Source organism: Camelina sativa, chromosome 9 (assembly GCF_030686135.1).
Source record: "Camelina sativa cultivar CO46 ecotype springtype chromosome 9, ASM3068613v1".
Classification (NCBI taxonomy): Eukaryota; Viridiplantae; Streptophyta; class Magnoliopsida; order Brassicales; family Brassicaceae; genus Camelina; species Camelina sativa.
The window spans coordinates 20,331,072-20,468,527 of record NC_141888.1 but is presented as its reverse complement, the minus strand read 5'-3'; the positions used below and the strand labels follow the sequence as shown (position 1 = coordinate 20,468,527).

At 39.0% G+C, this 137,456-nt stretch overlaps 7 protein-coding genes, 2 long non-coding RNA genes, 3 other non-coding genes and 4 pseudogenes across 20 annotated transcripts; 7 read left to right on the top strand and 9 right to left on the bottom strand.

Moving 5' to 3' along the window:
• Window positions 1–24,195: 24,195 nt before the first annotated feature.
• LOC147938394 (small nucleolar RNA R71) lies at window positions 24,196–24,302 on the top strand. The gene has a single exon (XR_015567533.1). It is a non-coding gene; the product is annotated as a small nucleolar RNA R71 (small nucleolar RNA).
• A 2,716-nt stretch (window positions 24,303–27,018) lies between these two features.
• On the top strand, window positions 27,019–31,649 carry LOC147938393 (uncharacterized; annotated as a pseudogene).
• A 9,830-nt stretch (window positions 31,650–41,479) lies between these two features.
• LOC104711077 (nudix hydrolase 9-like) lies at window positions 41,480–43,735 on the bottom strand. 7 transcript variants are annotated; one of them, XR_015565272.1, is made up of 10 exons: window positions 43,459–43,698; window positions 43,252–43,375; window positions 43,096–43,170; window positions 42,901–42,957; window positions 42,733–42,824; window positions 42,553–42,600; window positions 42,315–42,463; window positions 42,084–42,227; window positions 41,842–42,000; window positions 41,480–41,745 (listed from the first exon to the last, which is right to left on the bottom strand). XR_015565272.1 is itself a non-coding variant. In XM_087463998.1 (10 exons), the coding sequence occupies exons 2-10, from the start codon at window positions 43,336–43,338 to the stop codon at window positions 41,614–41,616; spliced, it is 948 nt and encodes a 315-aa protein (XP_087320124.1). In that variant the 5' UTR covers window positions 43,339–43,375; window positions 43,459–43,735; the 3' UTR covers window positions 41,480–41,613. The 7 variants fall into 7 exon arrangements, 3 of the variants coding, with proteins under 3 accessions (XP_087320124.1, XP_010426053.2, XP_087320123.1); XR_015565274.1 differs by having other exon boundaries at window positions 42,733–42,818; XM_087463998.1 differs by having other exon boundaries at window positions 42,553–42,611; window positions 42,733–42,818; window positions 43,459–43,735.
• Window positions 43,736–55,939: 12,204 nt separating this feature from the next.
• On the bottom strand, window positions 55,940–56,434 carry LOC104715318 (uncharacterized). Its single transcript, XM_010432734.2, has one exon. It carries the CDS (start codon window positions 56,432–56,434, stop codon window positions 55,940–55,942), a length of 495 nt encoding a protein of 164 aa, XP_010431036.2.
• Window positions 56,435–62,344: 5,910 nt separating this feature from the next.
• Window positions 62,345–77,874, top strand: LOC147938392 (uncharacterized; annotated as a pseudogene).
• A 626-nt stretch (window positions 77,875–78,500) lies between these two features.
• On the bottom strand, window positions 78,501–80,826 carry LOC147938391 (exocyst complex component EXO70H1 pseudogene; annotated as a pseudogene). The gene has a single exon (XR_015565773.1). The product of XR_015565773.1 is annotated as an exocyst complex component EXO70H1 pseudogene (transcript).
• Window positions 80,827–81,311: 485 nt separating this feature from the next.
• Window positions 81,312–82,891, bottom strand: LOC147938390 (uncharacterized). Its single transcript, XR_015564960.1, has 2 exons — window positions 82,604–82,891; window positions 81,312–81,604 (listed from the first exon to the last, which is right to left on the bottom strand). It is a non-coding gene; the product is annotated as an uncharacterized LOC147938390 (long non-coding RNA).
• A 2,423-nt stretch (window positions 82,892–85,314) lies between these two features.
• On the top strand, window positions 85,315–86,787 carry LOC147938389 (zinc finger BED domain-containing protein RICESLEEPER 2-like; annotated as a pseudogene).
• Window positions 86,788–87,356: 569 nt separating this feature from the next.
• Window positions 87,357–90,782, bottom strand: LOC147938388 (uncharacterized). Its single transcript, XM_087467733.1, has 8 exons — window positions 90,635–90,782; window positions 90,023–90,050; window positions 89,649–89,811; window positions 89,367–89,539; window positions 88,838–89,117; window positions 88,596–88,744; window positions 87,754–87,919; window positions 87,357–87,673 (listed from the first exon to the last, which is right to left on the bottom strand). The coding sequence occupies exons 1-7, from the start codon at window positions 90,680–90,682 to the stop codon at window positions 87,762–87,764; spliced, it is 999 nt and encodes a 332-aa protein (XP_087323859.1). The 5' UTR covers window positions 90,683–90,782; the 3' UTR covers window positions 87,357–87,673; window positions 87,754–87,761.
• A 5,029-nt stretch (window positions 90,783–95,811) lies between these two features.
• LOC147938387 (small nucleolar RNA R71) lies at window positions 95,812–95,918 on the top strand. Its single transcript, XR_015567636.1, has one exon. It is a non-coding gene; the product is annotated as a small nucleolar RNA R71 (small nucleolar RNA).
• A 4,268-nt stretch (window positions 95,919–100,186) lies between these two features.
• Window positions 100,187–102,025, top strand: LOC147938386 (uncharacterized). The gene has a single exon (XM_087465616.1). The coding sequence runs from the start codon at window positions 100,187–100,189 to the stop codon at window positions 102,023–102,025; it is 1,839 nt and encodes a 612-aa protein (XP_087321742.1).
• Window positions 102,026–109,776: 7,751 nt separating this feature from the next.
• Window positions 109,777–114,217, bottom strand: LOC147938385 (uncharacterized). The gene is made up of 8 exons (XM_087465615.1): window positions 114,163–114,217; window positions 113,901–114,043; window positions 112,053–112,080; window positions 111,383–111,545; window positions 111,094–111,266; window positions 110,602–110,881; window positions 110,367–110,515; window positions 109,777–110,187 (listed from the first exon to the last, which is right to left on the bottom strand). The coding sequence occupies exons 1-8, from the start codon at window positions 114,215–114,217 to the stop codon at window positions 110,030–110,032; spliced, it is 1,149 nt and encodes a 382-aa protein (XP_087321741.1). The 3' UTR covers window positions 109,777–110,029.
• A 1,566-nt stretch (window positions 114,218–115,783) lies between these two features.
• On the bottom strand, window positions 115,784–116,806 carry LOC147938384 (uncharacterized). Of its 2 annotated transcripts, XR_015567089.1 has the most exons (3): window positions 116,666–116,806; window positions 116,521–116,589; window positions 115,784–116,147 (listed from the first exon to the last, which is right to left on the bottom strand). It is a non-coding gene; the product is annotated as an uncharacterized LOC147938384 (long non-coding RNA). The 2 variants fall into 2 exon arrangements; XR_015567088.1 differs by lacking the exon at window positions 116,521–116,589 and having other exon boundaries at window positions 116,043–116,147.
• A 5,305-nt stretch (window positions 116,807–122,111) lies between these two features.
• LOC147938383 (small nucleolar RNA R71) lies at window positions 122,112–122,218 on the top strand. The gene has a single exon (XR_015567673.1). It is a non-coding gene; the product is annotated as a small nucleolar RNA R71 (small nucleolar RNA).
• Window positions 122,219–126,945: 4,727 nt separating this feature from the next.
• LOC104711072 (uncharacterized) lies at window positions 126,946–128,702 on the bottom strand. Its single transcript, XM_019229960.2, has 5 exons — window positions 128,525–128,702; window positions 128,229–128,404; window positions 127,697–127,976; window positions 127,346–127,594; window positions 126,946–127,262 (listed from the first exon to the last, which is right to left on the bottom strand). Exons 1-4 carry the CDS (start codon window positions 128,587–128,589, stop codon window positions 127,354–127,356), a joined length of 762 nt encoding a protein of 253 aa, XP_019085505.2. The 5' UTR covers window positions 128,590–128,702; the 3' UTR covers window positions 126,946–127,262; window positions 127,346–127,353.
• A 1,285-nt stretch (window positions 128,703–129,987) lies between these two features.
• LOC147938382 (uncharacterized) lies at window positions 129,988–132,198 on the bottom strand. The gene is made up of 3 exons (XM_087464208.1): window positions 131,740–132,198; window positions 130,399–131,665; window positions 129,988–130,313 (listed from the first exon to the last, which is right to left on the bottom strand). The coding sequence occupies exons 1-3, from the start codon at window positions 132,012–132,014 to the stop codon at window positions 130,149–130,151; spliced, it is 1,707 nt and encodes a 568-aa protein (XP_087320334.1). The 5' UTR covers window positions 132,015–132,198; the 3' UTR covers window positions 129,988–130,148.
• Between the last annotated feature and the right edge of the window lie 5,258 nt (window positions 132,199–137,456).

The following is a 137,456-nucleotide window of genomic DNA, read 5'->3' as shown; positions in this document are numbered from 1 at the left end:
AATTTTTTGAATATTATTTTTATATGTTATATTTTAAATCATGCTTTATTTTTAAATATTAGATTAAAAAAAGAAACATCATATTTTTTAATCATTTTATATTTTTCATTAATCATATTTTTAAATAAAAATATTAAATGCTATATTGTATTTTCGTTTTCAAAAGAAAAAAAAAAAGCAAATTTTCTGGATTTTTAGTCGATTTTTAATCATTTTATATTTTTCACTAATCATATTTTTAAATCAAAATATTAAATGATATATTGTATTTTCGTTTTTTTTTTAAAAAAAAAAAAAAAAAACAATTCTTGGTTTTTAGTCTTTTTATCTAAAATTTTTGTCATACTAATTATTGGATAAGATTGAGTGTTAATCTAACAATTAATTGATAAATTTGTGTCAAACTAGTATATTTTCACTAGATTATATACCGTAGTAAGATGGGTTTGCACTGTTATATTAGTCTTTGACCAGAAAAATAAAAAAGAAAAGATAAATGCTAATCTTAGTGAAGTGGCCTTAGTGCAGTGGCAGGAGGTAAGTCTATTTATAGAAGGTACCATCACATCAGGAATCGAGTCCTGGTTCTTTCGAATGTAAGAATTTGTATAATGGGCCGGCCAGTTGTGACCCAATGGATGACAAAAATAAAATGCTAATCTTATTATATAATACTTAGTTTTCACAGTTGGTAACTCATATAATTGTGACATATGTCTAAGTGTCAAGTATATCGATATTATTTTGACACGTGTAAAAAAAATTAAAATAAAAAATTATATAAAAAGTTAAAAAATCTTTAAAATAAAAAAGAAATAAAATGAAAAGTAATCTATTAAATTACTATTTTAATAGGAAAGTAATTTATTATGTTACTAATTTTAATAGGAATATATATGCAACTAATAAAGAAATATAAGCAATTTAATTGCAATTGTTAATTATTGTAAACATGAAGTAAAAATAAATTTTTACAGAAAAGTAATTAAAGCATACAAAGTTTGAAATGATTTTATGACACCCTGGTTTCAGGGAGATGCGGAGAAATTTAAAAGAATTGATTTGACCGCCTATATTACCAAAATGCACTTATCTTTTCGGTGAAGAGTTCTAAGAGAACTCTAGAGTTCTAGAGTTAAGCGTGTTTGAGCTGGAGTAGTCTCAGGATGAGACCTTCTGGGAAGTGATTGTCAGAACTGTTTGAGTGAGGACAAAACACAACAAAAGATCATGTGGTGATTTTCAGGGACAGTAACAAGTCTTTAAAATCTTTCGGACATAGCAAACCAACCGCTGGATAGAGATGGGCTCACGGACCTAGTGAGAGGACGTGAGGCCCATTAAAGAACGTGGGCTCATGGACTGGAATTGGACATGGGATCCACTAAGAGGTGTCGGTCACTAGCGTATTAACATGGGGCCTCTGTCCGTTCATTAGCTTTCGCGCCACAATCTCACAGTTTTGAATCTACAGTGTCATGAATAAGCAAATATTAAAGCCAAAGTTACTCCTTCAACAAACTGAGTAGTTGTTCTAGAATTACCTTCATAGTAACCCAAACCCCACCTGATATTACATGTTTTCCAAGTTGCCAGAATCTTGTCAAGATCCTTTGTTCCTATACTTAGCTCAAGTTTACCTTGAACAACATCTTGAAGTATCAACCATCATCACAAGACTTCAATTAGTCGTCAAACAGACAATCATCTTTCTTCTTAGTATTTGGTTTCTGAGACGACATCCTTTGGCTCAACATCTGGTTCTCCAACATTTGACCTGAATCTTGGAATTTTACACACCCATGTCTTAGATGTTTTTTTCTCTATTAAACTCCTCTCTAATGCCTTGAGTAGCCACTGCCAGACTATGTCCCTTGATGCATGCGTTGTGTAGTCATGAGGACAATATAAATCCTGCTTCTTGATCCAAACTTGATTGGATCTTTGAGCATCTTTGTAATACTTCTTCCGTCTCATGACTTGTGTTACCCTATTCAATAACCTGTAGCATTGAGCTTTGATATGACCAAATTTCCTACAGTACCAACAGTCAATAACTCTTCTCTTTAGGCGGTTGTGTACAGACGCCTGCCAAGATTTCTACCCATTATCACATGTCACCTTGCTGACAAAATGTTTCGGATGTTTGAAGGAGATATACAAGATCATGAATCTGCACATTTTAAAGTCAAAGTTTCTCCTTTAACAAAATGAGTACTTGTACAAGAATTACCTCCATGGTAACCCAAATCCCATATGACATTACATGGTTTACCAGTTGCCAGAATCTTGTCAAGATCCTTTGTTCTTATGCTTAGCATCTTGATGTTTCTTAACTGATCTCCTAAACAATTTTTTAAATCAGAATACTATACTTTTCTAGAGTAAATCTTCTTTCAGATTTGAAATTCTGCTTAACAAGTCATTCTTCTCTATGACAAGCCTCTGGTTTCCCTTTTTCTTTTGTATCAGATCTTTCCTCAGACTGTTGGTCTGATCATTCAGCAATAAATTAAGTGCTTCTTATACTGGTTCAGAGTCCTAATCCACACTACAAGTTGTTCTAGAATCTGTCTTAGTGCACGCAACAGTCTGAGAATCTCTCCGGTCATGGTCTAAGCTAGTAGTTGTTCCATCATCAAACTTCAACTCTAACTTGTCATCAACATGTTTGATTAAACCACAAAGAGCAACAAACTTTGACTTGTTTGTTCGGGGCTTTTGTGCTTTTTTCTTCCTTTTGGGTGAATGCACACTCTTGATCCCTTTCTTCCTCACTCAAGGACAATCTGGTTTAAAATGACCAAAGCCCTGACTACCATAACGTTGAACCTTATTCTTTTTCTGTTCGTCTGGAATCTTCAACCCTTTGCATGCTTTATTCACCACAAGACTAACAAGTTCTTCCGTTGTAAGAACCTTTGTGTTCTCTTCACTATCACAGACTGAGGAAACATCAATCTCATAGCCTAGCAATTTATTAGCTACCTCATCAAAAGACATATTGTCTATGTCAAGAGCAACGTCCATCGAAATTTTGTAATTCTTCCCAAGAGCAAGAGCTTCATTTGCACTAGCATCTCTACCACTAAAATCAGAAATCTTCTCAAACTCATGCATCCTAAGATTCTCAAAATCAAAAGCAAGAACATCTAACCTTGTGCTTTTCACACTTGTTGCACCTCTAAAATATTTTGCATAATCTCTCAAGACTCTTTAAAAGATGTATAACCTTGAATCAATGAGAGCTGAACCCGGCAAACACCACCAAATATTGTTGAAACTTCCAGAGAATTGAATATGAACAATAATTTGTCAGATTTTGACCATTTTGTTTGGGTTTCAACAGCCACACGATTACTGTCATAATCTACACCAGCAGCCTGTTTTGGCCACTCCCATCCAAGTTCAATTGTTGTCCATGCATCTTCATGAATTCCTTTAATTCAATGCATTATCAACACCTTCCACGGCCTATAATGATTTGGATCTAACATCAAAAAGTATTTTGCCATGAATAACATCGATTGTGCCTCCATGTTCTTCTTCCCAAGATCTTCACCCGTTTTTTGAGTCAGAAATCAGTATAGATGTCCGCTATGATACCACTTGTAAGTGTAGAAGAGACAAGAGACACATAATTTCTAGAGGTTCAGCAAATTCCTACGTCCTCGAACTTTGTTGAATATACTTTTTGAACACAATTACCATTAATGTTCAATTTTTTACTTACACAACCTTAAGATATTCTCTAAGTTTGTTTTCGATCTATTTCCAACCCACTTTGAGATCACTAAGATCAACAACAATGATCTACACTCAGAGTTTTCACTTAGAGATAAAACTCTCACCCTTTTATCCCTAAAGGTGCCAAAAGGCTTATACGGTTTTTCTCTCTTTTACACATTCTAGAGGGCTAACTAATTAAGATCTAGACCCTTAATTATTATAGGAATGTGTGCCTCAGACTCTCATTTGCAAAGCTAACAACTTTTCTAAACTCAAAAGGAAATATTCCATTTAACTATGCAATATTTCCATTCCTATTGAAAATTTCAAGCTTTATTTTTCTTTATGTTTTGCCTCAAAGTGATGTTCTAAAACGTGCCTCAAATATATTTTCATAAATCTTCAAAACCAAAACACATGTGATGTCTTTTTTGTTGGATAGAATCTTATGCAGACATCATATGTCTGTGCTAAGACAAAAGTTTGTGCATACATATTTTGTTTATTGAACTTCATATTCGACTTGAATTCGCTTAAATATACTTACACATTGACCTTTCCAAGTATGAAGACATGGAAGTTTAATTGTTTGTTGCATTAAGCATGCAACAAGTCTCCCACAATTTAGATGATCTATGTTTCTTTATTTTTCAGACTTGATAACATATATTTTAAGTGTAAATATAATCTAACAGAACAACTTTATTTTTCTATTTTTTTGTGCGTGTATTTTTTACTACCCAGATTCATAAAGTAACATCATGTACCACACATCGCACCTTTTTTTGTTTTTATTTATTTTCTAATAATATGATCATATAATACACAGTCACGTAGTAAGGAAGAAATGGCTGTGACGATAATGATAGGCATAGACAAAAAAAAAAAGTTATTGCTATAGCCGCTGGGGTGATTTTAGCGTTGGTTGGTCTTGGCCTACGCTTTCTCCTTAAAACCTTCGTGTTAATTAAGTTAGATGCTTTTGAACTTGCCGGAAGATTTGTAGTAAGCAGAAAAAGAGTCATGATTGCTTTGTTAAAGGTTTCACTTTGGTGTTTCCACTGCAATGCCGCCGGTTTTACAGCCACTGGCTTTAATGTTTGAGCCTCTGTCCTAGGTATTCAGCAGAATCCGTTCTCTTTTTTCGACGACAGCAATAGCAAAAACCATTGTGTTTTCTTCTTTTTGTAATTGTGTGGACTTATGTTTGTATTCAAAACCCAGCCCATATTTTGTGAAAGCCCGTTTATAATTATAAATATATAAAATTTTTATATATAAAAATGGAATCCATAAAGAGTTAAAGATGATCAGATTATCTTCTTCTTTAATATTTTAGTTTAAAACAAAAAAATAGTTATCATGAGAATAAAGTACATTTAGTTTAAATATATATAGATATATAAATATTTTTAAATTAGTAGTTTGTATAAGATGATAAAAATATGTATAGAAAAAAAGAAAGAAAGATATATATGTATAAATTAAATCTAAAATGATTTGAATATCATTATACAATGCATTACATATATTTCATCATTAAATAACTGATTTTGTTATTTACTTCAATTAGATATATATATATATATATATATATATATATATATATATATATATAATTAAAAAAAAAAACTTCACTCAGATGCACATATATTATTTTTTATAAGTTTTACTGAAATTCTTTTGACAAATGTTACAATCTATATAATACTGTCACAAACTCTTTACTATTAGATACACTTAAAATATATGTTGTCACTAAATTAGATATGACATATATTTTAATATTAGATATATTAGACACCTGTCATGAACTGCAAAATTGGATATGTGAACGCAATGTTAAGATCTCTTTGATTATAAAATACCATTTTTGTATTGCTAATGCTATGAGCATTTCCTACTTTTAGATATATAAATAATAAGATTCATAACACACACAAAACTACATAAGAAACACATAAAGAATTGTTAGTGAGAAGACAAGTAAGGGAAAATGGATTTGGGACTGTTGATTGGGATATGCTTCTTTGCCGTGGCTTTTATAATAGGCATGTCGATTCTTGTGGTATGGTTCCTCTTCCCCAAAAAGCGTAATCATGAATAAACAACTGACGAAAAAATGTATTTCTTGAACAAGACATTTTAGAAAGCTTCTGTATGATTATTTCTTGCTACAATGGTTTGAAATGTGTTTGGACTTTGGAGCATGCGTATAGTCTTCCTTTTTTTGGTGTGCGTGAATTTTTTACTAACATGAGATGAGACAGTTTTGAAATAATTTTGTCATATTTTGAAATATATACATGCACATTTCAAATCAGATTTTCTATTTTTTTAATCGTTTTTTTTTATAACACAGTGGTCGCAGGTTCGGAGACACTAATTCTGGATCCGGAGAAACTATGTTAAATTGCTAGAACTTTGGTGGTCACATTTACTCTGTTTTATTTAATAAGCAATATATATATATATTGATAATTATTACATCACTCAAGCGTGGTTATTACGATTTTCACAATGGATAATGATAAGTTTGTGTTGTTTTAAAGAAACTAGATATTCACCAGCGGTACACCGCGAGACTATTTTTTTTATAAAAGAAAAATGTAATTTGTTTTATATATATAACTAATAGATAATTTGTATTTTTAAAAAATGTACAACTTTACAAATATACAAATATTAGTTAGTATAGAAATTAGAAAGTATTTTGTTAGTTGGTAAGAATTCCTACGTGTACAAAAAGTAGAAATGTTATATCGACTGCTAATACTTAACTATATATGTTTTATTCATATATTTATAGAAAATAGATGTTATATTTATAAAATATAAATAAACCAATAAACTAATTGACCTGTGGTTCAACCGGTCTGACTAATTGACCCAGCAATCCGAAAGACTTCCGGTTCATCTTCCCGGTTCACCTTCACCTTCCTGTATGGAGAAAATATTGTTTTGTAAAATTGAAAACTTAATATTAATTAAATTAATTATAAACTTAATACTTAATGTTAAAGGGAGTGGTCCCGATTGTTTTGGAAATTTTATTAGTACAGAAAATCTTGTTTCCAAATATCAAAATTTAATTTTAATTAATTAAGTAAAAATTAATTAATAATTAATGATAATGATATGGTTGTAAATAAGTTGCAATTCCAAGATTTATTTGCTAAATGTCTCCAAAAATGTATATAGAAGATTACAAATGTTCTTTCTAGAACTCTAACTTATCATACAAAGAGAACATATCATGTCATGATGTGATAACATATCTATTATATATATTAGGATATATCCCGTGCTTAAAGCATGGGTCAACATTTTTTAAAAAATTTATAATATAATAATAATAAATTATTTTTATTTTTTAAATTATTTTGTTTGAGATAATATTTATTTTTAATTATTATGTAAATTTATTAGTCTATTTGAATACTAATTATTTTAGAATATTATAGTTTTTTATTTTTGACGTAGTATTACAGTTTTATATTGTTTATTTGTTGTGTTTGCATCATATTTTGTGAAATATAAAATAGTAATTTTAATATTATAATTATGAGTAAATAAAAATTATTAATTTATCATCTATATAAATTTAGTTTTACCAACCACCAGTGTGGAAAGTAAAACACAAATTTTCATACATTGAATAATATATCTTTGTTTTAAAACATTCAAATCACAACATATGCAGAAAAAAATAGAGAATTTGTTAAAAATACCTTTTTGATGTACATTTTTTAAAAATACTCCCTTTTTTGGCTATTTTTATTTTTGCCTTCATTTAATTTGTAATTATTATTTTATCCGTAGATGAAAAATATTTTATTCAACAAAAAGAAAAACAAAATTTTCTGCCAAAAAATTTCCGACATATTTTCCGCCAAAAAAATTTCGAAAAAGAATTTCCCGCCAAATTTTCAAAAAATTTTGATAAAAACATTCGACAAAACAAAATTTTGGCGGGAAAAAAATTTACAAGGTTTTTAAAAGGTTTTTATAAGGTTTCTACCTTATAAACATCTTGTAAACGCTTTTACAAGATTTTTAAAAGAGTTTTAAAAGGTTTTAAAAGGTTTTTTAAAAAACATTTACAAGGTTTTTATAAGGTTTTTAAAAGGTTTTCAAAATGTTATTTAAAAAGTTTTTAAACACCTTGTATGTTTTTTTAAAAGCGTTTACAAGGTTTTTAAAAGGTTTTTAAACACCTTGTAAACGTTTTTACAAGGTTTTTATAACTTGTAAACGCTTTTACAAGGTTTTTATATGGTTTTAAAAAGGTTTTCAAAAGATTTAAAAAGGTTTTTGATTTTAAAAGCGTTTACAAAATTTGACGGGAAATTGTTTCGATTTTGGCGGATTTTTTTTTTACGGAAATTTTTTTTGATTTTGGTGGAAATTTTTTCATTTTTTGGCGGGACATGTTTTTCGATTTTGCTGACTGTACATTTTTGTCATCACTCAAAGAAACGGTAATTTGGTTATTTTGTACATAAAAATGGATAGTTTTAAAAAATGTCATCATGGAAGGGTATTTTTAAAAAGAGATATGAAAAAGGGGCATAATGCCCCAAAAAAATATGCATTTTATTAATTATAAGGGTTATATGAAAGTTCTAAATAATTTGTAAATAAAATAAAATAAAGATGATAGGAGAATCATAAATTGAAATCTTAACAAAATCTTCGTATATAGTTATTAAAAATAATTGTATTGTATACTTAGATATAAAATCTTAGTTTTTAAAATTCTGATTGGTTTATATATTCTAAAAAAATAATTAGTAATTTCGTCCATAATTTATTAGGAAGAGAAAATATTTTTTAGATTATTTAATATTTGATATGTGACTGTTTTTTATTTTTAATTTAATTATATTTATTTAAATTAGTTAATTAAGCTTAATTATTTTTTTCTAATGGCAATTGAATGTAAATTTTTTACACATTGTAAAGTTAGTTTTATATTTTTACTTCTCAATTCAAATAGTAGGATATATATCTTTTTGAATTTAGAGAACAACATATATTTCGTATTTCAAAATTTTAATTTTTAAATAATAGAATCAATTGATACATCTTAATTATTGTGAAAAGGTATTTCCAGCTGTGGACAAAATAGCTAGCAATTATTAAAACAATATAAACACAATTGTTTTCACACTCGAAGTCGAAACCGATTGAAAATTATAAAAGGGATAAAAACCTTATGGTTTTTCTTATAAATTTTTTTTTTTGATAAGTTAACTGAGAGTCTGAGACCCTCTCTAACAAAGAGTGAATCTTCTTCAATAATAATCATGAGTCAACTGGAAAAAAAAATATATATATATATCATGAGTCATTCAATATGACCAAGTTATCTTAATTTATCTTATCTTTTCTTCTCTTCTTCTTCTTCTGTCAGAGGTTAAAGTTACATCTTTTATCTGTCAGATAAGTCCAATTTATGAACTTTGTCATGTTTATTAGAGATTGTGAACATGCTTGGCTTGATGGGTTTTTTGTTCACATGTTTTTGTTCTAGGTTATACTTATACATAAAGCTAATATACCGAATTGAAGCTTCGTTTGGAGAAAATAAGGGTATGGGCTGCTTATGATGATGATGGAATGCCACGGTTTTATGCACTGGTGCATAGTATTGTCTTTCAAGAACTGTTCACGCTGTGTATTTCTTGGCTGGATATGACGAACTATAAAGAACCAGATACAATGAAGTGGACTGATTCTGGGTTTTATAAGACAAGCGGACGCTTCTCTATTTTAACACTGAGTCTCTCAACGCATTCTCACATAGAGTCAAGCGGACAAAAAGATGCGGAAGGATTTGTTCACATCTATCCACGGAAAGGTGGTGTTTTGAGCTCTATCACAGATTCACAGGTCAAGAAGGTGAAAATCTTCCTAAAGATTTCTTGGAGCTCGATCTAGCAGCTTTGTCACCGCCATAGAACATGAGCTTGTTATCATCAACAGGTGGATGGGTTGGTTACTTTTCTTATGACACTGTCTGTTATGCCGAAAAAAGAAAGCTACCATTCTTCACGGCTCCGGTTGATGACCGGAATTTACCAGACATTCATCTTGGTCTTTATGATGATGTCATTGTCTTCGACTTCGATCACAGTTAAAAAAGAATATATTGTTTGTATGGAGGAGTAATCATAGGACCTGATTTGATTACGATCTTTATATATGTTAACTGTATATATTATCGTTTAGAAAGAATTACTCAAATATTATTCAAAAGTTGGTTTATTCCTCATATCTAACAATCTAATGAAAATTACTCAAATGTTTAGTGCCTGGGTGTAATTACAATTTATCTCTTGGATTTAGTTTTTCGATTTTGAGTAAAAAAAAATACACATCAGCAAATTAAAATACACATCATTTTCGATTTTTCACGTCACAACCCGAAAAAAAAAAAAAAACCTTAATGGCTGAGTTATAGTATTTACGGGAAGGGAAAGGTCTCGTCGATTCATATGACAGCTGAGTTACAATGTTTTGTGGCTGAGTTATCACAAGAAATAATCTGAAAGCAAACAGTTTATTTATATTACTTAACGGCTGAGTTATTGTATTTATGGGAAAATGAAAGGTCTCGTCGATTCATATGACGGTTGAGTAATAATGTTTTGTGGCTGAGTTATCACAAGGAATAATCTGAAAGCGGAAAACGAAAGGTCTCGTCGATTAATATGACGGCTGAGTTATAATGCTTGACGTTTGAGTTATTGCACAAAATAAAACAAATGTATTATAATAATACTGCATCGGACAAGTTTTTGCATTGTGCCCAACTTGTTTACATCGAGAGCATGCATTTAGCTCATGGCTAAACACATCCAATCCGTAGTCTTCAAGAACAAGCTCCACAAGCTTGTCGTGTGTTGTGCCTCCATCTATCTGCACAACTATACATCCTCTTTCGTCGGTTTTAAATACATATCTCTGTGTCTTTACCCAATTACCGGAAACAACTAGTACCGGAACTGGGTCCATGAAAGATAATGAAGAACAAGGTGAAGAAGAAGTATAAGAACAAGGTGAAGAAGAAAGTGAAGAAGAAGTAGAATAAGAACGTAAATAGTTCACTTAATAACTAGTTGAAGAACAAGAGTCGAACGACGTTTCGCATTTCCAGAGAAAAAAATGATGACATGGAATGCTGACATGGATATTGCGTCCGACGTGGCAAGTCAGCCATCAAACAAATAATAACTTAGCCTAAATAAAACTCAGCCATCAAACAAATTATAACTCAGTCACAACATGAATAACATTACAGTAATTAAAAAGGAAAAAAATTGCTGTCAAATTCAGCCGCTTCATCAACTGAAAATATGTAATTCAGCAGTATCGTTTAATAAGTCAGCCATAACTGAATAACATTCTAGTAACTAATCTTGTGCTACTAAGTCAGCCGTGAAATGGCTGAGTTGTACGATAAGTAAGCATATCACGGCTGAGTTATAGTTTTTAACCATAACTCAGCCGTAACAACATCTCATAAGTCAGCCAGTCGGAAAATGGTAATTCAGCCGTGTCATAGTGATAACTCTTGGCTTAGTTATGCTCTAAGTCAGCCTTCCGCTCTTACTCAAATGTTTTTTCCATAACTTAGCCGCAACATACCTATAACTCAGCCGCAACATACTTCTGTAACGGCGTTACGGCTGAGTTATGGTTACACGTCAGCGATTTCTGACATGGCGTCTAACGCGGCAATGGCATTTTTGTAATTACAATTTTTCCAATAACATAAAACAAGGGCACGCTGGATATTTTAAAAATACCCGAAATATTCTAGTAATAAAATCTTTTTCTGTAGATTCTGGTAATATTACATAAAATGTATAACATTTGAGTAAATCTCCCTATCATTTATTCTCAATAACTCTTGTACAATAATACCCTAGCTTAGTCCTGTGTCTATATATATATCAGTTGTAATACATCAATAAGAATTATCCTTCGATATACAAATCCTATATGGTATTAGAGCAGGTTTATAAAACAAATTTCTTTTCTCTTCTCCATGTCGGATTCCTCCTCTCCTATGATGTCTGATACCATCATCACAAACACTAATCACACTCTTCTTCATATCAATATGACAAATGTCACTAAACTTACTCCCACAAATTATCTCATGTGGAAGCTTCGAGTTCATGCCCTTGTTGCTGGTTATGGCCTTGTTGGTCATCTTGATGGTTCAACGCCGGCTCCATCTCCCACTCTCACCTCCGAGACTGTCGTCTCTGACAATCCAGCCTTCGTCAATTGGCAACGTCAAGAAAAATTGATTTATAGTGCTCTTCTGGGTGCTATCTTGCTTAATCTTCAGCCAATCCTCTCTCGTACAACAACTTCCTCTGAGATCTGGAGTACTCTTGCGGAGATATATACTAAGGCGAGTAGAGGACACATTCAACAGCTGAAAGATCAGCTACAGACATGGACTAAGGGATCTCATACTATCGAAGAGTATCTCCAAGGTCTTACCACCAGGTTTGACACTCTCGCTAATATGGGTAAACCAATGGATTATGATGATCAAATCGACTTAATTCCTGCAGGTTTACCAGAGGACTACCGTCCTATTATCGACCAAATTGAGGCTCGTGATGTCTCTCCTACAATTCCATATGTTCACGAGAGGTAGCGCACTCGAGAAGCCAAGCTCATGTCCAAAGCAACGCATTTTACGCTACCTATGACGGCCAATGTAGCGACTCATCGTTCTGCCAACAACAACAACAACAACTATCGCAACAATACTCAACACAGGAAGCGTTCTAACAATCACTGGCATTCCTCTTCACGATCTGATCATCGTCAGCCTCGTCCATACTTGGGAAAATGTCAGTTCTGCAACGTTCAAGGTCACTCTGCTCGGAGGTGTCCTCAGATTCAGAATCATGCGTCTCTTTCTCGCCCACCAAACAAGAATCATTTCACGCCTTGGCAGCCGCGTGCGAACCTTGCTTTAGGTTCGCCCAATAACTCTGATCTGTGGATGCTGGATTGTGGTGCTACACACCATATCACATCGGATCTCCAAAATCTTTCTATGCATCAACCATACTCGGGCAATGATGAGGTCTTCATCAGTGATGGTTCTAGTTTGAAAATAACTCATCAGGGTTTGACGACTTTGCCTTCGCTTACTCGATCTCTTGCTTTAGATAATGTCTTATGTGTACCCAACATACACAAAAATCTTATTTCGGTCTATCGTTTATGCAATTCTAATCAAATTACTGTTGAATTTGCTCCTGCTTCCTTTCAGGTGAAGGATCTTCACACGGGGGCCCCTTACTCCAAGGCAAGACTAAAGGAGAACTGTATGAGTGGCCGATGACAGCTTCTCACATTCATACTCTGTATACATCCCCCAGTTCGAAAACCACTATATCCTCCTGGCATTCCCGACCTGGCCACCCCTCATCTTCTATTTTAAAAACGATTGTCTCAAAGTTTTCTTTACCACTTTCCTGCTCTTCTTCTTAAACTTTTTCTTGTTCTGATTGCTTATTCAATAAAAAACACAAATTGCCATTTGCTGTTTCCTCTATTAAATCCACCAGACCTTTACAATATCTCTTTATTGATGTTTGGACATCTCCTATCATTTCTCTTGATAACTATAAGTATTATCTCATTTTTGTGGATCATTACACCCGTTACACATGGTTTTATCCTCTCAAAAACATGTCGGATGTGAAACATACCTTCCTCGCCTTCAAAGCCCTTGTTGAAAATCAATTTCGTGAAAGGATTCAAACTTTGTACTCTGACAATGGTGGTGAGTACGTTTCTCTTCGTACCTACTTATCTACACACAGGATCTCTCACTTCACCTCTCCTCCGCACACGCCTGAACACAATGGGATGTCTGAACGCAAACATAGGCACATCGTGGAAACTGGTCTCGCTTTGCTTTCACATGCTTTGATGCCCAAAACGTATTGGCCGTTTGCTCTATCTATGGCGGTCTACCTCATCAACAGATTACCAACACCAGTGTTGTCTAACCAATCTCCATATCAGTAACTCTTTATGACCACTCCCAACTACACGAAGCTAAGAGTTTTTGGGTGTACCTGTTTTCCATGGCTTTGACCTTATACGCCTCATAAGCTAGCGGAGCAATCCAAGGGGTGTGTCTTTCTTGGTTTTTCTCCATCGCAAAGTGCATATTTCTGTCTCGATAAAGCTACTGGTCGTTTATGTATCCCGACATGTCCAGTATGTTGAGACTGAGTTTCCGTTTGCTAAGTCCTCGCCGTCTGTTGCCTCATCATCCTCACCGTCGTCTCCTAGGATCTCCTTATAAATCTATAAATACTGCTCATTCACCACAACTCATAACACCAAAAAAACGAAACATACAAGCAGAAAATTTTAATTATAATCATTGTTGTTTTTTCTTTTTACCTTTCTAATACGTTCGCTCAAACTATGTTTTGATTGTAAGGATTATTTATTTTCATTAATTAAGTTATTGATTTACGCTATACTCTCCAATATCCAAACTACATTCTTATATACTATGAGTTATTTTATTCAGCAGCAATCAATTTTTTTGTTTTTTTTCCAGCAACAAATCAGTTTACATTTCTGAAATTTAGAGTTTTTATACAACTTATGCAATGAAAATTTGGATAATGCGGAGTGTCTATTCTTTTACGATATTGCGGAGTGTCTATTCTCATACAAACCTACTATCCAATATTGTGGTGTGTCTGTTTCTGTGAAAAGCTATATTCTACAAACTATTTATTCTATTAAGATTTCCAATTTACTGTATAACCCCAAATATACAAATAAACACTATATAAACAAAGAAAATATAATTTAGTGCTGTAGCACGGGGTATCACCTAGTAGTCATATAAAAGAATTGAACGTTCAGTTAAAACCCAAAAATTATCTACAACATATTAGATGAAACAATTTGTAAATGAAATCAAAGATAGATAATAATAAAATCTTAATTTAAATTCTTAACAAATGCTTCTAAATATAAAAATTGAAAACAAAATCATATGGTTTAATATCGAATCTTATTTTTTTTTTTAAAGTTTGATTATTTAACAATTTTTAAAAGAAACAATATTAATCAATAACTTAAGTCCATAATTAATTAGAGGGAGAAAGTGAATTAATAAATTTGTTGTCTAATTTTTAAAGTGAAAGTGAATTAATATTTTTTTGTAAGCTAATAATTATTAAATATTTTATAAGTTAAAACTTAATTTACATTTTTTACCCGTAATGAAAAATTAGAGATTTGTCTTGAAACCCTTTAGGGTTGTTCTGTTGTTGATAGGGCTCCCTCCGGTTGATAGGCTAGTCCAAAGCCAAACTAAACTAGCAGTCTGGAGTAGCGTTCCTGATGCGTTTCGAGGTTGCGCTAAGAGAATATTGTTGTCTGTCTTGCTTAAATAGACAAGAGTCCCTATAAAGCTGCCTTGTGATAAGTCTCTTGATATTACCCATCAAATTTGTTGGTTTATCTGCATGGTATACTCCCCAATAATAAATGTCCACGGTAAACGGAATGTAATTAAATCCTGAAATAGAAAGCACGTGCTATACAAAGCTAGAACAATATAACAATAAGTAATAGAGAACGAGTGGTAGCTAGGGTTTTAAGTGAATGAATTTGTTAACCGTGGGCTGCAAGCTTGATGTTGGCAGATTCAAACTTTTCTTATCATTAGAATAAGCAAAGACCTTACCAGTGTAACCCATATTCTTGAGAGCTAATTTAATATTAGCTGAGATGGAAGCAGGACTGAAATCATTATGCATGTCTCAGCCTCAGCGAGGTTTTACGTGTAAGAAAGAAAGTACAGTTTACTTAAAAAGAAGACAACTTAAAAACAAATTAACTTAAAAAAAAAAATAAACAAAAAAAAATAAATAAAAAATAAAAAAACTTAAAAAGAAGACAGCCACTTAATTAAAACAACCAACATTAAGGAAGAGATAGAGACGCAAGCAACTTACGGGAAAATTTGCTGGTGATCAAGGATGACAAATTTTCTGGTGATCAAGGATGACAAATTTTCTGGTGATCAAGGATGACAAATTTTCTTGAAAAAGGCTGCGTTTTACTCTCGGAGGGATCACAAAGGCGATTTAGATTTTTTGCTTCTTGCACAAGGTTTGATGCCGCCGGTGGCTCTTCCGCCGGGGGACGGGGATACACTGAGTGATATTGGATCTACATTGTTAAAGGGTCTTGAGGATGGTGAAGTTTCGCCGGTTGTCGGGATTGATAAGGGTGCTCTCCCGATGGTGTTAAAGGAAAAGGATTCTGAGGGGAATTCCCTGCAGAGTCATCGGAGCTGCAGTTGGAATCTTCTCCCGCTGTTCCGGTTGTTTCCCTGAACCGATCATGGGTCTCTATGGTTAAAACTCCAGGGGACATGTCTAAGGTTCATCTGGCTATTGAGGAGATCGATGGTATGCCTACGGTCCAGCTACAAAATAAGGTTTTTGAGGAGGCTCATCCTCTTTTGGGAGGACTTCCTTGTGGGGAGATTTCTTGCCAAAGCAACTTTTGTGGGAGGGATCCATGCTTTAGTGAAAAAGATCTGGACTCTTGGGGATAAAACAATAAAGATTGATGTTTTTGCAGTGGATAACGCCATGGTGAGATTTCAAATCCGGGATGAACGTACGCGATCTCGGGTGTTGAGGAGAGGCATGTGGAATTTGTGTGGTGTCCCGGTTGTTTTATCCAAATGGAGTCCCATTGCAGATATGGAGTCGGAGGAGATTAAGACTATCCCTATATGGGTTATTGTGAAGAATGTTCCTCCAAAATATTTCTCGTGGGAGGTCCTAAGTCAAGCCAAGCAATTAAAGTGTTGGTTCTAACAGTCCTAATATAAACAAAGTAAAATAATATAGACAAGTAAACCACACGACCTAAGCACTCGATGCAAGCAATCGAATACAGGATCGAGTGGGGTGATCGAGTATGCAAGTAAAGTATGAAAAGCTCGAGGTATTACTCGATGCAAGTTATCGTATACCTGATCGGGTAAGTGGTCGACTAAGTAAAGAAAATGCAAGAAATGAAATACGAAAGTTCCTAAGGATGGGGGTAATCGAATCCTAAGTGTTCTAAACCAGTACGGATGCCTTACATGCCTCAAGAAATTATTTCCTAGACAATGAACCTCTAAAACCTTGTCACCACACTGTCGCACTAGCAACAATCAACCTTGAACATACTACCACACTGTCGCACTAGCAATATGAACAAGCATGCATTAAGAACAATTCATTTTTGTCAGTAGACTTAGACTCATCTGATTTTGTCACTCAGAGTTAAGTAAACCTCTAGCATTGACCTAATCAAGCATTTTATCTACTCCTTTCGGTCTGTAGCATTGTAAACGCCCTAGATCTAATCTCAACTCGGTCTGTTGACCGCATTAAGAACCTAGAAAGAAATCTATCAATCATCTCAATCAACTAAAGCATCCTAACCGATCAAGAACACCTAATCATCTATCCCATCCCTAAAAACTTTGCTACACTACTCGGACATGGAAACGAATAACAAAGCAATCAAAATAAACGAAAAAAGACAGTGTATTAAAAATAGAGTAGAGTAGAAAGAGTATATGATAAAGATCTAAGAAAACTACGAAATAAAAATGCAAAAACAAGAAAAAAAATGTTGAGTCGCTCAGTTCTCTCACAGAAGCTCTCGCTCTCTGGTTTGAGGGTCTGCGGCGTGCTCGTTTGCGAGCTAGAGAAAGAGGGGGTTTATATATGGAAACCCATTTGACCTAGCTTCCCAGACCTGCCCGATGGTCTACTCGATGGTGTACACGAGGGTGAAGTCGGGTAACTCCTCGGGTGGATCTTCGGGTTGCTCTTCGCGCTCTTGGATCCTCTTCGATCGTGTTGGGGTTCGGACTTGTTCTTGTAGCTCGATGGCTCCTTCGGGTACGTGCTCGAGTTGTCCTTGTTTTTCCCCATTTTTGGCTCTTTAGCACCTGTTTTCATCAAAAATATGCAAATGCAGAAATGCAACACCCTAAATGCTCTAAAAGTTGATTCTTACAGTAAATGACCTAAAAATGCTATGTTAGAGGTATGAACAATGCAAAATATGGACAAAAAGGGATGCTAAAAACATGTAAATTAGAGTGTTATCAGACCCCCAAACTAAAATCTTGCTAGTCCTCTAGTAAGGAAGTAAGAGGGTACGGTTTGAAAGTGGGGACTCATAATCTTAAGATGCTAATCGAAGGATTCAAGTTATAGTCCTTAAAGATAGTTTAATGGTGCTAAGATCAATCAACATACTTACAAATATTTTTCTATGCCTATTACCATGCATCGATCTAGCTCAACCTCCAACTAAAGATAAGGAACATCTCTTTCACATTCAATTAAGTGTTTGGCGAATTCTTGCAAATAGAAGATGAATCAAGCTCAATCGGTTTCAAGGGTAAGGCTTTTTGGTAAGGTGGTTTCAAACAAATTCTTTAGGTGGTTTTCTCTCAAAAAGTAGAATGCTAGACAGTTGTGAAAACTATCTAAGACTGAGAACAATTTGGGCATACAAAGCTTAACTTTTGATGATCTACCCTTTTCTCATACATTCATTATTTTTTTTCCATTTAAACCCCATAGAATTAAACTACCTACATCCTTGATTTTAACTCTTTTTTTTACTCCCTAAGGTTTAGACTTTTAGACTTTAAACTTCTAGCTCTTTCTCTTCTTTTTTTTTTGTTTTTTTTTTTTTTTCTTTCTTTGCTAAACTCCTAATGTAAATATATTATTTTCTTTCTTTCTAGCAGACTATAGCAAGATTTTTTTTTTTTTTTTTTTTTTTTCTTACTTAGAGACTTAGAGGTAATTTATTCTAACTTTAGGGACTTTCTTCTCTTTTTTTTTTTTTTTTTATATCCCACAACCCAACCCCAAATAAACATTCTAACCACCTATCTTTCAAAACCGAATCTAATAGCTAGTTCAAATCTAACTTAGCTAAATCAAGAGGCAGTTCTTTGTCGTTCTCAATACTCTCAAAGTTTCACAACCTATAGCACAATGAAAAAGGCCTCACTCAACAATTCGCAACAAGGTTTGAAAGAAAGGTTTGGGTTCATGAGTAGGACAAATGAATCGGGTTAAACGAAAAGATTGGTAAAAAGTGGAGAGCTAACCCGAGTTTTAGAGTTATCATGAGCAAGTATTCAAGTTCCATAATCAAGACAATTAAAGTTCAAATTAAATCCAATAATATAGAGATGTTCTAATGTTCAAGCAAGTGAAGGAAGCATTCAATCGACACAAAGGGTCTAAGCAAAGATTTTTCATTTTTTTCCAAAGACTGATCTAGCAATAATGAACTATGACTAAGGGCTATAGCTTCAATCCTAAGATTTTGATTTTAAACAAGGTAGTTTTAATCATTGTCCCCTGAGATGCATATGCAACAATCCTATATGAAACAAACTAGACTCAATGCAACTACATAAACACTCTTTTTTTTTTTTTCAAAATTTTTCAAATTTTTTGGGTTTTTAAATGCACATAAATGCAGACTCAAATGAATAAAACTAGCATGCAAAAATTTGAAATAATAAAAATAAGAAAATAAAACACAATGTTAAATACATTCTAGGACCCTCCCCCAAAATTAAATTACACAGTCCCTGTGTAAATAAAAGTTGGAAAAGAATCCAAGAATCACACAAAATGAATTAAACTAAATGCAATAGTATATACAAGTGTTGGATGAAGGTGGTACCTCATGGGTTGGTGAAGAAGGAGGTTGCAGCAGCCTCCATACTTGCCAACGTGTAGCCAGGGTCGTTGCCGGCTTCAGCAGGTGCCGGTGTGTGCTCGTCAGAGAGCTCACATATGCGTACAGACGACTTACTCGGACCAGCGTCCGAGGTGTTGATCGAGGGTGGGATCGCGTAGCTCATCGGGTAGTAGGATGGAAATGGCGGAAGAGGTCCAGAATGATCACCAGTGTATCCACTCGCAGGGTGCATCGTGTACGACATCGTGAATGGCATCTGGTATGGTGGAGGGAAAAGTCCAGCATAATCACCCGATTGGGTGCTCGATGGGTGCATCGGATAGTGCATCGTGTACCCCATCGGGTTGGGCGTCGGGTAAGCGTCAGAGTGGCTTTTCCTCGATGCCTCCGGTCGGGTGATGTCTTCCTCAGCTCGGGGCTCGTATGATGATGCTCTTTGATGTTCCAGAGGTGGCAGTCCTCGAGTTCCTCCTAGCGGTCCGCTTCTCCCCATCCAAGTAGGTGCTTGTGCCGAGGTAGAAGCTGAGGCACAGCTTGCCTTGTCTTGCAAATCCTTGATTTGACCTCCCATTATCTTCACCGAACCGGCAAGATCTTTCACCTTCTTCACCAGGAACTTGTTCATCCTCTTCAGCCAACCGATCCTCTTGTGAGCTTCCCTGACTCCAACCGGTTGCTTTTGAGAGCATATATACACCTCAAAATCAAACTCCTCCGAGCTATCTCCTTGTCTCTGCCCGGTCTCCTCTCTCTTCTCAGCTTCGGACTCCTCCTCCGGGTTGTACAGCTCTTCCAATGGTGGTGCAAAGTCGATGTTGTTTCCTAGCCAAACCTTGGTGCATATGACATTGGGTAAAACCATTTGAGCAGCACCGGCGGTTGGGTGAACAAACTTGAACAGTGTCATGTCATTAGGCCTCTCATAGGCCAAAAATCTCACCAGCACGAGGTAGTCCGCATCCAGCCACCTTGGTTCGTGAACAATTCCCTTCAAGGGCACATCGCATGCCACTAAGATTGGTGTGACTAGTCCCCCAATAGAGATCTCTCCGCCTCCTTCTCTCCTTTTCACGGCCCATGATTTCAAGTACAGGAATTGATCGAGTACCACGAACAACATACTAGTATCAGCAATATCTCCTACTAGCGGTGTTCCATCCCTAGCACTATCCAAAACTCGACACAGTGCAACATCTAACAACTGAAGCTCATGGTCGTTCACATTCCCAGTCTCCTTTCTAGCAAAAAGAGCGCATGCGAGGGACTTGTGAAAATACCTCAAAACAGGGCTCCTTATCTGAGCAGATTTGGAGTTTGTGGACTTGTAGGGGTGCTTGTCTCCTATTGTCCGCCATAGGGACCTCATCTCCTCCTTGCTGACCTCCATACCTTCTCCACTACTAGCTTTGAAGCCATACAGCCTCTCCATCTCCTTGAAAGTCAGCCGGTATTCCTTGTTCCTTATGGAGAAGGTGATGAACCTGATCCCCCCATCGGGTAGTAGGGTCGGGTAGTCCTCAAAATAGTGCAGCTTCAAGGTTGAAAGGAAGTGGACCGCCTCCTCCTCATACGCTTCTAGGTGGGTTCGCATCATACTGCCCAGGTGGCACATATCGAACAAAAATTCTACATCTCTAGCGATTCCCAATTGTTTCATGGTCTCACGGTGAGGGTATCGGGTACCAACAAAGCTCATCTTCCGGAAGACCTTGAATAGTCTCGCCGGAGTGTCTACTTCATTTTGCTTCAGCCTCCGCGAGGCTTGGCGGGTTCTCTCTCTCTGCTCCTCTTCTCTTTCTCTTTCCTCCTCCTCGGCGTGTTGATCTTTTTCCTCAACCGCTCTCTGAACTATCTTCTCGGCTTTCTCCGAAGCTGGTCTCTTCCCCTTTCCAATTGCGGCTCTGCTCCTTGATCGAGGGGCTTGGATCTCCCCTTGTTCTTCTCCTCCAGCATCAGAATCGACCTCCATAGGGTCGGTAATGGTCTTTTCGGACGTAGACAGGTCCCTACGTCGAGGAGAACGACGGACAGCACTCGCCATTGGACTCAGTGAGCGAACTCGGGGGCCTACTCGATCGGTTACACGAGCTTCAGGTCGGGTGGTGGATCGAGTTGTGCATCGGGTTGGGGAGGCTAAACGTCCACCCAACGGTTGGGAATGTGGAACGTTTCCTCTTCCTTGAGACTCTCGAACTTTGGCGGGATCTCCTCTGGTTTTAGCAGCGGCGGAGGTGGATCTTCTTCCCTTCCTTTGGTAAGTTCTAGCGGTTGGCTCCATGTCGATTCCTTGAGAAGAAAAAGAAAGGCTTGTACTTGAGGTTAATAGGGTTAGTCTTCCAAAGAAAATCGAATAAGCTTGGAATCGAGAGAGAAGAATAGAAACTAATGAAAACGAAAAGCTTAAGAGTTTAAGAGAATCTTATCGGTGATGGAGAGGGAGAAGGGTTCGACTCCCTTAAATAGGCTAGGGTTTTGGTTGGTGGGCTTCACCGAGAGTGGGCTTCCTTGCTGTATTCAGGCGCGTCGAGTACGGTGTGGGGTTGACCCTCGGGTTTACCAATTTTCCTCTTTCCAATTTTCCATTATTTTTTTTTTATGAAATTGCAAAAAGAGAAAAATTAAATAAAAGTAAATGAAGCAAATAAACTAAAACTAAAGGATACCTTTGGGACTTCCTCCCAAGTGAGCATGTTTAAAGTCACTAAGCTTGACTCTTCATGCTCCCTAAGCATGGGGTTCATGTGGAAGAGGTTTTGGAATACTCTCCACTACAATAGGCTGGTGCAAAAGATTTTCCAGGTTTTGTCCAGGCTCCAAGGCAAATGTGGTTTTGACCTCTTCAAGATGTTGTACTTTCCTTTGTTTGGTCTTGGTGGAAAAAGCTTGACCATCAATGGTTGGTCTCTTAACCCCTTTCTTCACATCAAACTCCATCTTGAAATGCTCACCATGCTCTATCTTGATCTTGCCTTGTTTCACTTCGATCACAGCACCATCTGTTGCCAAGAATGGTCTTCCTAGAATCAGTGGATCATCTGGTTCCTTATCCATATCGAGGATCATGAAGTCGGTAGGCACTTTCAGTCTTCCAATCCTTAGAGACAGATTCTCCAGGATACCGATCGGATGCCTCACTGTTCTATCGGCCATAACCAAATACAATTTACTCGGTTTGAAATCAGTGAATCACAGCTTGTTAGCAACCGAAAGCGGCATAATGCTAACCGAAGCTCCAAGATCACATAAACAGCTCTTGAAGATCTGAAGTCCTATCGAACACGACAATGTGAAAGAGCCAGGATCTTCAAGCTTTTCCTCAATTCTCACCTCTCGATCCAAGCAAACTCCACTTCTCAGGATTTCAAAACCGATCTCCTTGACAGCTTCCGTAACCTCATCCTCCAATTGAGCTGCTTCCTTTGCAGCTTCCTTCTGAAGCTCATGTGGGGGCAAAAGCTTAGGTGGTGGAGCTTTGCGCTTAGCCATTCCTCTAACTCCCCTCCTACCAGTGCAGGTGGTTGAGGCGGATCTCCCTTCTCAACATCTACTCGATGCATCACCCGATCAACACCTTCGTGTAGGTTATCGGGTTCTACTTCGGGTTGTTCTTCAGTTTGTGATTCTCAAACCAGTGCTCGATCATCAACTCGATCAGTCTCTCTGGGTGAAGGCTCGGGTTCATACTCGGATATATAGTATCTAGCCTCATTTTTCAATGGGTGCTCCACATCCTCCCCATCTTGATCATCATTGTCCCTAGTGAGGTAATCCTCATAGTCATCATCTAGGAAAATGGCCTGAGCATGCGCATAATCCTTGGGGTTTTGAACAGCTTTACCTGGGAGTTGATTGATCTTTGGTGCGGGTTGGTTGTTGTGGTGGCCTTCCATGTATCGAACCTTTGTGTTGAGTGATTCGTACTTGGCATTGAGATCATTGTATCCTGAGTCGATCTTATTGCTCATCTCTGCGAACCGTTTCGCGATGTCCATAGAAGCTGTAGCTTGATTCTGAATCAACTGCTGAATAAGACCGCGTAACTCAGCTTCTTGTGTTTGGTTTGGTGGACCTTGTTGTTGTTGGAATCCAGGTGGTTGATTGTATGTCCCTGAGTATTGCTGCTTAGGTGCATAGCCTTGGCTGTATTGGACAAAAGTCTTATGTTGAATCGGGTTCCCTTAAACCGCAGATGGGTAGGTTTGGTCCCGAGGATTCGCAACGTTCGGGTTCCGATAAGATAGATTCAGATTTGGCTTGAAGTTGTTGTACCCTCTGTTGTAACCTCCTTGGTTGTTGATGTAGTGAACATCCTCTAGCTGCATTATCTCCCCATCTTGTTGTAGAAACTGCTCTTCCTCAGATAGAACATGCTTCTGCTGGTTGAGGAGCTGATCGAGTTTGTCATTGAGGGCTTTCATGTCCCTCTTATACTTGGCATCTTCCTCTCATGTAGATCACACAGAGCGATCATATTCCTCATTGTAGTTGCCGTCATATTGAGCCAAATTCTCAACTAGGTCCCAACCTTCATCAACATCCTTGTTGAGGAAGTTACCATGACTTGCGGTGTCCAGCAACATCGGTATCTTGGGGACCACTCCTCTGTATAGTGTGCTCAGCAATGAAGCATTACTGAAGCCGTGTTGTGGACATCGAGTAGTGTACCCCTTGAAACGTTCCCAAGCTTCATTGAACGTTTCATTGTTTTTCTGTACAAAGCCGGAAATTTTATTTCGCAGCCTTGCGGTTCTAGAGTTGGAGAATAATTTGGCTAGGAACACCTTCTTGCACGCTTCACAAGTGGTGATGGACTCCTTAGGGAGCGATTTCTCCCAGATGTGTGCTTTATCTCCCAAAGAGATTGGGAAAAGCCTGAGCTTGAATCCATCTTCACTCACTCCATTTATCTTAGTGAGGCTACAGAGCCAATCAAATTCATCCAGATGATCCAATGGGTCCTCCATTGGCAGTCCATGAAACTTATTGCTCTGTATCATCTGGATGAGACTACTCTTTATCTCAAAATTGTTGTTTGCCACAGCTGGTGGCACAATGCCATTCCTCTGAGTGTGAGTAGTCGGAGCATCTCCTGCTCCTATGTTGGTCCTTGCTTGAGGAGCTGGTGGACCGTTCTGATTATTCATCGTCTCCTCAATGATCACTGGTTCCGGTTGAACTTGTTGTTGTCTGAGTAGCCGAGGTCTGTCGATGTTGTCGATGAAAGGACTCAGGTTCTGACTACCTCTGGATCGTGTTTGCATTCACAGGTGGGTATCCGAGGTTGTACACGAGGATCAACTCGATCCAGTTGATCGAGTGACGGGTCGGGTGGGTGCTCGGGTTGTACCTGAGATTCAAAACAAACAAAAGCGAAAGCAAACAAGTTAGTATCCGAAACAATTATAAACAAAAGAACTTGATCTAGCAAGTCCTGAAATCCTAAACGTAGCAAAATTAAAACAACCAAATGGCAACGGCGCCAAATTGATAGACAGGTTTTCACCCAGGGTATCAATCCCCTATGCAGTTGTAGTACAAAGGGTTATCAATCCAAATGGTTGTGTATTGCTAGCAGGAAGGATATGATCAGTACATTACAAGTCAAGCCAAGCAATTAAGGTTTTGGTTCTAACAGTCCTAATATAAACAAAGAAAAATAATATAGACAAGTAAACCACACGACCTAAGCCCTCGATGCAAGCAATCGAGTACAGGATCGAGTGGGGTGATCGAGTATGCAAGTAAAGTATGAACAGCTCGAGGTATTACTCGAGGCAGGTTATCATGTACCTGATCGGGTAAGTGGTCGACTAAGTAAAGAAAATGCAAGAAATGAAATACGAAAGTTCCTAAGGATGGGGGTAATCGAATCCTAAGTGTTCTAGACCAGTACGGATGCCTTACATGCCTCAAGCAATTGTTTCCTAGACAATGAACCTCTAAAACCTTGTCACCACACTGTCGCACTAGCAACAATCAACCTTGAACATACTACCACACTTTCGCACTAGCAATATGAACAAGCAGGCATTAAGAACAGTTCATTTTTGTCAGTAGACTTAGACTCATCTGATTTTGTCACTCAGAGTTAAGTAAACCTCTAGCATTGACCTAATCAAGCATTTTATCTACTTTTTTCGGCCTGTAGCATTGTAAACGCCCTAGATCTAATCTCAACCTTTCGGTCTCTTGGCCGCATTAAGAACATCAAACTAGAAGGAAATCTATCAATCATCTCAATCAACTAAAGCATCCTAACCGATCAAGAAGACCTAATCATCTATCCCATCCCTAGAAACTTTGCTACACTACTCGGACATAGAGACGAATGACAAAGCAATCAAAATAAACGAAAAAGACATTGTATTAAAAATAGAGTAGAGTAGAAATAGTATATGATAAAGATCTAAGAAAACTACAAAATAAAATTGCAAAAACAAGAAGAAAAATGTTGAGTCACCCAGTTCTCTCACAGAAGCTCTCGCTCTCTGGTTTGAAGGTCTGCGGCGTGCTCGTTTGAGAGCTAGGGAAAGAGGGGGTTTATATATGGAAACCCATTTGACCTAGCTTCCCAGACCTGCCCGATGGTCTACTCGATGGGGTACACGAGGGTGAAGTCGGGTAACTCCTCGGGTGGATCTTCGGGTTGCTCTTCGTGCTCTTGGATCCTCTTCGATCGTGTTGGGGTTTGAACTTGTTCTTGTAGCTCGATGGCTCCTTCGGGTACGTGCTCGAGTTGTCCTTGTTTTTCCCCATTTTTGGCTCTAGCACCTGTTTTCATCCAAAATATGCAAATGCAGAAATGCAACACCCTAAATGCTCAAAAAGTTGATTCTTACAATAAATAACCTAAAATGCTAAGTTAGAGGTATGAACAATGCAAAATAAGGACAAAAAAGGATGCTAAAAACATGTAAATTACAGTGTTATCAATGTTGTTAATGGTGGCGTCTCTGGTGTAGCGAGGGAAGAAACAGTGACACACATGCATGCTTCACAGCAGGGGAACAAGCGGATACCTCTGCTCAAGTCGTTGAGGATGTCAGGGATACGGGGGGTGGCACAGAGCTTGGTTGGACAACACCCACTAAGGGTATCCGTAGCCCTTTGAAGCAAGATTCTAACAAGGAGGAGTTTTCGATTATGTCGAATTCTTAGTGATTAAGGGGAGTAGGGTGAGGATTTGGATACCTTGGTGGATGACTCTACCAATCCTAGTTCTGTAGTTGAGAATGGTACTCTAGATGTCATGACTCATGCAGATATAAAGTTGCAGGAGAAGCCGAATCGTGTGGGAGGAACTGATCCTGAACGTCTGGAGGCTGCTCTATCCATTTGACCTTCTCTGCCTCGAGCCTCAAAGGAGGTACATAAATTTTTATCTAACAAAGGTTCCCAGAGTAGTAGGATTCAGGCTCCTATCTCTCTCGCAACACGTCTTCCCCCCAAACAACTCTGATGTCGGGTTTCTTTTGGAATATCCAGGGTTTTAACAAGAATGAAAAACAAAGGGCAGTAAAAGAGTGGTTAAGACAGGGAAATTTCGATTTTGGTTGTCTGATAGAAACAAAGGTGAAGGAAAGACTGGCTGATAGAGTGGTGAGGTCAGTGTTTCCAGGCTGGTCTTTCCTCTCAAACTATGATGAACATCGTTTGGGGCAACTATGGGTGGTTTGGAGAAATAATGTTCGAGTTACTCCGGTTTATAGAACCTCTCAGTTGATCACATGCTCTATCTACATTGAAGGGTTGGAGGAGTTTTTTGTCTCTTTTATGTATGCTGCAAATCTCTCTGCTGAACGTCAGGCACTTTGGAGTGATTTAAGACACCATCAGGATTCTCCTTTATTTCGAGATAAAGCTTGGTTCCTCTGTGGTGATTTTAATGAAATACTGGATGGTGATGATCACTCTCTTAACACTTCTACCCTTTTCTGTATGACAGGAATGAGGGATTTCCAAGATTTGGCTGCCTACTGTGAACTTTCTGATATGCATTATCATGGACACCATTTTACATGGTGTAATAACCGACAGGATGGGGTTATTTGAAAAAAACTGGACAGAGTACTTATTAATAAGCATTGGCTTCAAGGCATAATATTCGCAATCCACAAATGCGTGTCGACTGGTATAAAGGGGTCTGGTACACCTATTCAACCCCCAAATACTCATTTCTACTCTGGCATGCGGTCCATAATCGGTTAGACACTGGTGATCACAAGTTAACTGTGTCCTCTGTTCTGGCACGGAAGAGACAAGGGATCACTTATTCTTCTCCTGCTCTTACGCTGCTGCCATTTGGAAATATCTCACGCAGTCACTGCTTTTGGTTCAATACTCAACAGACTGGAGCAGTCTGCTCCCACTGCTAACCTCTCACACTCTTCCATTCCTCCCACGGTTCGTACTAAACTGTATGTCTTCCAGGCAACTATATATCATTTGTGGCGCGAGAGGAATGCTCAGCGACATGGCGAGACCCCTTCTCTGCAAGCTCGACTCATCAAATACATTGACAAGAATGTACGCAACCATCTCAACTTAATCCCCGACCACCGTTATGACGAAGGATTACAGTTCTGGTTCTCTACACGAGCATATGCTCGATCCTCCATTTCCACTTAAGTCATTAAGTTTTTTCTCAGCTTTGTTTGGCAATTATTTAAAAACTGAAGCCTTCATTGTACAAACGTTTTGTGGTTGAATACAATTTTACATTCATTCAAAAAATAATAATAATAAGCATTGGCTTCAGCATTTTGTGCAATCCTACTATGTCTTTGAGCCGGGTGGGTGCTCGGACCATCTTCGGTGTCGGTTCTACCTCTTAGCGGTGGCGCCTAAGATTAAGAAACCTTTTAAGTTCATCAATGTCACCACTTCTCATCCGGATTTCCCCAAGGCTATGGAGGAGAAATGGAGAAACTATCCGTCTATATTTCACTCTACTTCCGCAATGCATAGATTTTCAAAGCAATTGAAAGGTCTCAAGCCTTGCTTGCGATCGTTAGGGAAACACATGGTAGGAGCCATCTCAGTCTGCACAAAGGAAGCATATAAGACGTTATGTGCTATGCAGGCTAAAACAATGGCAAACCCCACATTACAAACTGTTGTTGATGAGGTGACTGCGTATGAAAAATGGAGAAAGCTTTCAGATATCGAAGAGAATTATTTGAAGCAGAAAGCAAAGCTTCATTAGTTGAAGGTTGGTGACCAAAATAATAAACCATTTCATACGGCTGCTACTCTCCGAGAGTCTAGTAATAGTATCAAAGAGATTCAGTGTGATGATGGCTAGGTTGTAGACACTCAAGATCAAATCAAAACGGAAGCTGCAAGATTTTTTCAGGAGTTCCTCAATCTGCAACCCGCGGATTACACACCCTGGTACCAAGAGGAGCTGGAGTCTGTTATGGACTTTAAATGTGATGAGAGCGATCAGCAATTGCTCACACATGAGGTTTCAAAGGAGGAGGTCCGAAGGGTGTTGTTTGCAATGCCTGGTTCAAAATCTCCTGGGCCGATGGTTTCACTGTTGAGTTTTTTAAGGCTTCCTGGGAGACTTTAGGTAATGATTTTGTGGTGGCTATATAATCATTTTTCAGTACTGGTTTTCTACCTTAAGGGGTTAACTCTACTATACTGGCTATCATCCCAAAGAAGAAAAAAGCAAGAATCATGAAAGACTACATAACTTTTCCTGTTGCAACGTTCTTTATAAAGTTATTTTGAATATACAGGCAAATCGACTCAAGATCATTCTACCGAAGTTCATTGCCCCTAATCAATCAGTGTTGAACCCACGATTCGTCATCTCGGGAAACAAGTAAAGGGCCTGGGCCGGACACGACAAATGGGCCTAGGGCGTAGCACTAGTCAGCCCATCAGGCCCGGAGAAAGGAAGAGAGCGCGGAGAGGCGTCGTGTAAGTCAGCTCGCAGCTCGAGCTCGGTCAAAGATTCATGCATTCAAGAGGATTAATTAGGACGCGAAAATCGTGTCCTATTAATTACGCATTAATTGGGTAATAAATTGGTCTGTATAAATATGTAAGGGGGAAATTCTTTGTAGGGGATCGAACAATTTTTCTCTCAAGCAATACAATACAGTTCTAGCATTCAAACACTCTCAATTCAGTTCGGAACTTTTAACGGTAATAAGCTCCTCCACACCCAAATCACTTCGGAAGGAGAGAACTGATCTCAGTTCTCACAATCAGGTTTTGTCAAAGATAGATTGCTTATGGAAAATGTGCTTCTTGCAACGGAAATCATCAAGGACTATCATAAGGATTCAGTTTCTCCTTGCTGCGCTTTAAAGATAGACATCTCAAAAGCTTTTGACTCTATGAAATGGAGTTTCTTACTTACTACCTTGAGAGCAATGGCTTTCCCTGAGCAATATGTCCATTGGATACGAACCTGCATCACAACCGCTTCCTTTTCAGTCCAAGTTAATGGAGAACTAGCTGGTTAATTTGGAAGTATGAGAGGATTACGACAAGGCTGCTCATTGAGTCCATATTTATTTGTCATCTGCATGAATGTACTATCCCGCAAACTCGATGTGGCTGCTGCGAATAGAAAATTTGGATACCACCCCATGTGTAAACAGTTGAAACTCACCCACCTTTGCTTTGCTGACGACCTGATGGTGTTTGTGGATGGCTCCTAACAGTCTGTCTTTGGTGTTCTGGGGGTGTTTGATGACTTTGCAATACATTCTGGTCTGCATATTAGTATTGAGAAATCCACTATATACATTGTTGGCATCTCCGCGACCCACAGAGAAGAGATTCTCCATGAGTTCCCGTTTGCGTATGGATCTTTGCCAGTACGGTATTTGGGATTGCCTCTTTTGCCAAGAAGGATGACCTCAGGGGACTACCTCCCTCTAATAAAAAAAAATACGCATGCGAATAACTCCCTGGACAGCTAGAATGCTATCTTTTGTAGGACGATTATAGCTAATTAGTTCGGTGCTCTTTAGTCTGACAAATTTCTGGATATCAGCTTTTAGACTTCCTAAATCCTGCATCCAAGAGATTGATCGGTTATGCTCAGCTTTCTTGTGGTCTGGTCCTTCCTTGAACGCAAAGAAAACTAAAGTCGCTTGGTCAGACGTTTGTTTACCAAAAGAGTGAGGGAGGTTTGGGGCTACAATCACTCGAGGAAGCAAACAAGGTTAGTATACTCAAAACTGATTTGGCGAATTTGTTCAGCTAGAAGCTCTCTCTGGGTTGATTGGGTGAAACGGTCTCTCATTCAAACTGGTTCTTTCTGGGCTGAAAAAGATAACACAACCTCTGGCTCTTGGATTTGGAGAAAATTACTGAAATATAGGGACCTCGAAAAGCAGTTCTTTAAGATGGAAGTGCACAATGGTGCATCAACATCTTTCTGGTACGACAACTGGAGTCTGCTAGGCTATTTACATGATACACTTGGTGATAGGGGCTTTATAGACCTTAGTATCTCAAAACCAAGCACTATGGCAGATGTAATGAATATGCAGAGGAGACGGAGACATCGGTTCCCTTTGTTTATTGCTATAGAGGAGGAAATAAAGAAGCAGCAATCAAGTTGTTCTAATGAAGTTCACGACATACCTTTATGGAAGGGGAAAAATGACTGCTACCGAAGTAGCTTCTCAACCAAAGATACATGGAACCATATTCCTGCAGCTCACCCACAACTGACCGACTACAAAGCAATCTGGTTCACACATGCCACTCTAAAGTACGCCTTCCTCACATGGTTGGTAGTAAAAAACAGAGTCGCAACAGGTGACAAACTGCAGCAATGGAATCCTCAGGCAAACGCAAGTTTTATCCTCTGCAATCATCCGCAAGAAACAACAGAGCATCTCTTTTTCCAATGTCCATATTCAAAGCTGGTGTGGGAAGGGTTAGTACAAAGCTACTTGCAGACAAATACACAAGCCACTGGAGAGAAGTCATCACTCTTCTTACCGGTAATGCTCTCGATAAAACACAAAAGTTCATCCTGGGTTATGCTTTCCAAACTACCATCTACTTGCATTGGAGAGAAAGAAACGGACGACGGCATGGAGAACGTCCTTTAACGACAGAGCACTTGATCAAATAGACAAGAATGTTCGAAACCGACTAAGCACACTACCAGGTGGCCAAGACAAATCCATCCAAGTTTGGTTTGCAGCTAGATTCTAGTGAATGATTTTATATCAAACTGTTTAAAAAATTTTCTCACATAAACTTTGTAAAACGTTTATTTTTCTTTTGAATATAATTTAACATTAAATTCAAAAAAAAAGGATGACAAATTTTTCTGGTCCCCAAATGGCACCGTGATCATCAGCAGCAGTGACTGGCAACGCATTTCTCCTTGAAAAATGATTTGAATTGCAGTTGGTCGATTCTTTGGTCGATCATTGAAGTCTAGGAGTCTGGTCAAGTCCAGTGCCCACTGATCGACCATATGATCGACCAAGTGGTCGGTCATTTTGTCTTGTAGCCGGTTGATCAGTCTAATCACGCCTTGACCGACCAGGAGATCAACCAATGGTTGATCAGTCTAATCACGCCTTGACCGACCACACGATCGACCGTTTGCTCTTCTTCCCTTCTCTTGTTTTTTCTTGCCAATTCTTGATCCACAACAGCTCCAAATCACTCTTCCTTGCACATCTCCACTCTAGTACCTAAGGATAGCAAACTAGATGCAAATGCTCCTAAAACAACTTAAATGACAAGATTATACAACAAAACTGCAAAAACAAGTTTTAAAATCTAACAAAAACACAACACATCAGTAAATAACATGCCTTCCAATTGGTTGGTTTGAACTAATCTTGTAGTAGTATTAATTAAGATTGTTGGTTACGCTGGCCATCACTGTCTTGATATTATCGGTTTCAATTTTAATCAAATTCTTATACTTTTTGATTATTATATATTTTAATTTTGTATAATTACACAAAGTCCATTAACTATATATTGAACGCCTGAACAGCAATTAGAAGAAAAATTAATTCAAGCTCTCCTTCCAGGCGTTCAGAATGGTTAGTAGTTAGTTCTTTGCATTCAGATTTTAATGCGGATGTGAAGCAATGATTCTTGCAAAATTAAATTGTGTTAGTTTTCATTATCTACTAAAAAAAAATATCCTTTCATAAGGTGTCTTATGGTTTTAATTTTTCAATGTAGAAAATAACAAAATTTATTTAAACTTCAAGATAATAGTTATACATGCATGTGCATATGAAAGTAAATCTGCATTTGTTTACCTATCTAACGATAGCACACTAGGAGTCTAGCTAGTTGCTAGGACTAATTTTATGACTATTAATTTTAACGACTAAGGATTTACGACTACATGTTGTAGTCTTTATTTGGTCGTAAAACATCATTTAGCAACTAAATAGAAACTAATAATGCACTCGTTATTTTCATATTTTCTTGTAGTGTTAGTGTTGTATGAGTGAAATTTATATTCTTTTCCTCTATTATTTTCAGTTCATTCTTTCAACTGACACTAATGGGAACATAAAGGCGTTGTTTTATGATAAATAGAGTTCAGTGGCAAACTATAACGCTCAAGGTGGCTGGTGTAAAACATTGAATTATAGTGCTATGGGAACATGTAAAATCTGTGATTTATAATATTTCTCTCACTTTAAACTCTTAGAACGCACCTATCAGATTCTAGTTTCATTAACTTTAGCTATTATTCAGTTTTTTTTGGCTGGATATTTTGCTTTGGAACCAGCAAATTTTGAAATTGCTGACAGGTGCGTTGAAAGAGTTTAAAGTGATAAAAATATATGCTCAAAGAATTTGCTGATGGTGATGAACATGATAGTGATAAGCAAGTACGTGGACATCTTAATCTCCTAAATGAAGAATTGAAATTAGAATATGAATAATGACTAATTTCCCCCAAAAAAGAAATCATTACATAGTTTCAGAAGTAGATATTACAGTATATGGCTTTGAATTAAGTGTTTAAAAATTCATGAGATTATTCTATTTATTAATTTCACATTTTGGATTCATATTTTTAGTACTCCCTCCGTTTCAAAATATAGGATGTTTTAAGCAAAGCATGCAGATTAAGAAGTCTTTACTTTTAACAAGTTCAACCAATTAGAAACAATACTGTACAATATAAAATACTAAACTAATCTAAAAATTGCATTGAAATTTGAAAACATCTTATATTATGAAACTTCTCCAAAACATCTTATATTTTGAAACGGATGGGGTATTAGATTAGGTTTTGAGTTATGATAGTTTAAGGATATTGTACAAAAGCTGAACTTCACAACAATTTGTGCAATCAAAACATACATACGGTAGTCCATGTAGGGATTATATGGATTTTGCCACTTTCCACTCCAACTATTTTGAATCTGCCATTTTCTTCACATATTTTAAATTTTTGCCACTTTAATTTGGTCACTTTAAAAGCTATATACATTTGTGAACTTTTTTCTTGCTAAAATACATACTTCATAACAAATACTAAACCTTACAAAAAAGAAATTAAAAAATACCCAAATACAATGTGTAAAATTGTGTTTTAAAATCTTTAAAATGGCAAAATCCACCAAAAAATAGATTCTTTCACAATTAACTCGTCAATATAATGAGACAATCAAGGTTCTTCACTTTATGTTTTTTTTTTTTTTTTTTGTAAAAAAAAATTCTCATTTAATATTTTTGTGTAGAGGTAATGGTTATCGGACCATTATATCCATTTGCCTCAAATAACCGCTCAATGGATATCAGAATCCGCAGTGGGTCAACCCCCAAGGTATGGACAGCGAATCCAGATCCAAATAGAAGAAGATCTCTTGAATTTGTAAGGGATATGGAAGTGGGGGTAAAGTTGGAGGGAAAATGAGGGGTGCAATATAATTTCAAATTTTTTTTTCTTTTTTTTTTTTGTTAAACATTTCCTAGCTACTGTGAAAACGGATTTGAGAAAGTTTTGGCATATCGACATCATCTATGTTCTAACTACCATTTATGTCAAGTAAGTTTTTTAAACTGAGAAACAAAATATTAAAGCCTTTGAGTATTATGAGCTTATTTTTGTAGGAAAACTTTCGGTGATTATATATATTAGGTATGATTGAATTAAAAAAAATGGAGGATCTTTCCTTTTGCAGTTTTGCTCGACGCAAGAGTTCCGACTCTAGTCCTACCACACCTGATGGTTTGCATGATTAAACAAACTAAATGCATTTACAAGTTTTTTTAAATTTTAAATTACTCCATAGGTAACTGATGTAAATATATAGTGATCTGATCTCATGCTCTACGGGCTCGCCTTTTACTACTGATGATCTATTTGGATAAACAAAGAGGATCGTTTGAAAGACTAAGAAAAACAATGCATAAAAAAATTACAATAGCAATGCACAACTAGGTTAATTAACTTCTCTTCAAGTGCATCTGCAGGAGTTCATAATCATGATGGTTTGCATGAGAATTTGTATGCTTTCATATCTCCCATGTAGTAAATTCTATAGGACCTTTACCATTTATGTTTGTAATAAAAGTTAAATGCTATAATCTATTGTGGTTACACATGTGAACAAATGAACCTTTTTAACTTTAGAGATTTCGATGTCAGAATTACATGATATACATATACTCAGCGCCATGGATTTCAAAAGAAATTTATTGTGCTAATCATAAAATTTACTTGAAAGTGTGCAGAGAAGAATGGCGATTGTGAATGCGATTATCTCGATTTCGATCTGAGATGGATAATCCCGGTGATGAAGGGAGAAGATTGAGGGAAGGTCTCTCGATCTCTTTCACTGGGCGTAGATTTTGACAGCGGATGGCTGTTCGTTTTCGAAATCTTGAGAGATATGGTCAATTAATTTCAGATCCGGCTCCAAGTGGGGGATCTGCGGTTTTTCGGGTTGGGAGATTAAGGGCTGAGAGAGCTTCTCGACGATTCTCATGGTCCTGTGGTTGGATTCGCGACCAAGGTAGGTTGGTCTTGGATTTTCCTTTTCTGGCTGATTGGAATGATACGAATCCTGATTTACTCCTGGGTGTTTATGCCTTCAATTGGATCGATACGAATCTTGAACTAATCCTGGGTGTTTATGTCTTCAATTGGATTGAGGATAGGATTTCGGGTTTTGAGGATTCGACCTTTAAGCCAGCGGGTAATGGGATTTTTTCTCTCTGTTTGTGGTCGGTGATGGAAATGAGAATATTTGCTTATTTACAGTCACGGATTCGTTTGGTAATTAAGAGGATATGGCATTTGATCTTGCAACGATTGGTGATTTTCTTTGATAGTCTTATATCTAGCTGGGAACGAGGAAGTTTGGTTTACAGCACTATCCCACTCCTTCTTATTTGCTACTGGGTTTGTTGGTTCACCATTGTCGGAGCTGTCCTCTTTGAGTTGCAGTTGTCCCTTCTGTCAACGGATTTGCGCAAACTCATGGCTCAATTGGCTCTAAACAAAGGCAAGGCGGCTTTGGTGCGAACTGAGGTTGTCAAGATTTCTAGTACAGTTTTGGCTCAGCGAATTCAACAATTCTCTCTTACTCTGATAGGGAGGTTAATGAATCCAGCAATTCAGAGGATGGAGTCCTTGATTGCTAACTTGCCTAAGATTTGGAAGCTGGAAGATAAAGTCTTAGGATCAGATTTGGGGCAGAACACATTTCAGTTCAATTTTGAGGAAGAAACGGATCTTCAGGAGGTCTTGCTCAATGGTCCTTATCACTTTGATGGCTGGATGATCTCATTGGTAAGATGGGAACCTATAGTTTCTGATTCTTATCCCTCGGCAATCAGCTTCTGGGTGAAGGTGGGTGGTATCCCTATGCATTTGTGGGAGCTAGCGACTTTAGAAGCTATTGGGAAGAAGGTTGGAAGGATCAAGGAGTTGGATGAGGATACGGGTAGCATTTGTGTCACAGTGAACGGCTTCAACCCATTGCTCTTTCACATGGTGGTCCCGTTTGATACAGGTGATGAAGTGGTGGTCTCTATTGACTATGAGAAGCTCTCTGGGTATTGTAAACACTGCTTCCGCCTCACACATGATGTGTTGGTCTGTCCGGTGCTGAAAAAGGCTCAAGCTGATCTTGTGGATAACAGGGGTGGTCAGCGACAGCAGGGTATGAGCAAACAAGGCTCTGTACACAATGATGGTGGATGGGAGAAGCCACAGAAGCATGTGAAACGGGCTTTGGATTTCCAACCAGAGCAATCTAATGAAAGGAGACAACAACAGTTTCGGGGTGGTGCCTCGAGTTCTTCTGGTTTTCCTCTCCATGTGCGTAATCAGGGTCATGTTTGGGGACAAAAGGCGAGATTTCATAGTGGTAGTCCAGGATCTAGCCTGGGGGCGACCATAAAGGTTCTCAGGGGTTTAGAGGTGAGGGGGTGGATCATTCTGCTGGTGCTTCCCATCAGAGGAAGGGCATACGGCCAGTGTGGCCCAAGCCATTGTATAAACCCAAACAGGTTTCTGGTGCGAAAGAGCTCCAACGACCTGTTCATGTTGGTGATTCTTCTGATATGGTCGAAGATACCTTCGTAGAGGATTCAGCAGAGAATGATACAGATGAGGGGGAGGAGGATCTTCAGGATCAGGGTTTTAATGAGAGCACAAATGATTTGCTTGAGGATGGGGAGTGTGATAACGATACTAATCCTGAGGTTCCAAGGAGAGAGTCGGATCTCTTGCTTGCGGCTGGTACTGAATCGGGTCTTGAGGTGGAGGACATTTCTATCCAAGGTAAGGGCACAAAACAGGCGGGTGTGGGAAAGCAAGTTCACAAAACAAAAGAAGGCAACTATGTGGGTGGCGGAGGTCGGCCGGTTAAGAAAGGGACGGTGGCTCTCCCGAAACCACCGGCTCAAACGTGAAGGTTTTAAGCTGGAACTGTCAGGGCATTGGGGCTGATCTGACATAGAATTACTTGGGTGATTTATGGAGAAAGCATAGGCCAGATATTTTATTTTTATCAGAGACAAAGAAATGTTTTTCTTATTTACAGAAATTTCAAAATAAATTTGGCTATAATAAATTGTTTACTGTTGAACCCCGCGGGGCTAGTGGTGGTTTAGCATTATTTTATAAGAATGAATTAAATCTTTCGGTTCTGTTTGAGAATGATCATATTATTGATACACAAATTTCAATTGGGCAACAAACTGTATTTATGTCTTTTGTTTATGGGGATCCGGTTCCCCAGCACCGTCAAAAAGTTTGGGATAAATTAACGGATATTGGTTCATTTCGCATTGATCCTTGGTTCATAATTGGAGATTTTAATGAATTAGTTGGGAATCATGAAAAGCAAGGGGGTGCCTTGCGCCCTGCTTCTTCTTCTTTTAAGCCATTTATTTCCATGCTTAGAATTTCCTTGTTATGGGGAACAATTATCTTGGCGAGGGAATCGTTGTAATAACCAGGTGGTCCGGTGCCGCTTAGATCGGGCTGTGGGTAACGAAGATTGGCATGGACTCTTCCCAAATTCAAAAGTTGATTATTTGGAGATGATAGGGTCGGATCATAGTCCAATTTTAGCCACCTGCTTGACAGCGGTCCGGCGACGGCAGAGGCAGTTCAGATTTGATAAGCGTTGGTTGGGGAAGGAGGGATTAGTTGGAGCGGTTGAGTCAGGGTGGAATCGGACAAGAAATTTTCGGATTCCGGGTTTTGTTGACAAAATAAGGAATTGTAGGAATTCGATTTCGTGGTGGCGGAAAAATAATGTCAGTACTGGTCCATCGATCATTTCGTCTTTGAAGACGGCCCTACAAGATGCAAAGATGGATGACTTGATTTCGCAGGAGGAAATTCGGGGAATTGAGAGGAAATTGAAGGAGGCTTATCGTGATGAGGAGATTTATTGGCAACAGAAGAGTAGGAAATTTTGGTTGCGGGTTGGAGATAAAAACACTACCTATTTTCATGCATCTACCAAGCAACGTCGGGTGCGTAATCGGATTGTTGGTTTATTTGATGCTAATAATGTTTGGGATGAAACATCTACGGGTATGGAGCATATTGCTACAACTTATTTTGGGGATTTATTGAAGAAATCTGACGTTGGGGGTATTTCAGAAATGTTGCAAGCTATTAACCCAATTATTACGGATAGCATGAATAGAGCTTTAATTCGGGATATCTCGGAAGGAGAAATCCGAAAGGCTTTGTTTGCTATGCATCCAGAGAAAACTCCAAGACCTGACGGGATGACGGCTTTGTTTTTTCAGAGGTTCTGGCCCTCTCTTAAAGGGGATTTAGTGGCTTTGGTTAAGGACTTTTTTCAAACTGGCAGTTTTGATCCGCTTTTAAATGAGACTAATATTTGCCTTATTCCTAAAGTTGACCGGCCGCAGCGGATGACAGAGTTTAGGCCGATTAGCCTATGTAATGTGAGTTACAAAATTATTTCTAAAGTATTGTGTTTTCGTCTGAAGCGCATATTGCCTCAGTTGGTTTCAGAAACACAATCAGCCTTTGTTTCCGGTCGATTAATTACGGATAATATCCTGGTGGCTCAGGAAATGTTTCATGGGCTAAATACTAACCGTCGGTGTAATTCGGAGTTTCTGGCATTTAAAACGGATATGATTAAGGCTTATGACCGGGTTGAATGGGATTTTTTGGAGGCGGTGTTGGTTCAACTAGGATTTGATAGGCAATGGATCTCGTGGTTAATGTGGTGTGTTTCGTCAGTGTCGTATCAAGTTCTTCTGAATGGCCAGCCTCGTGGCTTCATTAGACCACAGCGGGGATTACGTCAGGGGGATCCCCTTTCGCCATATTTATTTATACTTTGCACAGAGGTTTTGATTGCTAATATTAAAAAGGCTGAACGGGAGAAGAAACTAACGGGTATCACCATTGCCCGTGATAGCCCCACGGTTTCTCATTTATTGTTTGCGGATGATAGTCTGTTTTTTTGTAAGGCAACGGCTAATGAATGTAGGACGGTGATGGACATAATTGTTAGATATGGTAGAGCTTCAGGACAAGAGGTTAATCTGGATAAATCCTCTATCATGTTTGGCAAGAAGGTTCCGGCTGATGTACGCTCCCAGTTGAAATCCATCATTGGTATTTCTAAGGAAGGCGGCATGGGCTCCTATCTGGGTATTCCTGAAAATCTGCAAGGTTCAAAAGCAGAGGTTTTTAGTTATGTTAAGGATCGGTTAGATGATCGGGTAAACGGTTGGTCGGCCAAGTGTTTATCAAAGGGTGGTAAGGAAATTATGATTAAATTGGTGGCTTTAGCTCTTCCTACCCATGTTATGTCATGTTACAAAATACCACAGGATTTGACGTCTAAATTAACAAGTGCTATAGTTACCTTTTGGTGGAAGTCTAATGACAAGGCTCGAGGTATGCACTGGGTTGCTTGGGATAGATTGTGTAAAGATATATGTGAAAGAGGATTAGGCTTCCGAGCTCTGGAACAATTTAATGAAGCCATGCTGGCCAAACAGTTTTGGCGTTTAATTCATCACCCGACGTCCTTAATGGCCCGGGTGATGAAGGGACGATATTTCAGGAACAAACATCCGCTTATGGCAACGAAACCAATTAACCCTTCATTTGCATGGAGAAGTATTTATTCTACTAAGGGGTTGGTGGAACAGGGAGCGAGATGGACGGTAGGCTCGGGTTGTTCGATTTCGGTATGGCGTGATCCCTGGTTACCCGACATTCGTCCAAGACCAGCAAATGGTCGAGGGAGATTGTGGCTGCCGAGTTTGATGGTTAATCATTTAATTAATCCAGTTACGAAGGACTGGCATTTGCCTACTCTGGAGGAGTTCTTTGATCCCGAGGATGTCGCTCTTATCCGGAGTATGCTGGTCAGTAAAACCTCTCAGCCGGATAGGCTAGTATGGCATTTTACTAAATCAGGGAAGTATTCGGTCAGATCAGGTTATAGATTGGCCCGAGATTTACTTGTGGATGTTGAGTATGGGCCGACTTGTGTGGCCTTGAGAGCACAGTCTTGGAAGTTGGATGTACCCTCGCGGATTCAACATTTTTTCTGGCAGATTGGGTCGGGTACTCTTCCTATGTTAGAACGACTTGCGTATCGGGGTGTCCGGTGTGACGCTGTGTGTAAGAGGTGTGATTCTGCAGTAGAGACTATCAATCATGCGATTTTCGGGTGTCCTCGGTCAAGACGTATTTGGGATATGTCTCCAGTGGTGATAGATCAGGGAGGTTTTCCATATGACTCGATCTATGCGAATCTAGATTTCATATTCTGGCGGGCTTCTTCACAATCTGGGGTTTCAGATATAGCCCTTCGTCTCCCCTGGATTATATGGTCGATCTGGAAAGATAGGAACAAAAAAGTTTTCCAAGGTATCGAGTTAGAGCCAACGGAAATTTTGAACCAAGCGGCTAATGATAAATTTTTTTGGGAGGAGGCCAAATCTTTCTCGGCGCGTTATCTGGAACCTTCGCTTTCAATGGAGGAGAGGGGTCCTTTTCCCCGTTGTCTGGTTGATGGCTCTTGGAAATCTACGGATCCTTTTCAGGGTTTGGGCTGGTGGTGCTGCAGTGGAGAAGATACTACGCTTCTTTTGGGAGCACGGAGTCAACGAAGAAGTCTTTCTCCCTTACACGCAGAATTACAAGCACTGATATGGGCTATGGCTTCTTTATTGGAGGCGGGAGTTGGTTGCCAGACTTTCGAGACGGACTGTGCAGAGTTAGTTGCGATGGTGCAGACGCCGGACGATTGGCCCGCTTTCTCGAATTTGCTGGAGGACTTTGCTTTGATCCGTACTTCTTACCCTTCCTTCACCCTAGTCAGGATACCACGAGATGTCAACGTAAGGGCGGACTGTCTTGCTCGATCTTCACGTTCTCTAACCTCTGAATCATCTTTTGTAAACTCTTTTCCTCCTGTTTGGGCAACCAATCTTGGAGTTTTATTTTAATTTATTAATGTTTAGTTGAAAAAAAAAAAAATTACTTGAAATTCAAGTAATAATATAAACACAAAAGAACCAATGAACTACCACACAACTAATTTGTAAGATTTAAGTATCGTCCTCTTTGGCTAATACAGACGTTTCCTTAATGTTGTTGAGACGTTGAAGCATCAGTTCGTAGAGAGCGTATCCACCATGATGGCAACCCGGCATTCTCGATGTCATCATCTTCAGCTCATCCTGATCGATAATTTAAAGCGAAACTAGAGTTATTCGTTACCAGATCACAACATTCAGAGAGTAAACCTTGCTGGATTACAGGATTAGAGAACTAACCAATGAGACAGTGTGGAGCCGTGTTGACTCGAACCCATCTTCAGCGCTAGAGTATAATCTTGGAATGTCATCTGAATGATGACTATACTTGACGAAGAAAAACATAGCAGGTCTTGCATTCAACTCCCTACGAGATATTCCGATGAACAGAGGAGGGCTCTGTAATAAAAGTATACAAAGATCGATCAGTTATCTCTTGGGATTCCCCAAGTGAGAGACCAAAAGAAATCCTTCTGGCTTACAAGTGATGATGCCGGTATTCCAGTTTCTTCAACAACTTCACAGATAATGCTGTCAAACATTTCTTGAGTCACCTTCTTGTTTAAAAGCTCGCCGGTTTGAACATTATTTTCAAGCTGGTGGTAATCAATACCTACTGCTGTTGGCTACAATGTTCAAAATTGATCAACCAAAAGAGTTAGAAACAGATACAAATTGCTTTTATGTAAATACAAGATGCTTCATGTGAATACCTCTGGATGGCCCCCCGGGAATACATAGTGACCTGGAAACTCCCCAACATTATTACTCCGGCGTAACACAATAATCTTCTTGTCAGAAGTTTCGATAACTGCTCCATTACCCAATGGACTTGAGGTATGTCTACATCTTATTGAGTCATCTGTGAGAGAACAAAACTCTAACTATAAGAAACCTGATCAAAAGCTCTCCAGTTCCCCAACACAAAACTAGAGACAATGATATATATACCTTGTGATGTAACAAGGAACTTCTCCCACAGAGAACTCAAATTTGTTCCTACAAAAGTCCTTGGTAAAAACCATGTCCATGATTAACAATTCTCTCCACAAAACCAAACAATATAATGCATTACCAGAAGAAATCGATAATCCTATGCAAACACTGAAGAAGAGAGATGAAATGAGAAACCTGTAATCAGTCAGGCCAAGGCGAAGACAAACGTGTGGCACTTCATTGGTACCACCACCATCACCATCTAAACTATATGATCCATACTGAAACTTCATAGACATGAAAATGAACTACCTGATTTGATTAGTGACTAAGTAGTAAACAGAACAAGTTCAAAGATCATACCCTGAACTTTTGGCCATTGAACAATGATGAATTGCCCTGTGTTCTCTTTTCCCAGACCTAACATTAATTACCAAAAGCCATCAAACACCAATGCGGATCAAAATCGAAGCATTCAAATCGCGCCATGAAAAAAAAAAAGTATGATCTAACACGAGTAGTGAATAAGAAATTGGAATTGAGATTTCAAGTTCTCACCTGAGAAATAGAATCTTCGAGATCAGGATCCGGATGAGGAACCCGATCGTGCGATTTCGAGAAATCCACCGAGACCTTTAGTACCATTGAAACAACACAATCAGATGATGGTTACGTATAAATTCGATTAATAGAGAAGAATCTGGTATTGTGAACCTGAGATGGAGAGAGTCCAAAAGGACATGAGAGAAGAATCTGGTATTGTGAACCTTCAAGATTCTTCTCTTCTGCTAGTTTCGCCATGGAAAAAAGAAGCTCCAACAAGAAAGTACTAAATGGGCTGAAGGCCAATAAAAAAAATTATTAATAAACAAAGCCAACCATAGAATCGTAATACGTACTAACTGACCACCGCATACATACACAAACACATCTCTCGGATCAATAATATAATCTCTGCCGAAGCACCCAAGAAGAAGTATTCTATACGTCACATTAGACACTCTCTAAACTACCATCAGCTCTCACTTAACCTACTTAAATTATCCCATTGAAGAAAACAGGACCACACAACACACACACTATAGTGCTTTATGTATTCAAGATCTCCCGTAGAGAACCAAATCTTGTGGTTTGTTTTTTGTGATATGTAGAGAGATCCTCAACTTCTACTGTTTCAAGTTTCAGCACATATAAACACAGTAAAGCTTTGAAAAATGATCGTTATTTATCTGCAGACCAAAGCTAAAAACCAACAACTTTAATAAATCGGAGTTACCTTTAAACAATGGGACAATCACTTAATTTAGTAGAAACTATAAAATTGAACTCTGATCAGTCAAGCTAACACTAGAGTTCAAACAAAAAAAACAGAACCAAAATTTCAATTAAAGACCAACAATAACACAATTCTTTTCCTTATAAACCCATTATCAAACCAACCTATTGATCTCTGAAGCATTTCATCAAACATGTTGTTGGCTTCAACAATTACAAGCTCTAGACTCATCAAAACCACTCAATTGTTGATTTTTAAACCTAGTAATAGCAGTAAAGCACTTCTAATCATTCAGACTGGAACTAATTTCAAATTCTGAAGCAATATATAAAACAAGTGAAATTTAGACAAACCCACTAGAGACAACAGAGAGAACAAGAGTGAGAGAGAGAAAGAGAAGAACAAACCTGAACTCCGGCGAGACAATGAAGAGGAGTGCTTGGAATTGAGAATCCGAAGAAAACCGTATTTTCTTTCTTTGGTCGAGAGAGATGAAGAAGGGACAGGTTTTATGGTGTAATTTTCTAAATTAATTAAGGGTGTTTTAGATAATTTTGAGTTTTGGCTGAACCAGCTGCAGTTGAATGCTCCAATCAGACTCATCCACATTTTTCACATTTCTTGGATGAGTTTGATAAAAATCATGGAACTGATTCATCTAAATGCTCCAAGGAGAAAGGTAAGCTTGGAGAACCCACTGAGCACGCAACCGTAGTAGGGGAGAGACCAAGAACTCAAAGGAAAGGCGAGAAAGAGGAGAAACGTCGCATCCCCAGGAATCCAGATATAGTAGGTGCAGCCTCCAAGAAGGTTAACGTTTTAAGGGCTCGACAATCTCCAAAGAAACGTCCCGGTACTGGACGTGCAAAAATAATTTATGTCCCTCTTACGGACGGAGGTGTTCCCTTCTGCAATAAGCAAGAAGTCTAATGCTGTCTCAGGTTCGGTGGTGTCCAGAAACCACCCAGTACTCATATATGAATACAATTGCATGGAATTGTCAAGGGAAGGGAGCCTACTTGACTTCATAGCACCTTAAGGAGCTTTGTAAATATTTTTTTCCTGCATTTCTTTTTCTTTCTGAAACAAAAAACAATTTCTCTTTTATGCAAGACATTCAGCTTTCTTTAGGTTATGATAATTTGTTTACCGTGGATCGTATTGGGAAAAGCGGAGGTTTAGCTTTGTTTTATATGAATTCTCCTCAGGTTACAATCATATATTCGGACAACAGAATAATTGATATTGAAACCACGATGGAAGGAAATAAGGTTTATATGACCTTTGTGTATGGTGATCCGGTTGTTGCAAACCGAGAGGATGTTTGGGAGCGGCTGACGCGAATTGGTCTCACAAGACATGGCCCCTGGTTCATGATAGGAGACTTTAATGAGATCATTGGAAATTAAGAGACACGAAGAGGTAAACGTCGGGCTGAGTCGACTTTTCTCCCGTTTAGAAATATGTTGGCCAACTGTGGAATGATTGACTTTGGGAATTTCCTCTCATGGGTTGGAAGAAGAAGAAACCGTAAGAGGGTTCGATCTAGGCTTGATCGACCAGTTGGAAATGAGGATTGGCACAACATCTTTTCCCACACAAATGTGGAGTATCTGAAGCTCTGGGGATCAGATCATCGGCCTGTCTTGGCTAGAATCTCCTCTAATAATCGCAGAAGGCAGAAGAGTTTCAAGTTTGATAAACGTTGCTTTGGGAAATCAGGCTTTAAAAATGCGGTCAGGGTAGGATGGGGGAAGCTTACCACCGAAGGCCCAACGGACATTTATTCAAAGTTGGTAGCCTGCCGAAAGGCAATCTCCATTTGGAAGCGAGAGAATCCGAGCAACGCTTGCAAGTAAATCAAAGACTTAAAAGAAAAATTAGAGCAAGCACAAGATAATGATTCCCTCACCACTGAGGAGGAACTTAAACTGAAATGGCAGCTTTGTGCAGCCTTTCGAGATGAAGAGTTATATTGGAAACAAAAGAGTAGAGCAAACTGGTTGCGCGAGGGGGATCGTAATACAAAATTTTTTCATGCCACTACAAAACAACGACGGGCTAGAAATCGCATAATCAGTCTTCAGAATCGAGAAGGCCATCTGGTGGAGTCTGAAGCGGAAATTGAACAGGTGTGACAAATTATTTTCAGGATTTATTCTCTGCTTCCAATACGACTAGAATGGATGAGGCACTGCGGTATGTCACTGCAAAGGGTACGCCAGAGGTTAATGCTTCTCTGATCCGGTCTCCCTCTAACTGCGAGATTAAAAAGCCGTTTTTAGCATCAATCCAGATAAAGCTCCGGGCCCAGATGGAATGACAAGCCTCTTCTTTCAACGGTTCTGGCATCTGATTGGAAATAACATAATCCGAATGGTTAAGGATTTTTTTGTGATAGGTGAATTTGATCCAAGACTCAACGAGACAAACATTTGTATGATCCCAAAGAATGAGAGGCCTAGAGCAATGGGGGAATTTCGGCCAATCAGGCTATGTAATGTGAGTTACAAAATCATCTCAAAGGTGTTATGTAATAGACTGCTGAAAGCTCTCCTGAAGCTGATCTCGGAGACACAATCAGCCTTTGTGGCTAGACGTTTAATTACTGATAACATCCTACTGGCACAAGAGAATTTTCATGCCTTAAGGACGAATGCAACCTATCGTTCAAAGTTTGTAGCAATAAAAACGGATATGAGTAATGCCTACGACATGGTAGAGTGGTCGTTTTTAGAGTCTCTGATGAGGAAGCTTGGGTTCGACGAGAAGTGGATAGAATTGATTTTGTGTTGTATAACCTCAATATCATATAAGGTACTCATTAATGGGGAAGCGAAAGGAAATATAATTCCCACTCGGGGATTACGCCAAGGCGACCCGCTATCTCCCTTCCTGTTTATCTTATGTACTGAAGCATTAATAGCACAAATCAATGGTGCTGAAAGTGAAGGACGTATCACTGGTTTGAAAATAGCTCAAGAAAGTCCTCCGGTGTCACATCTCTTATTCGCGGATGACAGTCTGTTCTTCTGCAAAGCCGATATCTAGCAATGTGCTGAGTTGTTAAAAATAATAAACTGCTACGGAGCAGCATCTGGCCAGCAACTGAATAAGGAGAAGTCGGCAATACTGTTTGGTAATAGAGTAGAGCACACACTCAAATCGGAGCTGAAGCAGGCAATAGGAATCACGAAAGAGGGCGGAATGGGTTCCTATCTTGGACTCCCTGAGACTATTTGTGGCTCTAAACAACATGTATTTGCTTTTGTTCAGGATAGACTAAATAACAAGATAAACTCTTGGTCAGCAAAATTTCTCATGAAAGGAGGCAAAGAAGTGTTGATTAAATCGGTGGCTCAAGCTCTTCCGACTTATGTCATGTCGTGTTTTCTACTTCCACAATATATTGTGAAGAAGCTCCGAGGAGCTATTGCCCGGTTCTGGTGGAGGACAAAAAATAATAACAAAGGGATGCACTGGATGGCATGGGACAAAATTTGTATGCCTCTGTCACAAGGAGGGCTCGGATTTAGGGATCTAAAGGAGTTTAATTTAGCTTTACTAGCTAAACAGCTATGGAGATTGATTCGGTATCCAGATTCTCTGCTCAGCTGTGTGCTCAAAGGGAGATATTATCGGTACTCAAACCCCCTAGACGTGAAAAAGGCAAACTCTCCTTCTTTCGGATGGCGTAGTTTGTTCGCTGCACAACCTCTGCTTTTGCAGGGTCTCCGGAAAAATGTGCGATCAGGGTTTAACATCCGTGTATGGTCAGACAATTGGATCCCCACTGTACCTATGAGACCAGCAAAGGACCGGGGCATCGACAGAGATCCAAACCTGTATGTTAATCACCTCATTGATTTTGAGACAAAGAGTTGGAAGTTGGAAGTGTTAAATGAACTGATAGATCCCGCAGACATACCTCTAATCACTAGCCTTCAACCTAGTAAGCATTTCCGGGTCGATGATTATGTATGGTGTTATACGAAGACAGGACAATATACCGTCCGATCAGGTTACAACATTGCAACAACACTGAATCCCGAAGTCTTAGAGCCAAGCACAAACAAGCTAAAGAGTCAGGTATGGAAATCAAAAACGTCAAGAAAGATCAAACATTTTATTTGGAAGGCTTTGACAGGATGTGTTGCGGCGAACAGCCAACTGGTTGATCGGCATTGTGGTTCGGAACGAGAGTGCCCCAGATGCGGGTTGGAGGAAACAATAAACCACATCCTCTTTAAGTGTCCGCCTGCCCTGCAGGTATGGGCTTTAAGTCCCATTCCAACCTCTCTGGAAGTGTTTCCGTGTGATTCAATTTTTGCAAATGTTGATTACCTCTTATGGAGAGCAAAGGAACAAGGTGTAACAGAGGAACAGTTGGAAATCTTTCCCTGGATAATTTGGTACAACTGGAAGGCAAGGAATGAAAAACAGTTTAATGGTACAGACATCACACCCCAGGATACGTTGAACCTTGCTTCTTTGGAAGCATTGGCGTGGAAGATGGCGCAAATAGTCGAGGCGGATGAAGAAACAGAGTCCTTTACACAAGAGGATGCGAGTGAAGAACGCTTGCTGTTAGGGGAGTGCAAGTGCCAAGTAGATGCTTCTTGGGAGGAAAAATATCATTTCACGGGACTAGGTTTTGTGTTACACAGCTCCGAGGTACGGTTTGGATTGAAATATTCGAGGTGTTTCCTTTCGGTGTTACATGCGGAATTGGAGGCTTTGCTATGGGCGATGGACTCAGCACTACAACAAGGTTTGGTCTCAGTTCATTTCGAAACGGACTGCGCGAGCATCCCAAAACTTATTGAGGAGTTTGATGATTGGCCAAACTTTTCCATGGAATTAGATAATTTTTTTAGTTTACGGGATAAGTTTTCTGTGTTTTCTATTTCGCATATTCCTAGAACTGTAAACATCCGTGCTGACCGCCTTGCAAAGGACGCTAGTGCACGAGGCACTCTGTTTTCCCATGTTAACTCCGTGGTTCCGGAGTGGTTGGCGTTAGAAACCAACCTATTCGAACCTGAGTAATAAAAGTATGGTGTTTTTGAGGTCAAAAAAAAATGCTCCAATGAATGGTCAAAAACGAACATCATTTTTCATCTCCATTGAGATATCCATTTTAATAGAGAAACAAACTGGGCCATTATAGAAATTCTATAAGGGAGATTTACTTAGATGTTATATATTTTAGGTAATATTACCAGAATCTACAAAAAAAGATTTTATTACTAGAATATTTTGGATATTTTCAAAATATTCAGCGTGCCCTTGTTTTATGTTACCTGAAAAAACGTAATTACAAAAATATTATTGTCACGTCATACGTCACGTCAGAAATCGCTGACGTGTATTAAATCACTCAGCCGTAACGCGTTGTAGAGGTAATGACGGCTGATTTATAGGTATGTTGCGGCTGATTTATGGAAAAAACATTTGAGTAAAAGCGGACGGCTGACTTAGAGCATAACTCAGCCAAGCGTTACGGCTGACTTATTAAAATCTGGCTGAGTTATGCTCTGGTTGAGTTGTCAAAATTTTGGCTGAGTTATCACTACGACACGGCTGAATTAACTTTTTCCGGGTGGCTGAGTTATGAAAAACAGCTGACTTATGAGATGTAGTTACGGCTGAGTTATGGTTAAAAACTATAGCTCAGCCGTGATAGGCTGACTTATCGTACAACTCGGCCATTTCACGGCTGACTTAGTAGCAAAAGATTAATTACTAGAATATTATTCAGTTACGGCTGACTTATTAAACGATACGGTTGAGTAACATATTTTCAGTTGATGAAGTGGCTGAATTTGGCTGCCATTTTTTTGCTTTTTAATTACTGTGATGTTATTTGAGTTATAATTTGTTTGATGGCTGAGTTTTATTTAGGCTGAGTTATAATTTGTTTGATGGCTGACTTGCCACGTCAGACGCATCATCCATGTCTGCATTCCATGTCATCATCTTTCTTCTCCGGAAATACGAAACGTCGTTCCTTCGACTCTTGTTCTTACATGGTTTTTACCTTCTTCTTCACCTTGCTCTTCTACTTCTTCTTCACTTTTTTCTTCACCTTCTTCTTCACCTTGTTCTTCTACTTCTTCTTCACCTTGTTCTTCATTTTTTTCATGGATCCAGTTCTGGTACTAGTTGTTTCCAGTAATTGGGTAAAGAAACATATATTTGTATTTAACACCGACGATAGAGGGTGTATAGTTGTGCAGATAGATGGAGGCACAACACACGACAAGCTTGTGGAGCTTGTTCTTGAAGACTACGGATTGGACGCGTTTAGCCATAAGCTAAACGCATGCTATCGATGTAAACAAGTTGGGCACAATGCGAAAACTTGTTCGATGCAGTATTATTGTATTACATTTGTTTTATTTTATGCAATAACTCAGGCGTCAAGCATTATAACTCAGCTGTCATATTAATCGACGAGACCTTTCGTTTTCCGTTTTAAGATTATTCCTTGTGATAACTCAGCCACAAAGCATTATAACTCAGCCGTCATATGAATCGACGAGACCTTTCTTTTTCCCGTAAATACTATAACTCAGCCGTCAAGTAATATAAATCAACTGTTTGCTTTCAGATTATTTCTTGTGATAACTCAGCCACAAAACATTATAACTCAGCCGTCATATGAATCGACGAGACCTTTCGTCTTCTCGTAAATACTATAACTCAGCCGTTAAGTTTTTTTTTTCGGGTTGTGACGTGGAAAATAAAAAATGATGTGTATTTTAATTTGCTGATGAGTATTTTTTTATATTTTTTTAATCAAAATCGAAAAACTAAACCCAAGGGGTAAATTGTAATTACATCCAGGGCATTAAACATTTGAGCAATTTTTAGAAGATTGTTAGATATGAGGAATAAACCAACTTTTGGATAACATTTGAGTAATTATTTCTCAAAATGACAATACTTGAGTTCACTTAACTCATTCATTCACCTCCATATTTAAGCCAATACATGTCATATTAAATTAAATAAATAAAACAGATAATTTTAAAAATCATTAAACATATATATATATATATAAGTAAATCTAAACCGGCATGTAATCTCTTTTATAATGTAAAATCAAAATTTTAATTCTAATTTGTCAATCCAAACCGACATATAATTTCTTTTAATTGTAAAATCTAAACTCTAATTCTCATTTGTCTAACATAAACCGACATGTAATCTTTTTTAATTGTAAAATCAAAATCCTAATTCTCATTTGTCAATCCAAACCGACATGTAATATCTTTTATTTATAAAATATAAATTCTGATTCTCATTTGTTAACCCAAACCGACATGTAATATCTTTAAATTATAAAATATATATCCTATTTATAAACCTAAACCAACATATAACCTTGTAAATTAAAATTCAATAATATTATTAGTCTTTTAAAAATATAAAAGATATTAATTTTTTTTCCTTTTGTTAGATGGCATAATTTGATTGGTTGAAAAAAGGAGGTAAATAAAAAGTGAACCCAAGTAAATGTAATTTACGTTTCGTTTTTTTTTCTTTTTTTTTGTCAACAAAAGAATCAGAATAGAGATACAGTAATCAAATTATCTATATGACTTAAACAAATTAACTTTCCAAAATAATTTTTATTGTCAAAACTTATCATTTAATAAAGTACCAAACTCTTTTCTATTTATACACCAAGACAAAAATCTCTACTACCATCAATACAGTCATTTAAATCAGATTAAAAATGAAACTAGAACGAACCAAAGTGATAATTTTTTTTGTTTTTCCCAATGTTGGCAATGATTAGCCTATCATCGAAGGTAGCAGCAACTCCTCCGCCGTATGTTAATTATTGTTTGACAAAGTGGATAGACCAAGTGCCAGGTTGTTACACTCGGTTGAGATTCTATGAAGGCACCAAAGATATCAGATTTTTAAATCTAGGGTGTTGCAAAGCAGTATACGCAACACTTCTTAGTTTTTGCTTTTTGAAAATCAAGCCTCACCTAAATGTACAAATGACTGCTTTCAAATCGGCTTGTAAGGATGTTCATTCAGCTGCAAGCCCATATTAATGAATTTTATGTATCTTTCAATGATTTGAAATAAAATTATACTATTTTGAATTTTCTTGCATCATCGTCATTCAAAACCAATGTTTTCACGACCAAAACCGGACGCTCTGTCAGATTTTGACCACTTTGTTTTGGGTTTTTCAACAGCCACATGATTCCCGTCAGAATCTACACCAGCAGCCTGTTTTGGCCACTCCCATCCAATTTCAACTGCTGTCCATGCATCTTCGTGAATTCCTTTAATTCTATGCATTATCAACACCTTCCAAGGCTTATAATGATTTGGATCTAACATCAAAAAGTCTTTTGCCATGAATAACATTGATTGTGCCTCCATGTTCTTCTTCCCAAGATCTTTACCTGTTCGTTGAGTCAGACTCAGTACAGATGTCCGCTCTGATACCACTTTGTAAGTGTAAAAGAGACAACAGAAACATAATTTTTAACGAGGTTCAGCTGCGTTCTCAAACTTTGTTGAAAATACTTCTTGAACACAATTACAGTTAGTGTTCAATTTTTGACTTACACAACCCTAACATATCTCTAAGTTTGTTTCCAATCTATTTACAACCCATTATGAGATCCCTAAGATCAACAACAATGATCTACATCCAGGGTTCTCACTTAGAGATAAAACTCTCATCCTTTTCTCCCTGAAGGTGCCAAAAGGCTTATACGGTTTTTCTCTCTTTTACACATTCTAGAGTGATACGCCCAAAGTTGAGGATCACTCAGCCGGATTAGCAAAGATAGAAACTCGCCAAGGTGCAAGGTGCAACAAGGGAGATTTAATGGATTGAAGGGTCGCACAGCAGTTGCGGAAGGCTGCTGATATTCCCAACTCTGATGGCTGCTAGATATGACACACTAGTCCAGCAAGAGGAGGCTGCTGCTTGGATATTACTCACCAAGAAACAAAGAAGTGTTCTAGACAAAGAACAAAGAGATAGACTCATAAAATGAAAAGGAAATTGATTGATCATTCTCAAATGAGATTACATGTGTTTATATAGGGTTTAAGAAACTTGGTAACAAAGCCAAGTTATTAATTATTCTTGAAACTAAAAAAGATAATAAAGATAGTAAGTTGAATGAAGATTCAACCCTTGGTGCATGTTTCTCTTCCCAAGGTGTCTTTCCCAAGGTGAGTTGAACTCCATTTTCGTCATCCTTCTTTGACCACAAAATAAAGTGATTATTTTGGGCTTTCTTGGGCTTGTATTATGCTCAAAGTGGCCTGCACTTGATAGATATCATCCCCAATAGAAATTCCCATGTTCTCTTTGCTCCAAATATCTTCAAATATCAAATGAACAGCTCCAGCAAGCTGTTTGGTCCTGGCCCTTGTCATTGGTCCAACAGGTACAAGCATAGCATCCTCAGAAACAAGCTCAGCTTCCACTTGATTATCCTCATTGCTTTCCATTATCATATCATTCTCCTCCACTTGAGAAGGATTTGTCCTCAAATCCAAATCATCTATATAATCGCCGGGATCAAACAGATGACTCAAATCTTTAAAATAAAGAGAAAGATTACCCTCTTTGGATCTTGTCGAAATTCCATGGTCATCCAGGTGGGCAATTTCAATCACTCTTCGACCATCTATCACTTTGTACCTTATAGGAACACGTCTTTGAACTTCTGTTTTTCTTGACCCAAAATATACCACTTGCTCCTCTCTTCTTGTGTTCAACTCTTCAGCCAACAAACTCCTAACACTGATTTCTGGTTTTGAAAACGCGAAATCTCCAAAAACAAAATCATAGATTGGAAAGCTCTTCTCTTGATCTTGCTCCTCATACTCGTCATAGATTGGTGCAGTATCAAATTCCTTTTTTTTTCTTGCTCAGAGAAGTCTTGACAATCAAATATCAAATCGATCTTTCCAAAAGACATTGTTTTTTTTTTTTTGAATTAAAGAAGATGAATAGATAGAAGATGAAAGAAAGAAAAAGATAGAAGATGAAAAAAAAATAGAGAGATGAGAAGATGAACAGACAAGTACCGGTTGAGTGGCTCTGATACCACTTGATACGCCCAAAGTTGAGGATCACTCAGCCGGATTAGCAAAGATAGAAACTCGCCAAGGTGCAAGGTGCAACAAGGGAGATTTAATGGATTGAAGGGTCGCACAGCAGTTGCGGAAGGCTGCTGATATTCCCAACTCCAATGGTTGCTAGATATGACACACTAGTCCATCAAGAGGAGGCTGCTGCTTGGATATTACTCACCAAGAAACAAAGAAGTGTTCTAGACAAAGAACAAAGAGATAGACTCATAAAATGAAAAGGAAATTGATTGATCATTCTCAAATGAGATTACATGTGTTTATATAGGGTTTAAAAAACTTGGTAACAAAGCTAAGTATTAATTATTCTTGAAACTAAAAAAGATAATAAAGATAGTAAGTTGAATGAAGATTCAACCCTTGGTGCATGTTTCTCTTCCCAAGGTGTCTTTCCCAAGGTGAGTTGAACTCCATTTTCGTCATCCTTCTTTGACCACAAAATAAAGTGATTATTTTGGGCTTTCTTGGGCTTGTATTATGCTCAATGTGGGCTGGACTTGATCGATATCATCCCCAATAGAAATTCCCATGTTCTCTTTGCTCCAAATATCTTCAAATATCAAATGAACAGCTCCAGCAAGCTGTTTGGTCCTGGCCCTTGTCATTGGTCCAACAGGTACAAGCATAGCATCCTCAGAAACAAGCTCAGCTTCCACTTGATTATCCTCATTGCTTTCCATTATCATATCATAGAGGGCTAACTTTCTAAGCCGTAGACCCTTTATCATTATAGGAATTGTGTGCCTCTGACTCTCATTTGCAAAGCTAACAACTTTCCTAAGCTCAAAAGGAAATATTCCATTTAACACTATGCAATATTTCCATTCCTATTAAAATTTTCAAGCTTCCTTTTTCTTTGTGCTTTGCCTCTAAGTAATGTCCTAAAACGTGCCTCAAATGTATTTTCATAAATCTTCAAAACCAAAACACATAGGCAAAATCCGCAGGCCTCTGATGTCTTTTTTGTCGGATAGAAGCTTGTGCAGATATCATATGTCTGTGCTGAGACAAAAGTTTTTGCATACATATTTTGTATAGTTTATTGAACTTCATTTTCAACTTGAGCTTGCTTAAATACACTTACTCATTGACCTTGCCAAGTATGAAATATGGAAGCCACAATTATGTTTCTTTATTTTTTGGACTTGAACATATATTTTAAATGCAAATATAATCTAACAGAACACATGAGCATGCATAAAGGTTTCACTTTGGTGTTTCCGCTGCAATGTCGCCGGTCTTGCAGCCACTAGCTTTAATGTTCAAGCCTCTGTCCTAGGTATTCAGCAGGATCCGATCTCCTTTTCCGACGACAGCAATGACAAAAACTATTGTGTTTTCTTCTTTTTGTAACTGTGTGGACCTATGTTTGTATTCAAAGCCCAGCCGATATTTTTGTGAAGGCCCGTTTATAATTATAAATATATAAAATTTCTATATATAAAAAAAGTTGGAATACATAAAGAGTAGTTAAAGATAATCAGATTATTTTCTTCTTTAATAATTTAGTTTAATATATATATATATATATATATTAGTTATCATGAGAATAAAGTACATTTAGTTTATATATATAGATATATATATATATTTTTTAAATAGTAGTTTGTATAAGATGATAAAAGTATGTATAGAAAAAAGAAAGAAATATATATATGTATAAATTAAAGCTAAAATGATTTGACTATTATTATACAATGCATTACATATATTTTCATCAATAAATAACTGATTTTCTTATTTACTTCAACTAGATATATATATATATATATATATTTAAACAAAAAAAATCTTCTCTCAGATGCACATATATTATTTTTTATTAGTTTTAATGAAATTCTTTTGACAAATGTTACAATCTATATAATACTGTCACAATCTCTTTACTATTAGATACACTTAAAATTAATATATGTTGTCACTAAATTAGATATGACATGTATTTTAATATTAGATATATTAAACACCTGCCATGATCTGTCAGAGGTGATAGGTCGACGGTACGGCCTGCATCGCATATATCCAAGGTACCCCCAGAATAGCGTTGTAGATTGGTGGTGCATCAACGACTGCAAACTTAGTTTTCCGGGTCACTCCGCCAGCTCGTACTTGTAGCTTCACGTCGCCCATCGACATTTTGGCGACCCCGTTATAGCCCGTCAGCGTTCGAGTTTCGGGTTTCAGTTGGTCCGGTGTGACGCCCATTTTTTCCAATGTTTGCCAACAGAGTACATTGACTGTGCTCCCAGTGTCGATCAAAACTCGTTCGACGTCGAAGTCGCCCATCGAGACTTCGATAACCAAGGGGTCTGAATGGGGGTGTTGGATTCCTTTGGCGTCTTCTGAGGTGAATGATATCGGGTCCGCACATAGCGGAGGCTCGCCCGGAACGGTTTGGAGGGCGCAAACTTGCCGTGCTCTCTTTTTGAGTGCGCGAACAGAATCCGCGCAGTCCTCCGGTGGACCAAGTATCATGGTTATTCATCCACGGGGAGGAGAATTAGCCCGCTCCGGGTTTTGTCCCCTCTGTCGTTTGGGTGGGCCAGGCAGTTCGCCTGCTTGGGGCGCCTCCTCCTGGTGATTCACGGGTGCTAGCTGCTGGGCCGCGTTGGGTGGTCCATCGTAACCCCGTCCGCCGCCTGCACCACGACCTCGGTTAGATCGTCCTCCGCGCCATCCACCTCGGCGACCTCTGCCTCCACGGGCGCTTTTTGGCTGATAAGTAGCTTCGACTTCGCCAGAAAGATACTTTGCGTACAGATAGTTCTTCAGATGGACGCACTCTTGTGTGGAGTGACCGGGGTACATGTGAAAATCGCAGTAGAGTTCCTTCGGGTCAGATGGCTGCTTGTCCTGACCGTCCACCTCGGAGACTGCATGGATGACGCCCTTTTTTCGATCCTGTGGTTCGTGGTGCTTGCGGGGTTCGTGGTGTTCGACCCGGTTTTTAGTCTTAGCGGGATGCGACGGCTGTTCGTCATTAGTTTTTGCGGCTATTCGGGCTTCTTCCTCCTCGTCGAGTGCAAACCTGGAGGCCCGATGTAGCGCATCATCGAGATCCTTGTGTTCCCGGATGTTAAGGTCTTTTCGTAACGGCGATCCGGGGATTAAGCCTTTTCGGAAGGCCGCCATTGCTGCGTCTTCCGGGACGTTGACCTTTGTCAACTTTTCTTTGAACCTGTTCAAGTAGTTGGCGATAGGTTCCCCTCGTTCCTGGGCCATCTCCCAGAGGTCTGAACTTGTCACGCCTCGTTCGATGAGGATTCGGTAGTTCTTGAGGAAATCCTTGGACAGGTCGTCAAAGTTGTCGATCGAGTTCGGCTCGAGCCTTGTGAACCACACCAAGGCAGGGCCGGAAAGGCTATCCACGAACAGTTGACAGCAACCGGCGTCCCTTTGTTCTTCGGTGAATCGAGCTTTTGACATGGTCGCCATGAAGGATGTCATGAACTGGACCGGATCTTTGTCTCCCTGATAGATCGGCAGCTTCAGTTTGACGTGTGGTATGGCGGCTCGTGCTATCCGTTGAGTGAAGGGCGACTGCCGAGTTACCTCAACGATCCTGTCAATTTCCGGAGCGGTGCTGATAGCTCGATGGAGGAGAGTGTTCATGCCACTAATCTGTGACCTGATTTCTTCGAGTTCGTAGCAAGGTCCGGAGTTCGCGTGGCGGGTGACTAGGACGGTCATGCTTTCGTGTATCCGTGAGTTCGGATTCGTTGGTCGGATACTGGACGTGGTCCGAGGGGGAGGATTCCTCCGCTCCGGTTGTGCTTCCGAAAAATCGAGACGACGAGTGAAACCATCTACGTTGAGCGATTGTCCGGCAGAGATCTGTGATGGGGTTGTTTGGGTCATAACGGCATCAACTCTGCGGTTGGTTTCGGAGATCATCTGGTAGATCTCTTTTGTCATGGTGCCGAACAGGATTCTGAAGTCCTCCATGGAAACGAGCTGCGGATTCTGGGCCGCTGGTGTGGTATGAACGGGGAGGTTCCCGTTCTGTGCGCTGTTCTGCTGCTCCGTTACGCGAGCATCCGCCTCCTCGTGGGTTTGTTCGGTAGAAGGCTCTGCGTCGAGGTGGACTGGCTCCTCGAGAGTTCGTCCTGCACCCTGGCTGGTTTCCCCATCAGATTTGACCCCGACTGGGAGTTCGGTGGAGGTTCCGACCGGATTTGCCGTCACGCGATGACGGGAATACACGGCAATGACAGGCCTAGTTGACCCACCCAGTGTCGCGGTGTCATCCTGAGAAGGCGTGATGCCCGTGAGATCGGGCGTGCGGTTTTCTTCTGGAACTTCGTTCACGACGGAAGACATTATTGCAAGGCTTCTTTCGGGAGAGTTTCCTAGAGACGATTTGTCTCCCCACAGACGGCGCCAATTGTAGAAACTAGGTTTCCACAATGAATTTGTTTATGGAGGGAAACAAATTCAATAGAGCTATCTCTCTAGAAAATAGATCTAAGCCTTGAAATTAGGAGTAAAGAAGAAGAGCTCGAAAGAACTAGGGTTTGTTGTAAAGAGCAAAAAGAGAACTCGGTTATTGTATTAGATTCTGAATGATTTACAATGGAGAAGTCTCCCTTATTTATACATGTTCAGAGATCTCATAATATATTAACTTTCCTTAACAGACGAAGTGAAATATGGAAAACTGCCCTATTGCTTGAGTCGGCCGCCGCACCGAAGTGGATGTCGGTTCCTTCTTCTCCAAGACTATTCTTTATCCGAACTGATTTCCGAAAACCTAATCGATCCCTTAACCGGATTCCTGGTTGGATAATCAATTAACATTTCTGGTTTAGCTCGGTATGATGGGGGTGCTAAATCCCGCACCAACAATAGACCACTCTTACTCGTAAAAAAAACCCACCAATTCTCCATTAACTTGAACAGAAAACAAAGGTGTAGTGATGCAGAGCATAATCCAATGGATAAATTGTGGGGGAAACTCCAAAGCCATAAGCGTGTTCCGCAAGAAACCCCATTGAAAAGAGTCAAAAGATTTGGAAATGTCTACTTTAATAGCACAACGTTCTAAGACAGAATCCTTATGATAATCCTTCACTAGTTCGGTGGCAAATAAGTCATTCTCAAGAAGCAACCGGTTCTTGACAAAAGCAGACTGGTTTTCAGCAATAAACTTGGGGAGAACTACCTTCAGTCTATTAGCAAGAGTTTTTGAAATTACCTTGTACAACACATTGCAACAAGAGATTGGTCGGTAATCCTACTTTGCTTTGGTATTCACTAATTAATTCGATTTTGTTTTGCAGAAATAGTTAAGTTGCAAAAGAGTAAGATTCATTTACTTGAGATCTATCTATCTCCCCCTGATCGTTTGAGAAGATTACTTAGTCATGTACATTAGTGTAGCTGGTTTTTGACATGAGACTTTGGATGGCGAGAGATGACGTTGAGTTTTGGTGATGAGTGATGACAATGAAGGAAGGAAGTTGTGTTTTTTTTTTTGTGAGAACAAAAATAATTAAGAAGACAAAATGTATAAAATTTAAAAAGTAAATGAGTTTGATTGTTAGCTCAAGCACGTTTAACTATGGAGTTTTCTCAAGACTGTTGACCGAAAACATAAGTACACTTTGGTTACATAGGTGGCCAAATAAATTCTCTTAAACCTCTTCGCAAACCGGAGTGTCATAATTCACCTCCACTACACGTACCGGATGACTGCAACAACTGCACCTCCAACCGATGACCTCCACCATAGATGATCATCGCCTACCAGGTTATGGACCCCAATATCCACCCAATAATCCTGAGGACATCTGAGAGACTGGAAGTTGCGTTCCAATCTTTTCCTCCATGCATCCACTGCAGAAAGGTCGATACCACCAAAAAACCGATCCGTACTGATCCTGCCCATCTCCCTCAGCATGCTGACGTACTGAGAATGAGCTCCTGCACCAAAAACCACTAGCTGCTGCATCAAAAAGCCCTCCATGTCAACACCTCCACCAGGGACTCCACCTACTGGAACTCCCGCACTCCAGTACCACCAGCCAACCCGGCACTGACACCGCCCACACCAACTCCATCGGACCCTACGGTCCTATTGGCTCTGCTGTCACACTTTAAACCACGGTGTCACTAACCGCTGGGCCTCTTCCCCTACCACGACCACGTCCGCGTCCACTACCACGTCTGCATCGTGCAACAGCACCATCTCTAACCATACACAAAACACAATTTACCGTGGAATCACATTGAAGGCTCGAATAGGATGTTCTAGGACTTCATGCCATACACAATTGACTAACTCACATAATCAATCAAATCATGCAATCCCAAGCATCAACAAGAGAAACTAGTGAACCCATACCTAGAACCGTAAGGGCTCTAATACCAAACTAAAACGACTCGATCCTTTTTTTTTAATATAACATTAAACTAGTAATCTCATACTCACTAACAACCTAACCACATTCAACCAAACAGCAGAAATAACTAAACATTAAACCAATGAATCAAATAACCAAAACGAATAAATCAATAACATTTATCGAACAATACCAATAACATAAACCAAGTCATAGAACAATAAACCAACTACCTAAACAACCGTTCTAGACCACTACATTCCCTTCTAGCAACCTAACAGCAGCATAGAACAAAACAACTAAGTCTCTCGAACATCCTCCTCTTCATTGCCTTGATTCCACGGTCACACTTTGCCTTTACCTGCACCACAAACACATATTCAGATGCATGAGTATTGTCATATACGCTCAGTGAGACAAACCTCCCATCTACTAACCTATACACACAAGCAACTGAGAGTCCAATGTTTATCAATCAACAAACAACACAACAAACCAGGATAAACAAGTATCAGCCGCCTGCTGAAAAAGTTGGTGTCGACCGACACTCACCTGATATCAACCGACACTAGACTTGGTGTCGATCGACACTAGCCTCCTGGTGTCAACCGACACCCTCCTCGTGTCTATCGACACTAACCTCCACGTGTCGATTGACACTGACCTCCACGTGTCGATTGACACTGACCACCTGGTGATGACCGACATATGCCCAAGTCCTCGCGATGTCAACATCTTGGTGTCGATCGACACAAGGTCTGCTCGAAGCCGAAAGTCTAATGTTCGTTTTCCACCTCCTTCAAATCGTCTGAAACTCACCCAAAAGCCATAAAACTCATGAGAATCACGATCCAACCAAAAGCATGCAAGAAAACACCACAAACAGACATAAAACAGGCAAAACAAAGGAATCTTAGGCTTAGATCAGTCATGGCCATGCACTCACCTCTCTCAAATAAGATTCTGACCAGCAATTGACGAAAGCACACTCCTAGCAAGCTTCCCATATGATCCTAGCCTCAGATCTCTCAAAACTCTCAAGAAATTCTCTGGAACTTTTTGGGAATTGGTAAAAGGTAAAGGAGGCGACAAATAGTTTTTTTCCATTAAACATCGACTTTTCCCTTAAATACATTGGTTTAACTACGAATGAGCAGGAAGCTTGATACATCAGGCGTCCAAATTTAAAAGTTTTATTCGGTTTAGTCTGCTTGTTTATTTGAACAAAAAATCCATCAAGCCAAGCATGTTCACAATCTCGTTGAAGAAGATAGACACGAGGAGGGTGTCGGTTGACACCAGGAGGCTAGTGTCGATCGACACCAAGTCTAGTGTCGGTTGATATCAGGTGAGTGTCGGTCGACACCAACTCTTTCAGCAGGCGGCTGATAATTGTTTATCCTGGTTTGTTATGTTGTTTGTTGATTGATAAACATTGGACTCTCAGTTGCTTGTGTGTATAGGTTAGTAGATGGGAGGTTTGTCTCACTGAGCGTATATGACAATACTCATGCATCTGAATATGTGTTTGTGGTGCAGGTAAAGGCAAAGTGTGACCGTGGAATCAAGGCAATGAAGAGGAGGATGTTCGAGAGACTTAGTTGTTTTGTTCTATGCTGCTGTTAGGTTGCTAGAAGGGAATGTAGTGGTCTAGAACGGTTGTTTAGGTAGTTGGTTTATTGTTCTATGACTTGGTTTATGTTATTGGTATTGTTCGATAAATGTTATTGATTTATTCGTTTTGGTTATTTGATTCATTGGTTTAATGTTTAGTTATTTCTGCTGTTTGGTTGAATGTGGTTAGGTTGTTAGTGAGTATGAGATTACTAGTTTAATGTTATATTAAAAAAAAAGGATCGAGTCGTTTTAGTTTGGTATTAGAGCCCTTACGGTTCTAGGTACGGGTTCACTAGTTTCTCTTGTTGATGCTTGGGATTGCATGATTTGATTGATTATGTGAGTTAGTCAATTGTGTATGGCATGAAGTCCTAGAACATCCTATTCGAGCCTTCAATGTGATTCCACGGTAAATTGTGTTTTGTGTATGGTTAGAGATGGTGCTGTTGCACGATGCAGACGTGGTAGTGGACGCGGACGTGGTCGTGGTAGGGGAAGAGGCCCAGCGGTTAGTGACACCGTGGTTTAAAGTGTGACAGCAGAGCCAATAGGACCGTAGGGTCCGATGGAGTTGGGGTGGGCGGTGTCAGTGCCGGGTTGGCTGGTGGTACTAGAGTGCGGGAGTTCCAGTAGGTGGAGCCCCCGGTGGAGGTGTTGACATGGAGGGCTTTTTGATGCAGCAGCTAGTGGTTGTTGGTGCAGGAGCTCATTCTCAGTACGTCAGCATGCTGAGGGAGATGGGCAGGATCAGTACGGATCGGTTTTTTGGTGGTATCGACCTTTCTGCAGTGGATGCATGGAGGAAAAGATTGGAACGCAACTTCCAGTCTCTCAGATGTCCTCAGGATTATTGGGTGGATATTGGGGTCCATAACCTGGTAGGCGATGATCATCTATGGTGGAGGTCATCGGTTGGAGGTGCAGTTGTTGCAGTTATCTCAGGACTCTGTTTGTACGTGTAGTGGAGGTGAATTATGACACTCCGGTTTGCGAAGAGGTTTAAGAGAATTTATTTGGCCACCTATGTAACCAAAGTGTACTTATGTTTTCGGTCAACAGTCTTGAGAAAACTCCATAGTTAAACGTGCTTGAGCTAACAATCAAACTCATTTACTTTTTAAATTTTATACATTTTGTCTTCTTAATTATTTTTGTTCTCACAAAAAAAAAAAAACACAACGTCCTTCCTTCATTGTCATCACTCATCACCAAAACTCAACGTCATCTCTCGCCATCCAAAGTCTCATGTCAAAAACTAGCTACACTAATGTACATGACTAAGTAATCTTCTCAAACGATCAGGGGGAGATAGATAGATCTCAAGTAAATGAATCTTACTCTTTTGCAACTTAACTATTTCTGCAAAACAAAATCGAATTAATTAGTGAATACCAAAGCAAAGTAGGATTACCGACCAATCTCTTGTTGCAATGTGTTGTACAAGGTAATTTCAAAAACTCTTGCTAATAGACTGAAGGTAGTTCTCCCCAAGTTTATTGCTGAAAACCAGTCTGCTTTTGTCAAGAACCGGTTGCTTCTTGAGAATGACTTACTTGCCACCGAACTAGTGAAGGATTATCATAAGGATTCTGTCTCAGAACGTTGTGCTATTAAAGTAGACATTTCCAAATCTTTTGACTCTTTTCAATGGGGTTTCTTGCGGAACACGCTTATGGCTTTGGAGTTTCCCCCACAATTTATCCATTGGATTATGCTCTGCATCACTACACCTTTGTTTTCTGTTCAAGTTAATGGAGAATTGGTGGGTTTTTTTTACGAGTAAGAGTGGTCTATTGTTGGTGCGGGATTTAGCACCCCCATCATACCGAGCTAAACCAGAAATGTTAATTGATTATCCAACCAGGAATCCGGTTAAGGGATCGATTAGGTTTTCGGAAATCAGTTCGGATAAAGAATAGTCTTGGAGAAGAAGGAACCGACATCCACTTCGGTGCGGCGGCCGACTCAAGCAATAGGGCAGTTTTCCATATTTCACTTCGTCTGTTAAGGAAAGTTAATATATTATGAGATCTCTGAACATGTATAAATAAGGGAGACTTCTCCATTGTAAATCATTCAGAATCTAATACAATAACCGAGTTCTCTTTTTGCTCTTTACAACAAACCCTAGTTCTTTCGAGCTCTTCTTCTTTACTCCTAATTTCAAGGCTTAGATCTATTTTCTAGAGAGATAGCTCTATTGAATTTGTTTCCCTCCATAAACAAATTCATTGTGGAAACCTAGTTTCTACAATTGGCGCCGTCTGTGGGGAGACAAATCGTCTCTAGGAAACTCTCCCGAAAGAAGCCTTGCAATAATGTCTTCCGTCGTGAACGAAGTTCCAGAAGAAAACCGCACGCCCGATCTCACGGGCATCACGCCTTCTCAGGATGACACCGCGACACTGGGTGGGTCAACTAGGCCTGTCATTGCCGTGTATTCCCGTAATCGCGTGACGGCAAATCCGGTCGGAACCTCCACCGAACTCCCAGTCGGGGTCAGATCTGATGGGGAAACCAGCCAGGGTGCAGGACGAACTCTCGAGGAGCCAGTCCACCTCGACGCAGAGCCTTCTACCGAACAAACCCACGAGGAGGCGGATGCTCGCGTAACGGAGCAGCAGAACAGCGCACAGAACGGGAACCTCCCCGTTCATACCACACCAGCGGCCCAGAATCCGCAGCTCGTTTCCATGGAGGACTTCAGAATCCTGTTCGGCACCATGACAAAAGAGATCTACCAGATGATCTCCGAAACCAACCGCAGAGTTGATGCCGTTATGACCCAAACAACCCCATCACAGATCTCTGCCGGACAATCGCTCAACGTAGATGGTCTCACTCGTCGTCTCGATTTTTCGGAAGCACAACCGGAGCGGAGGAATCCTCCCCCTCGGACCACGTCCAGTATCCGACCAACGAATCCGAACTCACGGATACACGAAAGCATGACCGTCCTAGTCACCCGCCACGCGAACTCCGGACCTTGCTACGAACTCGAAGAAATCAGGTCACAGATTAGTGGCATGAACACTCTCCTCCATCGAGCTATCAGCACCGCTCCGGAAATCGACAGGATCGTTGAGGTAACTCGGCAGTCGCCCTTCACTCAACGGACAGCACGAGCCGCCATACCACACGTCAAACTGAAGCTGCCGGTCTATCAGGGAGACAAAGATCCGGTCCAGTTCATGACATCCTTCATGGCGACCATGTCAAAAGCTCGATTCACCGAAGAACAAAGGGACGTCGGTTGCTGTCAACTGTTCGTGGATAGCCTTTCCGGCCCTGCCTTGGTGTGGTTCACAAGGCCCGAGCCGAACTCGATCGACAACTTTGACGACCTGTCCAAGGCTTTCCTCAAGAACTACTGAATCCTCATCGAACGAGGCGTGACAAGTTCAGACCTCTGGGAGATGGCCCAGGAACGAGGGGAACCTATCGCCAACTACTTGAACAGGTTCAAAGAAAAGTTGACAAAGGTCAACGTCCCGGAAGACGCAGCAATGGCGGCATTCCGAAAAGGCTTAATCCCCGGATCGCCGTTACGAAAAGACCTTAACATCCGGGAACACAAGGATCTCGATGATGCGCTACATCGGGCCTCCAGGTTCGCACTCGACGAGGAGGAAGAAGCCCGAATAGCCGCAAAAACTAATGACGAACAGCCGTCGCATACCGCTAAGACTAAAAACCGGGTCGAACACCACGAACCCCGCAAGCACCACGAACCACAGGATCGAAAAAAGGGCGTCATCCACGCAGTCTCCGAGGTGGACAGTCAGGACAAGCAGCCATCTGACCCGAAGGAACTCTACTGCGATTTTCACATGTACCCCGGTCACTCCACACAAGAGTGCGTCCATCTGAAGAACTATCTAAACGCAAAGTATCTTTCTGGCGAAGTCGAAGCTACTTATCAGCCAAAAAGCGCCCGTGGAGGCAGAGGTCGCCGAGGTAGATGGCGCGGAGGACGATCTAACCGAGGCCGTGGTGCAGGCGGCGGACGGGGTTACGATGGACCACCCAACGCAGCCCAGCAGCTAGCACCCGTGAATCACCAGGAGGAGGCGCCCCAAGCAGGCGAACTGCCTGGCCCACCCAAACGACAGAGGGGACAAAACCCAGAGCGGGCTAATTCTCCTCCCGTGGACGAATAACCATGATACTTGGTCCACCGGAGGACTGCGCGGATTCTGTTCGCGCACTCAAAAAGAGAGCACGGGAAGTTTGCGCCCTCCAAACCGCTCCGGGTGAGCCTCCGCTATGTGCGGACCCGATATCATTCACCTCAGAAGACGCCAAAGGAATCCAACACCCCCATTCAGACCCCTTGGTTATCGAAGTCTCGATGGGCGACTTCGACGTCGAACGAGTTTTGATCGACACTGGGAGCACAGTCAATGTACTCTGTTGGCAAACATTGGAAAAAATGGGCGTCACACCGGACCAACTGAAACCCGAAACTCGAACGCTGACGGGCTATAACGGGGTCGCCAAAATGTCGATGGGCGACGTGAAGCTACAAGTACGAGCTGGCGGAGTGACCCGGAAAACTAAGTTCGCAATCGTTGATGCACCACCAATCTACAACGCTATTTTGGGGGTACCTTGGATATATGCGATGCAGGCCGTACCGTCGACCTATCACCTCTGCCTCAAATTCCCAACTCCTACAGGAATTTGCACACTTTACGGCGACCAGAGGGTGGCCAGAGTCTGCTCTGTTATCGAAAAGAAGCAGAGGAAGACGGAGACCGCATAGCAATTACAGAGCGGGGACCATCTCACCGGTCCCCGAAAGCCGGAGCAGGATCGCCTCAAGTGTCCGGAGTGCAAGATCCTACAGGCGAATATTGACCCCTCCGACCCATCGCGAACTGTCGGCATCGGGGCCGAACTCGACGAAAGCATAAAGGCCAAGCTGATCGCTTTCCTGCAATCTCGGGCTTCCACATTCGCTTGGTCAACAAAGGACATGGTCGGGATAAGCCCCGAAGTCACGTGCCACAAGCTAAATATCGACCCCACGTTCAAGCCGATCAGACAGAAGCGCAGGCGCCTAGGCCCGGATCGAGCCAAGGCGGTCCAGGACGAAGTGGAACGACTACTCAAGGCGGATCAAATCATTGAAGTCCAGTATCCTGATTGGTTGGCTAACCCGGTCGTAGTCAAAAAGAAAAACGGCAAGTGGAGAGTTTGCGTGGATTTCACCGATCTCAACAAAGCTTGCCCTAAGGACAACTTTCCTCTGCCGCACATAGATCGTCTCGTCGAAGCCACGGCTGGAAACCAGCTGCTTTTGTTTATGGATGTTTTCTCAGGCTACAACCAGATCGCCATGAGCTCAGCTGACCGCGAGAAAACGGCATTCATCACAGACAGGGGGACCTACTGTTACAAAGTGATGCCGTTCGGATTGAAAAACGCCGGAGCAACCTACCAGCGCTTGGTAACTGAACGGGGAATAGAAGCAAATCCCAAGCAGATCGAAGCCATACTAGGGCTCCCGTCGCCGACCAACAAGCGAGAAGTACAACGCTTGACTGGCCGGATCGCTGCTCTGAACCGTTTCATCGTGCGTTCAACGGATAAGTGCCTCCCCTTCTACCAACTTCTTCGCGGAAATAAGGATTTCCATTGGGACGAGGAATGCGAGATCGCCTTTCGTCAGTTGAAGGAATATTTGACCTGTCACCCAGTATTGGTCAAACCGGAGGACGGCGAAACATTGTATCTCTACGTCTCGGTGTCCAGCTCGGCCGTTAGCGGGGTGCTAGTCCGAGACGATCGCGGGGACCAGAAACCCATTTTCTACACAAGCAAAGCACTAAACGACGCGGAGTCGCGATACCCCACGCTGGAAAAATTGGCCCTTGCAGTGATCGTCGCAGCACGGAAACTACGACCCTATTTTCAGTCGCACTCTATCGTCGTGTTTACTGATCAACCACTCCGAACCATCCTTCATAGCCCCCTCCAATCCGGACGCATGGCAAAATGGGCAGTCGAACTTAGCGAGTACGACATCGAATACTGTTCTTGCCCAAGCCTGAAGTCACAAGTTCTGGCTGACTTCATCACCGAATTGTCTCCCGAGCTTGACGATCCCACTTCCACGGTGGAGCAATGGACAATGTTTGTCGATGGGTCGTCAACAAATCAAGGATCCGGGGTCGGGATCATACTTCGATCTCCCACCGGAGAAATTCTCGAGCAAGCGTTAAAGCTCAATTTCAAAGCGTCAAACAACGAAACTGAGTACGAGGCCGTTCTCGCAGGACTCCGGCTAGCCCAGGGACTTGGAGTTAAACACCTGCAGGTCTTCTGTGACTCCCAACTCGTAGTCAGCCAGTTCAGCGGAGAATTCGACGCCAAAAACAAGCGAATGGGAGCATATCGACAGTTGGTCCGTGCATTATCCGGCGAGTTTACGTCGTTCTCCCTGACGAAGGTCCCACGGAACGAGAACGCATCAGCCGACGCACTCGCAGCTCTGGCAAACCGCTCCGACCCTGAGTTACGGCGTACCATTCCCATCGAATGCATCGAGGCTCCCAGCGTTGACCCGGACAGCCGGATCGCCCTCATCAATGACGACCCAATCCCGATGGAAGTCGACGAGCCAATAGAAGATATGGCAGACGTCGTCGAACCCCCCGAAGATTGGCAAACTGAGATCAAGCTTTACATCTCCGATGGCACCGTCCCGGCAGATCGATGGGCAGCTCGACGACTAAAGGCTCGGAGTGCCAGGTACATCCTGTTGGACGGTGAGCTATTTCGCCGGAGTGCTTCGGGAGTGTTCCTTACCTGTGTCACTCGGGACGAGGCCGAACGCATCATGATGGAAGTGCATGAAGGCGAAGGTGGCAACCATTCTGGCGGACGCGCACTTGCTCTCAAAATCAAAAAGGACGGACACTATTGGCCCACCATGATGGCCGATTGCGAGACTTTTGCGGCCAAATGCGAAGCTTGTGAGCGCCATGGACCCATGCGGCACGTCCCGCCCGAACTATTAAACACCGTCACTGCTCCGTATCCCTTTATGCGCTGGGCCATGGATGCCATAGGACCTTTGCCGGCATCCAAATCCAAGAAATATGTTCTGGTTCTGACCGATTACTTCACCAAGTGGGTGGAAGCAGAATCTTTCACAAGGATCCAATCCTTAGACGTGACCAATTTCATATGGAAAAACATCATATGTCGCCACGGACTCCCATATGAGATCGTCACCGACAACGGTACCCAATTCACTTCGATGATCACCAGACGCTTCTTGACAAAATGGCAAATCCGTCTCAGCACTTCGACTCCTCGATACCCGCAAGGCAACGGTCAAGCTGAAGCCACGAATAAGTCGATCATTGATGGGCTCAAGAAACGGCTCGGTCGAAGGAAAGGAGCATGGGCAGATCACCTGGATGGTGTGCTGTGGTCATACTGCACAACCCCGCGCAGAGCACGGGACAATCCCCTTTCTCCCTCGCATATGGTCTTGAAGCACTCGCCCCAGCTGAAGCAGGGGTCCCGACACTTCGTCGCACTATGATGGTCGATAATCCTAAACTTAACGATGAGATGTTGGTCGACCACAACGATCTCGCCGAAGAGTTGCGCGACAAAGCTCTAGTTCGGATGCAACACTACCAAGATGCGGCGGCTCGATATTACAATAAGACTGTTCGTCAGCGGCGCTTCAACGAAGGTGATCTGGTTTTGCGGGAAGTCTTCGAGAACACCAAGGAAGTAAACGCCGGCAAACTCGGCGCTCGATGGGAAGGTCCATATCTCGTATCTAGAGCAGTTCGCCCGGGAGTTTACGAACTCATAACCATGGCTGGGGAATGTATCAAAAACTCGTGGAACACGGCCCACTTGAAACGCTACTACAGCTAAGTTGTTGTCACGACTCTACTTAGGAGTTTTCGGGAATCCGAACTCTATTTATCTTTCCTTTTTAATATGAACTACGGTTGGCTTGATCCCCAATTCGGGGTACGTAGACAATTCCTTATCTTTTAAAGACCAAGCGAATGCGGCTAATATATTAATAAAGTTTTTTCCGGTTTAAAAACTTCCTCTTACTCAACTCGGCGACAAGCCGGCGTGCAAAACAAAATATCCAAAGGTTACATGCATTCAAATTTCTTTTACACGGTTTGGATAATTCCAAACAAGTTAAAAGCTTCAATAACTAAGTCAAATTCCCATTACATGCTTTGGATGTTTCTAATAATAAAAACAAAAAAGAGAAAAGAGACGCAAAGGGAAAAGGTCCCTTCGACGACTCGGGGTCCTAGATGAGAAAAGAAAAAGACCGCCCGAACTCAGAGTTCGGAACGGTCGAGCTCCCACACTCAGCGTCTAGGTTGATCCTGCAGACGAAGTGGAGGCCGCGGACCCGATAGATCGTCTGCCAATGGTTCCTCCACCGCTACCTTGTCCATTTCGGCGCGCCAGAACTGACGCCTTCCCCTCAGGGCTTCCAATCTCTCCCTTGGGACTTCGACACCTTTTGACGCCAAGTCTTCTAAGAAAGCACACGGGCCTTCAACCAAGTGCCTCTCGCGGAAAATCGGGCCGGCTGACTCCAGGAAGGTAGGCCCAGATAGGCCCAGATATCCACGTTAAACGGGTGCGCAGTATCTTCGAGAGGCTGACAATCGGCCTCCAAGAGGACGGGCACCCCCATACCTTCCAGCAGTTCTAGGCACGCCGTTCGCGCGGCAAACAGCCCGGTCATACGCCACCTCTCCAAGTAGAAACCATTGGAGATTAGTTCGTTCAGGACCCGAATGGTCCCGTCCAAACGATAAAGCCGACAGATCTCAGCCAATCTTCGGCGTCCTGCCATAAGATGAGCCCCCAGCCTATAGCGGCGAGCTCGATATCTTCGAAGTTCCTGACACACAGGACTCCCTTCTGCACCCGTCATGTCAACGTACGGGACAGGAGCGCAAACTTGGAACGTCTCCGCGCTCTCGTGGGCGGAGGAGTTCTCTGAAGCTTCAGTTCGTCTCGAACTGCTTGCCGAAGCGGCAAGCCTCTCCCGAGCTTGTCTTAGCCACGCTGATCGAGTAGTCACCATCTCTTTTCTCTCAGTGATTCTCGCAAATAATAGAAGTGGTTAGAATGATCTCCCCAACCCTCAATCCTATTTATACAGGATTATGGGAAGTAACCGCCGCTAAACCCACCAATCAAAGTGAAGCGTGATTTTCGCGTTTTCCCGAGAGGAATTCTCAAAGACCGCGCGACGCATTTAATGGGGGGTGTTCATTATTTCCAAAAAGAAAAGGGAAATTTTCCTAACCGGACCGGACTAAGTATCTATTAGCTCGTACAAAGTTCACCCCTCGTTGACACCCTCGCCAGGTGATCAGCTCGCATAAAGACCCACTATTTTCAGGATAAGCCGAACCCAGAGTCGCCCCTGACCTTCCTACGTAGGGATAAGCCGGACCCAGAGTTTTTATTCCGCACCCGCTTTTTGTTTTTGGGGTAAGCCGAACCCAGAGTATTTATTTCGCACCCAAACTTTAGTTCGGACGGAACGGTTAGCCGAACCCAGAGGATATTTTCGCAGTCCGGCATCCGAGCTAAAGCAAAGGAGATAAGCCGAGCCTAGTATCTCGCTCTCCGATTAAACACACTTTATTAACACTTCGTCCCGAATTGATGTTTTCTACCATCAATTAATAAAAATTGTCTGTTGTAAGCCGGGAGACGTCTCGCCTCTGACACATTTTTCAGATAGTAAAACAATGATTAAAGCAAATCTCTTATTATAAAATTTTATTCCAAGCGAAATTCAAGCTCGTCTGTTACATTGCAGCTAGGTATTATTAAATGATTAAATAAAACATCTTAATTCCGAACTGGTGCGCCGTTCGCAGCGATCTCACGAATGCTCGACTTGAGTCGTTTCGGCATTGGCCATAGCAATTGCAACCCAGTCTTTTCCCAATCCTCCGAACGAGTCTCCAACGCTCTGGCTTTTTGTTCAGACTCGTCAAGCAGATCCGTAGTCCTCTTCCTTTTCGCCTTGAGCAAAACAATTTCGGATTCCAGAGTCCTCAAGCGTCTATCGATTCTACCTCTCTTCATATGAAAGTACTGAAGATCTTGAGTCAGTTCTTTGTTTGAACCCTCGATCTGCATACGCAAAATCAACAAACGGGTTAGTACGAGGAAGACAAGTTTCGATCGCTTACAAGGAAAGGAAAAAGGAAAAGAGGGTAACGGTTAACTGAAGGAAAAAGGCGTCCGCCTCGGCAAGTTCGGCATCGGTTGCGCGCCGGTTAATGTAAAACGGTTTAACTTTGCCCGGAATGAAGTCGCCAATTAAGGCGGGATCCATGTGCACTGGCTTCCGATCTGATTCACTTCGGCATTCATTGGAGTATGCAACAAGACATGGCGGCAAATCAGCTATCTTGCCAAACCCATTCTTAATCCAATCCTTTGGGTGAGATTCCAGCATCTCAAGTTTAAGTAGCAGATCTCGCTGTGATTGTTCTGATGCGGCAAGACGATTGGAATATTCCGCATGGCGATCCTCCACCTCATGAAGAAAATCGATCAGCTCGCGTCTCTCTTCTGGTCTAACGCGGGACATCAACATCCAGGGCGCTTTGATGTTCTGGAAGTAAGCCATCCCTCTTTCGATAGCTTCGGCATTCGAGAACGTTGGCACATCGTTGCCAACCAACAGGGATTCGACGCTGCTAATCGAGCTCGACATTGTCTTTGGTTGAAAAGCTTTTTTTGGATGTTTAATCCGCAGGCAGCATTGGTTAGATTTATACACGTCTCGGGAGGTATACTACTTAGGAAAATTGGGAACTTTCCATGCCGAATTGGAAAGTTTGCATCTTTCTCGAAATTGTCAATTTTCTTTTTCAACAAAAAGGAAACAATCTTGACAAACAAGTTCCAAAAGAAGAGTGGGCCGAACGAGTCAGCAATGTTCTACAAGGGTATTCAAACCCATACTTAAATAAAATCTGAAGCGAAAGCAAAACAAAGAAAAACATAATTTTAAACGTTCACGTCACCGGATAGATCCGCTTGAAAACTCCCGGCGTTTGAGCCGAAGGGATGCTCAACGGATTCTGGAACCGTCGTTTCATCGGTCGCTAGGGGAGGAAATCCATAACCGAGCTGGTCCGGGGACATGGTAAGGTCATTTTCATTCAGCTCAAGGACATTGATCGCAGTGACAATCTCCTCGGCTTTGGCCTTTTTCTCGTCGATCTCCCTTATTCGCTCCTCAGGAATGACGGCCCCATTCTCAATCAGATATCGTACAGCTCCCTGTACTCCGGTGGCTTGGTTCAGCAGGTCTTCTAGAGGGCGAACTTTCGCCTGCTCAACTAGATAGGCCTTGACCTTGTCTAATCAGTTTTGCGCTTTCTTCGCTGTCCGCTCCACCTTATCCCAACGATCTTTCCGAAGTCTCTTAACTTCGAATTTGAGCTGAACTTTCAGCCCTTCGCATGCCTCTTGCAGGTCGGCTTTCTCTTCCTCCAGAGTAAGCGCTCGGGAGTTCAGTTCATTAACCTTCAGATCGGTATTGGCAATGATGCCATCTTTTTCTGCAATAAGCGCCTCGAGTTCCTTGATCCTCTCATCCTTCGCCCTGCTAGCGGCTTGGATCTCTTTTGCGCACTCTTTCACCTTTTCGAGTTCGAGATCGGACCCCTTGCTGGTTTTGACCCGCCTATCGTATTTTTGAACCAGCGTATTCATCTTGGCGGCAGTCTGCGGATCCAACGAATATGCGTCAGTCTGAAGCGTAATTGGACAAATGAAACTTTAATAAGAGTTGATAGTAAGACGAACCATTAAGTGCGATTCAGCGACGTCAAGGAATGCTTGCTTGAATTCCAGTTCGTCAGCTGACGGAAGAATTCGGTTGGAAATCTTCAGAGCCCGGAAAAGTTCGCCTGAAGCCTCGCGATTGGTTACCAAGGGATAATTGCCGAAGTAATTATAGGCGAAGTGATTCGTCTTGTCATCTTTTCTTTCAAGGCGAAATCGATCGGCGGACTCCAGTCCGGCTTCATCGGCCGAACGTTTGCGGCTCGGTAACGGATGCGCATCGGTGGCTGGCTCGACATTGATTTGTTTGTCTTTGTTCGTTTTCCTTTTCCTCCTTCTAGATCCAGCTTCAAGCTGGGGAACGTCTTGTTCTTGGTTCGGTGGATCGGCGTTCTCTAACGCCAAAGGAAGGTTTTCTTCCTCTGCAACATTTGATGGCTCGATATCTTCTCCGGGAGCCTGAGTAGGGTCGGTGACGGTCTAATCTGGGGTAGGATCTACTTCGGTTAAACCCTGGGATGGAACGATCTGAACATCTTTTGATTCCATGACACGGCATCCGGCAGGTCGTCCTAGCGAACTGGCGAAACTTGGAAAACTCGTTCTAGCTTTGCCCATTGCTGTTTCTACACGGATACGGATAATAAAGTCCCACCGACGATTGTTCCCGGTTAACAAAGCGTCTCTAACAAGAATATAGTTCGGAGCTAGGCGCGTTGCACAGAACGGACGATCTGGAAGCAGAGACACGAAAAAGTTAAAACTGGTCAGCAGTGCCGAAGTCAATTAAAATAATAGAAATGTAAATCTACCAGGATTTTCATTCCACACTCTCCGGTAAAAACCCAACGGGTTAGCAAATGAATACTGGTCGACGCGGACGAAGAAGTATTGATTCAAATACTTCTTGAATTTATTCACTCGTTTGCCGACGAGGAAATTATGAGCCGGTCTCATGTTCACTTCCCAGCGATTCGGACTCTTCGAGAGCTTGAAATTTGATAGCTGTTCGAAAGCTTGAACTTTAAGCTCGACTCCGACTTCGGCTGCCACGGTCAAGGCAGCCATGAAGTTACAAATAGCTCCGAGTACGAACTGCGAGATCGCTATCATCCGTCTTTGAGCATAAATTGAAATCAACTCCGGGATTGGGAATAGGAGGCGACACTCGGTAAAGTAACCCTCATACAAGCATACATACCCTTCCGGGGGGCTCCAGGGGCGTTGGTCGTCTCGAGGAATCAGAATTGTGACGTTGCTATTGAACAAGCCACACGAATTTAGCATTTCGTTCACAGTTGTGGTCGAACTCACACTCTTTTCGCCTCCAATCCGTCCTGCGTGGTCAAACAAAGGGTCGATATCCTCGATCGAAAATCCTAAAGGTACGAACCGATCTTCTTCCTCGTGACGAACTGATGACGGCAAGGTTGGGCCCACCTGCGAAGAAGAGGCTCCTGCTGTACAGCGGACCAAATTTCGCGGGACTTCGGAGGCCGATCTACTTGATTCCCCGATCTGCGCGGAGCGATCAGGGTTGAGCGTTCTTTGTCGGGAAGTACGACGAATTAATTGTTCGCTTTCTGGCGAAGAGGCAGGTTCCGAGGTGCTCGCCATATCTTGAGTTCAGAGAGTGTGGAAGAAAAATAACGAAATAAAACGGAAGAGAGATCGGAGCATATTACATGTTGCTGTTGGCGAAAAATAAGAAATGAGGAGAGTAGAAGCGTATTTATAGAGCCGAATGGGCGGCAACCCTACGAAAAAGTAATGATGACCTACGCGACTCTTCGAATTCCGAGCTAGCGGATGTGACGGAAACGACACGTGTCGCCTAGACAGAATGCGGTGAGATGATTCGGGGATCTGAGTAAAATCAATTAAAACTTTATGGATTAGATCGGATATTTTCTTTCCATAGTTCAAAATATTCGAATTAAATCTCGAATATACTGAACTGGGGGGGGACTAATTGTTGGTGCGGGATTTAGCACCCCCATCATACCGAGCTAAACCAGAAATGTTAATTGATTATCCAACCAGGAATCCGGTTAAGGGATCGATTAGGTTTTCGGAAATCAGTTCGGATAAAGAATAGTCTTGGAGAAGAAGGAACCGACATCCACTTCGGTGCGGCGGCCGACTCAAGCAATAGGGCAGTTTTCCATATTTCACTTCGTCTGTTAAGGAAAGTTAATATATTATGAGATCTCTGAACATGTATAAATAAGGGAGACTTCTCCATTGTAAATCATTCAGAATCTAATACAATAACCGAGTTCTCTTTTTGCTCTTTACAACAAACCCTAGTTCTTTCGAGCTCTTCTTCTTTACTCCTAATTTCAAGGCTTAGATCTATTTTCTAGAGAGATAGCTCTATTGAATTTGTTTCCCTCCATAAACAAATTCATTGTAGAAACCTAGTTTCTACATCTATGGCAAGGATGCTCCCTGTCGCCTTATTTATTCGTCATTAATATGGATGTGCTATCTAAGAAGCTGGATACCGCTGCTGGTTCACGCCACATTGGGTACCATCCTCGCTGTAAAAACATTGGTTTAACCCATCTTAGCTTTGCCAATGATCTCCTGATCTTTTCGGATGGTAAGGTGCAGTGAATAGACGGTATTGTGCAAGTTTTTGATGATTTTGCGAGGTGGTCAGGGCTAAGAATAAGCATGGAAAAAACGACGATTTATTTAGCTGGGGTTACAGATGTTGTTCATCAAGAGATTGCTGCTTGATTCTCATTTTCTGTGGGTGCTCTGCCGGTTAGATATCTCGGCCTTCCTCTTGTCACTAAACGTCTCCTACGCTGATTATCTCCCTCTGATTGAGCATGTTAAAAAGAAAATTTGCTCTTGGCAAGCCCGTTTTCTGTCCTATGCAGGCCGGCTCAATTTAATTACTTCGGTGTTATGGAGTGTTTGCAACTTTTGGATGGTTGTGTATCGTCTCTCGAGGGAATGTATACGATCGGTGGAGAAGCTCTGTTCCGCTTATTTGTGGTCTGGTGCGGATCTTAACACTAATAAAGCAAAAGTAGCTTGGGTGGATGTTTGTAAGCCAAGGTTTGAGGGAGGATTAGGCCTGTGTTCTCTCAAAGAAGCCAATGATGTGTGTTGTTTGAAACTCATCTGGCGTATTATATCGTGTGCTGATTCGTTGTGGGTTAAATGGGTAAAGCAATCGCTGCTTAAAAAACGCTTCTATTTGGTCAGTTGATGTCACGCAGTTAGGATCCTGGATGTGGAGGAAGATCTTAAAATATAGGGATGTTGCAAAACTTCTCTAAAAAAATACTGTCAAGGATGGTAGGGGGACATCATTTTGGTTTGATCATTGGTCACGCCTGGGACGACTAGTGGAGTTTGCAGAGGAGAGAGGCCCAATTGACATGGGCATTGGTCGCACTGCCACGGTAGCTGAGGCTTGGGACCGACGACGGCGTTGCCACCTTGCGGCACACTTCAATGAAATGGAGGATGAATTAGCCACACAATGGTCCACCCGTAAGCCTGAAGCAGATTTGGTCCTTTGGAAGGAGAAAAATGATGTGTTTCGCTCACAGTTTTCCACTCGAGATACTTGGAATAATATTCGAACGCATTCAGTCGCTGTAGGCTGGTGTAACGGGGTGTGGTTCCCTCATGCTACCCCCAAATATTCTTTTTGTGTTTGGTTGGCGGTTCAAAACAAACTTTCGACAGGGGATAGGCTGTTACAGTGGAACAGGGGAGCTGATGCTACTTGTGTCTTTTGTCACAATGCGATTGAGACAAGGAATCACCTCTCCTTTTCTTGTGTTTTCACTGCTGGTATTTGGGAAGACCTCGCTTCCCCTATCTATACCACTTGGTTTTCTACTGATTGGCAATCTGTCCTCGACTGTGCTTCAAATCATTGGCTGGACCGAATGGTGGGTTTTCTTGTGCGCTACATACACACTTTGGCGGGAGCGGAATGATCGTCGTCACGGCACTACTCCCATCTCCCAAGCTCAGCTTATGCACCGGATTGACCACCTTGTCCGCAATCAGCTCCTTGCCATCCAGCTCGGTGGTGACACGAGATATACGACCGGTCTGGAGATCTGGCTGGCTTCACGATTTGATCCTCACTGAATAACCATTTCTCTGTTTTGTCACAGTTTTAAGTTAACCGTTGCACTTGTTGTACAAACGATATACTCTTTTGAAATCTAATTTAACATTTGTTTACAAAAAAAAAAGTTGAATTGGTTAACAAACGTAAAAAGAAAACTATACATCATAATGGAAAAAAGTTTGAAGGAAAGGAAACTTGGAAACATAAGCTTATTGGACAGCTTAACAATCTATGTCGAAGTTTATACATCAAATTTAAGTAGCTGCTTTGATTACTGACAAATAGAAAACAACTTCAAAGACAATGTAATTAAATGCAAAGAAACATAATGAAAAATCTCAAACATAACTTGAACGTTTGGCCGTTTGGCAAATATATGCATCATTTCATACACTGATTTTTTTGGCCATTGAACAATGATATGAATTGCCCTGTGTTCTCTGCTCCAAACTAAAACTGCCAAAAGTCATCATCAAAAGCACGCACTACACTAGAGATCACAGAGTGAGAATCAAATTACGCAATGAAAAGGTATGTGTTAAAAGATTTAATCATATGAATATGATTTTATATTTTTTGGTAAAATTTCACAAGTTGTTTCACAAGTCATGATTATACTGTATGCATCCCCACAAATCTTGGATGTCATATCCAAACTCGAATATTTTATTGGTAGAAAAGCGAATAAAATCAACTTTACATTATTTGCAAGAAAAAAAAGTGGATAAAAAACCACAACTTTATGATTAGGCACAGCTGAGCTAATCACGTAGGGTAAAAACCTAAAAATAGTAAATCAATCACTCCACTACAACAACAAACCTCATGCAAAAATAAAGATTTCTAAAATGAAATAAAAAGATAACAATCTACAAAAGTAATTATCACAAGATCAAAAGTTCTCCAAACGGCTGTTCATCATTTTGATGAAACACTCACTGAGTCCTTGGTCACAAAGTAAAGATCCGAGAGATAATTTCCCAAATCATCAGGGGTATATCTGACAATTAACTCACTAAACATCTCTTTGTCCTTAAACAAACCAACCCGGTTATAGAGCTCAGCGTAAACCGGAATAATCTTCCGAGACAACCCGATTTTAATCTTATCCCTGAGTTTCGAATCCGGTACAACCCACGAAATTTGTCTCCGGTACGCCAATTCAGACTCAATGTTAAAACTCACTAAATGACCACTTGCTTCCTCCGATGACATCTCCGCCGTCGGATCCTCCGGGAGTGACGTCAACACTTTCCCCCACGCAAGCTTCTCAAACTTTACAATAAACTGTTTTACCTTAGCCTCATGACTCGCCACCCACTCAACACCGAGGAGAAGCTTCAGTTTCGAAGCTCGAACCTTAACGACAATGTAGTTGAGGTTGTTAACGAGGAAGAGATAAGACAAAGCAATATCCTTAAACGGCTGAGCCTTGCCGTCTAATTTACATAGAGTAAGAAGAATCACCCAAGCCATGCGTACGGAGACCGGAGAAGAGTACAGATCCTCCGGTTTAGCTTCATAACCTCTGCCGCAAGGAAACAGAGTTTTAGGCAACGGAGATGATACACTAATCTTCCAGTCCTCGAAGATCACAGCTATGGAGTCACTGTAATCAGCTAGGAAAGTGAGATAATTCATAACGTAGCGTGTAAGCGGGTGTATCCCACCCCCGTTTACTGGTTTCTTGGATGATTCTTTCTCAATCGCCGTTTCGAAGTCTGACATCATTGATCTAACGGCTTCGCTGAGCTTCGCGAGGGATCCAGCGACCTGAGATTTGATGACGGAGTTTGAATCGAAGGTAAAGATCGATTCGATGTCTGAAGATAGATTGGTTAGGGTTTCGTACATATCAAGAATGCGAAACATTTTCTCAGAGGTTAGTTTCTTGAATTTTCCTACATTTTCAGGGAAACCAAACAAGGTAAAAGCACCTTCTTGAGTGATCTCAGTGAAAGAGGACTCCGAGATGGAGGAGTTAGAGAAAACGTGTTCAGCAAGAATCTTTTCCCCGTAAAACAGAGACCGAACCGCTAACGTTACTCCCCGGAGCCATGGCTTGATCTTTGTTTCAAGAACCTTCCAGTTCAGTTTTTGTATCTGACGTAGAGTCAACCTCTCCACTCCCAAACTGTGTAGCGTCGCATCCACAATAGATTTACGTACGGATTTGTAAACCCTAACGCATTCCTTGACGTGTCCTGTTGAAATCATACACTCAGCGATAATTTTTAGATCATCCATCGCGTTAGGGTCTCCTCCGGAGAATCTATGCTCGTCGGCGAAGTAACCTTCGTTGGTGCCATTGGAATCAGAAATAGTACTCGGAGTAGAAACGCTGAACCTTGATGAGTTCCATGAACGAATAGAGACGCATTCAGGATCTAGATACTCTCTATTCTCCTTTAACACGCGGCAGAACTCTGATTCTAGAAGCTTCATCGCCGTCTTCATCACGTTTTGTCCACGGCTAAGGTTTATTGACTCCGGTGTAACGGAAACTAGACAGTTCATTGAGTTATACAAGTTCTTTACGGCTCGTACGAACTGCTCTGCTTCTTGGTGGCTACTTGAGGAGAAGAGAAACTGATCAATAGACTCTGGCGAAGTCCATTTGGTTATTAGAGACTGGACTTCGAACTCGTACTCCTCCATTACTGAGTCTACGAGTGTGTGGTGAGGCTTTGGTTTCGCCGGTGGAGGAGGAGACGATGATCGGAATAAATGTTTTCCCATTTCTCTTTCCTAATTAGTGAAGACACTTTTGATTTAACCGAAGAAGATAAGGTGAGAAGACGGTTACAAAAGATGTAAAGACAATATCAGGATATCATATAAAATGAAATGTATATGTTACTCTATACAAGTGGAATGACGGGTTCCTTCATTATTGGGTAAAATGAGGCATATCAGAAAGACAGAAACAAAAGCTCCTTGAATCCTTTTTTAGTAGTGGAGTGTGACCAAGTACAACTAGTTTTTATATTTCTTTAACGTCAACTATTGTATTACGGTATTTCTAAATATTACAAACATTGATATTACAAATTCGCACGTGTAAAGTGTTTATAGTTAGCTGTTTTATTCTTTCTTTTTCATTTATATATTTAAAAAATTAGGGTGATTCGAACATTGCACTTAAAGTACTTAACAAATCACGGACCACACTTGTAAAAGTGAAGTCGTTCACAAGGTTGTTGTCGTGTAGGCAAGTCAAGGGACCGCTAAGTATATAGCAAGTTGACAACGGCATCATTTTTAACCAATACTCTTTAAAAAGACAGTCATCCATGTTTTCACTTTCAACATGTATTACAATGTAAGATGAGACAATTTAGAATTTAAAAGGTTTATTTTTCAGTTAGTTAACACCATTTTAATGTTACCAAGTAGATTCTTTGTGTGTATATATCGTTGGTTCTGTACATTTTTAACAAAAACAACTCGTATATTTTTGTTGTAAGCTCAGTACTTTTGATCTTGGATTGTGGTCATTAGAAACTCGTAATTTCTTTGTTCTTACAATTGGAGTAATTCCACGAAAGGATATATCAAATCTTGTGTTTTGATCAAGTCAAAAACTGTAACTAAAAAAGATTTTCGAAAGAAAACACCTTGAGAATATTATAATTAACCACAATGGTCCCGAACAGGAGGCAGGAGCTGGTGGATTGAGTGGGCGGACTTACCCCTCCGATCTATGAAAATTGGAAATCTTCAACTAATAAAACTCCTGTTTCATCACTTTCAAGTTTCACCAAATAAAGAAACAAGTTAAGTATCTCGTTTATTTAATTTATATGACCCATCGAATCCCTCCTCCAACAATTTAAAATTATTCAAAAAAAAAAAATTATATGACCCGACGATTCATTTTACATCATCAAATAATATATACTACATTAAACTGATCGTAAATAGTAGTCTTTCTACACTTAATTATTTGAATATAAATGTAGAAATTAAAGTCATTTTAATAGTGTAAGGTTAAAGAAAACCCTATTATCAATCCTATAATGTGTATTTACCCTATTATCAATCCTATAATGTGTATTTACTATCTATGTATTTAATTATACATTTTTTTATTTTAATTAATTAATATTAAGTTTTGATTTTTGGAAACAAGATTTCCTATCCTAATAAAATTTCTAAAACAATCGGAACCACTCCCTTTAAAATTAAGTATTAAGTTTATAATTAATTAAATTAATATTAAGTTTCTAATTTTACAAAACAATATTTTCTCCATACAAACATTTCTTAAAAATAGGCCTAATCAATAAACAACAATGTTTTTAAAACCAAACAGGAAGGTGAACCGGAAGTCTTTCGGGTTGATGGGTCAATTAGTCGGACCGGTTGAACCACGGATCAATTGGTTTGTTGGTTTGTTTATATTTTATGAATATAACATCTACTTTTCTATAAATATATGAACAAAACATATATTAAGGTTGAACAAAACATATATTAACATTCCTATTCTATACAACTAACAAAATACTTTCTAATTTTTATACTAACTAATATATCTATATTTGTAGGATTGCACATTTAAAAAAAAATACAAATTAAACATTAGTTATATATATAGTTAATCTATAAAACAAATTACGTTTTTTTTTATTAAAAAATAGTCCGCGGTGTATCGCGGGTGAATATCTAGTATTGTAACATAAACAATTCTATAATTTGTATTTTGTATATATTAATCGACAATTTTACGGTGTTGTATTGTACCTATATACGAGATTATCATCCGATTATGTCGGACATTTGTACGACGGCTCTCGATTGATCAGACGTCGTTTTGTTACTGGTCAAAGGGACGTTGTAACCTAACGAAAGGCTAGCACTGGTACAATTGGAGTCAGTTTCCAATGGGGTGCTGGCAGATGACGGAACAGGATCGAAGTCGATTAGGTAACGGCCGGAAGTAACGGAAGTGAGGAACAGAGTTAATAAGAGAAGTGAGAGTGGTTGCAAAATCCTTTTGAAAGAAGTCATTTCTATATCTGATTTGAGATAGGAGAGTGATTAAAATGCATGAGCCATGTAATATACAGACACGGGTGTTATGGATTAGGAACGATATATGTGTCTGGTTAGAATTTATGTAGTTGTTGAGAAATTTTGGTGAGGGGAGTGGATCAAAAGTGTGTATACTCGATACAATATTCTAAATTCTAAAATATAATAAATATACAAAAGACAGATGATAGACATATATACATTTTGAAAAAAAAATTTAAAGATAGACATACACATTTTAGTCTTCTCTTTTCCCCCGGTTCTATAACATTAATTTTAGGCCTGGGTAAATAAACCGAACCCGAGGACCCGAACCTGTACTCGATCCAAAAAACCCGAACTCGACCCAAACCGATTCTGTATAAATAACCAATCGGTTTTCGTTTCCAAATAACCACGGGTATCGAGTATTACTTGAACCAAACCCGAGGAACCGACGATACCTGTTTATACCCGAGGATAATTATACAGCATATTCACCTTATCCCTATCGCATCGCATATGATTTGATTTCATAAAACCGTTTGCCTTATTCTCCCTCTCCGAATCCTTGTGAATCTTCCTAAAAAATCATAACCATGTCAAACTTGCCTGATTTTGTCCGATTTCAAGAATCTTTTGGTTTTATAAACCAAAACCCATCCCCAAAACCTAAGTCCGTTGTTAGCTTCATCGTTGGGTTCTCTGATCATAGGGAGCTAGAAGTCGATCAGGCAAGCTTAATTGTAAGCTTCATTCTCTTTTTTTTTTTTTTAATTATTGATTTGTTTATGTCTGAAACTCTGTTGATTAATTGATACTATTTTTGTACTTGGTTTTTTTTGGTCGAATTTGTATTTGTTTGATTCACATTGAATTTGATTTTTTGGGTCAAATTCTCTTCTTTGTTTTGTTCATAGCTGTTAATTTAGAACTTTAGATGCATAACTTAATTGTTTGCTTTTTCAAATGCTATGTAAATGAGTAGTATCGTGAGTAGCAGAGCTGTTATTCATATAAAGCTTATATTGTGAGTAGTAAAATCGAATCTGAATGGGAATGCTTGCTAGTGTTATAGTTCTTAGCTAGAGAGATAAATCGAATCTGAAGTGGAGTGTCGATTTTTTAATTAACAGGGAATGGGAATGCTTGCTAGTGTTATAGTTCTTAGCTAGAGAGATAAATCGAATCTGAAGTTTCAGACTTTTGTTGCTGCTGCTACTACTACTCTGATCTTGTGTGAATTTCAAGTGTGATTCTTATGCATTGTTTATTAGATCAAACGGTTTGATTTGTCGACTTTGATGTCTCTAAATATAATTTTTTTTTTTTTGCTTTGAATGTAATGTTGTGTGATGTTGTTGCAGAGCTGTTATTCATACATGTTTAAATGATTTAATCTGATTATCTTTCAACTGCAGTAGATGGATTCTTTGAACAACCACAACGCCAATGATGAGAACACACAAGGACAAGGAGATAGGTGTAAGACTCCTCCGCCGATTGATAAAAGTAAAGGGGAGAGGAAAGAAGCTCCACGAGGTGATGATGATGGTGGTAAACCTAAGAAGGTACCTGTTCAATGGTCTGAAGTCTGGAACCATTTCACAAGACAAGAGAAGAATCCGAATCTGGGTAATTGTCACTATTGCAAGAAGTCCCTTGTATGTCCAACTAATCAAGGGACTTCAAACTTGAAGAAGCATTTGGATACATGTAAACCGTACAAGGCATGGAAAGGGCGTCAGACACAAGCTGTTATTAGTAATGATGGAAAGCTGCAAGATGGAAGAATAACAGAGAGTGTCTTCCGAGAGGCTTAAAATGAAATGCTTGTTTTGGCAGAATTGCCACTTGCGTTTATTGAGTGTCTGGCATGGAAACACTTCTGCAACAAGTGTAATTTATTCAAGCCTCATTTAAGAAGAACAGCTAATAGAGATATAATTCAGATGTATCTGGCCAGGAAAGCATCTTTGAAGGCTTGGCTATCTTCTCAGCAGCATAGAGTGTCTCTTACTACTGACATATGGACTGCTAATGTTACACGAGCTAGTTACATGGTGATGACTGTGCATTTTGTGGATGCAGAATGGTGCTTAAGGAAATTGATTCTTGGATTTAAGTATATCACGGATCACAAGAGCAACACAATATCAAAGGTTTTACTTGAATGTCTTGCTGATTGGGGCATAGAGAAGTTATTCACCATCACAGTCGACAATGCAACTGCCAACAGTACTGGATTGAAGAAGTTTGTTGAAGAATTTAAGTTATTGAGGCATGATTCTTTAGTGTTAGATGGGACTTACTTGCACATGAGGTGTTGTGCTCATATCATCAACTTGATTGTTAGGGATGGTTTGTCTGAAGTGGGTGATAATATGGCAGCTGTTCGCAATGGAGTGCAGTATGTTCGGTCTTCAGGTCTAAGATGTGACTCATTTGAGCAAAAGGTTGTTTCAGGGAAGATGACTAGGGGGAGTTTGCCAATGGATATGAAGACAAGGTGGAATTCTACATACTTGATGTTGACTATGCTTTCCAGAAGATGGAGGATGAAGAAAAGTTATATAATGACTACTTCATGGAACTTGATAATGGGGTGAAACGGAAAGGACCACCTTCTTACACGGTTTGGAGGGCAATAGAGAGGTTAGTGAAGTTTCTTGGCTTGTTCTACACTGCTACTTTGGTTGTCTCAGCTTCGACTAAGACTTGTTCGTACAAGTGTTATGGTGAAATTGTCACTATAGAGAAGAATCTCACGACTTTGAGCAATAGCTATGATAGTGATCTAAGCAAAATGGCGACTGAAATGAGAGAGAACTTTACTAAGTATTGGGAAGGGATCAAGAATATTAACAAGATGTTGATTGTTGCTAGTGTGTTCGACCCTAGACAGAAAATGCAGTTTGCTAAGATGTGCTTTGACAAACTCTATGGAAAAGATAGTCAAGAAGCTAAGGGTATGTGCACATTTGTTCATGATGTCATGAAAGATATGTTCAAGGAGTATAGTGTCAACCACAAAAGATCAAGCACACAATCATCTCAATCGATTCCATCTTCTCCTGGTGCTACACAAGATCGGTTTATATTTGAATCAGTCTCAAGTGACTTTGCAGAAGAAATATCTGAGTTTGAAAGGATGGACAATGCTTACGCTGAAATGGTTAAGGAAGGAAAATGGACTTGATGATGAAACAAAGGATGAGTTGGATATTTATCTCAAGGATGCTATAGAGACTCCTAAAACCCTTCCTGGAATAGAATGGGATGTTTTGTCTTGGTGGAGACTCAACAGTCAGAAGTTCCCTGTTTTATCTGAAATTGCAAATGATGTTTTTGCAATGCAAGTGTCCTCTGTCGCCTCTGAAAGTGCTTTCAGCACTAGTGGTCGAATCATTGAGCCTCATAGGAGCTGTTTAACTCATTACATGTTGGAGGTGTTGATGTGCACTGAGCAATGGATGAAACAAGATATGAAAATTAATGAAAAAGATTGCCTTGCAAACTCACATATCATGCTGATATTGAACTATTTGATATTCTTCAGAAAGGTAAGTTTTACATTTACGTTTAAGTTTGTAAAACCTCTGTTTTTTTTTTCAGTGTTAACGGTTAAGTAACATTTGTTGTTTGTTTTCAGAGTTTCAAAATGAAAACAACTAGGACCCAAAGACTCATGAGGAGACATTATACTCGGCGGTAAGTTCACTAGACAAGTATTAGTTTTGTTCTTTCAAGTGAGTTTTAGTTTTAAAAATGTTTGGTTTGATGTAACTGGTCATGATCTATGGATAATGTGTTAAAGGCTGACATGCTGGGATGATTCTTCTTTCTTTGTTTCTTTCTTTTTTCTTTCACTAGACAAGTATTATCAGTTTATCATTACCAGTTTCATTTTTTAAAGATTTTAAGTCATGTTTTTCTTTGTTGGGATGCTTATTTTGCGAGACATGGTATGTGTTTTAATTGTTTTGCGAGACATGGTATGCTCAGTTTCTGTTTCATTTGTTTTGCGAGACATGGTATGCTCAGTTTCATTTAGTTCATTGTTTCTTATTGAATTTGTTAGATTATACAACTGTTTGTACAGTTATATTTAAGGTTTTTCGGGTTTTGTGGGTACATTTCAGGTTTTTGTGGGTACTTTGGATATGTTTGAGTAGGTACTATCCATAACCGAATATATTTTGGATATATTACAGGTTTCTTAAAGTCAATACCCAAATAATCCAAACCCGATAGAAACCGAACCTAACCCGACCCGAAATTATATGAACACCTGTTCGGATCTTATATTCGTAAACCCGAAAAACCTGAACCCGAATTATCCGAACCCGACTCCGACCCGAACACCCAAATGTCCAAGCCTAATTAATTTGTAGATGACGTATTTACTTTGTCGAATATACATATTTAAAGAGGAACTCATTCATTCAGAGTTAAAAAATGAAGTTCATGTCCAATAGTCACCTTAATCGAATTTTTTTTTGTAATAGTCTTATTATATATACAGTACTACGATTTAGAAACAATTGGATGGATAATCACACAATGTGGAAAAGAGTTTCAAAACTCTTTATTATTTTGGACACACATGGAGTATAAACAAAACAGTAAATTTTTTTATTTTGATAAAAAGAAGAGTAGATTGTGGGGAAAGATTTATAGAAACCTTTCTTATTTTGGACATAAAAACAAAAGAGAGGTAGCGGGTCTCGCATCACATGGCTCCGGCGATCCACTAATGATAAAACGTCTAGAGCAGGTTCAAGAGATCTCCGGTTTGAGCTTTCCATGAAAGACATTGTTAAGAAAAAAACAAAAAAGTAAAAAGTGAAAGAGGTTAGATAAGTTGTTTTTGGGCTCACCAAAGACACTAGTTAATCGGAGTGTGTTTAGAGAAGGCCGTGATCTCGACTTGAACTTGAAGCATATCGTTCACAACGAAACCTTTGGATTTATCTTGAAGATCTGCAAGAGTTATGAACTCCTGGAAACCCCATCCATTTTCTGCTGCATTGGGCCATCCCTCAACTTAACATATATAAGAAAAAGAAAAAAAAAAGCAACACAATTAAAATTAAAATTATATTAACCATAATTAGTTCCACAATAACACAGATAAAAATGTTTTAAAAATGTCATTAATTTTTAAATGATTTGAAAATCCAGTTTGCAGGATCCGAAACGAAACTGTGCGAACTCAGATCTTATAGGAAGGGTGGGGTTGAACATGTTTGTTAGTTCAATTAAAATGATTATAGGAAATAAATTGCAAAACAAAATATTAGAAATTAATTTTTGCAATGATATTGAAAATATATCTTTCATAATGACTATTTCTTTGATATAACTTTGTAATAATATATTTTGTAAAATATTAAATAAAGGTATCATTTGTCTTTTATTTTATCTCTTAATGGGGTGGGGTGGGGTTGAACATGATAATCTGAATGAATTGAAGTTTCCATATAATTCTAGTGTTATTCAAGTTTGTATTTTATAGTTTCTATTAAATACTAGTGTCACTCAATAGATTGATTAATAAATTCTAGTGTAGAATAAAAGTTTAGGTAGAAGTAGAGTTAATTAAACTCTTTAAAAATACATTAAAATCTTTTTCATTCTCGGATATATCACATTATACTTGTTGTCACAATAGAAACATATATCGCCATGAAAGAACATATTAAGAGAACTATGCACTCACCTTGCTTCACCACATTGCGGGATGTAATTTGGTTTAGAACTCGTAGCGTGGCTTTAACGTAATTGATTTCATTATTCTCACTCATCAGGAAGAGTGACAAATATTTATCCTTTCCAACACCATATCCATTTGGATACACTTTCAAAACCCTAATATTCATTAAACCCATCAAATTAACAAACATTTAGCTATATATCAGAGAGTGTAGGTGTGTAAAGAGAGAGCGAGAGAGAGGGAGTCACCAGTTTCTGTTTCCAGAAGAAAACGTATTGGATGTGTAAGAGTTATGATAGAGGGTAGAGAAATTGGTGATGTTCCAAGTGAAAATGGGGTTGGTGACGTTTTCGTCATAAGAGAAAACTTCCCTCTGGTAGCTTTGATCAACGAAGATATCTATTCCAACTTGACATTTCCCTCCGTCGTAAATAAATACCGACGCTCCGTCGACGAAACATCCCGTGGTCAGAAAATTCGCCACTCCCCACTCCGAATTTTCATTATCAAACCTTACTGGCTCACTTTCTATAGCCAAAAAAAAACTATTTTGAGAAACTTTCCTATATAGGAGCCTTAAATCGATCAATTTCTCATTAACCAAAAAGAATAGACATTAAATGTATGTGGTCATGACCAATAGAGTTGAGAAAAACATAGTAACGGCCATTAGTTAGACTTGCATGATTGCATCACTTGGATATATTTTGTGGAAAAAAACAATTAGTTTTACGTACCAATGTATTGATCCTTCTAATAAATCAAGTTCCTACGTACCTTGGTGTGTATAATAGATTTTATGGAAACCGTCGAAGACGAAGAACTTGATATCCGCATACACATCTTGTGGGTTTGTGACGAAGATTGAGGTATCGATTTTTGTGTAAACCGAAACCCATCCTGGCACTGCGCCTTCCCCCTTGTTTCCGTTTGGGTAGAATTTGAACGTCCTTTTAATATTTATTTAAACAAAAACAAAAGAGTAGGGATACAATTATAGACATATAATATAATATACCAAAATTTGAAGTTGTAATGGTCTTGACGTGAATGACGTACCAAGTATATCCACCGGAAGTGAAAGGAAGGGACTCGTAATATCCATCCTTTACCAGCTCCGCCATTTTGGCATAAGTGTCGAACGTGATGCTGTAAGTTGCTGGACGACGTACTCTCCAATATGCATGTAAAGGTATCTTGAGCTTCTCGTGTTTTTGCGACCCTTTAAAAGTTAGTTTCGTTGTTAGTTAAGATTTTCCCGTGGTTATAAAGTTTCCCGTGGTTAAGATCTTACAACTTCAATTACGATTCTATTTATCTTTACATAAGATTTTCTTATGATACTTTCTATTTTCTAGTTAGACAAAAAAAAATTATATAACTTTCTATTTATGTTCTCCATCTTTTTGGTAATTACATCAACGATACCGCACCTTTGTCTATACCAGAAACATGATCCTCCTGTATTCAAATGGAAAATCAGAAAAAGGAAAGAAAATAAAAAGTTAAACACTGATCAATATATGAGTTATTTCAGAAGAAACGACTCAAAGACTCATCGGAGATTGTGCACTTGCGTTTATTCACTTTGACGACGGTTCAACAATATCATTATAATATACAACTATGTTTTAGAGGGGGTTATTGGTTCTATGATTTTAATGGATTTAGAAATCCAACCAAAAATCATGTGTTATTCAATCATTGATTTTAAAATACTTATCAAAATTATGTGTTATTGGTTCTATGATTTACAAATACTTGTTCAAATCCCATGTTATTCATTTAATGATTTGTTTTTGAATTTCAAAATCCATATTATGTTTTAAATGGATTTGTATGGATTTGAAAGTGTAAAATAGAAGGATCCAAATCCAAGGATAAAACATGTTATTTCAAAATCAATGTATACACCCTTAGTATACACCCTCATAATTCATCATACATTGCGAAAATTACAACAACAAAAAAGTCAACCCAATGAAAAATATACGGATCATCGCAAAATTTACGGAAATAGAAAAGTTCAGTTAAGTTATTTGAACCTGATGTGATCCGATCTCGGAGGTCATCCCTTTCGTCTCTTCTGCCATGACTTGGAGAAATGGTGGGAAAAATAAAACCTTCAGAATAAGTCAATAAGCACGTTTAGATCCGTCTTGGAAAATATCACAAAACTCTTTGTCTGAATCTCTTATTTATTAAGAAATAGTTCAGTTTAAAAAAGACTTGTAATTGAGTCAAATATTTAATAAACAATAGGTTTAGTTTAAAAAAAGACTTTTGTATAATAATAAAAAAAGACTTTTGTATGTACATGGTAATTATGACTTTTGGCGCGTTTTGATTTATTTAAATATAAAACCTTTTACAAAATAAAGCTTTTGAAACAAAGACTTAATAATATAGTTACACACGTCTACGTTTCATATAATAACAAAATAGCATTACAATTTTTACACAATATCAACAATAAACAATACAGTTCTTGCTTGAACAAAAAATGTAGAAAAGGAAAAAAAAAAAAAAACTATAGTTTCATACACTAATTAGGCTCTATGAATGAACACGTCATATGTGAATTACAGTCTCATATTTATAAAGCCAATAGTTGGGGTTTTAAAAATATTTTTGTTTGAGTCTGATATATATTAAGCAATAGTCTCAGTTCAAAAAGACATTTGTTTGTGTCTGGTATTTCTTAAGCATCAGTTTCAGTTTAAAATAGATTTTGATTAAGTCCTTCTATGACTTTAGCGCCAGAATTATTTTAATATAATGTTTTGATATTCTCAAATTTAACTCTGAGCTACTCTCTCAAATTAAGATATCACTGTAATATTTAGGGGTCGAATTCCACAAAGACTCAAGTCTACACAATAAATTATAGAGTTTTATAATTATGCTAAACAGATTAAATTGAATTAAAATAAAAGCAATGCAAAATATTAAATAAAAGTTGTTGTAAATTCAGAAAATCAAAAAGCTAGGCCTAGGGAATTTCTCAGGAAATTATGAAATATTAAATCAATCAATAAATAGGATTCAAGCAATTAAGAACAGATCTAGAACTGTAAACACTTTTGTAAATTAATTCAGTTCTCACTGCAAATAATATCTAAATTTAAAACCAGAAAATCCAAATCTCTTTGTAAAATTCTAGGTTAAAAATCAGCAACAAAATCAGGTTTAGATTGTTCACAAAATTATTAAATCAAATCTCTTTGCAAGAAATAATTTTGCTCATCAAAAGGTTTTATCAGGAAAATCAATTATATTCTCATATCAATTTATTTTCTTAGGGTATTAATTCTAGATGGCCAATCAAGGATTAATATGAAGAACAACCTAAGATGGAGATCTAGATAGATAATGAATCCTAAATAATCAGATCTAATAATTCATAAAATCCCTGTGAAAAACCCTAAACCTAACAAGCAAACTACTCAGACATATTCAATGAAGAACAAAACATAATTCTGAATAATAAGCAATATATATTAAAAGAGTAAGAGGGAGTTCAAGAATTCTTCTCTATAAAGCAGATCTGATCTCTTTCTCTCCAAAAGCTTTCAAAAATCTCTCAGGGTTGCAGGAAAAATAAAACTTGATAGAATAAAACTTAATGGTTTGGAAAACCTAAAAACACTATTTATATGTCTTAAAACACGTCAGGGACTTGTGTTGCAATTATGGAATACTTTGGGGAAGAATTGTAAAACTTCCAAAACTTGGGTCTTGAGTTGGCAGAGAGGGGTGTCGATCGATGCCCTCTTGGTGGTGTCGGTCGATGCTCCTCATAGGATCAGACTCCAAATTGATTTCCTCCGAATTGATGCTCCAAGATGATCCAAATTGCTCTATTTTGCTCCTTTCATGCCAAAATCCTAGAAAACCTGTAAAGACTCAAAAATATCCTAGAAAACAAATCAAAAGTCTCTAAAAGACTCCTTATATCATGGTTAAAAACCACAAAAACCATGATATATCAACTCCCCCAGACTTAGCCTTTGCTTTTCCTCAAGCAAAACATAAACTTAGACCTGTGAAAGAGGTTTGAAAACATAGAATTCACTCAACTGCATGATAATTCTTATTCGCACTCTTCATTTACCTAACTCAAGAACTTACTTCTTATACTCAACCATGATAAGCATCAACATTCCTTACTCAAATCCCCCAATCCTTTGGAATCTCTGAAATCTCCATTGTCATCTCATTATATAAATTAAAGCAAGTACAGGTGAGTTCTTACCTTGGATGTATCGAACAGTGGCATATAGACTCTTTTCAGGCCAAGACTTTCTTCTTACATCTCCTTTCCTCTCCCTTTTCTCACTTCCAAATTTTTTTCTTTTCTTTTTTTTCTTAATCAAAGGTGTAAGCGAATACCGGGGTCATCGGTAATTTACCTACCCCTCGCTGTCAAGCTTTGTGTGATCATTTGACTCAAGAATAGAATAACGAGGTCACAGGTAATTTACCTACCTCTCTAAACTGATCAAAATCATCTCATCTTTTATCCTTTTTTTTCTGATCTTTTTTTTTTTTTAAGCACTGAAGGGTAAAGAGAGGGGAGACATACTTTGAAAAATTGCACTGTCTTGTATGGCCTGAAGAAGAAGTCTAGTCCACTGATTTCCAACCCCAAAGAAGAGATTAAGTCTAGTTAAAATCCTGATAAAAGTTGAGACAACGTTAGATCAATGAGATATCCATTGAATAAGGGCTTTCAGGATCGTTGATAAGGCTCATAGTCTTTCTAAGCTTCAGTTCTGTGGTCAAGCATAAACAAGTAATCATTAGAGTGTTAGCCAAATAAGAGAAATCACTGGTCAAGATCATAATTCCCAAAGACAAAAAGAAAAATTTTGAAAAATTTGACTCAAACTTTATGGTTTTGACTGACACAACTGAAACTCAAAAACAGAAATCATAGTTAGTAACTAACCTCCCCCAGACTTAAACAACACTGTCCCCAGTGTTATCAAGTAAGAGGAAAGCAAAAATAAAAATAAAATAAATAAAAATCAAAATCAAAAGAAAAAGAAAAAACTACCAGTGGGTTGCCTCCCACTAAGCGCTTGTTTTCAGTCATTAGCTTGACTGTGTTGGAGCTCAGGCATCCGGAGGAGCAGAACATGGCATTGAAGTCCTCTTCATCCAAGGTGGTATATAAGCTTTAGGTGCATGAGGTCTGCCAAGGATGTTAGGAATAGGACCAGGGCGGGATTTAGGTATGGGAGGGTATCTTTTCTGTCCTGCAAAATCATCAATAGAAGAAACAAGCGCTCTACGATAATCTCGTGGCTTGGTTAACTGGAAAACATTTTTTATCTCTTTGAAATTCTTGTTGATGATAGGAGGAAGTTTAGGAGAAGGAGATGCATACCTTGGCCTTACCTGAGGGCTCTGGAGTGTGGATTGGTGACTCTTCTGTTTGGGAACAGGTTTCTGACTTGGAGCATCAGTTTTGGATAAGCTTTGTCGCGTTCGTGGAGGGGTGTCGATCGATACCCTCTTGGTGGCATCGATCGACACTGAGCCTGATGCTCGTGTTGCAGAAACCTTTTCAACAGAAAAAGTCTGTCCATCAATAGTAGGAGCTCTCCTCAGCTTATCCATCTCAAAGTTCATACTCAAACCATCCATATTCAGTTCTATGTGTCCCTTCTGCACATCAATGACTGCACCAGCTGTAGCCAAGAAATATCTTCCTAAGATGAGAGGATCTTTAGGCTCTGATTCATACTTCCGCACCACAAAGTCAGTGGGAATCATGAAGTTCCCAACCTTAACTGGAATATCCTCTAAAACGCCTTCATAAATTCTTTGGGAGCGATCAGCCAAGATAAGAGAAATCTGAGTTGGCTTGAATTCTGTCATCCCAAGTCTTACAGCAACAGAATGTGGTACCAAGTTGATGCTAGAACCAAGGTCACAAAGTGAGTGTGCAAACCTTCGTGTGGAGATAGAGCAATCAAGTACAAAGCTTCCAGGATCTGGTAATTTCTCCGCAGTCTTACATTGAATAATTGCACTCACTTCCTTAGAAACAACCACTTCCTGCTTTCTCTCCTTCTTCCTCTGAACAGGCTGGTTCAACAGAATTGCACTAACATCCTTAGTTAGCAAGGCTCTTTCTTCAGGGCTCAAACCATTAGATACCATTCTCTTGACATAGCGCCTAAGTGGTGGTGAAAGCTTCATTGCATCAATCAATGGCATCTCAATCATCACCTTGTCCATCATTGCCTTGCATCTAGCTTCCTCCATCTCCTGCTTAGACTTTCTTGGCTTGGGAAAAGGAACATTAGGCTTGTAGACCCTTTCAGCAGCTGGAACCTGAGATTTTGCAGTTTCTGGGTTCATTTGAGATGAGTGTCGATCGACACCCAGGTGGTGTCGATCGATGCCATCATCTGAAACCGAGAGATTTATCGATTTCTCTTCTTTTTCTGCAGGAGCAATTTCACCATCATCTTCATCTCTCACTGATATGGCATTGCAAGCATGTCTAGGGTTTGACTCAGTTCTTCCAGGAAGAAAACCCTCTTGTTGTTTGACAGACCCAGCAGTCTGAATAACTTGATTCTCTAACTTCTTGACATGAATGTTCAATGCTTCTATCTTCCCATTCAGCTCAGTGTAGACATTGTCAATCTTCCCATTGAATGTCACTGTCAATTGCTCCTGTCCTTGCAAAAGCTGCTCAAGCATGGCTTCCATTCTACTCTCTGAAGAATTCTTAGGAGGTGGAGACTGATAGGATGAGTTCCCATAGGTCCTTGTATAGTCATTGTTCTGTTGCTGCTTCTGGTCACCATTGTAAGGTCTGCTACCTTGCTGATTACCGAATCTTTGTCCCTGATACCCAGCTCCATACACATAGTTGACATTTTCCTCTGTATTCTCTGGCTCTGGCTCAAATGTCTCAACTTCAGCAGCAAATTGGACTGACTTCTTTCCCACAAGAAGATTGTGCACTGAATCAAGCTTGGCATTAACAGAAGCAAGCTGATTTGCATCAAACTCTCCATGCAGTCTCTTTCTTTCAGCATCAGCTCTTTTAGTGCTATTGCTAGAAGCCAAATTCTCAATCAACACTTCAGCATCTTCTGGAAATCTTGTCTTGAAATTCCCATGACTTGCAGCATCCAAAGCTAACTGATACTTCCAATCACACCCTCTAAAGAAGATACTCAACAGTTGTACCCTTGAAAAACCATGATGTGGACAGTCCCTCTGATAAGCTTTGAACCTCACCCAAGCTGCCTTGAAAGCTTCATCATGTCCTTGCTTGAATGAAGAGATCTTGACTCTCAGCTCATCTGACATTGCATCATCATAGAAATGGTTGAGGAAAGCCACCTTGATATCATGCCAATTTGTCAAAGATCCAGCTGGCAACTGCTTCAACCACTAAGATGCCTCTCCTGCAAGTGAGTATGGGAAGAGCTTGCAGAATATGAAATTCTCAATCACTCCATTAGCCTTGATACTGGTCACAAGATACTCAAAATGCTCAATATGGTCCAAAGGCTTCTCATGGGGCAGGTTTGAGTAAGGTCTCTGCCCAACTAGTTGAAAGTAAGCAGGCTTTAGCTCAAAATCATTCCTCTGGAATGGTGGAGGAACAATAGCAGACCGGTTCTCATAAACAAGATCAGCCCGGTTGTAGTCAGCAATGGTCCTGATCAGATCTCGATTTTGGTCCTGTCTTTGAACTGGGTTCTGTACGTGGTTGGCAGCTCCACGCACGTCTGCAGGTGGGTGTCGATCGATGCCCCCTGGTTGGTGTCGATCGACACCAAGATCCGGATCATCAACGACACCAACTTGCTGGTTCACGACACCCTGCTCGTTGACAACAGGTTCAGCAATCACGTTTCCTTCCGCATCAAGCTTTTGGCCCTGCTCATTGCGCAAGTGGCCCTCTTGATCCCTCAAAACACCAGCCTCATCACGCATCAAAATGATCGTATTAACCAGCTTCAGAGATTTAGCTGCTTTTCTGTTCTTACGCTGAAGTTTTCCCAACTCTTGGTTTGACAAATTCACAGTAGGACCAGACTTGTTGCTCCTTGTGTGAGGTCTAGGAGGCATGCACCTGAAACACACAAGAGAAAAGAAAACAAAAGCGTGTAAGTTTTAAATAAAAATAAAAATTTAGACAAAATCAAAAACTCAAATTTAATGGTAGATCAAAAAGTCCCCGGCAACGGCGCCAAAATTTGATATGCTCAAATTTAACCCTGAGCTACTCTCTCAAATTAAGAGATCACTATAATACTTAGGGGTCGAATTCCACAAGGACTCAAGTCTACACAATAAATTATAGAGTTTTATAATTATGCTAAACAGATTAAATTGAATTAAAATAAAAGCAATGCAAAATATTAAATGAAAGTTGTTGTAAATTCAGAAAATCAAAAAGCTAGGCCTAGGAAATTTCTCAGAAAATTATGAAATATTAAATCAATCAATAAATAGGATTCAAGCAATTAAGAACAGATCTAGAACTGTAAACACTTTTGTAAATTAATTCAGTTCTCACTGCAAATAATATCTAAATTTAAAACCAGAAAATCCAAATCTCTTTGTAAAATTCTAGGTTAAAAATCAGCAATAAAATTAGGTTTAGATTGTTCACAAAATTATTAAATCAAATCTCTTTGCAAGAAATAATTTTGCTCATCAAAAGGTTTTATCAGGAAAATCAATTATATTCTCATATCAATTTATTTTCCTAGGGTATTAATTCTATATGGCCAATCAAGGATTAATATGAAGAACAACCTAAGATGAAGATCTAGATAGATAATGAATCCTAAATAATCAGATCTAATAATTCATAAAATCCATGTGAAAAACCCTAAACCTAACAAGCAAACTACTCAGGCATATTCAATGAAGAACAAAACATAATTCTGAATAATAAGCAATATATATTAAAAGAGTAAGAGGGAGTTCAAGAATTCTTCTCTATAAAGCAGATCTGATCTCTTTCTCTCCAAAATCTCTCAAAAATCTCTCAGAATTGCAGGAAAAATAAAACTTGATAGAATAAAATTTAATGGTTTGGAAAACCTAAAAACACTATTTATATGTCCTAAAACACGTCAGGGACTTGTGTTGTGGAAGACTTTGGGGCAGAATTGTAAAACTTCCAAAACTTGGGTCTTGAGTCGGCAGAGAGGGGTGTCGATCAATGCCCTCTTGGTGGTGTCGGTCGATGCTCCTCATAGGATCAGACTCCAAATTGATTTCTTCCGAATTGATGCTCCAAAATAATCCAAATTGCTCTATTTTGCTTATTTCATGCCAAAATCCTAGAAAACCTGTAAAGACTCAAAAATATCCTAGAAAACAAATCAAAAAACTCCTTATATCATGGTTAAAAACCACAAAAACCATGATATATCATGTTTTACCAAAAATAAAGTTTTTAAAACAGATAAATTGATAATTAGACGTCTAGTTTACAACATATAATACCCAAACCTCATTACAATTTTACACAACAGTTTTAACAATTCTACGGTCTACAATAAACAGTAAAGTTCTGGTTTGCACAAAAAAAAATAGAAAACAAATACAGTTAAACTAAAGTTGCATACATAGGCTATATGAACGAACACACGTCATATGTGAAATATCAGAACAATTTTAATCCGTCTTGGGGAATATCACAAATTCCTTTTCTTTGAGTCTCATATTTATTAATAGTTTCAGTTTAAAAAAGGACTTTTGATTGAGAGTCTATATTAATTAAGGGCCATTAATTAAGTAGTAGTTTTAGTTTATAAGAAACTTTTGTTTGTGTCAGACATTTAAGCTATACTTTCAGTTTTAGAAAAGACTTATGATATATTTATTAAGCAATAGTTTAATTTTAATAAAAAAACAGACTTTTGTTTGAGTCTTATATTCATTAAGCAATAGTTTCAGTTTAAAAGACTTTTGTTTGTGTATGATATTAATTAAGCACTAGTTTCAGTTTTAAAAAGACTTTTGTTTGAGTCGTCTCTATGATTTTGATTGCAGAAAAAAAACGGGAACAAGAGACTACAATTGCATACACTAGGCTCTATGTATGAAAACAAGTCTTATATGAAAAATCACAACAGTTTTACTCCGTCTTAGGACATATCACAAAGTCACTTTCTTTGAGTGTAATATGTATTAAGTAATAGTTTTAGTTAAAAAAAAATTAGATTGAGTAAGATATTCATTAAGCAATATTTTCAGTTTTAAAAAGAACTTTGTTTGTGTCTTGTATTTAACTATTTATTAAGCAATAATTTCAGTTTATAAAAGACTTTTGTTTGTGTCCGATATTTATTAAGCAATAGTTTTAGTTTAAAAAGAAAATTTGTTTGAGTCGTTTCTACGACTCTGAGGCATTTTGGAATTTTTAAATTAAAAGTCTATTACCAAAAATAAAGCTTTTATAACAAATAATTTGATAGTCACACGTCTAGTTTTCATATAATACTCAAATCTCATTATAATTTTTCTACAATAAACAGTTATAACTTCTCGAACTCAAAACATGTTGGGTGTCGATCGATACTGAGAGAGTGTCAGTTTATACCACTTCTCTGATTCTCGTTCGATTTATTTTAAAATCGACCAATTTAGTTGATTTGGTTTAAAAATCTCTAATTTCTCTTTTTAAAACTCGATCTAGTCTCTTTTGTTTACTAGTGTATTTTGTCGTTTCTAGAGATAAAGAGAACAAGAGAGTTGAAAAAAAGACTTTTATTTGTGTCTAATATTTATTAGGCAATAGTTTAAATTTTAAAAAACAAATTTATGGAGACAAAAATACAAAAATTTTCTATGCATCTACTAAACTGCGGAGGATGAGAAATAGGATAGTAGGTTTATTAAACTCCGATAATGTTTGGGATGAGTCGCCATCGGATATGGAGAATATCGCTTCCAAATATTTCCAAGATCCTTTTAAGAAATCGGATGTGAGGGACATCTCAGAGATGCTTAATGAGGCATCTCCACTTATTACAGACTCCATGAATCAGGATCTAACAAAGGCTATCTCCGAATCGGAAGTTTGTAAGGCTCTATTTGCAATGCATCCGGAGAAAACCTCAGGTCCTGATGGTATGACAGCGTTCTTTTTTCAACGGTTTTGGTCCTCGTTGAAAGGGGATTTGGTGGCTTTGGTTAGAGAATTTTTTAATACGGGATGCTTGGATAAAAGATTGAATGAGACAAATATTTGTCTCATTCCAAAAAATGAAAGACCCCAGCGTATGGCGGAGTTCAGGCCGATTAGTCTTTGTAACGTGAGTTATAAAATTATATCAAAAATCTTATGTTTCCTATTAAAGAGGTACCTACCTTCTATTATTTCAGAGACGCAATCGGCTTTTGTTTCTGGTCGTCTGATAACGGATAATATTCTTATTGCTCAGGAAATGTTTCATGGGTTAAATACTAATAATCGATGTAAATCGGAGTTTCTGGCTTTTAAGATGGATATGAGTAAGGCATATGATCGGGTTGAATAAGATTTTTTGGAAGCAGTTATGGTTAGGTTAGGGTTCGATCGGAAGTGGATCTCCTGGATTATGTGGTGTGTCACCTCAGTTTCGTATCAAGTCCTTTTTAATGGTCAACCCCGTGGTTCTATTATACCTCAGAGAGGTTTACGTCAGGGAGATCCGCTCTCACCGTATTTATTTATTCTTTGCACGGAGGTGTTGATAGCTAATATCAAAAAGGCTGAACGGGAGGAGAAACTTACTGGTATTACGTTAGCTCGGGATTGCCCTACCATCTCGCATTTGCTTTTTGCAGATGATAGTTTATTCTTCTGTAAAGCAGAAGCAACTGAATGTAGAACGGTTATGGAAATCATAGGAAATTATGGAAAAGCGTCTGGACAGGAGGTTAACTTGGATAAGTCGTCTATCATGTTTGGTAAAAACGTCCCGGAGGACATAAGAACCCAATTACAGTCTGTTATTGGTATTTCAAAAGAAGGCGGTATGGGTTCTTATTTGGGTATTTCTGAAAGCCTTCAAGGATCGCGAACTAAGGTTTTTAGTTATGTTAATGATCGGTTAGATGATCGTGTGAATGATTGGTCGGCGAAATATCTATCGAAAGGCGGTAAGGAAATCATGATCAAGTCAGTTGTGTTGGCTCTCCCAACTCATGTTATGTCCTGTTTTAAATTGCCACATGCATTAACGTCTAAATTAACAAGTGCTATTTCAAGATTTTGGTGGCGTTCTAACGACAAAGCTCGTGGGTTGCACTGGGTAGCTTGGGATAAAATGTGTAATGATAAATGCGAAGGCGGTTTGGGTTTTCGTGTTTTCGAGCAATTCAATGATGCGATGTTGGCTAAGCAGTATTGGCGTTTATTTCATTACCCAACATCTCTAATGACTCGTGTGAAGCGAGGTCGATATTTTAGGAATAAACATCCTCTTTTGGCCAAAAAGCCATATTCTCCCTCATTTGCTTGGAGGAGTATTTTTTCAACGAAAGGTTTAGTGGAAAAAGGAGCAAGATGGGCATTAGGATCTGGTTGTGGTATCTCAGTATGGAAAGATCCTTGGATACCGGATAGCCACCCAAGACCAGCTAATGGTCGCGGGAGTCTGCTCCATCCTAACTTAATGGTTAATCATTTGATCAACCCACACACTATGGAATGGCATTTGCCCATCCTTGAGGAGTACATGGATCCAGAGGATATTCAGATTATTCAGGCTATGCCAATCAGTAAATCCTATAAACTTGATCGACTGATTTGGCACTACACTAAATCCGGGAAATATACGGTCAAATCGGGTTATCGGCTAGCTCGTGATTTAACTAAGGTGGTTGAGTCCAGACCGACGTGTATGGCCCTTTGGGCACAAGTTTGGAAACTTGACGTTCCCTCCAAGGTTCAACACTTCTTTTGGCAAATAGCATCTGGTTCTCTTTCAGTGTTGGAATGGCTAGCTCATCTGGGTGTTTGGTGCGACATCCTTTGTAAACGGTGTGAGCTGGCGGAGGAGACGATAAACCACGCTCTCTTTGAGTGTTCTCAGTCTTGTAGGATCTGGGATTTATCTCCGGTTTCGTTAACATCCGATGGTTTTCCTTATGGCTCAGTTTATTCTAATTTAGACTTCTTATTTTGGCGGGCGACATCTCAATCGAGTGCCTCGGATGTTTGTTCTCGTCTACCTTGGATTGTTTGGTCAATTTGGAAGGATATGAATAAAAAGGTTTTTCAGGGTACGGAAGCGGCGCCAATAGACATTATAAATCAGGCGGCTAATAATCGAATCTTGTGGGAGGAGTCGAGGTCATTCACAGGCAGAGCCATGGATTATTCGACACCTATGAAAGATCTGGAACCTTCTCCGCGTTGTCAGGTTGATAGATCCTGGAAGGGGTCTGTGTAATGACCCTCACCAAATCTAGAATTCCCGAAATAAAAAGTTCGAGGAAATGACCATGGAAAGGCTCAAGAAGAAGAAGAAGAGAAATAAAAAAGAAGGCCCAGAGGATGTCCGAGGAAAAATTGTCGAGTCGGAAGACAGCCGACCCCAAACGAGGCGACCGAGAGCCAAGAAGTGTCGGACCGAGGTGCCGAGGGTTGTCCAGACGTATCGAGTATTGCCAAGAGTTGTCGAGGCGTATCGAGGATTGCCGAAGAATGTCGAAGCATGTCGACAATTGCCGAAAAATGTCAAAAAATGTCGAAGCCTGTCGACGATTGCCGAGAAATGTCGAAGAATGTCGAAGCGTGTCGACGATTGCCGAGAAATGTCGAGGAATGTCGAAGCGTGTCGACGATTGCCAAGAAATGTCGAAGAATGTCAAAGCGTGTCGATGATTGTCGAGAAGAACCGAGAAATGTCAGGGCATGTCGAGGATTACCGAGAGAAGACGAAAACTGCCGAAAAATACCAAAGGTGCCGAGGAGCGGTTGCGGTCGAGGACCGAGTTTTGCCGGACAACCGGACGAACACCGGCGAAGCCAACAAATTGCCGGATTTTGCGGAGGTTGTTGGCGGCGCAAATGTGAATCGAATATTTGCATTTGGCCAATGGGAATTCATGCAAACTTGGATCACAATCATTGTGTCTTTGAAAACACAAGGAGAGAACATAATTATTATGTTTCTATGTGTTGGACCAATGGAGAGAAGCAAGGTGGGGAGACAAGGAAAATATTCCTTTGTAGCTACCAAATCATGGGAGATAGGAGAGGAACCTAGAGAAGCTTGGAGGCCAAGTGTTCGCCCAAGAAGAGAGAGGAGGAGAATCGAGCATTTGCACGCCATGCATTGGCAAGGTGCACCGCCCAACTCCTCTATATAAGGGAGGCCACCCTTCACAATTCCATCACTAGCTCAAAAGAAGAAGAAAACTAAAAATCTTTTAAGTCTTGTTTTCTCTCAAGAGGAGAGAAACATCTTTGCAGCCGGGGAAGTGCTGTCGAGTTGAGAAGCGGTCGAGTGGAAGCGACGCTGACGTGAGAAGAAGAGGCTTTCTGATCTGCGGTGCTGTGAAGTCCGTAAAATCAATCTGCCAATCATTGTGAGTTCTGCGGTCTTGTGTGTTAGAATCCTTGGTAGGTTGTGTGGGGTGCTACATGGGTCCTTCGGGCCGTGTACGTACCTATTGATTGTTGCATCTAGTCTAGGTTCATGTAGAACTAGATAGATAGATGATTGCATGCGTAAATGGTAGGATTCGCTAGAATTCATGTTAAAATGAACATAGAATTAACTAGGAATCACCTTGCATGATGAGAAGTGATGAGAATTGAGAAGCATAATTCGTGAGGAATTGATGCATTATAGCAATGTGAATTTTGCTTAAAATATGGACCAATGATTTGCATGATAAGCAGAACTAATAGATTTTTGTAGTAGATGGGACTTGCTTAAAAATTGGGTAGATTAGTTGCATGCACGTAGTAAAATCTAGGCCGCTTGAATTGTAGTTCTTGCCGCTTGTAGATTTTTGTGTTGAGGTTGTTGCTTGAATTGCTTGCGAGTAGGCTTGAATTCTTGCTTGTTGTGGTTATCACCGCTTTGGATGGATCCCAATGACCTCCATCTAGTGGACGGTTTGATTGGTGTTGAGGTTGTGGTTTAACTTGAAATAACTTTGTGGTATTTCTTGTTAAATGCATATGTTGTGGTAGTGCTAAACTCTTAGTGTTTGCTAACCTATGAGTTGTAGCGTGGTCTTAGCTAGTCTCTTGGATTGAGGAGAATTCTTGAGTTGTAGCTAGGATAGAGTGGTCGGTTTTCTGTTCCATGTGAATGTTGATTGTCTCACGGGAAGTTCCCGGTGTGCACTTACAGGGAGACAATGTCATGTCTAGTTGGCCACTAGAATGACCGCTACTGACGTCGTAGCTTGTTGGGCTCACGCTGGTTACCTGTGTGGTTTCAGCGTGGGCAATTCCCCATTGCTGGTTACCTGTGTGGTTTCAGCCTTGGGTGTGTCAAGGAACGGAACAGAAATCGACAGGGCCCTTAGGAGAAAGAGTCTAGAGTGTGCGAGTAGAACTCTAGGACGTCTTTAGTGTAGTGAGAGGAGTAAGGTAGATCGAGTCGAGTGAGGTCTGATCTAACCTTTGTTGATTATTGTTGATGCTTCCGCTAATGCTTTCGTTGCGTAGCTTTGATTAAGTGCATAGTACGATAGAGTGCGCAGCTCGGTGGAGTGCGTAGCTTGTAGTTGTTGTGATTGATTGTTGTTTGTTTGTGTGATTGATTGCTTGCTTGTTTCCTTGCTTGTTGGGGTAGATGGGGCGGGAAAAAGTATAATGCATGTTTAGGATGGGGTACCCAGGCTCACTGAGTAATCTTAGATTACTCATGATATTACCTGTGTGTGCAGGGAAAATAGTTGAGAGTAGAGCTGGAGCGAACATAGGGTACCGGATAGGGTTGTTTGTTGTGTGTTGTTTGTAAAATCCTATGTATTTTCCTAAATGTATTCTATATGTATATTGCTTAATAACTTATTTTCAAAGTAATAATTATTAAGTAATAAAAATTTGATTTTTGGGAGAAACATGGCAAGTTACATCCGATACAATGGTTTTGTCCGGACCAGCATCAGAGAAAGAAGAGAATGTGGAGGTTATCGAAGTATCATCTGATGAGGAGGATTACATCGAAGTGATCGAGATCTCGTCAAGCGATGATGAAAGGATACCGACCTTAGTGCTTGAGGTGAGAAGTCACCAAGATAGGATGCTGCGAGACCAAGAGCCCAAGATTGAAGAAGGAGAGGAAACGAGAGTGACTGTGAACTCGATGAACGGACCAAACAGAGTGGTGCCAGATCAAGGAGAACCGAACCAGGAGGAGCCAGGGCAGAACTGCCTGATAAGAGCCATACCATTGCGCCAGGGCCGCGAGGGTTGCAAAGCCTAAGCGAACCTCGGCCGCGGGCAGAGTCACATCTAGGAGGACTGGTCGGGAAGCTGCAGCTTCCGTCCCTCGGCCGAACCACCAGGATGCGATCTCCCGACACTGTGGCGACCCGGGGCGTTCCGTGCCCTTGTCCGGGGCATAGAGCGGTCTGGGGGCGCTACAACGTGTGCTATCAGAGCGGTGTTTTCGAACCCGCAAGCACTTGTGCTTTTCAATGTTTTATCGAGTAAATGAGTCGCAAAAACACACAATGAATTTCGGTAGTTTGCTTGTCTAGTTTGAGTGTAACCTTAGATCGGATGAGCAACTGACCCACCCGTGTGTGTGTTTAGATGTCTTCAGGTGACTCAGATTGTGGGGAAGGTTCAGGAGAGGGATGGCCGAGACATGGGCGTGGTTCTAGCGGCGTGTGGCCAAGACGTGGTGATTATGGAGATCACAATGGGTATCTATCGACCGAGTCGGAGAGGAGTCGCGACTCTGTTGATCCAGATACGTGGAGTGTAGACGGGCTGGTAGACGAGGAAGAGACGAACCTGTCTATCGAGACCGACCCGTCATAATGTCAAGAAGAGTTTTAAGAAGGAGAGGTTGATCGAGATGATCGAACCATAGTGTTGGAGATTGGAGAGCCGAGTCGTCTCCAAGTTAGGATGGACGCGCGAGGGAGTTTCCAAACCGTTCCGGTAGGTGATCATGGGAGAGAGGATCACGAGATTTCCGATAGGTTGCAGCATCTGTTGTTGGACCAAGTCGAAGACCAGATTGGTGGTGAGAGCGCTTACGACTACATGAGGGAACACCCGGAAGCTGGCGATAAAATTGTCAATTTTCTGATCGAAGCATATCCGACAAGTGGTGTTGATGGTGAGGAAGTGGTACCAGAAGAAGCTGCTAGAGTCGGCAACGAAGCGGTACTGGAGGTCGAAGAGGATCGAAACCCAAGAGGTGAATATCGCGAGACGTTTGAGCCAGCATCGGAGAAAGAAGAGAATGTGGAGGTGATCGAAGTATCATCTGATGAAGAGGATTACATCAAAGTGATCGAGATTTTGTCAAGCGATGACGAAGGGATACCGACCTTAGTGGTCGAGGTGAGAAGTCACCAAGATAGGATGCTGCGAGACCAAGAGCCCAAGATTGAAGAAGGAGAGGAAACGAGAGTGACTGTAAACTCGATGAACGGACCAAACAGAGTGGTGCCAGATCAAGGAGAACCGAACCAGGAGGAGCCGAGGCAGAACAGCCCGATAAGAGCCATACCGTTGCGTATGATATTACCCGATCAAGACGGAGAACCAAGAATGATCGAGACGGGAAGGATGACTAGAATGATCGAACTGAGGAGATTGAACCAGCAGTACGCAAGGTTGGAAGAAGGAGAGAGTAGCACCAAACGGTCAAGAGTGGGCGGCCAAGGAGTGCAAACGAGGACGCAGCTAGGAACTCAGTCTGCATTCGTAAAGCCAAGAGGGCGCTTAAGGTGGAGAGCCACCGCTAGGAAGAGAGTAACCTATCCGGAGAACGTACGGATCAGGAACCAATACTACTGCAAGCTGTGTGAAGGTGTGGGACACCGAACCCAAGACTGTTGGAGGACGTCTCTTGGGCGCATGATGAACCCAGAGTATGCCGAGTGCATCGAGTGTGGGATTCGTGGGCATTTTCCCTATCAATGTCCAAATCGAGTGTTTTCGGACGAAGTGGATCCGAGGGGTCAAGTTGTGAGAGAGAATGAGAACCGGTCAGATCAGAGCGTGCGAGCTGAGACTGAGCCGAACCAAGAAGAAACTCCATCGTCTGCTGCCCCAGCCTCAACCGAGCCTCCCGCGGAACCGCAATCTGACGACCTGCTTAGGTGGTGCATGTGCACTTGTGAGGAGTGTAGGAGGCGCCATAACCAGTGAGGAAAGGAAGAGGGGAAATTCCTTTTGGGGTTGTGTAATGGTCGAATAGATTTTCTTTTGTGTAATCCCCTAGTTTAACCATAGATGTGTTGACTAGGATTCGAACCCTGTTAAGTAGACGGCTAGATGGAGGAAGAACTCAATTATTTTTCCCTTACGGGTGTAAAATACTGTGTTAATCTCTAGCGCAGTTATCTACTTGTTGTGTGTGTGTGATTATGTGCTAATCTTGCTTGTTGATTGCTTGCTCTAACTGATTAGCATTGTGTAGGTTGCATAGTTAATTAATCGTAATTAGCTTGCAAAGGTTTGGCATGATTGATTGAGAATTCACGTAAGCCGCCGCGAAGCATGATCAGACAGAAGAAGAAGATCCGGGAGAATTCGACCAAGGGGTGGTGAATTGGATCAGTTTGAGGAAAAGAGCTAGGAAGAGTGATGAGGAAAAAGGCAAAGACGAGGTGAGTTGAAGTAAGGAGCGAACTCCAATGAGGGAGAAGTGTGCAAACCAAACGAAATTGGTAGAGCAAATTGAGAAGTGGAATTGATCAGGCGTGAGCAAGAAGATAATCCATGATCAAGGGGGACATGTGAGTGCGACCAAGAGGGTGCAAGAGGATCATGTGAGTGCGACCAAGAGGGTGCAAGAAGATAATCCATGATCAAGGAGGATCATGTGAGTGCGACCAAGAGGGTGCAAGAAGATAATCCATGATCAAGTAGGATCATGTGAATGCGACCAAGAGGGTGCAAGAAGATGATCCATGATCAAGGAGGATCATGTGAGTGCGACCAAGAGGGTGCAAGAAGAGAACCCATGCTCAAGGAGGATCATGTGAGTGTGAAGAAGATGGTGCAAGAAAATAATGCATGCCAAGGAGAAAGCAAAGCTATGCTTACAACGAACCAACAGAGTTCTATCACATCAAGCGTGGTGAAGAGATGTATAAGGCGTGAGAGACAAGCGAGAGTTTGTAGTCGAGTACAAACGACGAAGATGAGGAAGTCAATGGTTCTACCAGAGACCATTTGATCAAATTAAGCGAAGAGGTCAATCAACGACGTAGAGGTTTTGATTGAGGAAGTAAAGATCGAGAAGATCGGAGAAAAAGGCAATGAAGAAAGGCGGAGCTGGAAGAACCGGAAAAGGCTCAATGCTAGAAGTCAGGAAAAAGCTAAAGAAGAAGAAGCATGGAGTCAGGGAGCTAAGTGATTAAATGAATCACGACACACTGAGGAAATAATCTTAATACCTGGAAGAGATCGTGTATGAAGACAAGGGGTAGAACTAATGACAGGATGAAGACATAGATGACAAGGCGTATCATTCCCGCGATAGGAAGAGAAGAAGATCTTAGAATTCGAGGACGAATTCTTATAAGGGGGGGGGGAGGAGAATGTAATGACCCTCACCAAATCTAGAAATCCCGAAATAAAAAGTTCGAGGAAATAACCCTAGAAAGGCTCAAGAAGAAGAAGAAGAGAAATAAAGAAGAAGGCCCAGAGGATGTCCGAGGAAAAATCATCGAGTCGGAAGACAGCCGACCCGGGACGAGGCGACCGAGAGCCGAGAAGTGTCGGACCGAGGTGCCGAGAGTTGTCGAGACTTATCGAGTATTGCCGAGAGTTGTCGAGGCGTATCAAGGATTGCCAATGAATGTCGAAGCGTATCGACAATTGCCGAGAAATGTCGAAGAATGTCGAAGCGTGTCGACGATTGCCGAGAAATGTCAAAGCATGTCGACGATTACCGAAAAATGTCGAGGAATGTCGAAGCGTGTCGACGATTGCCGAGAAATGTCGAAGAATGTCGAAGCGTGTCGACGATTGTTGAGAAGAACCGAGAAATGTCGGGGCATGTCGAGGATTGCCGAGAGAAGACGAAAACTGCCGAGAACGACCGAAGGTGCCGAGGAGCACCGTAGAGGTTGCGGTCGAGGACCGAATTTTGCCGGATGGCTGGACGAACGCCAGCAAAGCCAACAAATTTCTGGATTTTGCAAATAAACCCTCCAAATCTTCTTTTTGCAATTTTACCTTCCAAATCCAGAAAATGCAAGTCAATTCTCTAAAGTCAAAAGAGTTATGCAATATAACCCATTTTTGCTATTGTCATGTTTGTAAATTTTCTATAAATAATATATTAGTCGAAGCCCTCATGAAGAGAAGTTCTAATTTTAAAATATGTGATCATAAAAAAGTTTAGAAAAGGGAAATGTTTTTAGTTAGGTGGTTACGACATCACCTCTACGATCAATCCTACCAGAGTTTGACTCCATTAAATTTTGTTATCTCGCCACATAGTAGAAATTAGTTTTGGGTCGGGTCTTGTCGATTCAATGATAACAAAATTATTTTATAAAATATGTGTAAGAGTTGTATTTTATATATATTATCCTTTGATTTAGTATGACTGATTGGTAATTTTTGGGGATGGAGGATAGAGTTACAAAAATTGACGAGTTTGAGGTAAATATATAGAGATAGATGATAAACATACACTTATGACTTTTTGAAAAAAAAAAATAGATGTTCACATTTGACTAACGAAAGAGAAAAAATGATATACACATTTTAGTCCTTTTTTCGGTTCTATAACATTAATTTGTAGATAAAGTATTTACTTTAATTTGTCGAATATACATTTTTTACAGGGCACTCATTTATTCAGAGTTAAACAGTGAAGTTTATTTGCTATAATCTTATACTCTTATTATATATACAGTACTACAATTCAGAAACAAGGATAATCACACAATGTGAAAAAGAGTTCAAAATTCATTATTATTTTGGACACACATGGAGTATAAACAAAAGAGTAGTTTTTTTTTTTTTTTTTTTTGATAAAAAGAAGAGTAGATTGCGAGGAAATTAAGAGTTATAGAAACCTTTCTTATTTTGGACACATAAACAAAAGAGAGGTAGGGATCTCGCATCGCATGGCTTCAGCGATCTACTGATGATAATATATCTCGGAGTAGTTTCAAAGAGATCTCCGATTTGAGCTTTCCACGAATGACATTGTTAATAAATTACGCAGAAGTAAAAAAAGCGAAAGAGGATATAGGGAGGTTTTTTTTGGGCTCACCATAGACCCCTAGTGAATTGGAGTGTGTTTAGAGAAGGCCATGATCTCGACTTGAACTTGAAGTATATCGTTCACAACAAAACCTTTGGATTTATCTTGAAGATCTGCAAGAATTATGAACTGCTGGAAACCCCATCCATTTTCTACTGCATTGGGCCATCCCTCGACTTACCATAAGAAAAAAAAGCAACAAAATTATAACAAAGATAAACATGTTTTAAAAGATGTCATTAAATTTGAAACGATTTGTAAATCCATTTTGCAGGATCCGAAACGAAACTATGCGAACTCAGATCTTGAGATATTAGTTCAATTAATAAAAATATTAAGAGAATTATGCACTCACCTTGCTTCGCCACATTCTGGGATGTGATTTGGTTTAGAACTCGTAGCGTGGCTTTCACGTAATTGATTTCTTTATTCTCACTCAACAGGAAGAGTGACAAATATTTATCCTTTCCAACACCATATCCCTTTGGATACACTTTCAAAACCCTAATAATCATTTAACCCATCATATAACAAACAGTTAGCTATATATCAGAGAGTGTGTACGTGTAAAGAGAGAAAGAGAGAGCCACCAGTTTCTGTCTCCAGAAGAAAACGTATTGGATGTGTAAGAGTAATTAGAGAGGGTAGAGAAATTGGTGATGTTCCAAGTGAAAATGGGGTTGGTGACGTTTTCGTCATAAGAGAAAACTTCCCTCTGGTAGCTTTGATCAACGAAGATATCTATTCCGAACTTACATTCCCCTCCGTCGTAAATAAATGCCGACGATCCCTCGACGAAACATGCCGTGGACAGAAAATACGGCATTCCCCACTCCGTTTTTAAACTATGAAACCTTACTGGCTCACTTTCTATAGCCAGAACAAAAAAAAAAGAAAAACTATTTTGAGAAACTTTCCAATCAATTCCTCATTAACCAAAGAGAATAGATATTAATCTTGACCAATAGAGTTGAGAACAACATAGTAACGGCCACTAGTTATGTTTTAAGGAAAAAAAAATTAGTCTTTACTCTTACGTACCAATTGATGAAATGATCCTCCTAAATTAAGTACCTACGTACCTTGGTGTGTAGAGTAGAAACGATTGAAACCGTCGTAGACGAAGAACTTGATATCTGCATACACATCTTGTGGGTTGGTGATGAAGATTGAGTTATCAATTTTTATATAAACCGAAACCCATCCTGGCAGTACTCCTTCCTTCGTGTTTCCGTTTGGGTAGATTTTAAACGTCCTTGTAACATTTATTTAAACAAAAACAAAAGAATATAGGGATACAGTTAATGACATATAATATAATATAAGCTACCAAAATTTGAAGTGGCAATGGTCTTGACGTGAATGACGTACCAAGTATATCCACCGGAAGTGAAAGGAAGGGACTCGTAATATCCATCCTTGACCAGCTCCACCATTTTCGCATAAGAGTCGAACGTGATGCTGTAAGTTGTTGGATGACGTACTCTCAAATATTGTTCTAAACGTACCTCGAGCTTCTCGTGTTTTTGCGACCCTTTAAAAATTATTTTTGTTATGAAAGTAGAGTTTAGGGATAAAGCTCTTGTATTTGTTATTGATAATTCCCAAGGATTACATGCATATATATAGTAGAGTACAATGTCTAGGGTTAAACCGACTTAGAGAGTTATGGCCGAGCAAGGCTTCGGCCCATGCCCGAAGCTATATGGACTGAGTAAAACCTATGGACCGAGACTCCATAGCTTAATACATGGGCCGGTCTAGTGAGTGCATTAAGTGTTTCACAACAATTTTTATTTTTCGGTATTAAGATTTTCCCGTCGTTTGGCAGATCTTACATCTTCATTTATGAAGTACTCTAAACATGTTATATAATTTATGATTCTATTTATAGATAAGGTTTTTTTATGATACCTATTTAATAATAATGTTGGTTTAGACTAGAGTTGTAATTAGACAAAAAAAAAATGATATATAATTTTCAATTTCAACGCGATTGAGGTTGTCCAAACTTTTGGTAATCACATCAACGATACCGTACCTTTTTCTACCTCAGAATCAGGATCCTCCTGTATTCAAATGGAAAATCAGAAAAAGGAAGGAAAAGAAAAGTCAAATTACATTACTGATCAATATATATGAGTTCATATTGACATTAATTTGTTTTTCCCACTTATAATCACAAAATTTGCATACAAATCATTGGCCATTTCAGAATAAACGACTCGAAGACTCATAGGATGCTGTGTACTTGTAACTTCTGATTGTACACTTTGACCACAATTTAACAATATCATCATAAAAGTATCTACAACTTATGTTTTAGTATACCCTCATAATCCGTCATACATCGCAATACTTACAAAAGAAAAAGACAAAACGTCCACCCTATGAAAAATACATGGATCATCGCATAATTTACGAATATAGAAAGCTCAGTGTATTTGTCTAAAGAAAAGAAAAAAGCTTAGTGTAGTAATTGAACCTGATGTAAAGTGCTCATCCTTTTCGTCTCTTCTTCTTTGATTGGACTGTTTTCCAATGATTAGAAAGAAAAAGAGAAAACAAATGATGGGAAAACTAGAACCCTCACAATAAGCCAATAACCACGTTTTAATCCGTCTTGGGATCAAAACTCTTTTTGTTTGCGGCTGATATTTATCAAGCAATAGTTTCAATTTAAAAATGACTTTTATTTGAGTCTGTTTTTCTATTAAGCAATAGTAGTTTCAGTTTTTTAAAAAGACTTTTGTTTGAGTCTGATAATACCCGTAAAGTTACACCAGTTAAAAATAAATGTATAAATAATATATTAAATCTAAGTGATAATTTATCCAATTTTTAGAGATTTTTTCAAACCGAATTTGAATCTCATTTATTTATTTTTAAATATAATTTAACTATTAATACCCCCATGATAAACTAAACTTTATTTTTTGCTCATTTATTTATTTGAATTTGTGTATTCATGTTTTGTTTGATGATAGCTATCTTGAAAATTAGAAGAAAATTTGATATTAGAGGTAAAATTAATAATCTCAAAAAACTAAAAAACGATAGTGCATAATACGTAAACATATGTTTTTGAGTTATGTAATCAAATGATTTTTTTTATGTAATCAAATGAAATTTATTAGCCAATAGTATTAGTTTTAAAAAGACTTTGTTTGAGTCGTCACTATAACTTTGGCGCGTCTTAGATTTTTTAAATATAAAACCTTTTACCAAAATAAAACTTTTTAAACAAAGAATTTCATAGTCAAACGTCAAGTTTTTATATAATATCCAAACACCATTACAATTTTACACAACAGTTTTAACAACTATATCATAGATAAACCGGCTCTTGGTTGCACAAAAAAATTGGAAAACGCAAACAAGATACTACGGTTGCATACATTAGTCTCTATGAATGAATACACATCACATGCGAAATATTAAAACATAACAACAGTCAACTCTATAAATATTTGTCAAACAAAGAAAACCTCTCAGACACGATTCTCGAGGCGTCTCTTCTGAACAAGCTTTCTGGCGCCGGTGAAGAAGCTTTTGCTCGCCGGCGTCGGGATCCCATCTTCCTCTTACTTCAGCAACGCTCTGTTCGCTTCTTAGTTTCCTTGTTTTTCTTCACTATTTCCCCCTTTTGCTCCCCTTTTTAACCTAATTATCTAGAATTTTCCGGTGTTAAAGCACGAGTTAAAGCTTTCCAACCTTGAAGAATTCTCACATCGGACTTCGTTGATGGCAGAAAGCCTCTCTATTGGACCGTCAGATGCACCATGCCCGGTAGAGACGTTGACGGCACACGGCAGCCATAACTTCTCGGATCTGATATCTCATGCCGAAATCATTATGAAACTTCGGACCTATGTCTTAGACTCGAAACCCAGCCAGCGCCTGTTCCCGCCGATCTCTCACTCGCCAGAGAAGTCACTTGCACCACAGATCTCTTCGCATATATCGGACAACTGCCACTATCTCTTCCCATCTTGGAAAACCTAGTTGAAACTAGGATCTTCCACAGTGGACCTAGTTTCCATTATTGAACCAATCTTTCAAAGAAGACTCAAGCCCAACTGCTGTTACAAACTTCACAAAACTAATTTTAGGTCCGTTTGCCGAATTTTTTGTTCAACCTAAAACAATACTTGTGCTGATCTCCTCTACTCTGTGGTCGAAGATTCCACGTGAGAGAGGTATCATCATTGGTGTTTTGGCTTTCCATAGGCTTTGTGTGAATCCTGGTTTTAGCTAGTTTTAGAGACTTGTGGTTTCTTTATATAAGCTTGAAGATCTATAATCTAAATTTCTCGAACTTTTTTTGCTGGAGCTTTATTTGTGACAATGGAATTGTTTTGTGTAATGATCAATATTCACCAAGCAACTCATCTGTTGTTCTCAAGCATCGTACCCTCGCCACCACCTCCATAATCCAGATCTTCTGCTTCAAAGTTGGTGTCACAATTTGTAACAACCCGTCCCGTGGACCCCGCTAGCCTCACTGCTACCCCACTAGCCTCACTGCTAGCCGCCCAAACGGACCCCAAGCTGGCCCTGCAGGGCATCGATCCTAACCCATCACTGTGGATATCCCAATCAACCAGTAGGTTATTGGTGCGCCAGGCGTTCCTCGAACTCTGGTCCCCACCCTTTAACAACCTTCCCACAGGACAAGCTGTCACCAATTGATCTGCAGGTCAATTGGTGACAGCTTGTCTTGTGGGAAGGTTGTTAAAGGGTGAGGACCAGAGTTCGAGGAACGCCTGGCGCACCAATAACCTACTGGTGGATGTGGATTTCCACAGTGATGGGTTAGGATCGATGCCCTGCAGGGCCAGCTTGGAGTCCGTTGGGGCGGCTAGCGGTGGGCTAGTGGGGTCCACGGATGGTCCGTTGGGGCAGCTAGCGGTGGGCTAGTGGGGTCCACGGGACGGGTTGTCACATGGTCAATTGGTGACAACTTGTCTGTGGGAAGGTTGTTAAAGGGTGGGGACCAGGGTTCGAGGAACGCCTGGCGCACCAATAACCTACTGGTGGATGTGTATTTCCACAGTGATGGGTTAGGATCGATACCCTGCGGGGCCAGCTTGGGGTCCGTTTGGGCGGTTAGCAGCGAGGCTAGCGGGCTAGCAGTGAGGCTAGTGGAGTCCACGGGACGGGTTGTTACACAATTATTCAGAGAGATCTAAATCTTCAACTTTGTGTCTTAAAGCTATCCTCTCAATCGACTACAACACCATAGTCCCTCGAATCCTTGCTATCGCACTACCTTGGGTAGTTCAGCTTGCTCCAGTGAGAAATATAGCATTGATTCTTTCGTCAACGTCACACCGTCTTTCGACCGTGACCAATCTGTCATCCTGTGAATCTTTCGAGTATGATCCTTTGATTCATCATGATCTCACATGTTTCAATGTGCTTACAAGCCCTTGCTTCAGAGCTCTCATGATTCTAAAATCAATGAATGGTATCTACCTTTTTATGGCATCGGGGAGTGTCTTTTGTTGTAATGGTCTGAACCTTGGGGTCTTGAACCCTTTTCTTTGTACTTGTTTCTTATTTGAATGAATGAAAAGCAAGCTACAGTGTTTCAAGAAAAAAAACAACAGTTTGAATCCGTCTTGGGAACTGTCACAAAGTCACTTTGTTGGAGTCTTACATTTATTAAGTAATAAATTTAATTTTAAAATAACTTTTATTTTGAGTTATATATATAATTTTGACGCGTTTTGGATATTTTAAATATAACTTTTTTTTACCAAAATAAAGGATTTCAAACCAAAATCATATATATAATAGCAGAGTTTTCTTTCATTCTAAGCTATCCACGTCAGCAGCAAAAATTTACAAATTCGTTGGGCTTTATATAAGCCCATTAAATCAATTGATATCAGCCCATTAAATCAAAAAGCTGGACAAAACGTTGTTGTCATCTTCCCGATCATCTCTGTGGGGATTAACGATTCTGCTTTTCTGGATTTTTCTTCGTCAAAGTCCCATGGCTTGGTAAGTTGTTTTCCTTTCTATCTGGCTTTGGCTTTGAATTTTGGCTTCATGTTGATGTTTTTAGTTGAGATTCCTCCTGATTGCAGTTTTGAAGTTGAAAACAAAAGTTTTTCCCCCTTTCCGATTTCTCCCGATTGCAATTTTAAAGTACGAAACAAAAGTACAAACCATTTGTTATTCAAATCAACCAGATCGTTTATTTAAAACAAAGAATCAAATATTCAACTAATCACGTTTTCTCTTTTTCCAAATCAAAGAAGGTTAACAAGAAGATCATGGAGAGAAGAAAGGTAGACAGATCAAAGAAGGGACCGAGAAAGCTTACTATTTTGTTAACAAAAAAATTTCAGTTTTAACAATTTTCCTCATTAAACCGTTAAATCTTATTCAACAATCTATTTTCCAATAATTGATCCTCACACAACAAAACAACCACTCATGATAATCCCCACAAGTTTAATCAATTTTCAAAACAACAAACAAATTATTCAAATACTTACAAATTCCCCATTGTTGCGACAAACAATTTACCAATAACAAACAAACACTCCAAAATCTTTACTTCCTTTCTGCATCCCAAAAATCTCGCAAGCTTTATCAACACAAAAATAACAAATTTCGCAATCAAAGAAATAGAAAACTCACTTAGTCAACGCCCACACCACGAATCGATTTGGATTTCGTCAACTGTCTCCCCAAAACTAATCATGAATCCTCGACAATCAAATCCATAAACAAATACATCAAAAATTGCAACCCAAATAAAGAGAAAGCTGAAGATGGAAACGGAGGAAGAATGGATAAAGAAGAAAGAAAGAATAAGGAAACGGAGCTGCGAGGTTCACCTATAAGGTTTTGTCGTCGGTGTGCTTCCAGCTCATCGACACGTCAGAGGAAACTCTTCTATTAGTTGCTCACAAAAATCGCAATTTATTTATTTTTCCTCTTTTTCTTTTGCTAATAAGCCTAATTCTCATAAGGCCCAATAGTCATTTTAATAACAAAAGTGGACAAAATTTTATAAACAAAATAAAAATGGATTAAATTTTACACATCAACTGGGCCGGCTCAAAAAATTAAAAACCCAACTAAAGTTAATAAATAAAAGCTTTTCGTTCTATAATTTTAAAATCTTAAAAGTTGGACCTTGAGCTACTAATAATTTCAGACAAAATAATGGAATCAAGCACGGCTAGCACACACTCTAAGCCAAACCTCCAAACCAAATACATATAGTCAAAAACATTTAAAAAAAAAAAACTCCGTTACAAGATAAATTAGCATTGGTCCAGGCTAAGCATATATGCTAAGGATGCAAAAACACTAGGTCCAAAACCAAAAAAAAAAAAAACAGGTTTTTAAAAATTATTTCATAAAACAGTATATATATAAGTTTTTTTATTAAAGATATATCACTGAATCAACATAACTTTAAACCAAGCATCATTAGCATACAACCCCGCGCAACGCGTGGGTTCTCATCCCTAGTATTGACAATGAGACATTGAGACATCTAGATTTCATATAATACATGAATCCCATTACGATTTTACATAACAGTTTTAGCAACTATACAAAAATTATTGGTTGCACAAAAAAATATAAAAAAACGGAAACAAGAAACTACAGTTGCATACATTACGCTCTATTAATGAATACTGATATGCTCAAATTAATCTCTAGAGCTACTCTCTCAAATTAAGAGATCACTGCAGTACTTAGGGGTCGAATTCCACAAGGACTCAAGACTACACAATAAATTATAGAGTTTTATAATTATGCTAAACAGATTAAATTGAATTAAAAATAGCAATGCAAAATATTAAATAAAGCTTGTTGTAAATTCAGAAGATCAAAAAGCTAGGCCTAGGGAATTTCTCAGGAAATTATGAAATATTAAATCAATCAATAAATTAGGATTCAAACAATTAAGAACAGATCTAGAACTCTAAACACTTTTGTAAATTAAATCAGTTCACACTGCAAATAATATCTAAATTTAACCAGAAAATCCAAATCTCTTTGTAAAATTCTAGGTAATAAATCAGCAATAAAAACAGGTTTAGATTGTTCACAAAATTATTAAATCAAATCTCTTTGCAATAAATAATTTTGCTCATCAAAAGGTTTTTGTCAGGAAAATCAATTATATTCTCATATCAATTTATTTTCCTAAAGTTTAATTCTAGGTGATCAATCAAGAATTAATATGAAGAACAGCCTAAGATGAAGATCTAGAAAGATAATGAATCCTAAATAAACAGATCTAATAATTCATAAAATCCCTGTGAAAAACCCTAAACCTAACAAACAAATTACTCAGACATAATCAATGAAGAACAAGACATAGTTCTGAATAATATGCAATTGAAATTAAAAGAGTAAGGAAGGAGTTTAAGAATTCTTCTCTCAAAGCAGTTCAGATATCTCTCCCAAAAGCTCTCAAAATCTCACAGGGTTGCAGAAAAATAAAACTTGATAGAATGAAACTTGAGGGTTTGGAAAACCTAAAAACACTATTTATATGTCCTAAAACACGTCAGGGACTTGTTTTGCAATTATGGAAAACTTCGGGGCAGATTTGTAAAACTTCCAAATTTGGCTCTTTTCTCATTGGCAACAAGGGTGTCGATCGATGCCCTCTAGTGTCGATCGATGCCCTCTCTCATATCCGACTCCAAGCTGATTTCCTCAAGATTATTGCTCCAAAATGATCCAAACTGCTCCACTTTGCTCCATCCATGCTAAAAACCTGTAAAGACTCAAAAACAATCTAGAAACAAATGAAAAGACACTAAAAGACTCATTATATCATGGTTAAAAACCACAAAAACCATGATATATCAACTCCTCCAGACTTAGCCTTTGCTTGCCCTCAAGCAAAACATAAACTTAGACCTGGGAAAGAAGTTTGAAAACAGGGAACTCACTCAATTGCATGATGATTCTTATTTGCACTCTTCATTTACCTGACTCAAGAACTTACTTCTTATACTTAACCATGATAATCATCAACATTCCTTACATAAATCCCACAATCCTCTGGAATCTCTGAAATCTCCATTTTCATCTCATTAGTCAATATTAAAGCATAAATAAGGTGAATTCTTACCTTGGATGTATTGATCAGTGGCATGTGGACTCTTTTCAGGCCAAGACATTCTTCTTACATCTCCTTTCCTCTCCCTTTTCTCACTTCCATTATTTTTTTCTTCTTTTTTTTTTTCTTCTAAATCAAAGGTGTAAGCGAATACCGGGGTCATCGGTAATTTACCTACCCCTCGCTTCCAAGCTTTGTGTGATCATTTGACTCAAGAGTAGAATAATGAGGTCACAGGTAATTTACCTACCTCTCTAAACTGATCAAAATCATTTCATCTTTTATTCCTTTTTTTTAAGCACTGAAGGGAAGAGAGAGGGGGGACATACTTTGAAAAATTGCACTGTCTTGTATGGCCTGAAGAAGAAGTCTAGTCCACTGATTTCCAACCCCAAAGTAAGAGATTAAGTCCGGTTAAAATCCTGATAAAAGTTGAGACAACGTTAGATCAATCAGATATCCATTGAATAAGGGCTTTCAGGATTGTTGATAAGGCTCATAGTCTTTCTAAGCTATAGTTATGAGATCAAGCATAAACAAGTAATCTTTAGAGTGTTAACCAAATAAGAGAAATCATTAGTCAAGATCATAATTCCCAAAGACAAAAAGAAAAATTTTGAAAAATTTGACTCAAACTTTATGGTTTTGACTGACACAACTGAAACTCAAAAACAGAAAACATAGTTAGTAACTAACCTCCCCTAGACTTAAACAACACTGTCCCCAGTGTTATCAAGTAAGAGGAAAGAAAAAATAAAAATAAAATAAACAAAAATCAAAATCAAAAGAAAAAGAAAAACCTACTAGTGGGTTGCCTCCCACTAAGCGCTTGTTTTCAGTCATAATCTTGACTGTGGTGGAGTTCAAGCATCCGTAGGAGCAGAACATGGCATTGAAGTCCTCTTTATCCAAGGTGGTGTATAAGCTTTAGGTGCATGAGGCTTGCCAAGGATGTTAGGAACAGGACCAGGGCGGGACTTAGGTATGGGAGGGTATCTTTTCTGTCCTGCAAAATCATCAACAGAAGAAACAAGCGCTCCACGATAATCTCGTGGTTTGGTTAACTGCAAAACAGTTTTTATCTCTTTGAAATTCTTGTTGATGATAGGAGGAGGATTAGGTGCAGAAGAGGTGTACCTTTGCCTTACCTGAGGGCTCTGGAGTGTGGATTGATGACTCTTCTGTTTGGGAATAGGTTTCTGACTTGGAGCATCAGTTTTGGACAAGCTTTGTCGCGGTCGTGGAGGGGTGTCGATCGATACTCTCTTGGTGGCATCGATCGACACTGAGCCTGATGCTCGTGTTGCAGAAACTTTTTCAACAGAAAAAGTCTGTCCATCAATAGTAGGAGCCCTTCTCAGCTTATCCATCTCAAAATTCAAACTCAAACCATCCACATTCAGTGCTATGTGTCCCTTCTGCACATCAATGATGGCACCAGCTGTAGCCAAGAAAGATCTTCCTAAGATGAGAGGATCTTTAGGCTCTTGATCATACTTCAGCACCACAAAGTCAGAAGGAATCATGAAGTTGCCAACCTTAACTGGAATATCCTCTAAAACACCTTCAGGAGTTCTTCGGGAGCGATCAGCTAGGATTAGAGAAATCTGAGTTGGCTTGAATTCTGTCATCCCAAGTCTCACAGCAACAGAATGTGGCATCAAGTTGATGCTAGAGCCAAGGTCACAAAGTGAGTGAGAAAACATTCCTGCTGAGATTGAGCAATCAAGTACAAAGCTTCCAGGATCTGGTAACTTCTTAGCAGTCCTACATTGAATGATTGCACTCACTTCCTTAGAGACAACTACCTCCTGCTTTCTCTCCTTCTTCCTCTGAACAGGCTGGTTCAACAGAATTGCACTAACATCCTTAGTTAGCAATGCTCCTTCTTCAGGGCTCAAACCATTGGATACCATTCTCTTGACATAGCGCTTAAGTGGTGGTGAAAGCTTCACTGCATCAATTAAAGGCATCTCAATCATCACCTTATCCATCATAGTCTTGCATCTAGCTTCCTCAAGCTCCTGTTTAGACCTTCTTGGCTTGGGAAAAGGAACCTTAGGCTTGTAGACCTTTTCAACAACAGCTGGAACCTAAGATTTTATGTTTTCCGCATCTGACTGAGATGGGTGTCGACCGACACCCAGGTGGTGTCGACCGACACCCAGGTGGTGTCGATCGACACCATCATCTGGATCCGACAGATTTGTCGATTTCTCTTCTTTTTCTGCAGAAGCAATTTCACCATCATCTTCATCTCTCACTGATATGGCATTGCAAGCATGTCTGGGGTTTGACTCAGTTCTTGCTGGAAGATAATTCTCTTGCCTTTTGACAGACCCAGCAGTCTGTGCAACTTGAACCTCCAGCTTCTTAACATGAACATTCAATGCTTCTATCTTCCCATTCAGTTCAGTGTATACATTGTCAATCTTTCCATTGAATGTCACTGTCAAATTCTCTTGACCTTGTAGAAGCTGCTCAAGCATGGCCTCCATTCTACTCTCAGAAGAAGTCTTAGGAGGTGGAGACTGATAAGATGAATTCCCATAGGTTCTTGTATAGTCATTGTTCTGTTGCTGCTTCTGGTCACCATTGTAAGGTCTGTTTCCTTGCTGATTACCGAATCTCTGTCCCTGATACCTAGCTCCATACACATAGTTGACATTCTCCTCTGAATTCTCTGGCTCTGGCTCAAACGTCTCAACTTCAGCAGCAAATTGGACTGACTTCTTTCCCACAAGAAGATTATGCACTGAATCAAGCTTAGCACTAACAGAAGCTAGCTGATTTGCATCAAACTCTCCATGCAGTCTCTTTCTTTCAGCATCAGCTCTTTTAGTGCTATTGCTAGAAGCCAAATTCTCAATCAAAACTTCTGCATCTTCTGGAAATCTTGTCTTGAAGTTCCCATGACTTGCAGCATCTAAAGCTAACTGATACTTCCAGTCACACCCTCTAAAGAAGATACTCAACAGTTGTACCTTTGAAAAACCATGGTGTGGACAATCCCTCTGATAAGCTTTGAATCTCACCCAAGCTGCCTTGAAAGCTTCATCTGGTCTTTGCTTGAAAGTGGATAGCTTGACTCTCAGCTCATCTGACATTGCATCATCATAGAAATGGTTGAGGAAAGCCACTTTGACTTGTTGCCAAGATGTCAAAGATCCAGCTGGCAACTGCTTCAACCACTGAGATGCCTCTCCTGCAAGTGAGTATGGGAAGAGCTTGCAGAATATGAAGTCCTCAGTCACTCCATTAGCCTTGATACTAGTCACAAGATCCTCAAAATGCTCAATATGGTCCAGAGGCTTCTCATGGGGCAGAGCAGAGAAAGGTCTCTGTCCAATCAGTTGAAAGTAAGCAGGCTTCAGCTCAAAGTCATTCCTCTGGAATGGTGGAGGAACAATTGCAGACCGGTTCTCATACATAAGATCAGCCCGGTTGTAGTCAGCAATGGTCCTGATCAAGTCCCGGTTGTTCTCCTGTCTTCGAACCGGGTTCTGTACGTGGTTGGCAGCTCCACGTCCGTCTGCAAGAAGGGGGTGTCGATCGATACCCTCTTGTTGGTGTCGATCGACACCGTCGACACCATCAGCTGGTTCGTCGACAACATCAATTTCAGCAATCACATTGCCCTCAACATCAATCTTTTGGCCCTGCTCATTGCGCAAGTGGCCCTCTTGATCCCTCAAAGCACCATCCTCATATCGCATCAGAATGATAGTATTAGCCATCTTTAGAGATTTGGCTGCCTTTCTGGTCTCACGCTCAAGTTTTCCTAAATTCACAGTAGGACCAGACTTGTTGCTCCTTGTGTGAGGTCTAGGAGGCATGCATCTGAAACACCAAAGAGAAGAAAAACAAAAACGTGTAAGTAGAAAATAAAAAGAAAAATTTAGACAAAATCTAAAACTCAAATCTAGTGGTAGATCAAAAGAGTCACCGGCAACGGCGCCAAAATTTGATATGCTCAAATTAATCCCTAGAGCTACTCTCTCAAATTAAGAGATCACTGCAGTACTTAGGGGTCGAATTCCACAAGGACTCAAGACTATACAATAAATTATAGAGTTTTATAATTATGCTAAACAGATTAAATTGAATTAAAAATAGCAATGCAAAATATTAAATAAAGCTTGTTGTAAATTCAGAAGATCAAAAAGCTAGGCCTAGGGAATTTCTCAGGAAATTATGAAATATTAAATCAATCAATAAATTAGGATTCAAACAATTAAGAACAGATCTAGAACTCTAAACACTTTTGTAAATTAAATCAGTTCTCACTGCAAATAATATCTAAATTTAAAACCAGAAAATCCAAATCTCTTTGTAAAATTCTAGGTAATAAATCAGCAATAAAAACAGGTTTAGATTGTTCACAAAATTGTTAAATCAAATCTCTTTGCAAGAAATAATTTTGCTCATCAAAAGGTTTTTGTCAGGAAAATCAATTATATTCTCCTATCAATTTATTTTCCTAAAGTATTAATTCTAGGTGATCAATCAAGAATTAATATGAAGAACAACCTAAGATGAAGATCTAGAAAGATAATGAATCCTAAATAAACAGATCTAATAATTCATAAAATCCCTGTGAAAAACCCTAAACCTAACAAACAAATTACTCAGACATAATCAATGAAGAACAAGACATAATTCTGAATAATATGCAATTGAAATTAAAGGAGTAAGGAAGGAGTTTAAGAATTCTTCTCTCAAAGCAGTTCAGATCTCTCTCCCAAAAGCTCTCAAAATCTCACAGGGTTGCAGAAAAATAAACTTGATAGAATGAAACTTGAGGGTTTGGAAAACCTAAAAACACTATTTATATGTCCTAAACCACGTCAGGGACTTGTTTTGCAATTATGGAAAACTTCGGGGCAGATTTGTAAAACTTCCAAATTTGGCTCTTTTCTCGTTGGCAACAAGGGTGTCGATCGATGCTCTCTAGTGTCGATCGATGCCCTCTCTCATATTCGACTCCAAGCTGATTTCCTCCAGATTATTGCTCCAAAATGATCCAAACTGCTCCACTTTGCTCCATCCATGCTAAAAACCTGTAAAGACTCAAAAACAATCTAGAAACAAATGAAAAGACACTAAAAGACTCCTTGTATCATGGTTAAAAACCACAAAAACCATGATATATCAACTACATTTCATATGTGATCTATATGATTTCTTCTTCTTGACTAAAAAAGAACAATTGAGTTGACTTAAATATATATATTGTTTAAAAGACAAAAGTGTGTATACTTTCTATAATTCTTAATACTAAAATTTAATAAAATATACAAAGATAGATGATAGATGTACACATTTGACTAACGAAAAAAAAAAGATGTAAACGTGAAAAGTGGTATTACAGTGCTTAGATGGTCCGAATGGTAACCGCGGTTTTGGTTGTGCAGGAAAAGCGGTATTACAGTGCGGTACAGTTCAACTGTGGTACGTGCGGGAGAAATATATTTGCGGGACAAGTGCGGTTTGTACAAAATAAGCGGTACAGAATAATGTTTGATTGGTGAAAACAAAATTGCGGTTTTAGAATAAGCGGTACAAAATAATAAATAATTAATATAATTGTAAATTATTAATTGTTTTGTGTTAATGAATTACTGGTACAAAGTAATTTTTGATTGTGAAAAGAATAATTGCGGTTCATGAAAATTTTATATATATATATATATATATATATATATATATATTGTTATTATAATAATTGTATGAGTAAATTAGTAAAAATATAAATAATTAATATACTTGTAAACTTCTATATGTTTTGTTTTTATTAAAAAAATATTTAGAACCTTAAATACCCAGATTTCTTTAAATTTAAATTTAAATTTAAATTCATATGTAAATATTTTTTAAACCAACCTAAAAATATTATTATAAGTTATTAACATTTTTTGTTATTGATTTTGTTATTAGAGAAATAAAAAAAGAATAATGTTTTTTTGTATATCTGTTTTGACCAACAAAAAGAAGAAGAAATATACATGTATAAAAAAACTATTAAAAATATACAGTATTGTAGTACTGTTGCGGTTTTTATTCAAATACGCTGGATAAAACTGGTGGTTCATTACAAAAGTGGTTCAAGACAAAAATTGTGGGACAAAACCGTAAATCACTTAAATTTTTGTTATTTTTGAAAAATGCAAATCAATAGTGTGTTTGTATGAATGGTGACTTTATGTGGTTTTGACAAAAACACATTAGAATACCGGTTATATAATGTCACCAATCACAACCTTAGGGTACGAATGGTAACCGCGGTTTTGATTGTGCGGGGAAAGCGGTATTACAGTGCGGTACGGTTCAGCTGCGGTACATGTGGGAAAAATATATTTGCGGGACAAGTGCGGTTTGTATAAAAGAAGCGGTACAAAATAATGTTTGATTGGGAAAAATAATCTGCGGTGCTGATTTTTTTTATTAGTTTGTATAATTATGTAATTTAATTTGTTTTGTATTAATAAAGAAATATCTATATATATATATAAATTTTATAATTTAGTAAGTATAATAGTACACCATAATATCACATATTTTAATGTTTAGCTAATACTAATAAAAAATAAAATACAATATTATTTTAATATTATTTGAGAGGAGATAGAAGAAATATAGGCTAGATAAAAATATATTTGTGGAAAAAATAATAACACAACAATAATATATTTTAGTTATAAAAAAAAATGGATAAACTGTTGCGTATTTAGTCGGACCGCTGGTTAATAACAGTTTCATTCTTAAAACGCGGTCCAAAGCATTATTCTCAGTTCAAAACCACAGTCGGTCACTTTTTGCTTTCCCTATAAAACCCCAAATTTATTAAACAAACTTGTTGATTAGTGTCTTAAGTTAAGTGCGTTTTTCTAAAAAAATATGAAAGGTTTCCAATCACAGCCTTAGGGTCCGAATGGTGACAGCGTAATTGACTGTGCGGGACAAGCGGTTTTACAGTGCGATACGGTTCAACTGCGATATGTGCGGGAGAAAAATATTTGTGGGACAAGTGCGGTTTATGCAGAATAAGCGGTACGAAATAATGTTTGATTGGTGAAAATTTTATTTGCGGTATACAATAAATGTGTGAATGGTAAAATAAAAATGATGGTGCAAATTACATAATATATATATGATAGAAAATAAATATATTAATAATTAGTATAATTGTAAATTATTATATATTTTATGTTCAAAAAAAATTTCAAAAAATTTATGAATCTTAAATACCCAAATTAATCTAAAGTAAAAAGTTTAATATTCACCAAAAAAAAATTAAAAAGTTTAGTTATATATATATATATATATATCAAGTAAACGGTACAAGTACTCAATCACAAAAAAGAATACAACAGATAGAAAATATTAAATTGTTTAAGAAATATAATAGGAGTCCTAGAGAGATGGTAAATAGTATTTGTTCTTCTGTATTTGCATGTACTTGACAAAGTAACGTAGGAGTAGGACATATATAAATATTTTTTTTAAAACAAATACTTTGATTGGTGCGGTTTTTAAAATAACGCTGCTTTGTGACCTCTATGCATTTTTGAAAGCGGTCCAGTGTTTTACCCACTGGACAAATCCGCAGATAGAATTTTTTTTTTTTTTTCCAAAACCGCAAATTTTACTTTTTGTTGTGATTGGTGAATGTGGTACGGTTTTGACAAATCAAAACTGAAAAACGCTTTTTATGTGTCTCCATTCACTACCTTAGTCTATTTGTTTTTCTCGGTTCCACAACATTAATTTGTAGATGAAGTATTTATTTTGTCGAATATACATTTTTAAAAAGGGAACTCAATCATTTAGATTTAAACAGTGAAGTTCATTTCCAATAGTCATATTATTTATATTACAATTTAGAAACTTACAGTGTAGAAAAGAGTTCGAAACTCATTATTAATTTGGACACACATGGAGTATAAACAAAATATTAGAGTTTTTTTTTTTTTTCTTTTTTTGATAAAAAGAAGAGTAGATTGTGGGGAAAGAGTTATTAGAAACATTTCTTATTTTGGACACATAAACAAAAGAGAGGTAGAGGTCTCGCATCGCATGGCTTCAGCGATCCACTGATGATAAAATGTCTCGGAGTAGTTTCAAGAGATCTCCGAATTGAGCCTTCCATGATCGAATGAAATTGTTAACAAAATACACAGAAGTAAAAAGCGAAAGAGGATAGGGAGGTTGTTTTTTGGGCTCACCATAAACCCTAGGTAAATGGAGTCCGTTTAGAGAAGGCCATGATCTCGACTTGAACTTGAAGCAAGTCGTTCACAACAAAACCTTTGGATATACACTCACCTTGCTTCGCCACATTGCCGGATGTGATTTGGTTTAGAACTCGTAGCGTGCCTTTAACGTAATTGATTTCATTATTCACACTCAACAGGTAGAGTGACAAATATCTATCCTTTCCAACACCATAACCATTTGGATACACTTTCAAAACCCTAATAATCATTAAACCCATCATATAACAAACAGTTAGCTATATATCAGAGAGTGTGTGTAAAGAGAGAGAGAGAGAGAGAGAGAGAGAGAGAGAGAGTCACCAGTTTCTGTCTCCAGAAGAAAACGTATTAGATGTGTAAGAGTGATGATAGAGGGTAGAGAAATTGGTGATGTTCCAAGTGAAAACGGGGTTGGTGACGTTTTCGTCATAAGAGAAAAGTTCCCTCTGATAGCGGTGATCAACTAAGATATCTATTCCAATCTCACATTTCCCTCCGTCGTAAATATATATCGACGCTCCCTTTTTGAAACAATCCGTACTCAGGACATATGGCATTCCCCACTCCGAATTTACTTTATCAAACCTTACTGGCTCACTTTCTATAACCAAACAAAATAAAATAATAAAAACTATTTGAGAAACTTTCCAATAAGAGCCTTAAATCGATCAATTCCTCATAAACCAAAGAGAATAGACTTTAATTGAATGTGGTCTTGACCAATAGAGTTGAGAACAACATAGTAACGGCCACTAGCTAGATTTGCATCACTAGGTTATATTTTGGGGAAAAAGCAATTTTGTCTTACGTACCAATTGATGTATTGATCCTCCTAAATTAAGTACCTACGCACCTTGGTGTGTAGAGTACAAACGATTGAAACCGTCATAGACAAAGAACTTGATCTCCGCATACAAATCTTGTGGGTTGGTGACGAAAATTGAGGTATCGATTTTTGTATAAACCGAAACCCAAAATCCTGGCAGTCCTACTACCTTCGTGTTTCCGTTTGGGTAGATTTTGACCGTCCTTTTAATTTTATTTAAACAAAAACAAAAGAATAGGGATACAATTATAGACATATGATATAATATAAGCTACCAAAATTTGAATTGTAATGATTTTGACGTGAATGACGTATTGACGTACCAAGTATATCCACCCGAAGTGAAAGGAAGGGACTCGTAATATCCATCCTTGACCAGCTCCACCATTTTCGCATAAGAGTCGAACGTGATGCTGTAAGTTGTTGGATGACGTACTCTATTATATGGTACAAAACGTTCCTCGAGCTTCTCGTGTTTTTGCAACCCTTTAAAAGTTATTTTTATTTGTCGTTATTAAGATTTTCCCGTGGTTATAAAGTTTGGCAGATCTTACAACTTCATTTACGAAATACGTTAAACATATAATACATCTAGTAGTTACCCCGTGCTACGCATAGATTTTTAATAGGAAAAATGTTTCGCAGCTACGTGAAGTAAGCTCCAACACATGCTCACACATACAGACAAATTATATGTCCTCTTAGCTACGTAAACTATCGATATTACATAAGGACATGGGTAAACTTATAGAGGTTATGTGTAGAACACCATAACCATTGCTTCCGGTACCGTTCCGGTGTACGGTACGGCGGAATCCGGTAAGCGGCGATTCTTCCGTTATGACCCAATTAAAAATTTTGACCCGGTTATTTTTTTTATTAAATCGGACCCAATTTATTTAGATCAAACCGATTCAATTAAAAATCTAACAAACCCGATACCTGATTCTTCATTTCCATTCACGATTTAACCTAAAAAAAAAAAAAATTAACCCTTTACCTCAAGGGTTCTTCGGAGTACATCGTCTTCATCATCAAGGTCGATTTCAGGATAGAGATGGATTTAAGCACGGGTTCATCTAGTATGAGTAGATCTTCTGGAATTGTGAAGAAGTGTGATTGTGGATTGCCAGCAAAGATCTTCACATCAAAGACTGAAAAAAATCCTGGCAGAAGGTTTTTCGGATGTCAATTGTACAAGGTATGTGTGTGTTTTATGGCGATTGATTAGAAATTGGCAAGTTTTTAGTGTTTTGCAATCTCTGTAGGATGGTGGAACTGACCACTGCAAATACTTTAAGTGGGTCGATCAAGAAGAGGTGAAAGAGTGGCCGCGAAACGCTTTAATTCAAGCTGTAGCTGAAAATCGTGAAAAGGAAAGAGTGATAGAGCAACTCCAGATAACAATTGTGGAACTTCGTAGTGATCTAGAGAAGCATTTAGAAGATTCGGGAAAGGTCATCTATAGGCAACGTTTGATCATCACATTGTTAGCTGGATTGCTTGTATGTGTCGTTGGAGCCTATATATTTGGCTGATGTGAAATTAACATGTGTGTTTGGTTAGAGTAATTGTCAGAATTTGGGTATATTGACTATCTCTATGTTTGTAAGCTTTGTAAGATTGTAAGACCTTGTTGGTATGGTTCCAACTTTGATGTGGAATCAAAGTTTTTCTTAGTCATTCCTGCTTCAACCAAATACATAGTTAAAAGAAACATCATTCAAATACAGCCCAATGCATACTGTCACAGAAACATGAACCAAATACAAAAGACATAGCCACATCGAAATAGTATTTTCACAAAAAGCATCGACCATAATACATAACCGAATACTCTATCCTTTGTCACAAACCTTCAAAAAGGGACAAAACAACAAGTGACACAGGATAGAGTTTTAACCGCATTGTTTTCATCAGCAAAACACAGCAATGGCGTTGAGATCCTTATGGTGCAGTCGAAGTAACATCTTGAACTTCTTGACCCATTAGTGCAGCTTCCTCTTGAGCGATCATTGCAAGTTCCATTTCTGCTTCATCTTGAGCTTGAAGTTGAGCTGCATTTCGAGCTTCTTCATTAAGCTTCCTTCTCTCTGCCCGGCTCTCGTCAGACTACCAAGAAAGTCAAAAAAAGAGTTAAAACCTAAATGAAACATATATGATACAGCCATGTAAAGACCGGACTGATTGGAAATACCTCTTTAGGACATTTTCTTGAATTATGTCCAGCCCCACCACATAAACCACAATGAGCTATTCTTCCTTTTCTACCAACTTTGAACTTCTTCTTATTTTTAGTTGGTGATTCATGCAAACCTTTGATCCTTGCTTTTCCCTTAGGTCTTCCTGGAGGGCGCTTGTAAGGCGGTCCATAAATTTTTCTCCCTCCTCTCTCCTCCCAAAATTTAGTTCCATTAACCGGAGCTAAACCTCTACGATAATTATCCTTCCATTTTTCGGTCAAATAATAATCAGAAATGTAGTCCTCAACTTCTTGACAGTTCTCTCTGATTGCACAAACAGCATGGTGGCAAGGAATTCCGGTTAAATCCCACTTTCTACATGCACACTCCCTCTTAGACAATATCACACAAAATCCAGTACCAAACTCCAGAATCTCATATTTTCCTCCTGTACTTGAAAGAGAGTAACAGTTCTGAGCCTCATCACATGACTTCTCCACCTCTTTCCTTGCTTTCTTTGTGTACTTTGCAGTCTCCTTCTCAGCTATCTGAAACCTTTTCGCAATCTTTTGCATCGCATCTCTTCTTACCAGCTCCAGCATCTCCACAAAAGGTTTCTTCCTTGCCTTCTTCAATGTCCTATTGTATGACTCTGCGTGATTGTTGTGTGTATCACCACAGCTAGAACCAACCCTGAAGAAAGCCCTACACCATTTCCGATGATCTTTCTTCAGCAGATCATCACAAGCTCTCGGATCCATCTCCCTGAATGCAGCCAAGTTAGTCCGAAAGTCAGCTTCATTGTAACTGCTAGCTACTCTCCAGAAAAGTGGCTTCAGGGTGTCTGATTTGTGATCCTTTTTAAGATTGGCGTAGATGTGCCTAGCACAAGCTCGGTGTTCTGCCTTTGGTAACTCCAATGCCATACCATGAATTATGCTTGTGTGCATGTCAGAAATCATGGTAATGTTTTCACCATCCCCCAAATCCAAGTCCACCTTAAGCTTGTGAATAAACCACTCCCAGTTGTCATGGTTCTCCCCTGATACTACCGCCCAAGCTATAGGATAGATCTGATTGTTAGGATCCCTTCCAACAGCGGTAAGCAATGTTCCTTGGATATTGTGCTTCAAGAATGTCCCATCCAACCCAATAATTGGTCTACAGTTCTTCTTCCATGACGTCCTCAGCGGCTCGAAACATATGTAAATCTGATAAAATTCATCTAAACCATCATCTCTAGTTCTTGTATTGATCTCCACTGTTGAACCAGGCATTGTCCTATACGTAAAAGGCAATCGTTAATAACCATTCATCTAAACCTTCTATTTAAATTCCACAAAGTATTTACTTACTTGGTTAGTTGGTACTGATAGTCTCGAAGTCTTGAAAATTGGGCATTGCATTCATCTTGCAGCTTGCTAAATGCCCTCCTTCTTGCGGATTGTGACTGTGAAGGTGTAATGATGATGTTGTACCTCCTTTTCATCTCATCTTTGATTTCAGGAGCACTCATCTCAGGATCTCTTCTTATGTCTTCAAGAAACAAGTCAGCAACCACAGGACTCCTTATTATCTCACATCGCCCAACAGGATGACAGGTATGCTCATCATAATACGTTTTAACCATCCATTTCTGTATCGGCTTTTCTATTGAGCAATATATTTGCCATCCGCAGCCTTTTCCCTTACACCTTGCACCAAGTGCAATTCTCTCCCATCTATCAAACACTACATTGCGCCTTGTCTTCAGTACATACCGGATCACATTGTCCTTAAAGTCCTGACCAGTAGCAAAAACTTGCCTCAAGCTGAACACACCATCAGGTAAATTTCTTTTTACCAACCTCTCTGCTTGTTCTTCTTCATCACCAGAAGAGTCATCAGTTGCAGGCTAGACTTCATCTTCATCTGGAATTTGTTCTTCATAACTGTCATGGTTAAAGACTTCTATATCCGCTTCACCAACCTCATCTTCTTCATCAGATTCTGGATTTTCAGACAAACCATCTTCGTCATCATTAGCCTCATCGTCCGTCTCACCTTCAGGTTCGTACTCTGGATCGCCTTCTCCATCACTCAGATTCTCATCAGGAATTTCTTCGTCATTCCCTATTAGCGAATAAGAAACTGGTTTCTCAACATACACGTCCAGCTCTCTCATCCAACGCCCTGCTGATTGCATCTTGTTACTTATTGCTTCACCCTCAAGAGAATGCTTATCTGCTAAATCTTCAAATGGTAGCTTGTACCACATACTCCCAAGCTCGATATTCTTGTCAAGCAACTTCAGGGCTATCACAGTTTTGAAGATATCATCAGGATGCATTTCAAACACATCAACCACTCCATCAATGTAATCACAAACACCATTTGCTTCTTTGAATTGCCCAGAATGATGGCAATTCACTTTCACAAGTTCCTCGTTAACCAATAATCTCGAAAAACCACGATTTGTCCTATGTGAAAAGCGGAAGTCAATTATTCACACTATATATCCCCAACAAAAACCCAGCATAAATCCCCAAGAAAAACCCAGAAAAAATCCCCAAAAAAGTACCAAACTGCAGAAACTCTCATCTCGCGATTTTAGATTCGAAACCCTAATCTCGCGATTTCGGATCAGACACCAGATTAAACTCGAAATCAAGATATCATACCTCATTGTAACGAGATTCGACTTTGATTCACAACCAATTCGAGTGGTTCCTTCTTCTACTCCGAACGAAGAACCCTAGGTAAAGAGTGAATTTTTTTTTTTGGGTTAAATCGTGAAATGGAAATGAAGTATCGGGTTAGGGTGTTTAACATTTTTACACCGAGATTATTTTTTTAATTGGAACGGTTTGGTCTTAATTAATTGGGTCCGGTTTAATAAAAAACAAATCGGGTCAAAAATTGTAATTGGGTCATAACGGACTAAATCACCGGTGATCGGATTCCGCCGCAACTAACACGGGAACGGTACCGGAAGCAATGATTATGGTGTTCTACACATAACCTCTATAAGTTTACCCATGTCCTTATGTAATATTGATACTTTACGTAGCTAAGAGGACATATAATTTGTCTGTATGTGTGAGCATGTGTTGGAGCTTACTTCACGTAGCTGCGAAACATTTTTCCTTTTTAATATTTGTTTTTTTCTTTGTGATTTTGGAGATTTTAAATTTTTATTTGTTTACTGAATAATGAGTATTAGTTAAGACAATATTAGTTAAATAAAAAATTATGTGAGATTTGAAATATGAGGATTAGTAAAATGTGTATCTTTCTATTTATAAAAAAATTATAGTTAAGAGCATATGCAAAATTCATTATTTAATCAGGTAATAAATTCATTAATCTTTATATCAACTTATATCTACAAGGTAAATGTAATTTATATTTCATTGTTATAGAATTCACATAAACTATGTGAGAGTTATAAATATGCAATCATTACATATTAATATATTTTCTTATATATGTAATATTTCTAAATGTTACTTCATCCGTTTCAAAATATAAGATGTTTTAAATAAAAATATTCAGATTAAGAAATTACTATTTTAAAAAAGTTTAACCAACACTAAATAAGACTCCATAATATAAAGTATTAAAATAATCTAAAATTTGCAAAAGAACTTAAAAATATCCTATATTATGAAACAGAGAGAGTATTATTAATCATTCATTGCATTACTATAAATACAATAGAAGTTACAAAAATGAGAGTTAGTACAAAATATGGGATTAATGAGATGGAATAGAAAATTTAATAAAACATGTGTGAGGTTTATAAAAATACATTATTGTGAATTAATAACTAAAATTTGTCTGTTTTTAAAAATATATATTCAAGAGTTATTATAAATATGGATCTATGAAAGGGCATCGTAGCTAGTCAAATTATGAATATAAATATATATATTCACTTATTTCTTTAAACTGAAAATATATACATTTATCTCTTTCTCACAAAAAAATATATTCAATTCTCATTTAATTATTTGGAAATTATATATTAAAATATACTTTAGTTTATTTTAGTTGGACTGAAAATAAAATAAAATAATGTAATATTCAGATCATGTGAGTTATTTAAATTAAACTGTGGAATTAAAACAGTCAATTACTACTCGACATTATCCTATAAAATATACATATATATCCTATAAAATATACATATATATAATATATTAAAATATCATAATCTATACCTTTAAACTATTTAATCATCATATTTTTTGTTAAGAAAAATGTTTATTATGTAAAGTCAATTGAATAAATTTGTTACACAAAAATTTGAAAGAAAAAAAAATGACACTTTTGAAAGAAACCAGCGTCAAATGACAATTTTTTTGGAGTCTGCCAAAAAAAAATTTTACTTTATTATGAAATGATATAATATAGTAATGTTTCTTTTAAACTCTGACTCTAAGAATCTCACACCCAACATCTCTCATTATGACATGTGCCATTTCTTTTACACTTAACCAAATCATTATCTATTTTAATTGTATCTAATTATATTATTATATATTAAAATTCTTTTAAAATGAAATACACAATTATTTATTTTGTTTTATAAAATTTTTTAAATGATTGTATAAATCATCAAAAGATGAACAATAGTATAGATAATTTACATTTTTGTAAAAAAAAACATTCAAGGCTTAGTAAGATAATATTTCTTCTAAAGTTAGGAACTTCCCAAATAAGGATGATCTGAACAACGTTACTATTGTTACCGGTGTTTTACTTTTCGTTGGAGATTGAACGAAGGATATAATAGAAAGTAAGTCCTTTAGTTTTTACCATAATCTGAAAGAGGAAGTGTTTGTGTGGTAATAGGTTGTTTTTAGAAAACCAAACTTTATAGAATGTTTGAGTTGTTGAGGAATGTAACTCCCCGACTACCATCTCATAGTGGGCTCCATGTCTAATTCCAGTCCATGGGCCCACTTTTTTTAATGGGCATCAGGTCCTCTCACTAGGCCTGTGAGCCCATCCATATTCGACGGTAGGTTTGCTATGTCCGGGAGGTTTTAAAGACTTGTTTACCGTCCATACAAATAACCACATAATCCTGTGTTTTGTCCTCACTCGCACAGTTCCGACAATCACTTCCCAGAAAGTCACTCATCCTGAGACTACTCCAGCTCAAGCATGCTTAACTCTAGAGTTTTCTCAGAACCCTTGACCGAAAAGATTAGTGCACTTTGGTGAAATAGGTGGTCAAATCAATTCTTCTAAACCTCTCCGCAAACCGGGATTTCACAATTCACCCCACTAACAGATCGCAACGTCCTCGTTGCGCACCAAGACCGTCACCCCCGATGGTGTGAGCCCACTCGACTCTACACTCGTCTGGGTTCGACTCTGATACCACTTGTAATGCCCCGACCGCCACCTTGGGCCCATGTCCAATCCTATTTCATGGACCCACCTTCCTTAATGGGTATCACGTCCTCTCACTAGGCCCGTGAGCTCATCCATATCCGACGGTCGGTTTGCTATGTCCGGAAGGTTTTAAAGACTTGTTTACTGTCCCTACAAATCACCACATGATCTTTCTCTGTGTTTGTTCTCACTCGCACAGTTCCAACGATCACTTTCCGGAAGGTCACCCATCCTGAGACAACTCCAGCTCAAGCATACCTAACTCTGGAGTTTTCTCAGGACCTTTGACCGAAAGATAAGTGCATTTTGGTGAAATAGGTGGCCAAATCAATTCTTTTAAACCTCTTCGCAAACCGGGATGTCACAAAGGAGAGAAAGGATTGAAATCAAATATTAATGATCATAAGTTTGCAAGTGTTTTAAAATAGAACAATAATTGGGTTCACCCCTAGAGGTGCACATCTTCATTCACCCCCTTATAAAATAATATAAAATAATAAAATAAAATTTGTATACATTATTATAAAATTTAAAACTTAAACCGCTCTTTTATAAACCCAAACCGACTTATAATTTTGTTCTAATTGTAAAATCTAAACCCGAATCACCTCATTTGTAAACCCAAACCGACATATAATTTCGTTCTAATTGTAACATCTAAACTCTAACCACCTGCATTTGTAAACTCAAATCGACATATAATTTCATTTTAATTGTAAAATCTAAACCCTAACCACTTCATTTGTAAACCCAAATCGACATATAATTTTGTTTAAACTATAAAATCTAAACTCCAATCACCCTATTTGTAAACCCCAACCGACACATAATTTTGTTCTAATTTTAAAAATCTAAACTAAGTCAATATTTAACTTTCCTGATTTTACAAGTATACAGAATTTGTTTTCTTATTTTTTTTTACTTTTTAATTTAATCTTGATTTATTTTTTAAATGAAATATTAGATAGAAGATTCTGATTGGTTGGGAGAAGAGAATGGGTGAACCTAAGGGGGGTCTATTCAACTTGATATTTTAAGTGATTTGTGTAAAAGTTACAAATCCTATGTTATTCAATCATGGATTTTAAAAACTCTCCTGAAATCCACTGTTATTAAACTGATGATTTAAAAATCTATTTTAAAATCAACTGTTATTCAAAACAGTTTGTGGATTTGGATTTTAATAAGTTTTAGGGATTCTGGAGGATTTGAGAGGATTTGTTTAGTTAAAAATACAGAAATCCAAATCTCATGGTTTTAGGTGGGATTTGAAAGAATTTTCCTATAAATCATATCAACTTCCCTAAAATCTACAGAAATTCCAAATTTACTAAATCCCATCAAATCCTCCAAAATCATTGTTTCAATACACCCCCCTAAGTATTTTCTTCAAAATAATACGTTAAAAATGAGAAGTAACATTAACAAAAATGAAAATTGAAGAAAGTAGTGAATAGATATAAAGAAATGCATAAAATCATGGTATTATTTCAAACCAAAGCATAATTGAATAGGTTCATAATTTATTCTGAATTTCTTAATATGTAAACTTATACATTTAATGCAATTCAAATATACCATAAACCGTCCGACAAACTCAAGTAATTTTTTTATAAAGTAAGTTCAAAATTTTAATTTTAGATAAAAACGTTTTGTTAAAAAGGAGGGGGATGCTATGTCACCAGGT

Bases quoted from the DNA above. Each gene is read 5' to 3' on its own strand.
- LOC104711077 (XM_010427751.3), bottom strand. From the start codon at position 43,338: ATGGCGAAACTAGCAGAAGAGAAGAATCTTGAAGGTTCACAATACCAG. The intron at 42,958-43,095 runs GTGAGAACTTGA...AATTAATGTTAG, and splicing joins TCGAAGATTCTATTTCTCAG to GTCTGGGAAAAGAGAACACA. The intron at 42,464-42,552 runs GTATATATATCA...GTTCTCTCACAG, and splicing joins GTTCCTTGTTACATCACAAG to ATGACTCAATAAGATGTAGA.
- LOC104715318 (XM_010432734.2), bottom strand. From the start codon at position 56,434: ATGATACTTGGTCCACCGGAGGACTGCGCGGATTCTGTTCGCGCACTC.
- LOC147938388 (XM_087467733.1), bottom strand. From the start codon at position 90,682: ATGGCAGAAGAGACGAAAGGGATGACCTCCGAGATCGGATCACATCAG. The intron at 90,051-90,634 runs GTTCAAATAACT...ATTTGAATACAG, and splicing joins CCGAGATCGGATCACATCAG to GAGGATCATGTTTCTGGTAT. The intron at 87,920-88,595 runs GTGAGTGCATAG...ATATATGTTAAG, and splicing joins CCGCAATGTGGTGAAGCAAG to TTGAGGGATGGCCCAATGCA.
- LOC147938386 (XM_087465616.1), top strand. From the start codon at position 100,187: ATGTGGTGTGTCACCTCAGTTTCGTATCAAGTCCTTTTTAATGGTCAA.
- LOC147938385 (XM_087465615.1), bottom strand. From the start codon at position 114,217: ATGATACCTCTCTCACGTGGAATCTTCGACCACAGAGTAGAGGAGATC. The intron at 111,546-112,052 runs GTACGGTATCGT...TAATTTTTAAAG, and splicing joins TGATTCTGAGGTAGAAAAAG to GGTCGCAAAAACACGAGAAG. The intron at 110,188-110,366 runs GTGAGTGCATAA...TCTTATGGTAAG, and splicing joins CCAGAATGTGGCGAAGCAAG to TCGAGGGATGGCCCAATGCA.
- LOC104711072 (XM_019229960.2), bottom strand. From the start codon at position 128,589: ATGGTGGAGCTGGTCAAGGATGGATATTACGAGTCCCTTCCTTTCACT. The intron at 127,977-128,228 runs GTGCGTAGGTAC...GTTTGGTTATAG, and splicing joins TTTGTACTCTACACACCAAG to AAAGTGAGCCAGTAAGGTTT. The intron at 127,595-127,696 runs GTGACTCTCTCT...AATGATTATTAG, and splicing joins TCTTCTGGAGACAGAAACTG to GGTTTTGAAAGTGTATCCAA.
- LOC147938382 (XM_087464208.1), bottom strand. From the start codon at position 132,014: ATGGTTAAAACGTATTATGATGAGCATACCTGTCATCCTGTTGGGCGA. The intron at 131,666-131,739 runs GTAAGTAAATAC...TTTTACGTATAG, and splicing joins TATCAGTACCAACTAACCAA to GACAATGCCTGGTTCAACAG. The intron at 130,314-130,398 runs GTATTTCCAATC...CTTTCTTGGTAG, and splicing joins CAAGAAAATGTCCTAAAGAG to TCTGACGAGAGCCGGGCAGA.